The sequence below is a fragment of the Solanum verrucosum genome, unplaced genomic scaffold (genome assembly GCF_900185275.1).
Source record: "Solanum verrucosum unplaced genomic scaffold, falcon-dt-bn FXZP01000047.1, whole genome shotgun sequence".
Taxonomy (NCBI): Eukaryota; Viridiplantae; Streptophyta; class Magnoliopsida; order Solanales; family Solanaceae; genus Solanum; species Solanum verrucosum.
In genome coordinates, this window is record NW_026020155.1 from 906,399 (window position 1) to 1,050,577 (window position 144,179).

Sequence of the window (144,179 nt, forward strand, 5' to 3'; positions counted from 1 at the left end):
ACTTGGGCTGTTTCTCAGAACTCTCTGGTCTCCTGCAAAGCAAAAACCAACAGTCGGAAACAGCAATTTGTTATTCATTTTGTAAAATGTACTTTAAATGCAACACTAGGACAAACAAATTGAATCGGAGTGAATAATTTACAAGCAAATGAAATCCAAACAAAGAGCGACATGAAAGCTTACGTGATAGGGAGGCTGAAGGCAACCGTTGCTACTGTAGAACGATGACGTTTGAGAGTAAAATTGTTCAAATTCTGCGGCCGAATCAAGAGCTTTCCTCCAGTAAAAGTAGTAGCTAGAGCTTTACAATACTTATGGGTTAAAAAAGTATTAGTATTCTCACTTTGTTTGTTGCTAGAATTGGAAGTTAAAGACTGGATTGAAAGTAATGAAAAACTGTGAGTCGCCATTGGAGTAGAAGAAAACCCTAAAATGTAGAGAAATTATTTGATTCTTGTCCCCTTCCGCACAGATTTTTCTACTTTGTAACTGTTATAAATGTGCTGATTAACAATGGACGAAGCGTACAAGCTTCGACTGAGGTGGATATGGCTGTGAAAGATAACTCTTGAAGAAGACATGGAGCAATGGTAGTTGGGCCGAGCTCACACTGATTTGCCGCCATAAATGGGCCTAAGTAGCCCGTATGTGATATTCCTTGACAAAATGGCACAGCATGACACCTATAGACTAAATTAGCAATAAATAGCCCAATTTTAATTCTTTAGCAAGAAAAAAACTTTGTTTTATTTATTTGGCATTGAATTGTTATTTTTCTTTTCTTTTTTTAAAAATGTATTTTTGTCCTCCTTGTTTTTCTCAAACACACATTTGATTGCTGCTTTTTTTTTTAAAAATAAAAATAAATTATTGTTTTATTATCCCTATTTTATCTTCTTTTTTTAAAATTATTTTGTCAACAGTTTTAAAATAGAGTTCTTCTCTTTTTTGTCACCTTTTTCTCTTTCCAGAATTCTTTTCATACGTATATTTGATTCTCTTCTTAATTTTCAATTTTTCTCCTTAATTCAATCTGTTTATGAAAATCAAATATAACAATATGTTTTTTCATGGATACTTCTAAAATCATCTTTACATATAATCTTATTCTTGTCCAATAAATTGTGAATTTCATGACTTGTAGAATTGAAGTTTTTGCAAAAATTTAGGTTATTCAATCTTCTTTTGTTTTCTTTCTAAAATCCTTTTCATATGTATATTTGCTTCTCTTCTAAATTTTCTCTTATTCTCCTTAATCTACTTTGTCTATGCAAATCAGATATAGCTGTATGTTTATCTATTGATCCATCCAACAATTTCTTTTAATATATAATTATGTAGCATTTCTTGCCCCATTACTTTTGAAATTTCATGATTTGTGGAACTAAAGTTTTTATAACTTTTTTTGGCGAAAATTCAGGTAATAGTTTTTTGAAATTTTTGTTCTCAATTTCATGGGTAAGAAAGATTCTCGTTAGATCTTCGTAAAAAATTAGAATGTTGATTTTGATGAATATAACCCAATGTATACCAATGAATTCCAATCTCAATTTAAATTAAAGTATACAAGTTTATTATGTGAATACAAATCACTGAATACACGATGAATACAAACTAATGTATACATAGTGCAGTTACCGTATACATAAACAAAATCACATGTACAATTAATGAATAAAATTTATATATGTATCATATTAATCTCATTCTTGTATTCATTATAGTAATACGTATAATTGATGGTAATATTTTTATGTATACAATAAAGTTTATGTATACATGCTACAATTACTTTATACATCAATAAAATTTTCACGTCTATTTTTATGAATATTTTTTTGTGAATACATATTTTTTTATGTATACATTATGTAATCGCAACTTTAATTATTGTATAATTTATGCATATGTATTATTACAGTTTCTAATGAAATGTCATTTAATATTATATGATTAATTGTTGTCGATTATGTGATAATTAATACATGTTAGAGCATTAATAATACATTTTCTTACCTTAAAAGTAGTCACAATCTTTTAATAAGTTATTTAAAGAATTTTAAAAAATTCATTCCTTAAAGGTTGGTGTAACCTTTTTTTAATGGGTTAATTAATAAATATATATATATTTCACTTCTTAAAAGTAGGCAATCAGTTTTCTAATAAACTAAGTATTGTTGATTGGTAAAAAAAAAATTCATAAAATTACAATCAAATATATCTTTATGTTTCTGTAAATTGCGTTAATATATTTTTTTAAATAGACAGTTAAATAAAGTTGAGTTTGAGAATTTAAAGAAATTGAAAAACTAACTTCCTTAATTATAGGAGTTAAAAACAAGGAAGAAAAAACAATCTCACATCTCCTTAATTAATGCAGGTTGGTTGCACATGATTAAAAGAAAAAAACTATAAAAAGTGGTTTTATTTCTTTTAGGCTAATACGTGCTAATTTTGCTTGCATGTTTGTGTCAATTCCTCATATTCCTTCGTGGAAATTTCGCAAATAGACACTTAATTAGGTTTCATAACTATAGTTTGCTAATTACGATTTATAGCTACATGTTAGATGGAGGAGAGAGGCGAACAAGGTTGGGAGAGGAAGGAGAGAGGCGAGCGATAGAGGGCAGAGATGGAGAGAGGTGTATTATATTTGTATATATGTCGAATTGTGTGTGTATATATATATATATATATATGTGTGTGTGTGTGTGTGTGTGTGTCAGATATTTGTAAATATGTAACTGTTATACATATGTATTTGTATATCTGGCGAGCGAGATTGAGAGAGGTGAGCGAGAGAGGGAAGAGAGTGGAGAGAGGTGAAAGGTGAATTGTATTTGTGTATCTGTCGTATAATTGTATATTTATTGTATAATTTGTATTTGCTTATGTATAGCGGACGTATTATAGCTAAAAAAAAGGTTGCGGGTGATAATTAATTCAAACTATAGCTATATTAACTAATTAACTAATATATATTTGTTTATCCGTATGATTTCCCCTATTTTTTTTGTCTATATATACACAAAATTAGACTCATTTAGGAAACATAATAGGATATTTTAGTTTACCAAACAGAAAATATGTTTTCTTCAAATATATATGAAAATTTTCAGGATGTTTAAAAACTTTGCTCAAATTTTTATGTATATCTCATTGAAGATTTACAATTTTGCTCACAATTTTTGTGTGTGTAATTTGTATAAAATCGTATGAAGTATGTATATAATTCTCTGAACTTATAATTTCACTCATAATTTTTTGTGTATGAGAAAATTATATAAATTAATATATTATATATATATATATATAAAATTATAAAGTTCATATTTTCTGAAAACTTAATATAACTATAACAATATTATATGTATAACTATAACAATATACATAAAACTTAAATATAACTTTCATATAACCCCTTATACAATTATAATACAATTTTAACAGAATTTTCCTACAATTTTATTGCTTTAATGGGTAAAATCTTTTTCCGCGTGGGTAATATTAAAATAAGTTTTGTAAGTGTCGGATATTTTAAATATTTCACAAAAAAAAAAGGAATTCCAAGTTCATTGATTAAGTGTATTTCATTAGATTTCCAACAACCCTAACGATATTTCATATCCTATTCTTATGAATAATACCGGTCATAATATTTCAACTAATGCTTTAACACTTTCTACACAAACTATTCGAGTTACTAGTTTTTGTCCGTCCAAGAGCAAAGAATGCTATTGTAGCAGACCTTATCGGCAATGGTGGAGTCAAAATTTAAGAAAAAAATTATGAAGAAGTAAATATATGAAGATGTTGAAAGGTATTTATAACATCTACTACATATGCATAAAAAATAATTTTAACCATATCTTAACAAAATATGAACAGTAAAAGTATACGAGAAAAACAAAAATTTGGTTTTATCCAATTAAACAATTCTAACACAAAATATGTAGCTAATACCCACATACATATAATATAATTTAAAGTAATTAGTGACTCGATTAGTCGTAAAAGTAAACAAATAGATTTTTTTTTTAAAGTACACATAAATAAAGAAAGTTTTTTAAAGTAAATTAATTGGGGTAAATGTGCCATTTTATTATTTTAATCTATATATAATCAATACTCACATAACTTATTCGACCTTCTACCTTGATCGCATAAAATTGTTTATAGATTTTCTCATAAGTTATGTAAGTATTAATTATGTAGAATTACTAAAACACCGTATAAAAATCAAATTAATACTCCCTCAATCTCATATTAGATGTGCACTTTCTATAGACAAAGTAATTGTGTACCATTTTCTCAAGAGTTGAGGCTGGTAAATATTTGGTGAATAAATCTACTGGATTATCATTTGAACGGATTTGTTGTACATCAATATCACCATTCTTCTGGAGATCATGTCTGAAGAATAATTTTGGTGAAATGTATTTCGTTCTATCTCCTTTTATGAAGCCTCCTCTTAATTGAGCTATGCATACAACATTGTCTTCAAAGAGCACTGTGGGTATCTTGACATCACACTTCAAACCACATCTTTCGTTGATGAAATGTGTCACTGATCTCAACCATACACATTCTCTACTTGCTTCATGAATAACTATTATCTCAACATAATTTGAAGAAGTAGCGACAATGGACTGCTTCGTAGATCGCCATGATATAGCAGTACCTCCGTATGTGAACAAATAGCTTGTTTGAGATCGAGCTTTATGTGGGTCAGATAAATAACATTCATATGCATGACCAACAAAATCTGCACTATCTTTGTTAGTATAAAACAGACCCACATCACTAGTCCCCTTTAGATATCGCAATATATGTTTGATTTCGTTCTAATGTCTTAGTGTAGGGGAAAAACTGTATCATGTTAACAAATTAATAGAAAATGTTATGTTAGGCCTCATAGCATTAACAAGATACATAAGTGCACCAATTGCACTAAGATAAGGTACTTCAGGACCAAGAGGTTCCTCATTCTCTTCTTGAGGTCGAAATGGATCTTTACTCACTTCAAGTGATCGGACAACCATTGGAGTACTTAATGGATGCGCTTTGTCCATGTAAAATCGCTTCAAGATTTTCTCAGTATAGACAGATTGATGGATGAAGACCCCGTCTGCTAAATGTTCAATTTGTAGACCAAAATGAAGTTTTGTCTTTCCAAGGTCTCTCATCTCAAATTCTTTCTATAGATATTCAATTGCCTTTAGGACCTCTTCTGGAGTTCCAATGAGATTAATGTCATCAACATAAACAGCAAGAATAACAAACCCTGATGTTGTTTTCTTAATAAAAATACAAGGACAAATGACATCATTTATATAATCTTGTTTTATCAAGTACTCACTGAGGCGATTATACCACATGCGCCCTGATTGTTTTAAGCCGTATAATGACTTTTGTAATATGGTTAAACACATTTCCTAAGATTTTGAACTATATGCTTCAGGCATTTTAAGTCCTTCTGGAATTTTCATATAAATTTCATTATCAAGTGAACAAAGATAAGTTGTAACCACATCCATCAGATGTATTTCAAGATTTTCATGAACAACTAAACCGGTGAGATATCAAAAAATTATTGCATCCATAACCGGTGAATATGTTTCTTCATAGTTGACACTGGTTGTTCAGAGAATCCTTGCGCAACAAGGCATGTCTTGTATCTTACAATTTTATTTCTCTCATTTCACTTTCGCACAAAAACCTATTTATAGCCAACCGATTTTACACCATTTGGGGTTTGGACTACAGTTCCAAAAACATCACGTTTAGCAAATGAGTCTAATTCATATTGAATTGCCTCTTGCTATTTTGACCAATCACATCTTCGTCGACATTCTTTGACAAATAGAGGTTCAAGATCCTCATTGTCTTGTATAATGTTAAGTACAACATTATATGCGAAAACATTATCCACTATAATTTTTGATCAATCCAAACTTATCCCATCATCCGTAGAACTTATTGAAAGTTCTTCATTCACTTGAGTCTCGGGTTCACTGATTTCTTCAAGATCAATATCAGAATTAATCAGAGCATGAACATCTTCGTGAGACTCTTTTATAGTGTCATCTTTATTATTTTTCGCGCTTCTTTTTCTAGGATTTTTATCTTTTGAATCCAATGGTCTACCACGCTTCAGGCGTGTTTGTGATTCAAAAGCCATGACACTTCTAGGTGGTCCTCTTGGGACGTCAATCTGGATAGGCACATTCACTGCAGAAATATGTGCCTTTGTTATCCTTTTCAAATCAGTAAATGCATTTGGCATTTGATTTACTATGTTTTGCAAATGAATGATTTTCAAGACTTCTTGTTCACACACAGGGGAACATGGATCAAAATGAGATAATGATGAAACTTTCCATGCAATTTCACTTTTAAGTTCTTTTTTCTCTCCCCTAATTGCGAAAAAGTTGTTTCATCAAATTGACAATCTGTAAATTTTGCAGTGAATAAATCTCCCATAAATGGCTCAAAGTAGTGAATTATAGAGGGTGAATCAAACTCAACATATATGCATAACCTTCTCTGGGGGCCCATCTTAGTGCACTGAGGTGGTGCTATCGGCACATATACAACACATTCAAAAATTCGTAGATGAACAATATTTGGTTCATGACCAAATACCAATTGTGACTGAGAGTATTTATTATAATGAGTCAGTCTGAGACAAACAAGTGATGCTGCATGTAAGATAGCATGACCCCAAATAGTAGTGGGCAACATAGTTTTCATAAGTAGAAGTCTTGCTATCAATTGTAAGCGCTTAATAAATGACTCAACAAGGCCATTTTGAGTATGAACATGAGCTACAACTTTTATCCCTATTGATAAGCAATAACCATCAAAAGCTTGGGATGTGAATTCTCTAGCATTATCAATGCGAATTGCCTTAATGAGATAGTCTGGAAATAGCGCCCTTAACCTTATTATTTGTGCCAATAATTTTGCAAACGCTAGGTTGCGATATGATAAGAGGCACACATGAGACCGTCTTGAAGATGCATCTATTAGGACCATAAATCCATAGATATCCCCATGTATACGTTCTAAAAATTGAGGGGATTCAATATTAACATTCATTGGTGATGGCCTAGTAATCAATTTGCCTTGACAACAGGCAACACATGAAAACTCATCACTAGTAAGAATCTTCAGGTTCTTTAATAGATGTCCATTTGAATTTTCAATGATTCGTCTCATCATTATTGATCCAGGATGACATATTCGGTCATGCAATAACACAAAAAATTAGTAAACTTCTGATTTACGATTGAATGTGTTTCGATTGTACTAATTTCTGCATAATATAAACCAGAAGATAAGGTTGGTAATTTCTCCAAAACACATTTCTAGCCTGAGACATTCTTGTTTATACCAAGGTATTTAATATTCATTTTATTTAGTGTCTCAATATGATATCTATTTTGGCAGATATCTTTGAAACTTAACAAGTTTCTTGGAGATTTAGAAGAGAATAATGCATCTTCTATAACAAGTTTTGTCCCCTTAGGCAGAAATATAGTAGCTCTTCCGGAGCCTTGAATCAATTTTGAATTACCAGAAATTGTAGTAACATTTACTTTTCTTCTAAGCAAGTAAGAAAAGTATTTTTCATCTTTAAATATGACATGTGTTGTTCCACTGTCAACTACACAAATATCCACATGATCGACTATTGATCCAAATGAAATTTGGGGCAAATCCATATTTTCTTCAAAACATATATAAGCAAAGTAAAATATTACTATTAAACAAGGCTATTATATTTACAATGATTAGAAAAACATAAACATACCAACTAAACAAACAGAAAAGGAAATTATCTAGATTATCATGGGCTCGTCACTGATCGGTTTTACTTTAGGAAATACAAAAAAATCAGCTACATCGAGATGCATAGGCTCAACACTATCTTCAGAGATGAAATTTGTTTCTGCATTATTATCCATCTTATGTATGAGCTCAACATTATCTTCAGAGATAAAGTTTGCTTCTGGATTATTATCACCTTTCTTCAAGGATGCCTGATAGAGCTGAATGAGACGCTTAGATGATCGGCATGTACGTGACCAGGGCCCCATTCCTCCACATCTATGACATACACTTTATGAATTTTTCTTTTGTATCATTTATTATTTTTCACCTTTCTTTTTATATTGCTGGTCATTTTTTTGGTGCAAGACGACCATCATGATTATAATTTATTTTACAACCACAGCCACGGCCACGATCGGAGCCACGACCTCTTTCTCGCTGGTGATAAATTGTCCGATTCGCTTCAGGGAGTGGCATATAACCAACAGGACATTCAATGATTTTTCATTAACATGTTGTTATGTTGTTCAACAATAAGAAGATGTGAAATTAATTCAAAATATTTTTTAAAACCAATTTCTCGATATTGTTGCTGCAGGAGCATACTCGAGGCAGGAAATGTGGAGTATGTTTTTTCAAGCTTAGCATGTTCAGTGACATCTTCTCTGCATAAATTTAACTGTGATATAATTCTATACATGGAAGAATTATATTCATTTATACTTTTAAAGTCTAGTAACCTCAAATTAAACCAATCATGATGCGCATGTGGAAGAATGATCGACTTCAGGTGGTCATATCTATGTTTCAAATTATTCCACAGTATAAGGGGGTCTTTAATAGTGAGGTATTGAATTTTCAACCCCTCGTCAAGATGGTGGCGGAGAAATATCAAAGCTTTAGCCCGATCTTGGATGGATGCCTAGTTATTATCTTTGATGGTGTCTACCAGACTCATCGCATCCAGATGAATTTAAGCGTCTAGTATCCATGACGAGTATCCTTTTCCCGATATATCCAAGGCAACAAATTCAAGTTTAGAAATATTAGACATTTTTAGATAAATAAAATCCTTTCCCTTTTTACCTATTTAGAGTAGCCCGAGTTGGCGGAGTCTCGTGCTGATAACGTGTTATAAAAGAACTAAATGTAACAAAACTTAAAGAAAAACAATAGAGGGAGACAGTTCCTTCATTTCCATTCTACATTCAAATAAGTAACAAGCCTTTTATAGGCAAAGTGCATGTGGTAGTAAATGCCTGACACAAGTCATCCATCATTTTGCATAAGTAGTGCACAAATACCACACTTTCAATCTTGCCATGCACATACTATCCATATATTATGTTGAGATATCCACATTCACAATATGTTATAACTTATAAAACTATTCTTATTTAGTAAATACTATTAATATTTTCTCTTTAATATTATTGGTATATTTTTAAATAACAATCAATTTTAGAGCCTATTTAGATTGGCTTAAAAGTTGTTTAGTTTCTGAAAGTGTTTGACAGGGTTAAAAATAACATAAAATAAATTTAAATGATTTTAAAAAAATTAAAAATCAAAAGTATGTCTTCCCTAACATTTTATTTTTGACTTTAAAATTACTTTTTAAAAGTCAGTCCAAACGGGCACCTAGTCATAAATTTCTAATGTGACAATATTTTGAGATAGTTTTTAAATTTAAGTTATCACACCCCTAACTAGAAAGGGGAAGACATCAAGGATATACACAAACACCTGCTAATTATCTTTACTAATCTCATGCCAAAGCGGTAGATTCATAAGCAACGGAACCTATATGAAGACACATACTAAGACATAGATAACAAAAGGATCTGTTGGGATACTTTACAACGGAAACAAAACTAAGTCTAAGAAGCCTCTAAAGAGTATGCACCTGAAAATCTGATAACTAGTTGGGACAGGACCCCGACATACCCATTCTAATATATGTACATACCTAGCAAAATATAAGCTCTAAATATCTGATAGCTCCAGGTAGAAGTGGAGCTTACCAACTGCTAAACTGAAAGTCTCTAGTCTACTACCAATGCTTGTTGTCCTGAGTACCTGAACCTGTAGTGATACAAATGAAGCGCCACAATAATAGGAACGTCAGTACATATAAACATGTGTTGGTATGTAAAGCAGATTGAATAACAAGTAGACATGTAAGAATGCTAAAATGCATCAAATATTAAGATAGGCAAATCTGAGCATATGTATGCAAGAGACATAATCCGTAACTTAAATTGTGACCTGTTGACATCCAATTTTGACCCTCCCCGATAATAATTAGTTTATGAACTTCTTAAATTCCGAACGATTTGAAACAATTGACCTTATAAAATTCAAAATATTTTCAAGTTAGTTTTATGTGATTTTGTCATTTTTTGGGAACTTTTAAATAATGTATACACACACACACACACATATATATATATATATATATATATATATTATTAGTTAGTATATTTTATAAATATTTGAAAATCGTCTCAAAAGGATTTTAGTTTTACCTAAATATTTGGTTAATTAGTTTAGTTATATAATAGTATATATTTCTTGAAATAATTAGTTTACATTCGAGTTAGTTATTTTATTTCGTTAAGATTAAAAAGCTCGTTAATTAATTAATCTTAATTCATCGTGTTTAAATTCCAGCCGGATACACTAAATTAACTCAATTCGGTTATGATTTTAATTTTATATGGCCATGGTTGCATTCCATTTAGTCATTTTATACTACAATTCTAGCCGATTTTAACCTCATCTTCATTCAAATTTTGACCAAAATTGGGCTGATTTAGTCGACCCATCACCCCAACCCAAATCCAACACCCCCATACCCATACATTAATAATACTACAACAACAACTTGTAAACAACAATACCAGCCGACCCCATTCCTAACAGCCTTTCCCTCTTTATTTCCCTTAATTGCTAGCCAATTCCCAAGCCCAACCAACCCATTTCAATTCCCAGCCCACTCCAATTCCCAATCCTACTCCTAAATGACCTGACCCAGCCCAAAACAACCCACACCAAATACCAGCCCATAACCGACAATACATACATTAACACCATACAAAATACAATCAGCAACATCAAATAGACAACACCAAACCGACCCCACCCATATACCCTTTGTTCTTCTTTTTCTTCCAGCAAAACCCAGTAACGTGAATAGCAAAGCAATACACGGAAAGCAACCGGCAACGTCAATCCAAATAGACGAAAAATGATTCACGACGTCTATGTAAAACACCTGTAATTTCGTCCTTGTAGCAGGCGATAGGCGTGTTCTTCTTCTATTTTCTCTTCCGGAATGAGTAAAAACCTCAAGAAAAAAAGGTGTTTATCCGAATTGGTGCAAGAAATTTATGGCGTTTGAATTTCGAATTCCCACCCGAATTCATCCGTTTTCCCCCTATTTGAAACCCTAATTTCCCCCTATATAAGGTCTTTTTTGTTATCTGTGAAGGGGAGGAAATTTTTTTTGAAAGAGATTTTAGTTGAAAAGAAAAACAAAATTTAGAGTCAAGAAAGGGGGAATTTCTTTGAACGAAATTTTGTGCTTAAGAAGTCTTAGACGTTTTTTTTCCGAAGAAGCGTGCAATTTTTTTGTTCAAAGCTAGCTCGAGGTGTTTGGTTCACTGTTTGGAGCTTCGAATTCGTGTGGTGGAAGAACTCGTGTTGCTCGTTCCTGTCCGGTCCGCTGCCCGACACAAGATAAACAACTCGCGACCCTTTTACCAGCTTCGAGTGCAAATGTATTGGTTTTGGTGTTCTACTCCTGGTCTATTTCGATGATTCTATATGATGTGTTCATATTCATTTTGAAAATGGTATTATGTGTCTTTCTTTCGAAAGGATTTGATGCCTGGTTGAATCTGTTTTTAATCTTCTTGAGTTTGCGGTTGTGGTCGTCTCAAGCTTATTTTGTTCATCGATTGACCACCGTGATTCTGTTCTGCCTCTGTCTACTGAAGTAATTTTCTCATTTTTGACTACATATCCTGAAGTGTCAAAGAAGTTATCTCATTGTTCCTCTGGTGTGTCTTTAAGTATAGATTAGTAATTTTAGTTGACATCGCTATGATTCGATTTGTTTTGGGATCATCTCGCGGTATGAAACCGTTAGACTCGTTTGGTATTTGGTGATTATATGTTTCTAGGATTCATTCATTCATTTTGGTTGGTTAATTGTTTGGCCATGAATACGAAAGGGTCCTCTTGTTAGCGATGAGTGCGGCTTCATACTACTGTTTTGCTCGTCATCTTAGTCCAAATTTTGTTCCATGTTTCCTCAATTTAAAAGTGTCTAGTCCTTGCTTGTTTGATAGAATATTAGTCCACCATGAGATAGAATATTTTTTTTTGTTTTTGTTTTTTGTGCACAAAATTGTGTTGCCAGTGGTTTAATTAAATAGCCCTCTTCTGTCTCCATTTTAAATAATTCATTATAGTTGAATTAATTGTTTAAAATTTTGATTGTCATTAGCGTTCTACTCATTGTATTTTGAATTGTTTAAATGTTGTACAAGTAAGCTTCAAGGCATGGTTCATGGGCGAATAAATTATCTTAAATATAATTAATATTGTTCTCTTCTACTTACCACGAACTGTTTGCTATATTATTCAATTCCATTTATTTTGTTTTGCTTAGTTCGAAATATATCTAGTTAGGGTCCCTTGAATGCATTACCGTTTTTACTTCTAAATTAGTGAATCCTAGTATAGCTGGGAATTACAGATTGAGATGCTATTTTTCGTAAGTACTAATCCTTATGTTTTCTTTATTTTGTCGCATGTGACACCATCTGAGTCTTCTTGGACTCCTATTTTCTTCCTCGCATTTCAAGAAAGTCGTAAATGCTCAAGTCCTTTCCTTTCGAGTCAGCCGACAATAAATTGAAATACAGGTTCTCGGAGTGTAAATAGGGGCTGGAAAACAAGTTTTCATGTTCTGGAAAATTGGAAAAGAGTTGATACATTTGTTGTATACAGTGATATACGGTAAAAACGCAGTGATATACAGATGGAAAACCAAAGTTGCGGGCTGGAATACGCGAAATACAGGTGTACAGGTCAACAACTAATATTTTAGAAATAAAAAGGGCAGAATACGGACCCAAAATACGGCCCATAGACGGTGGTATACATAAAGTGTATACACATATTTCTTGAAAGCAAATGGGGGCCAAAGGCCCAAGAAATTTCAGCAGGTCCAAGATTTGGGGGGTTTGGGCCAAAGGCCCAAATTTGATACTCCCTTTGTTGCTCTTATGTATTTTATTTATATTTGACTAACGCTTTCATTTCTTATGGTTAAATTTAATTAAACCCCAAAGTTAGTCATTTCTCTTTTATATTTTTTAAAATAAATATTCATTCAAATAATTTGTTTACTTAGCTTTTATTTATTTTTGGTCTTGTTATCTCCTTAAGTTATTTCCCTTAGAAAAACTCTCCTTTAGTTCATCCCCCTTTAAGATAATAATAATAAAAATAATAATAAATAAAAAATAAAAGAATAGTCATAAATGAGTTCTTTTACTTATTTAAAATCTCAAAAAAATTAGTTAAAATAAGTGAGTTCTTTTACTTATTTATAATTTCGAAAAATAAAAATAAAAATTTATTAGTTAAAATAAATGAGTCCTTTTTACCTAGTTAAAATTTCAAAAAGTTGGTTTAAATAGATGAGTTTTTTTACTTGGTTAGAATCTCAATAAAATTAGTTAAAATAAATTGAGTTCTTTTATTTAGTTAAATTTTTTTAAAAATTAGTCAAAGTCGTTAGGAGTTCTTTTACTTAGTTGAAATTTCAAAGTTAGTCAAAAATCACTTTTAGTCAAGTCGTCGGTCAGCCGCAAATTAACGGGCATTCCGAGGGCCTAACACCTTCTCGGAATGTACATTTGAACTCGAACCCTTTTTCAATTGATTTTATCTGTTTCAGTCTTTTGAAAACTTCGAATTTTTTCTTGATTTCTTACCAAAAATTAAGTGGCGACTCTGTTCTTTTGGAAATTCGATTTCTCTTAAACCATAAGTTTAATCGATTTTTCGAAACTCAATCATTTTTCCTTTTTACATATCTTTTAAATAAAACTTGACCAACCTCAACGTGTTTAAATTGATATAACTGCCATTGCATTTCATGGCATATTCTCTTATATATATAGTATATTAAAGGACGGTTTTGCGGAACCGCAACCGGACTTTTTTATTCCCAACCCTTTTTCGGAATGATCGGCAATTTATTGGTTCGTCATGCGTCCAATGGTTGTCGTGAATTCCAGCCTGAGTTGTCCACTTGGGTTCCCGGTCTCTCAAAAGTCACTCTTAGTCAACTAGTGTAGAGCGAAACCAAATCTCGACTTTTAGCGCATTTTGAACTAAGTTGACCCAACATCCAAGGCGTGTTGGGCCCATTAGAAGCCCACCTTGTGTCTATTTGGCCCATCTTGCCAATAAAGAGACAATCATATTTATGTGTTAATTGAAGGATGTATATGTATTTTTAAAACAAATCAATTATCTAATGGGGGCGGAGGAAACTTACCTTTGTCTGTTTTTTTTATATAGAAAGAATCAAGTACATGAGCCTGTGAGAACCCGAATGGTGACCATACCTGACCCTTATCTCAAAGTTTGGTGGAAGTTCATGAGCAATGAGGACAAGAGAAAAGTTCAAAGACACATAGGCAATCTCCCGTCATTGATGGAAATGGTGGCTTGACTCGGTTTAATTGGAACAATGGTAAAGTTTTGGGACAGCGACAATATGGTATTTCGGTTCGGGGAAGTGGAAATGACGCCGACTATTGAAGAAGTCCTGGCAAGTTACGAAAGTGTTGGCATGTGCAACAAAAAGTGGTTTCAACCCGATACAGATCTCCTTTTCCCAAAAACATGGGATTTTGCTGAAATTAAAGAAAAACTGTCATTTGTCAAAGCTGATTGGATGGACAAGCTGCTCGGGCCAAACATTCCGCTTCGAAAGCTTTATTACCGATTCAGACGTGCAAGAGCCTATGAAAAGTTCAAAGAAGAGTTTGTCTCAGAAGAGAAATGGAAGGAGACACGTCCTCTTGCCTTTGCGATATGCCTACTTGGGACGATGGTATTTCCCTAGGGACTAAACTATACTATCCATCCAAGTGTAGTAATGTTCACTCATGCTATCTTTTATGGGGTGGGCTACGGGTCAGCAACTAAGTACTACACTTTGGCACCCATGATTTTGGCCGACATTTATAGGGCTTTGGACAAGTGTCAAAGCAGAGAGCATTTCTTTCAGGGATGCAACCTGATACTTCAGTGGTGGATGATGAGGCACTTGATCAAAACACATAATTCGGAAGAACCAGATTCGTTGAGACGATTGGACCAGTTTGCAGGTCATGATTGGTGGATGTACCATAATCATTGTAACAAAATTGGAGGTTTAAAATTCTGGTATCCAAGACTTCAAGGGCTAAGAGAGGAAAATGTGCAGTGGTCGATAGAAAGTCTGGTGGTGACAAAGCAAATAGTGATTCGAGCAGAAAAAACCCCTTACTTGATATTTGCCGGGTTAAGAGGGACTAGACCATATGCTCCCGGTCGAGTCCTTAGACAACTAGGAGGGAAACAGGAGATTCCCCAAATTGTGAACATGAAGAAATTTGCAACCGATCATGAAAATGAACGAGTCTCTTATGCTGAAGACATACGTAGACAATGGAAGACCCGAAGGGTATTGGGTGAGCCGGTACCAAACAAATTCCGTCCAGAATGTTCTAAGGATTACAAAGAATGGTTGAAGAAGAGCCTTGCCGGAACTATTGAGCCTGGTCCAAATGTTCCCCATATTATTGCAGATGTTGGGGCCAAATATCAAATTCAACTTCATCGACTCCAAGAGAAGTATGACAAGAATGAGTTGGACCATCAACGTCGACATTCGGAGGACGCCAAAGTCATAGCTCAGTTGAAGCAAGAGTTACGAAGAGCCAGACAATGCATGTCAGTACTAGATGATAGCATGGAGCAACAAATTCAGTCAGTCGAAAGGTTCAGACATCAAGAAGGGGATCGGTTGGCTAGAGATCACCTAGAGCGAACATATATGCTATGTGGGAAGAGGTCAGCATAGCCAAGATGAGCAGACTTGGTGAAAGATCAGAATGAGCTTGGAGTTTGTTATCTTCCCCTGCGTGGAACTGCTTTATTTGTACTTTGTCTTGTAATTTACTTTTCGAACTCTTTTCCCCAATTTTATGTTTGTCAAACATTTTTGAATGCTATTAATGAGATATTTTGGGGATAATGAATTGGCTTAAAAAGACATATGCATCCTTCAATTCGCTAGGCCTACCCTTGGCACAAAAGGGTCACATGCATGTTTAGGACGCGATACTTGTCTGTTTACTTGTGTGCTTTAACTGTTTATGTGGTACGTTGCTTTGAATGAGGACATCCTTAGCCCACTCCTTTTTAAAATTTCCAAAAAATTCATACAATATCAAATACAAGTCACTACCAAAATGTTTGACCAAAATTCCATGAGTCTTGAGTTTCTCGGCCAAAAATAAAATCCCAATACCAAATCCTAAAATATTACTCTATCATCTCAGGAAAGGTGAAGTTGCTGCTAAGATGGAAAGAGGCAAGGGTATCGACATAGAGCTAACCGAAGAGGATTTGAGGATGAAATTGCAGCGGCTCAAGCGAGAGATCTAAGAAACCAGTGAAAAAAGAATAGAAGTGGAGTTTGCCACCGCGGTCGCACGAGCAGCAAATGCGGCACTAGACGCGGAGTTGGCAGCTAAGATGACAAAACAAGCTGTTATAGATGAAGAGATAGTTGTTGTGCGGCAAAAATGCGATGCCTTCAAAGATGCAACCATGACGCTTCGGAAGCCACGTGGAAAGCACTATTTCTTCAGCCAAAAGGCCACTAGCAATGGTCCTGAAGACACTCACATTGGAGCTACTGAAGAAGATACTTGGGAGGAAATTGTCTGTAGGCCCCATCCACAAGGACGGTGGAAAAAAGGGAATGAGAAATTACCCTCGAGGCATAAGAGTTTACCGCTTTATGATTAATGCAACAATCGGTAGAAAAATGGCTTGGATGGAAGCACACTCTATCTTTTAGGAGGTTTATTGTCTGTCTTTCACTTTCCTTGTAATCACCAGAAATGAATGAATGAAAATGAAAATTTCCTTTGTATTAGAACTACGTAGGGCCTGAATTCTCCTTTGGAGAGACGTAGGCAGCCTTTCAAGGCCCGGCCCCTATCTTTTTTAAATTTTCTTTTCCCCCTCTTTCATTCTGCAAGGAAACATTGAGTTCAGATTAACAAATGCCAGAAAATGCAGCAAGAAGACCTTAGCTCAACGCAATTTAGCCTTTTTGAGTCATTAGCCCCAAAATAAAACGAGCAAATCTCTGCTTGTTCAAAAAAAAAATTAGTCCCCATTACTCGTGGGTTAACGTGTCCTCAATCGAAGCAACTTTTATGTGTTTATCTGCTTTCTATGTGATATCTTGCATTATTCATCCATAACTAATACTGACATATTTGCCTTTGAGTTGTTTTTCTCTACAGGTAGTTAGAACTGATCTGTGTTGATACACTAGCCGATCGTCCTTATTTCACTAGATCTAAAGGTCCTACAGATTCCTTCCCTAGTCAAAGTTCACAAAAAGGAAAAACTGCAATGGGTGATAACAACGAAGAAACCAGCTTTACTGATGTCGTAGTAGCTCAGCCCGCCCTTGCTGATCAGAATGAACTGATCCTAGAGTTGATGCAACAAATTGCTGAGATGAGGGTTGAGATGCAGAGAAAATAAGATTTGCCTCCTCCGATTTTTGGTGTCAATGCTCAACCAGACGGAAGACCTCCAGCTCAAATTCCCCCTCCTAATGTGGAACAAGCTCAAAACCCGCCTTCAAGTCCTGCTCGTAATCCTTCCATCATTGACCTTACCACCCAAAACCCCCACTACGCATCAGCCTCTTACCAAACGCCACCCCCTCCTCAAAATACCAATCTCCAAGCACCACTCCTTCCCCCTAATGCAAACCACCAAATTGGACTACCCCCCACAACCAAAATGTTAATAACCCACGCACTTCCCTCCTTCACACCAACCCCCAAACTTTTCCCCAAAACTATCACTCTCCTTTAAATGTCCAGAGTCCCTCTATCGCTTTACCACTACCGCAAAAAGCCATTTTCCAAATACCAGTCCCAAACGAGCATGATGCACATGGTTCGGAGCTCGACCACTATGAGGAGAAGGAGAGAGAGTGGAGGTCAAAAGAAGAGACCGCCAAGATAAATATGAAGGAGGAAATTAGAAAAGCCATGAAGGAGTTGAACTGCATTCCTGAGGTTGCCGGGTTGAGTTATGAAGACTTGTGCATTCACCCGAATTTAGACCTCCCGGAAGGGTTCAAGGTGCCAAAATTTGACATCTTTGGAGGAACGGGGAACCCCTTAGCACACTTGAGGGCCTACTGTGACCAACTCGTGGGAGTTGGGAGAGACGAAGCTCTGTTAATGCGGCTTTTTAGCCGAAGTCTGAGTGGAGAGGCTCTAGAATGGTTTACGTCTCATGAGACGAGACAGTGGCCTAGCTGGAATGCTCTCGCTAAGGAGTTCATCGAACAATTCGCCTACAATGTGGAGATCGTTTCTGATCGTTACTCATTGGAGAAGATGAAGTAGAAGTCGACCGAAAGTTACAGAGAATTCGTATTTAGGTGGCGAAAGGAGGCAGCTAGAGTTAGACCTCCTATGTCAGAAAAAGAAATTATCGAAGTGTTTGTGCGGGTGCATGAGCCCGAATATTATGACAGACTCATGTTGCTCGTTGGAGCAAAATTTTCTGAGATAGTCAAGGTAGGTGAGGCTATCGAAGATGGATTGAGAACCGGGAAGATTGCCCGTGTTCCTGCCTCGCCCGGATCTTCGGGCTTGTTGAAGAAGAAAAGATAGGATGTGTCCTCTATCTCTTATGAGGGGAAGAAGACCCCAAGGAAATCCCCATCATACTAAGGTCATTCTCGACCTTCGTAGAGTTCATACCCGGCTTGTTATGCACAGACTGATTACCAGAATACCCCTCCCCCCAGTTACCAAAATACCTCCCCCTCAAGTTATCAAAATACTCCCCCTCCTAATTACCAAACTCCCCCTACTATTTACCAAACTTCCCCTCCAGTTTACCAGACTCCATCTCATCACTACCGAAATGCCGCCCCCAACTGTGCCAACGTTCAGACGAATTACCAAACGCCTGCCCCAATGTACCAAACCCCAGCTCCACTTTACCAAAATACTCCCTCGAACTACCAAGCTCCACAACCAAATTATGAAACCAACCCGTATCCCAGATATCAAGCCCCCCGTCCGAATGCTCCAAATTATCGCCAAATGCCTCCTCTTCAACAAGGAATTACGATCCCTCCCGTCCTAGATTTGAGAAGAACCCTGCTAGAATTTTCACTCCGCTTATCGAAAGCCGAACAAAGTTGTTCGAGCAATTAACTGCAGCAAGATATATTCATCCAGTGGGGCCCAAACCAGTTGACACTAGCTCAAAGTTTTACAGACCTGATCAGAGGTGCGTGTATCACTCCAACAGTGTTGGACATGATACCGAGGACTGTATCAACCTGAAACATAAGATCCAAGACCTAATTGAACAGAATGTGGTCTCTCTTCAGACGGTCACGCCCAATGTCAATAACAATCCTTTGCCGAATCATGGAGGCGCCACTATCAATATGATAGAGACAGATGATGACTGGTGCGTGACAAAGGCAATAGTTCTGATTGCTCCTGATGAACTGGAAAATGCTGTAGCTTTGTTGAGCATTAGAGAGAAGAAATAGTTTGTGATTCTGACACCCGAGAAGGCTGTTGCCTTGGTGCTGCGAGAAACTCTTACCCGTCCAAAGTTTGTGATTGAAACGGTCGTTACCCAGGGTATGACCAGATTTGGCAGGTGCTACACACCGAAAGAATTGGCCCAGGGAGGGCAGAAGAAGGACCAAACAAAGAGGCCGATCAATGAAGCCGGGGTCGAGGAGTTCTGGAGAAAAATGTAGCCGAAAGATTATTCAATTGTGAAGCATTTGGAGAAGGCACCGGCTCAGATCTCCGTGTGTGCCTTACTGATGAGTTCACAGTTACATAGGCAGGCTCTAATAAGGGCTTTGGATGATACTTATGTGTCTGTGGGTACTAACAGTGACAATTTAGCAGCCATGATAAACCAGGTCATCCGAGGACACCAAATCAGTTTTTGTGACGAAGAGCTGCCCTTTGAAGGGAGGATGCACAACAAAGATCTGCACGTCACCTGTATGTGTCGAGACAAGATAATTAATCGCGTCATGGTTGATGACGAATCTGTTCTTAATATTTGCCCACTTTCTGTCACGCCCCGAGCTACCCCAAGACGCGGACACGGGACCTAGGACCACAAGTGATCCCAAGCTAACCCTGCTGGCATGATCATGAGCATACTAAAGAAAATAAACTGATGCGGAAGCTAATTCATAATTAAATCTGAAATGATGGGGAATACCCATATACTATAACTGAATATATCAAATCTGAGAGTTTAATACAAAAGAAATATCAAACTCAAATACTAAGCTGAATCTAACTATGCCTGAAATAAGCCTCTAAACTGACTAGAAATGTTGGGACATGCCCCAACTAGATCTAGCAAAACTGAAACTAAAGACTAAAAATACTGAAAAGAAACTCATGACTATTGTCCTCGGAGAATGAGGACTCACCACTGATTCTGTTGAACTGGAGATCGGGAACCGATCTAAGCGTGATCTGGATGCTGAGAACCTGAACCTACATCACGAGAAGATGTAGCGCACGTATGCGTCAGTACTTGAAAGGTACTGAGCATGCAGGATAGAGTAAAACTGAAAGAACATATAACTGAACAAAGCAATAAAGCAATGAAATAATCTGAACATGATATAGATACTGAATACTGAGCTAACTGAATGCAATGACCAATTTATAACATGCTGACTGAATACTGAATGAACTGTAAATGTGGTCAATGCAATAGAGTCTGACTGAACTGTGGGAGCTACTAATAACCGACATAAAACCACATGAGCTAAATGTGGAGTCCGATGTATACGCCCCATCGAGAGGACCCAATATACCTTGCCAGAGGTATAGAGGCATGCTGGCGTGATCACTAAACTGATGTGGCCCACAGAGGGGACTTACACCTACGTGGCTCGTAGTTCTGGGACTATATGGGTACGCTGAAACCCTAGTCCAACTCGGTATTATGCTACTCCCAATGAATTAAGTAGTTAACTGGTTATGACTGAATTTCTGTAAATACTTGATAGCTCGAACTGAACATGCAAACTGAGAATGCAACAATTAATCTGATAATGATGCATTCATAAACTGAGGCATGTAAAACTGAATACTGAAATATCTGACCTAGCATGTGTAATTCAAGAACTAAAGAAATACATAGCTAGGGTTCTGAAATTCATGCGATAAACTGAGCAATAACATGATAATCTGATTTGGAACATTTAAACAACTAATTCATGATGATCTGCTATAATTCTAGAAACCCTAGGTCTGTTCATAATCATGGAATCAAGAATCTGACTGAATTCTAGGGACCTAATGGGCGAAAGGAACCCACTAGTGAAATCCCACATACCTGGTGACGAATTCCACGGAGAAATCTTTCGATTTCGGGGCTGGAACTGATGGAACCTTGCTGCGTTCTTGAACTAGGGTTCTTGACCTTTTTCTCCCTTCTTGCTTCTAATTTTCTAAGTTTTGATTAATGAATTTGACTTAGGTAAGTTCTAGTTATGTTTCTAGGCTTAAACTAATTAAAACCTCATGATTTAGTGTCTAAACGACGTATCTTAGGGTTTAAACGAAATAGGAAAAGACCAAAGGACCCCTGAATTAACTGCTGTCGGAGTGACCTACGGATTGGACCTACGGGCCGTAGGTCAATCTACGGTCCGTAGATTGCGTCCGTAAGTCAAGCCTGCTCGACAGACCTTCACTAAAACGAGCATAACTTTTTACTTGGAGGTCGGAATTTAGCAAACTCAGTGGCGTTGGAAAGATAATTCAATTATCTATCTAACCATAGGTCATGGGACATATAAATCATTTTTTGTTAAAAGTTATGACCATCTGAAGTTGACCCATCAGAATTTTCAGCTAACTGGCTGGTCAACCGTAGTTCGGGACTGAAGCTGGGCTTTTCGGGCATCGATCCACGAACACGAACTACGGTCCGTGACCTGACTTACGGACCGTAAGTTCGGCCGTGGGTCAACACTTAGCCAAATTTTATGACTGAGTTCTGGGGAAGTTTTCTGTCACGAACCACGGACCTGCAGGACGGACCGTGAGTCCATCTACGGTCCGTGGATGGTGTCCGTGAGTACCACCTGTAACACCAAAAATCTGAAATCTCTATTTTTGGATATGGGGTGTTACACTTTCGACTTTGAGGCAACTGAAATTCGACTTGGAAAGCTTCATTAGAACCAAGTCAGTGTGAGGGCCTTCTACCCTTCACCAACTAATTAAGTTTGTTTGGAATGACAAGGAATTGGTCATTTATGGTGAAGGGAGTCAGTTCAATGGGTATGCACCGATCGTTGATGATGTCTCTCGAGGTTGTGATTTCTACACGGTGGAGCTGGTAAATGTCACCGATGATGACTTGGCTCCACAGCCTCCTATGCCTGCCATGTACAAGATGATTGCTACTGTCATGCTCCAGAATGGTTTCGAACTAGGTTTCAAATTGGGGAAGCACTTTCAAGGAATTATCGAGCCTATCCAAATTCCCGCCAGAAGAGCAAAGTTTGGTTTGGGATATGTCCCAACAGACGAAGAAGCAGAGATGAAGAACAGGAGTGTTGATCAGGCATTGGCCAGGCCAATTCCTCATCTGTACCAATCATTTTCGGTACGAGAAAATGTCAACGATAGTGGTCTCGGGGAAGGAATTTAGGGCCTTTTTGAGGAGATTAATGCGATCATCGAGGAGGATGCTGGGACATCAGGCATCCGTGATGCAGAACCTGAGGAGCAATTGCAGAATTGGACCTTCACACCGCTCCTGATTTCCCGTGCAGCTTGGTAGAAAAGACATATGTCTTTGTTTGTTTTTAAAAAAATTGGTGGTAGTCCGGAAGAGGCCCGAGACCCACCCTTTATGCAGTTTTATTTGTTTGAAGTTTTTAAATTCCCTTGTGATGTTTAAAAAGGCAAAATGGCCCTTGGCCATGGCCAAAGTTCGTTCTTGCTCTTCAATCTAAATGAAAGCCTCTTTTATAAAAAAATTGATACTTATCTGTTTATATTTTATTTTCCTAACTTTGTTTGTTTATGATTTCAGTAATATTAATTTAAAACCTGCCAATGTCATGTCGTGTCATGAACCGAGTGAACAAAATGAGGCAGGTGATGATGAGTGTGAGGAATATGAAGAAGAAAATGAGGTTCCCGAACATGTTACTGAAGAGTTTCGACAATTCAAAAATCAACATAAGCCAAATTTGAAAGAAACCGAAACTGTGAATCTCGGAGATGAAGAATGTGTTAAAGAAGTAAGAATTAGTGTCCATCTGACGGAAGCTCAAAGAAGATACCTGGTTCGCTTTCTTAGGAAGTACATTGATGTATTTGCCTGGTCTTATAAAGACATGCCAGGGCTGAGCACAAATATGGTGTCCCACAAGTTGCCGATCAATCCAGATTTCAGTCCAGTAAAACAAAAGACTCGGAAGTTCAAGCCTGAGTTGAGTTTGAAGATCAAAGAGGAGATTACAAAGCAGATCGAGTCCCAAGTAGTAGAAGTGATGCATTATCCGACTTGGTTAGCTAATGTTGTTCCGATTGCCAAGGAAAACGGAAAAATAAGAATTTGTGTTGATTACAGAGATCTCAACAAAGCTAGCCCAAAAGATAATTTTCCATTAGCAAATATTCACATTCTCATTGATAACTGTGCTAAGCATGAGATGCAGTCATTTGTGGATTGTTATGCAGGTTACCACCAGATCCTGATGGACGAAGAAAATGCAGAAAAGACAGCTTCTATCACGCCTTGGGGTGTATATCATTATCGGGTGATGCCGTTTGGTCTCAAGAATGCCGGTGCTACTTACATGAGGGTCATGACGACCATCTTTCATGATATGATTCACAAGGAGATCGAGGTGTATGTAGATGATGTCATAATCAAGTCCCGTGAGAGTTCGGATCACTTAACTCACTTGAGGAAATTTTGATCGTCTACGCCGATACAATTTGAAGTTAAATCCCGCCAAATGTGTTTTTGGGGTGCCAGCTGGCAAGTTGTTGGGATTCATAGTTAGTAGGAGAGACATTGAGCTTGACCCTTCCAAGATCAAGGCGATCCAAGAACTACCCCCTCCGAAGACCAAAAAAAAGGTGATGAGTTTCTTAGGAAGGTTGAACAACATCAGTCGATTTATAGCTCAATCCACTGTGGTATGTGAGTCCATCTTCAGGTTGTTGAAAAAAGATGTCTCGACTAAGTGGACCGGAGAATGTCAAACTGTTTTTGATACCATCAAGAACTATTTGTCCAATCCACCGGTGTTGGTCCCTCCACGAGAAGGGAGTCCGTTATTGCTATATTTGTCGGTATCGGATAACACATTGGGATACGTGCTTGGTCAACATGACGAAACTGGAAGAAAGAGCGAGCCATTTATTACTTGAGCAAAAAGTTCACTCCATATGAGGCTCGTTACACTCTTTTGGAGAGAACATGATGTGCTTTGACTTGGATCGCTCAAAAGTTGAGACATTATTTGTCTTCTTATACCACATACCTTATTTTCAGGATGGACCCGTTGAAGTATATTTTCCAGAAAGCAATGCCTACCGGGAAGTTGGATAAATGGCAAATGCTTTTGAGTGAGTTTGACATTGTGTATGTGACTCAGAAGGCGATAAAGGCGCAAGCCTTGACTGATCATCTTGCAGAGAATCCAGTTGATGAAGAGTATGAACCGCTCAAGACTTATTTTTCCGATGAGGAAGTTTCGTTTGTTGGTGAGGATATTTCTGAAGCGTACCCTGGTTGGAGAGTGTTCTTTCATGGAGCGGCGAATTATCAAGGGAAAGGAATCAGAGTGGTCTTAGTGTCAGAAACCGGTCAGCACTATCCTATGACGGCTAAACTCTGATTTGAATGCACGAATAACATGGCTGAGTATGAAGCTTGCATCCTCGGTCTGAAGATGACAATTGATATGAATGTCCACGAGTTACTGGTTATTAGAGATTCAGACTTACTGATTCATCAGGTTCATGGAGAATGGGCTGTGAAGAATCCAAAGATCACACCGTATGTGCAGTATATACAGAAGTTGTGCAAAAGATTTCGCAAGATTGAGTTCAAGCACACTCCCAGGACACAAAATGAGTTGGCTGATGCTCTTGCCACCATCACGTCAATGATTAAGCATCTAGTTACAAGTTATATTGATCCAGTGAATATAGAGGTAAAAGAGCAGTCTGTCCATTGTTCACATCTTGAAGCGGAACCAGATGGTTTACCTTGGTATTTTGACATCAAGAAGTATTTAGAGGACGTGACTTATCCTGAGAATGCAACGTTCAACCAGAAGAAGTCGGTACGCCGCATGACCCTCAATTTATTTGCAAGTGGGGAAGTCCTTTACATGAGGACTCCAGATTTAGGTCTTCTCAGATGTGTTGATGCTAGTGAAGCTGCAAAGCTTTTGGAACAAATACATGCCGGAGTTTGTGGTACTCATATGAATGGACTCACTTTGTCGAGGAAGGTCCTTCGAGTCGGCTATTTTTGGATTACTATGGAACATGATTGTTGCAAGTTTGTGCAGAAATGTCACAAATGTCAAGTGCATGGTGATTTAATTCGAGTGCCGCCTCACGAACTTAATGCTATGACACAGATTCATTTTGGTTGCCATTGACTACTTCACCAAGTGGGTGGAAGCAGCTTCGTACAAATCGGTAACCAAGAAAGTTGTAGCTGATTTTGTTCGCAACAATTTGATATGCAGGTTTGGAGTACTAGAATCCATCATCACGGATAATAGAGCGAATTTCAACAGTCATTTGATGAGAGAAATATGTGAACAATTCAAGATTACTCACCAGAACTCAACCGCTTATCGTCCCCAAATGAATGGAGCTGTAGAAGCCGCCAACAAGAACATAAAGAAGATTCTGAGGAAAATGATTGATAATCGCAGAGGTTGGCACGAAATGTTTCCATATGCTTTGTTGGGTTACCGAACAACTGTCAGAACATCAGTTGGAGCTACTCCATATTTGCTAGTATATGGAACAAAGGCAGTTATACCTGCAGAAGTTGAAATACCTTCATTGAGAATCATCCAAGAAGCTGAATTGAGTGATGCTGAATGGATTTGCAAGCGGATTGATCAGTTAACACTGATTGACGAGAAAAGAATGGTTGCCATTTGTCATGGTCAACTGTATCGACAGAGAATGATTCGTGCTTTCCACAAGAAGGTAACAGCTAGAATGTTTGAGGTTGGTTAGTTGGTCCTTAAACGCATTTTCCCTCATTAGGATGAGTACAAAGGGAAATTTGCACCAAATTGGCAAGGACCCTGCATGGTTCGCAAAGTGTTATCTGGAGGTGCCTTGGTCCTGTCAGAGATGAATGACATTGAATGGCAGAAACCAATCAACTCAGATGCTGTCAAGAGATACTATGTGTGAAGTTTCAGTTTGTATTTCTGTCACTTCCTTGTAATCGTAATATTTGCTTGTAATCGTCTATGTTTAGAATTTTATCCCTCTTGTAATGAACTACGTCTGACCTGAATTCTCAAGAATGAGATACGTAGGCGGCCTATCTCGGCCTCGGTCACCCCTTTGTCCCATTTAAATATCTCTTTGTATTTGAACTACGTTCGTCCTGAATTCTCAAGAATGAGATACGTAGGCGGCCTATGTCGGCCTCGGTCGGATTTCTTTGTAATTTTTCTTATTTTTGTTAATCCTTGAGGGGGAACTACGTTTGGCCTGATTCCTGCCGCAACGGGATACGTAGGCGCCACAAGGGTTCGGTCATATCTCCCGTAAGGATTCTATCCTTCCTTTTACAATAGAAACTGAGACCGAATTTTTGAGAGGGACTCAAAAATTCTCAAGAAGAAGATCTCTCCAACAAAGTCAAGACTGAAGTTACTTTGAGATTTGCAACTGGGACAGAATTCTTGAGAAGATCTCAAAAATTTCGTGATTGTTCACTAACGGTTAAATATAAGCCAAAACAGTTAACTGAGACAGAAATTTTGAGGATGGCCTCAAAATTTCGACAGGCTCATCGGCAGTTTAAAGCAACTTTGAATACTTCCCACCAAATGATCATATAGACCTCGAGGCATCAACCTCAAAGACGCTCATTAAGCTTGACGTGACATGACACTTGACAGTGACCTTTTCCAAACATTACTTTTGAAAACCTAGTCTTTTTAAAAAAACTTTTCTCTCATGTTTAAATTATTTGCATAAAAATATTTTGTCTTATCTATCAAGAAGCGGAAGATCAGAAAAATCAGCCAGAGATAGCAAGACAAGAAGCAGACAACTGAAGAGATCAACACATATCAGTTCATTTTTAAACTAACAATTTTTCTATGGATGTAGGTCTACATGGTGCCTCAAGATCGGCATATTCTTCCATTCAATGATTATGGAGAAGTCAAAAGGGCGAAAAGCTCCCCAAATTGACAACTTATCTGTAGATGCAGGAAATATTTTATGCTTCTTAGACCAAGAATTAGGAATATGAATAGCATTATTTCATTCAAATTCCCAACAAAGCGAGGATCATAATGAACATTGTGACTATGTTCGGAGATGGAACAAACAAAAACTACGAAGAGAGCAATATTATTATTTTCCAGCAGCTAGAGACACCTGGAAGACATTTATCTGCATTATATTATCAGATATGATAATATTCTTACCCTTAATGTTATTTATATTGTATTGTCGAATGAGACGGTACCACTACTCGGAGAGTCATTTATATCGTATTGTCAAATAAGATGATACCACTACTTCGAGGGTCATTTTATTTATATTGTCGATTGAGATTATATCGCCGTCCAAAAGATACCCAGATGTTGCTCGGTGAAGCATTATCTTCATTTGGTATCAGGGAGGCATTATCAAAAGAAGTCATGCATCGCGAGAATGGTTGTCTAGCTGAAAGATTCATGAAAAAGATTCATAATCGAAAGAAGTCATGCATCGTGGAAAAAGTCATGCATCGCGGAGAAATCATGCATAACAAGAAGAAGAAATCATGCATGGCAAGAGAAAAGATTCATGCATCGCGGGAAAGAGATTCATGCATAGCAAGGAAAAAGATTCATGCATCGCGGGAAAGAGATTCATGTATAGCAAGGAAAAAAATTCATGCATCGCGAGAAAAGAGATTTATGCATTGCAAGAAGAAAAAGATTCATGCATTGCGAGAAAAAGATTCATGCATCGCGGGAAAAGATTCATGCATTGCAAGAGAAGATCCATGCATCGCAAAAAAAGATTAATGCATTGCGAGAAAAAGATTCATGCATCGCAAGAGAAGATCCATGCATCGTGGAAAAAAGTCATGCATTGCAAGATAAATAAGTCATGCATCGCGGGAAAGAAATTTATGCATAGCAAGAATAAGAAACCATGCATAGCAAGAGAAAACGCCATGCATCACGGGAAAGAGATTCATGCATAGCAAGAGAGTGATTCATGCATCGCGGAAAAGAAGTTATGCATTGCAAGAGAAAGATTTACCCATCATAAGAACATCGACTCATAATTTTTTCTTTACAAAATGACATCAAGAGAATTATTAACAACGACGTCAAAAGAACTGTCAACATATTACATCAGCCTATTTTATTAATCAAAGGAGGAGTACATTGAAGATTATATTGCAAATATGAAACACTAGCTTTATTTGCTTTGCGTCGAACTCGATGGAGTTGACGCCAAATGTCTAAGGAGAGCAATTAAGTGTCAACACGGTAAAAAACACTATCCCTCCATTTGAATTGCATTTTTATACTAATAAGTTTTATCTCAGTCTTTGTCGAGAGCATCCAAGAGGATGAATTCTCAAAACAAACCACAGGTGCGGACGACATTAATTAGGATGCAGCATAACGTGAAACTTTTTCTTAGCAGCGAACTGGGACATAGTCCAAAGAGGAGTGTCAAACTCTTAGGACGCGAGCAGAGGAGTGACTTCCACCACAATCAAACCACACCCCTATCAGAAGGCATGTGGGTTTATCTTTAGGTTTGTCGATTTCAGTTTCGCATCCGGAAATTTTTGGTCTCTACCGGAAGCAGCTTTCCAATCTGAGTGACGATGTACCAAGAGCTTTGAAAATTATGTTCGTGTAAGTTCATGACCAAGAGGTTGCAAGCCTCATTTTCATACTCGATTCATTTTGTCACTCTTCCTGAACCAAAGGTTATCTGACATAATAGATTTTCTTTCAACCGATTGAATCGAACTATAAACAGCCTGATTCCCTAAGCAGAGAGATATATAGGCAGAATTAGTGTTGAAACTCGACTATATTCCAATCATTCGCTCTTAAATCTTATTCTCGGGCATTCCGGTCCCTCCATAATTCGGTATCAGGATGACTTTTGAATTCTTTCAAATCGTGCGTAAAATCAAGCATATCGAACTATAAGTGGACTGAATTCTCATATAGCCGGAGATATGTCGGAAACCAACTTCTGGGGTTCGGTCATAATTTCTAAAGTTCGTACCAAAATCCCTTCCCTATGGATGAATACGTGGTCGGTCAAAATTGGATTGGTCAATTTCATTTTCCTCGAATTTCTTGCATCAATCCAAGTAAAACAAGGGACAGTTGTTGACATCTAATTTTGACCCTCCCCGATAATATTAGTTTCTGAGCTTCTTAAATTCCGAACGATTTGAAACAATTGACCTTATAAAATTCAAAATATTTTCAAGTTAGTTTTATGTGATTTTATCATTTTTTGGGAACTTTTAAATAATGTGTATATATATATACACACACACACACATATATATATATACACACACACATATATATATATATATATGTGTGTGTGTGTGTGTGTATATATATATATTATTAGTTAGTATATTTTATAAATATTTGAAAATCGTCTCAAAAGGGTTTTAGGTTTACCTAAAAGTTTGGTCAATTAGTTTAGTTATATAATAGTATATATTTCTTGAAATAATTAGTTTACATTCGAGTTAGTTATTTTATTCCGTTAAGATTAAAAAGCTCGTTAATTAATTAATCTTAATTCATCGTGTTTAAATTCCAGCCGGATACACTAAATTAACTCAATTCGGCTATGATTTTAATTTTATATGGCCATGGTTGCATTCTATTTAGTCATTTTATACTATGATTCTAGCCGATTTTAACCTCACCTTCATTCAAATTTTGACCAAAATTGGGTTGATTTAGTCGACCCATCAGCCCAACCCAAATCCAACACCCCCATACCCATACATTATAATACAACAACAACTTGTAAACAACAATACCAGCCGACCCCATTCCCAACAACCTTTCCCTCTTTATTTCCCTTAATTGCCAGCCAATTCCCAAGCCCAACCAACCCACTTCAAGTCCCAGCCCACTCCAATTCCCAATCTTACTCCTAAATGACCCGATCCAGCCCAAAACATCCCACACCAAATCCCAGCCCATAACCGACAATACATACATTACCATCATACAAAATACAATCATCAACATCAAATAGACAACACCAAACCGACCCCACCCATATACCCTTTGTTCTTCTTTTTCTTCCAGCAAAACCCAGTAACGTGAATTACAGAGCAATACACGGAAAGCAACCGGCAACGTCAATCCAAATAGACGGAAAGCGATTCACGGCGTCTATGTAAAGCACCTGTAATTTCGTCCTTGTAGCAGGCGGTAGGCACGTTCTTCTTCCATTCCCTCTTCCGGAATGAGTAAAAACCTCAAGAAAAAAAGGTGTTTATCCGAATTGGTGCAACAAATTTATGGCGTTTGAATTTCAAATTCCCACCCGAATTCATCCGCTTTCCCCCATATTTGGAACCCTAATTTCCCCCTATATAAGGTCTTTTTTGTTATCAGTGAAGGGGGGGGGGGGAATTTTTTTTGAAAAGAAAAAAAAAATTAGAGTCAAGAAAGGGGGAATTTCTTTGAACGAAATTTTGTGCTTAAGAAGTCTTAGACGTTTTTTTTTCCCGAAGAAACGGGCAATTTTTTTGTTCAAAGCTAGCTCGAGGTGTTTGGTTCACTGTTTGGAGCTTCGAATTCGTGTGGTAGAAGAACTCGTGTTGCTTGTTCCTGTCCGGTCCGCTGCCCGCTGCCCGCCAAAAGGTAAATAACTCGCGACCCTTCTACCAGCTTCGAGTTCAAATGTATTGGTTTTGGTGTTCTACTCCTGGTCTATTTCGATGATTCTATATGATGTGTTCATATTCATTTTGAAAACGATATTATGTGTCTCTTTTTCGAAAGGATTTGATGCCTGGTTGAATCTGTTTTTAATCTTCTTGAGTTTGCGGTTGTGGTCGTCTCAAGCTTATTTTGTTCATCGGTTGACCACCGTGATTCTGTTCTGCCTCTGTCTATTGAAGTAATTTTTCTCATTTTTGACTACATATCCTGAAGTGTCAAAGAAGTTATCTCATTGTTCCTCTGGTGTGTCTTCAAGTATAGATTAGTAATTTTAGTTGACATCGGTATGATTCGATTTGTTTTGGGATCATCTCGCGGTATGAAACCGTTAGACTCGTTTGGTATTTGGTGATTATATGTTGCTAGGATTCATTCATTCATTTTGGTTGGTTAATTGTTTGGCCATGAATACGAAAGGGTCCTCTTGTTAGCGATGAGTGCGGCTTCATACTACTGTTTTGCTCGTCATCTTAGTCCAAGTTTTGTTCCATGTTTCCTCAATTTAAAAGTGTCTAGTCCTTGCTTGTTTGATAGAATATTAGTCCACCATGAGATAGAATATTTTTTTTTGTTTTTGTTTTTTGTGCACAAAATTGTGTTGCCAGTGGTTTAATTAAATAGCCCTCTTCTGTCTCCATTTTAAATAATTCATTATAGTTGAATTAATTGTTTAAAATTTTGATTGTCATTAGCGTTCTACTCATTGTATTTTGAATTGTTTAAATGTTGTACAAGTAAGCTTCAAGGCATGGTTCATGGGCGAATAAATTATCTTAAATATAATTAATATTGTTCTCTTCTACTTACCACGAACTGTTTGCTATATTATTCAATTCCATTTATTTTGTTTTGCTTAGTTCGAAATATATCTAGTTAGGGTCCCTTGAATGCATTACCGTTTTTATTTCTAAATTAGTGAATCCTAGTATAGCTGGGAATTACAGATTGAGATGCTATTTTTCGTAAGTACTAATCCTTATGTTTTCTTTATTTTGTCGCATGTGACACCATCCGAGTCTTCTTGGACTCCTATTTTCTTCCTCGCATTTCAAGAGAGCCGTAAAGGCTCAAGTCCCTTCCTTTCGAATCAGCCGACAATAAATTGAAATGCAGGTTCTCGGAGTGTAAATAGGGGCTGGAAAACAAGTTTTCATGTTCTGGAAAATTGGAAAAGAGTTGATACATTTGCTGTATACAGTGATATACGGTAAAAACGCAGTGATATACAGATGGAAAACCAAAGTTGCGGGCTGGAATACGCGAAATATAGGTGTACAGGTCAACAACTAATATTTTAGAAATAAAAAGGGCAGAATACGGACCCAAAATACGGCCCATATACGGTGGTATACATAAAGTGTATACATATATTTCTTGAAAGCAAATGGGGGCCAAAGGCCTAAGAAATTTTAGCAGGTCCAAGATTTGGGGGGTTTGGGCCAAACAAATTTGATACTCCCTTTCTTGCTCTTATGTATTTTATTTATATTTGACTAACGCTTTCATTTCTTATGGTTAAATTTAATTAAACCCCAAAGTTAGTCATTTCTCTTTTATATTTTTTAAAATAAATATTCATTCAAATAATTTGTTTACTTAGCTTTTATTTAATTTTGGTCTTGTTATCTCCTTAAGTTATTTCCCTTAGAAAAACTCTCCTTTAGTTCATCCCCCTTTAAGATAATAATAATAAAAATAATAATAAATAAAAAATAAAAAAATAGTCATAAATGAGTTCTTTTACTTATTTAAAATCTCAAAAAAATTAGTTAAAATAAGTGAGTTCTTTTACTTATTTATAATTTTGAAAAAAAAATAATAAAAATTTATTAGTTAAAATAAATGAGTCCTTTTTACCTAGTTAAAATTTCAAAAAGTTGGTTTAAATAGATGAGTTTTTTTACTTGGTTAGAATCTCAATAAAATTAGTTAAAATAAATTGAGTTCTTTTATTTAGTTAAATTTTTTTAAAAATTAGTCAAAGTCGTTAGGAGTTCTTTTACTTAGTTGAAATTTCAAAGTTAGTCAAAAATCACTTTTAGTCAAGTCGTCGGTCAGCCGCAAGTTAACGGGCATTCCGAGGGCCTAACACCTTCTCGGAATGTACATTTGAACTCGAACCCTTTTTCAATTGATTTTATCTGTTTAAGTCTTTTGAAAACTTCAAATTTTTTCTTGATTTTTTACCAAAAATTAAGTGGTGACTCTGTTCTTTTGGAAATTCGATTTCTCTTAAACCATAAGTTTAATCGATTTTTTGAAAACTCAGTCATTTTTCCTTTTTACATATCTTTTAAATAAAACTTGACCAACCTCAAGGGTCCTCATCTAACATTTCGTGGCTTAGTCATTTATATGTAGAATCCCTATAATTTGCCTAAGTGATATCCTTACTTTATTATATCGCTTCTTTGCTTTTTGTAAGACTAACTATCAGGGAATTGCATGATGGCCTACTGACGGCGATTAGTGAACCCTGTATGGTATTTGTAGCCCACTGTCACGACCACACATGAAATCTTATAGTCTGGACAACGGGGTCTATCAAGGTACGCCCCATCGGGCTTCTATATGGTCTGCCCGCATGCCTGTATCAATCAGGTGAATCCACGACAGAAAATTTCAGCTGACTATATCTGAATTTTGTGCACAGAGTAGCGTCGCACGTAGTAGCCCTAAAAATACCCATCCCACGCTGCAGAGTAGTCTATAATCTCAACTGCATGCAAATATTTATAATAATTAATTCATTAATCACATAGCTCGTGATACAATTTGTGATTACTTTCTTTAGCTTGAGAATCATATATCTTATGACCTATACACTTACGAATAGTCTGTGGCCAACTGCTTTCTTTAAATTTATGCAACCTGTACACCACTAACTTCTAAGAGTTTCAACTGTAGACAAATATAGTTGTGTGAAACATATTGCTTCCTTGATGAGTACTGTAACTCTATAGGTTAGGACTCAACATGAGAGGATTTATAAAATAGGATAACTCTTTCAAGTATCATAGAATCTCTAGTGACATTTATCGGAAGAATATGCGAGTTTAGGTCGTGCCTTAAGGGCAAACTAGGTTTTAGCTTTACATACCTTACTTCGGGACTTACTATCTTACGTCGTCAAACTCATTTGCTGACAACTTTATCTATAACATAAAACCATAAAAAAGATAGTAGAAGAAACTAATCAAGAATCACAACAAGGCCAAAAACACAATAATAGTTCACGAGCGACAATCTCAACAATTACCATAGATGAATGGTGTATCGCCACACCCTTCTCTTTCTCTACTTTTCAAGTAGGCTTATGACTTATTTACATGTTCAGTATTACTCCTCAATCCTTTAACCATAAAGAACCAGCCCCCTTAATGATCCACACTTAACATAAAAAGTAAGACTCATGGCTTCCGAACACCATCCCACGAGTTCTTTATTAACGATGTCAAATTCCTTTATAAGCTCATAGTTTAAGTTGATAGAGAACTAATGCCATAAATTAAAATAATAGGAGCTCATATAGCCATCTACAACATATTCTTAGCGATTTAGGCATTTCATCAAACACTTGGTGAGCGACAAACTTTCAAGAACTATAAGAGTCGTGTTATCTATACCTAGCCTTCCGTTTTATCGTAACCAGCTTATTGCCCCAATACAATATCATTGACCCCTCATTTGGTCAAAACAACAGCCAACACAACCTTCTACAAACTCCCTCCTCACCAAAACACCAACTACCATGGGTAAAACATGGACTCACGGCTTTCTATCACCGTCCCGTGAGTCCTACCTGAAAATTATACTTAAAGCATTCTTGAAATACGATTATGGAGATAAAAGATGAGTTATACCTATATATCCAAGAAAAGCAGCCCCTGCCCTTTTCTATTCTCCAAGAACAAGACTTTTTCCTTTAAGAAAACATTTAGCTAAGTATATCTATAGGTCTATGGAGAGGAAGACACTTGATTCTTGAAGAAACCAACTTACCTTAAGCTTTGGAGGATTGAAGATGGGAAAAGCTTGAAGAAATAACTTGAAACCAGTCCTTACACGTTCTTGAGTATATGAGAAAGTATATCCCAAACTTCTAATATAAAAACAACATGTTTGGCCGACTTTCTCTAAAGTGCCACATGTCCTGCAGTGATTGGGCAGTGATGCGTATGTTGTAGAATGAACATAACTTTTTACTCCAATATTATTTTAACGAGCGGTTTATTTTGCTGGAAACTAGACTCAAATACCTTTAATTTGATAGGTTGTAGGTCCTCTAACTCTTTATATATTAGGAGATGTGCTCGTTGAAAGTCAGTTGAGAAATGAGATCATTTGTAGTATTCCTCCACAATGAACCTTTAAGTTTGAATATTTTCTTTAAGAGAAAATACATCACTACCCCATTAAATTATAACACTTTTTTTAAAAAGACACTGAAACTTTGCAAAGGTCCTAATACCCTCTTGAATAATTAAAAGTGGTAAAAGTATCTCATTTTTGGGTCAATCTCACATATAAGAAAGAGAGTGCATACACACACTAGTTATCACCTATCACGTGTCATTACTTTTTTTTTTATTTTTTTATTTTCACATATGTTATTTCTAATCTATTTTTAAACAAAAAAAATTATCTTTTCTTTTTCTTCAATTGTTCAGGTACGTTGGAGTATTGTTGCAACCCATACTTTTTTACTCCTCTTCGCCGCCGCCGGCAATCCTACTGCCACCATTACTATAGTACCATCTCAACCATTTTCTACCGCATAATCAAAATTAAAATTGGAAAATAAAAAAAATTATCAAATCAATGGCTAACCAAAATGCCTTTGATTATCTGCAAAGACTAAAACGCTCTGACTCGTATGGGGTATTTTCTACATAGTCTGAACATGGCCTCCGACGGTTTTCGTGATTTTCCCTCCGATGTTGCCATTGTCATTAATCTCGTCGACGCCATTTTCGATCTTCCTCAACCACCTCACTTCGCTTTCATATCTTTCTCGTTTCAATAATCATCTCATTAATTTCGATCTCCCTCAACGAAACATAAGTTTGAAACCTCAATCTTCTAGGTAAAAGAAGATAAAAGGACAAGAAAAACTGAAAAATAAAATAAAATAAATAGAATAAAAAGAAAATGATATTTTTAATTAAATTAATGTTGAAATAAACAAAAAAAAATTCTTAGGTCACTCGCTAGTGGCGAGTGAAGTACACTCTTTGGGCCACGTAGGATTATAGGGGGTAATAAATTCATTTTGAGTACAAGAATAGGGGGGTACTAGGACCTTTGCAAAGTTTCAGTGTCTTTTTTTTAAAAATGTTATAGTTTAAGGGGATAATAATTGTTACGATCCGATTTCGAAAACTAAGGTTTCGGAACCAATTTCGCAACTTTTGGCAATTTTGTTGAGTTTTGGAAAAAAAATATATAATTTGGAAGTCGCCACTTAATTTTTGGGAAAAATTAAGAAAACCATTTAAAAGGGAATTTTTGGAAAGAAAAACATTTTAAATAAACCAGAGTCAGGTAAGGATTCAAATAATTCTCTAAGGAAGGGTTTAGGCATCTTAGAGAATCCGCTAACACGCGGTTAACCGACGGATTTAAAAATTTGGCTAATTTTATATAAAAAAGGGTTGCTTAAAAAATCTTATTTGAAACTTAAATAAAAATCTTTTGAAACTTGTGAAATCTCAAAAACAAACCTAACTTAAAACTTTTGTCCATAGTCATGTTTTGAACCAACGATTAATTCAAACTCTTAAACATGGATTAAAGGACCTTGCTTGACAACTACAAAGGGATATAGAAAATCATTAAGTCATTCATACAAAGTCCTAAGTTAAACTAAAAGACAACTAATTTATTTTAAGAAACTTAACAACTTTATCCTATTTAAAAATTTGAACTAAATAGTTAGTTCAAACTCGTAAACATGGATTCAAAGCTTTTCAATAACTATGAAAGAACATAAAAGGTTCTCAAGTCATTCTATAAAGCTTAAATTAGCTAACTTAAAATGAGTTTCGAAATTTGAAAACTTAAATAAACATATCACCCCAAGGATTCATCTAAATTGATAAAAACAAATGTTAGAAATTAAGAGCAAGTATCACAAAATCACGATATAAGGGAAACAAAAGTGCAAATAGGATTTGGACAACTTTAAGCCCACTTGCTGCTTCTCATTTGCTGCTGCCCAGATTGGACTTTTTAAAGTCCAAAAATTTCCAATTTTAGCCCCTTTGGGACTGCTGCTGGTCTGTCGGGGTTTTGACCCAATTTTACTCCTCGTTTTTCTGCCTTTTAGAGGCAGCTGCAACCCCGCTTCAGCTGGTGCCATTTTCAGACTTTTCAAATAAAAAAAAAAACTATTCTTTTAGCCCTTTAGGCTACTGCTGCTGCTGCTGTCTTTTTGGGGTGTTTATCCCGATGAAAATAACTTCCATTTCAGTCGGTTTAAAGGAGGTCGACTCGAAGAGGAAAATGCAAGAGATGAGAGTCCATTGGACTCATTCGGATGTCACATACAACAAACAAAGAAGAAAAAGAAAAAAAAAGTAAATTAGCAAAGTGAACAATTTTTAGATAATTAAGGAAAGCACACATCTTATTCATCTTTAAGCACAAATAATTTGTACGATCAAACAAAGCTTGCATTTTTCATCAAATTTTAGCTTAAAATGAACAATTTCAATTAAAATAGAAAAAAAAAACTAGTACCACAATATGAGGAACTTATCACATAATACTTGCAGGAAGGTTTGTAGCCAAGAATTAAGGCATGCAGACTTCAACTAGCAGGTATAATAATTATGATAGAAAGAGTACATTCCATATAATTAATAAATAAAGAGATTCAAACAAGTATCACACCAAAACCAAACCCGACACTACTCATGGATGTACAAACTCCAATCTCTTTTAGATTCAAAATTTAAACATTTAAAGTCACATAAGATTAATTGATATGTCTTAACTCAGTTATGCGAAAGTGGTAAAAATGACATATCATAATGAGGACTTCAAAGTAGTTTATACTAACATGCTTAATTAACTATGGACAATTGAAGATTATTTTTTGGCAGAGATAAATCAAGTAATATGCCAAGCAACATTAAGGCAACATTTGATCCTAAAACCTTTTCTTTCTATTCACATTAAGACAAACCATAACTATAAACTTTAGCTACAGATTTGAGCAAAAGAAAATCGGAAAATAGACAAGGAAGGGACAATTTAAACAACTTCACATAAACCTTAAATTCAACCAGCAATCAGAGAAAACTAAAGATTAAGGAGTAAAAAAAAAATAAAAAAAAATCGGTTAACACATGAGAACTTTTGTGCTCCATTAATCCCGATAGTAGCATTATAAAGAACAACAAACTAACATCTTAACACAGAAATCAATTGTCAGTTGTGTTCAACATATAGCTACACTCATTAATCTTAAGGTAACATGAGACATAACACTAAATCGAACATCATTTTAAATCATTCACATGGAAATCAAAACATGAACCTCAAAATAGAGAGACAGACGACAACTAGGAGCTGAAAACAATTGGAAATAGGACAGCATGAAGCAAGTTCGCAAACTCGAACTTAAACAGTCACGTTATAACCAAAATAAACACACTTCAAGCCCACATTGGATCACATGGCTGACTAGAGAGAAATTAATCACGACATTCTCTTATACATGTAAAAAGATTAGATGAAGGGAGAGGTTTTCGCTCATCAAGAATGGGAATATTCAACTCCAAATTTAAAATTTGTCATAAGTCAAAAGGTGAAGCCAGTCGAGAATAATTAGCACTTTAAAATCTTTTCAAATCAAACGAATACAACAAGCTACACACATCGACAACTTGACAACTAAAATGCTTGAACACAAAAAAATAATAATAATAATATATATATATATATATATATATATATATATATATATATATATATAATGACTCTAACTCCATTTAATACTGATTATATTTGTCCTAAGATGGTAGAAAATGATGAAATTAAAGACATAAACATCTCACATATAAATTAGACAGTAAAAAAAAATATTTAAGCTACTGAAAACATACTTAAACATTTAACACCAAACAAGATTTCAAGAGCCAACAAAATGCTGAAATAAAGAGAAGATTACCTGGCTCGGGGCAGCGAACTGGACGGACGAGTTTGATGGAGACGATTCCACCTCTTTCAACTCAAACAACCACAACAAATTAAACTATTGAACCAAGATTTCCCAAACCTTTTAGGGTACTCTCAGGTCTGAAAAAATCGTCCCCTTTGAACAGTGAATATGAGGCAATTTATAGGGGTTGAGAAATCTGAAAATCACAGCCTAGAATCGATGTGGGACTGTGAGTAATTTCAAAATTCCAGAGGATAAGGCGTGAGCTGGGAATAGTACTAATTCCAACGAAAAATTGATTTGGGACGCTCGATTCTTGAGAAGGACGATTGAGGTATCGAGATCGCAACACATGTCTCGTCTTTGTACGATTGCGTACTGAAAGGATAAGGGAGAGAGGAGAGGACCACACAGGTCTGGGTCGGGTTCACTGGAGCTCGGGTCTGCTGGGTTTACCATGGAATGAAGAAGACTGTAAAGGGGTCTGGGTTTTTTTTTCCAGAAGAATAATGGGTTGGGTCTTTCTTTGTTCCAAAATGGGTCTTGGTTGAATGACATGGTCCTTTGACCATATCTTTATTGAATTGAAAGCGAAATAAATTATGTAGTTAATTAACTATTAAGCTTCTTAACTTCAACAACATAATATAGTCATTCAACATAAAAATTCTAATTACTTTGAAATAAGGAGAGTAGTTATGTACTATAATTGATTTATTTATTTATTTATTTTTAGGAAATAAAATGCACACTTGGTTAGAACTCTATTTTCAGTAAAACGATTTCATTTTATTTTTTCTAAATATTTATTCAAAGTAATAAAATATATAACACTATATATTGTAAACATATGAGGATGCATATACTTTAAGGAAAATGACCGAATTGCCTAAAAAATATTTTTTTTTTGAAAATATTTTGATTTTTTGAAAATAATTATTTCAAATTGTTTGAAATTGAAGAAACTTGAAAATTAATTAATTTGTGGAGGTCCAAAATTGGGTGTGAACAATAATGTATTTTCTCTTTCTTTAATGATATCTTTGGCCTAAAACTTTTGTTTAACCCTTCAAATGACTAAATATAAGGATTACATGGTATGCTTAACCATTTTCAATGATATACTTCCCCTGATATCACATCTATGCATTGGTGTTTACGAGTCACAAATGTATTTTAAGTTACAAAGTATTACAAAAGCGACAATTAATAAGAAAGGGAGAAAGTAGTTACCTAGTGAATGTTTGAGGATATGTATCTATTTTTGCCGGCGGAGAGATATGTTTCGAATTAACAAGTATATAGGTATAGTTGGAAACAACACTCTTTTGAATAGTTTAAGGACAAATTGATTCATTTTTTGGAACTTTTTTTAGATTCTAAGTTATTTGTCTAGTTGAAAGGCAATTTTGAGCAAAAAACATAGCAATGAGTATATTATTAAACAAAAATATAATGAATAATAAAATTGATCCATTTTATATAACTATTCACTTCTTTACCCAAAAAAGTCTTTTCTTTATTAGTTCAAAAAGGCAAATGGGGTATTATTAAAGTCAAATGAGGTAGTATTATTTTCAAGATGTTTTTAAAACATAAATGAGAGAATATATTTTTTTTCATTCTTCTAAAAGACATTCATTTATAGGCACCAAATTCATAACCTACATGCATTTCCTTTTGTACGAAAAAAACAAATTCAACGAACAAGAATAATATTCCTTTCTTCGTGACACCAACATTTAGAAAGAAAAAAAGAAGTATAAAACACAAGAATTTATTTTAATACTAAAATAATCATTTATTGATTAATACGTGTAAACTTAATTATACAAAAAAAAATTGCAATTTATAATGTTGCGTATTTAAGTTCATTCTGACGGTGACACGTGACACGTGACACAGACATAATCACATGCTCAACAGTTTCCAACCTGTATCCACACTTGGCTTCCTAAGATTGACGATTGTTAATTAGGTTTCCTTAATTAACAACAGATTTTAAATTAATATCTGGTTCATGTGCATGAGAGCCGCATTTATCAATTTTATTCATCCAGATCTTGTAAAGTTTTGATTTTTTTATAATCCCCATAATCAATTATTATACTACTGGTACTAATTTTTGCATCGCCAGATCCGATATTATTCTTCTGACGTTGCTTTCATTTTACTCCAAAAAAAAAAAAAAAACTTGACAGTAAGCAGAGCTCGCCGGCGATTTGTTTGTGAGTTTCCGGTGTATTTTGAAGATTCATTTGTGGGTTTGCTTTCATCAGCTTTAAATTTTATGAAATGGGTTGATTTTGGTTTCCCTGAAGGTTAGTTCTTTGGTTCTGAATGGGTTCATTTCTGATAAATCGGATAATATAGGGAGTGTTTGATTTTTGTTTTTCTAATTTGATCTTGCTTATCCATATATAAGTGTTATTTCTTGTTAGATAGGGCTCTTCAATTTGTTGATTTTTTTTAATCTTTTCTGCTTATGCTTAGCATTTTCAGTTTTCTGCAGCTTATTTGTGGAGTTGGTGTTCAGGAAGTGATTTGTTTATCTGAAGGTCCAATTTTCTGGAAATTGGTGGTTATTCTGGCATTGAGAGCTACAACATTCTCAAAATTGGATAAAGATTCAATTATTTGGTAGTTTCTTTTGGTTTGGGGATTGTGGTTCTGAAGCCATATCCTAGTGACATCAGTTGTTCTAGAATACCCCATGTTGTTCTAGAAAGTGCTAGACATTTGAGAAGCTATGTCTTCTTTTTCATCTAAAGATCCTTCCGCGCTGTCCTATCCAAAGTCACTATTGTCTATCGTAACTACAGTAGGAGGTCTTGCTGTGTTTTTAATTCTTGCTTCCTCATTTCTGGTTTCTCAGCCTATTGGGGCTGCAGTCCATGAGTATTTTTATGGTGTTCATCAGTTGACAAGGCCTAATTTATTAGATGGGGATAGGGTAAAATTTGCTGATCCTCGACGTGATGATGTTGGTAGTAATGGTACACCTAACTTTAATTTGACGGCAAAGGAAAACAATGAAAAAGGACTTGAGGATGAAAAGGACCAGATTTCCAAGTCTCAAGACAAAAAGAAAGAGCCAGATTCTAAGGGGGAACTAGTTGAAAATTCTACCCAAATACCTGTTTTGTCAGAATCCAATCATTCTGTGGTTCAACCACATCCTGAATCAAAGCAAGAAGACGAGAAGAGTAACAATGATAGTTCGCATAAGGAAAGCAAGAATGAAGGGACTCTTCCATCTTCTGATACCCATTCAGAGGACGTAAAATCTTCATCTACTGGACCCAATAGCGTAAATCAGGCTAAGCTAGATCCAGGTTCAATTTTCATCCCTTGTTTTGTTTTATTTGTATCTTGCTAGACTCTGCGCAGTAGCACATCTTCGTTGTTTTACTAGATGATGAGCTCCTTTCTTTTTTCTTGTTTATCAAAGCAAGTAGTTATTTCCTTTGATTTTGAATTGCTTTTTAGTTCTCCTTGTTATTCATATTAATCGTTCATGAAATCGATATTGACAATTGAAAATAAAAAATTGTGCTTATGTATGCAAACAAACAAATGCAGGATAGCTTGAAGACAAACTAAGTTAATGGATGTTGATGTTTAATGGTGATCATCTCTCCCGGGATGTAATTTGCAGCATCTTAAGTGAGATGGTTAATTTGCTGCACACTACATCAAAATGCTTGTCTTCAGTTTCCATCTTACTGAAATCTCATTCTAACTACCTGTTAAGCAAGTCTATTAGCTGAATTTCACCATACATATTACAGATGGCAAGTTTTGTGCAAGCCACTTGTATTCATACTTCGTTAGAGATGCTCCACTTATATGCCGATAAAATATGGCCCTCCTATAGTTTTTGAGACAATATGAGTTGTTGAAAGACTCGAGATTTGCTTACTCTAGTTAATGAAATTGTTTCATAGTTGTATTTAGCTTCAACTTCTTTGCTTGCTGTAAGTTAACTTAGTTGCTAAACCAAATTCTTTGTGATGCTGTTCTGAAACTCTCAACAACCTTGATAATGTTGCAGAATGCGATCTATATCATGGAAAATGGATTTCTGATCAGTCTGGACCATTGTACAGAAATGACTCCTGTCCTGTCCTGACACAGATGCAGAACTGTCAAGGAAATGGAAGGCCTGATAAAGATTATGAGAACTGGCGATGGAAACCAGCTCAGTGTGAACTGCCACGATTTGATCCAAAGAAGTTTTTGGAACTAATGAGAGGAAAGACTTTAGCTTTCATTGGTGACTCAGTTGCTCGCAACCAGATGGAGTCAATGCTGTGTATCCTTTGGCAGGTACCTTTACGCTCCTCAAAATGTACAGTAGTTTGGCAGCGAAAGCAAGGGGTTTGCCTTCTGGGTCGAGCTCGTCGCACGGGGCTTGCCTAGTGTGGGTTACCTCTCTTGTGTGGTTTGTGAGCTATTGCATAGGAGCAGAGTGTGCGCACCCAAAGGGTAGCGGCTGCGGGTCTCCCTTGTCATAAAAAAAAGATGTACAGTAGTTTGGCAATTCTGGAGTGTGACTTGGATTAGCTATTTAGCAACCTTGAATCCTGATCTCTTTTCTACTTTCTGCAGCATTTCCTTTGACTTTGTCTTGTCTTTTAATTTTCAGTATCTTGAAATGTGAATGACACCTGAATAGGGACACAAAGGCACACACTTTGAAAATGAAAATTACATTAGTTGAAAAATGTAGAACAGGATCGATATTGTTATATAATATATGTGCCAAAGTTCTCAGCTCCTGAAACAAGGTCAGGTTCTAGTCTCATTTCCCTATTTTTACTCCAAAAAGTTCCCCCCTATAGGATGAGCAGTACAACTATAATGTACTGAGTTTTTGTATTATACTATTAAGAGAGTCAATTTGGGTATATACCTGATCAGTTCAGTGGGCGTAACCTGGACATTGAATAATCGTAAATTATTTCTCTTTTTTCAATTTGGGTTCTTCTACCTATCTTTTAGAACCTGTGAAGATTTATTTGGTTTATACTTAAGTGTAGCTTCATATATGTTAAAAGTTCGCAGCTCCTGTAATAAAGTTAGGTTGTAGTCATATTTCCCTATTTTTTACTCCAATAGTTTTTCCTATAGGATGAGCACTTGAGCAGTACAACTATAATGTACTGAGTTTTGTTTTATACTATTAGGAGAGTCATAACCTCGATTCTTCAACTCTGTCATTTAGTATGTATCAACAAAAGCATGTGAGCTTGCTTTTATTCCATGAACATCTGCATTGGTAGAAACTTGATCAGTTCAGCATTATAAGCTGGCATGAGTTACTGTAATTTCATTCTCCTTTTCAATTTGGGTTCTTCTACTTATTGTTTAGAACCTGCAAAGTTTTATATGGTTCATAGATGAGTGTAGGTTGGATACAATTAAGTATTGACCTTCACCTTGGGATTGTGTAACTGGTATTAAAAAGTGGTGCCTATTTTTGGTTCATGACATTTAGTACGATGTTTGCAACAAGGACTAAATAGACTTTCCATTTTTACCTTTTGCCAAACATTTATGTGAATATAAGCACAAATAGGTATAGAAGGGTAGCAAGTCCAATAATACGGCTATCAGTTATAGTTTCCGGCTTTCTGCCCTAATAGAGCCTGGAGAAAAAATAAACGTTGAAGTTAAAGAAAGGCTTAGTTGTTGGTGGCAAATAATGAATGGGATGGTCAAAGGAGGTCCTAGTGGGAAGTTGGATGAAGAGATTGACAAGGTGGACATGGAGCAGATAGGGCGACCTGCCCCTCAATAATTTCGGTCTCGCTAGGTCAGATATGTCAACCATGAACAATAGATGCTCTCTGCTATCTATTCACCATTCATTTGTGCTCGATAGATGCTTTCTGCTATCCGTTTACCCTTCATTTCTGGACCTAACTTTATTCTTGGTGAATCATTGATGTTGCTCATTTAAATTATATGATCCTCTTGGTTAAGTGGTAGCTTAATTGGCGTTTCAACCACTAAATACTGACCAGTAATGAATTATAGTGCCCTGTGAACTGTGAAGTGTTCCAGAATTGTTTCATATCTGCCTTTTTCTTGTATCTTGTCTCTCCTTTTCTTCTTTAATAAGCTGATGACCACAGTTCCTTTATCCTAACTCAGCTGTTAGTTATTTCACATTTGGAATCTGTGCCATGAAGCCCTTGTAGATGTTTACTATCTATGAAGTCCTTTTAAATGTTTATTATCTATAAACCCCTTCTAAATATTTACTAACCCTGAAGCCCTTGGAATATCAAATTGAATTACAGAACTTCATACATGCTTTGTCCCTCTTCCAATGTACATTTATCAAAAGCCAGGTGTTGTTTCATTGTGCCTCATCATCTAATTTTTGTGTCTTGTTATCCCTTTTTGGCAGTATGAGGTTCCGAAAAATCGTGGGAACAAAAGAATGCAGCGGTACTATTTCAGATCCACATCTACTATGATTGTTCGCATTTGGTCTTCATGGCTTGTCAACCAAACATCTGGGCCCCTTGATTTCGCTCCAGCAGGTGTAGTTAAGCTCCACCTTGATGTTCCTGATGATGGGTTCATGCAATACATCCCCCAGTTTGATGTCGTTGTGCTCTCCTCCGGCCACTGGTTTGCAAAGCAATCTGTTTATGTTCTGAATAATGAGATTGTTGGAGGACAATTGTGGTGGCCAGACAAGTCTAGAAAGATGAAGGTCAATAATGTTGAAGCTTTTGGAATCTCTGTTGAAACCATCCTGACTGCCATGGCAACACATCCGAATTTCAGTGGTATCACCATTGTTCGTTCCTTTTCACCTGATCATTACGAGGGCGGAGCATGGAACACGGGAGGATCATGTACTGGAAAGGTGAAGCCTGCAGAGGATGGTGAGCTGGCTGAAAATGGCTTCACAAACATAATGCACGAAAAGCAATTCTCGGGTTACACTCATGCAACTAAGAAGAAAAACAACAAGTCCGCCTTACTATTTATGGATATCACAGGAGTCTTTGCATATCGCCATGATGGACATCCTGGTCCTTACAGAAGCCCCGATCCAAACAAAATCACAAAACGAGGTCCTGATGGTAAACCCCCTCCACAAGACTGCTTGCATTGGTGCATGCCAGGTCCTGTTGATACATGGAATGAGCTGGTATTTGATCTTGTAAGGAGAGAATTCGAGAGAAGACAGAGCAATGCTTCATGACTCGTGAGAAAGATCATTGCTGCTAAAACCATTTTTCGTGCTTCTACAGCACAGCTACCGGAAGAATATCTATCTCTCTGGAAAGGAGTTCAGCTTGTAGTTACTTTAGATCTCTTATTGTAGCTGGTGTTGTAATCTATGTTTAGATATTCACATTCCACAGTAAGATAAAAGTACATGAAATTAATTTTCTCAGGTCTCAAGTATGTGCAGGATAATTATAACTACTTATATACATTACATACGTTTCCTTGTGCAATAAAATCCCACCTCTCCTTCCATCTGATTTTCCCCTCGCCCATAAAGGTTTCGGGTTTAAGCCTTGTAAGCACAATCACTTTTTGTAGGGAGCATTTTACAGGCAAAATGGGACTTTCTTGTATGAATTTTGATAAGTCGTCCTTCACTTTTTGGTGAGAATTCAAATTAATTGAGGTTACAAGTTATGTGCTATTCCTTATTAATAGTAAGTTCTTAATATTTAACTTTAGTCAGATATGTGATACAACTTTAAGTTTTACAATAAACAAAATTCCCTATTCATTTCAATTTTTTGTTTTTGTTTTGTGAGTCTAAAGAATTCGTTGACAGTAAAGAAAATTGGGACCTGCAACATTAGCATATGTCAACTTTGTTTGACAAAAAAAAAAAAACAAATTTATTTGACATACAATGCTATCAGCTTCATGGACTTTTTATATGTTAAGTTTATTTGACAAAACCTTCATATTTCTTGACTAAAGAAATATATAAAATTTTCGTTTGAGACTTGCATATCATTTTCAAAGAAAGATAAATAGCTTTTGAACTAGACAACTCTTTGATTTTGTCTATTTAACATGTCAGAAATTTGTGATGCATGTGAATTCATAATCTCTTCGTCAATCTTCATCAAATTAGATATTTTATGTACATATTCTTTTGCATTGATCTAATATTATCTGCTATAGTTTTCATTTTCTTAAATGGGGGAAAGTATTTTATTGAATAAGTTATTTACTTTAGAGAAATAAGAATTGGTTCCCTTTAATACTTCTTTTCTGCTCCTTTCTCTAATATTTCCTTTTTTACTTTTTGTTGCCTAAACTTATTATGTGCTCTCATGTGTCACAAGAATTGTCTAATATCAGCGCCAACCAAGTTTGAGGTTAATTCTACATATAGAGATGGATTTAAGGTCATTAAATTATTAATAAATTTAACTTACGATGACATGTTACTTTTTAGTTATCATTTTTATAAAATTATCTGAAAAGAAATTAAACAGAAAGTCATTTGCTGTTTCTTTACTTTTTTTGGCTATGTACAAAATTCTACTGTTTCTTTTACAATTTACTTTTGTTTTTGCTGTTTCTTTAAAGTAGAAAAATCACTCTCTCCTATGGACCACACCAAAATTTACCTTTTTCCTGAGGTTTAAATTTTCATGATGGATAAATTCATTTTCTTTCCCTCCTCTAATTCATTTGAATTCTAAACAAATTAAATAAAGAAAGAGAAAAATACTCTTTCCCTTTGATTAAGTCCTATTGTTTCTAAATTTTTATCATTCATAACAGACATGTGTTCAAAATTTCAAGAAGTTAGATATAATATTATGAAGAGATAAGTTTAAGATATATATTGGACCAGTTCAACATTTGAGTTTTTACCATTGAAATATTGAGATAAGTTAAGCTCAATGGCTATACATCATCCACAAAAAATACTTAATTAGAATGTCAGATGTGACACCAATAACCACTTAGAGAGGTGCACCCAGTTGTAGTAAACGAAAGAAAAAAATAACAAGATAAAATTATTAATTCAAATAGTATTGCCACTGTATTTAACTCAAACTCGAGGACTGTATTTCCATTTTTCGCAAGATTATGGACTAAATTGAAACATTAGAAAGTCGAGGGACGAAACGGTCGAACGTTACTGAACCTTTTGCAGAATATATGACTCTTATTATACTACAGATCCGCTCATCTTCAACGGTCGAATTTTTCATATTTTAACGGCTACTTTCCTTCCCATTTCTCTCTCTCTCTCTATCTTAGCTACATTTGAATCGATAATTTTGAACATCTTTCCATCAGTCAGCTTCCAGAACAAAAACATCTCAGCTTCCGATTTCCAAATTGCAACATAACTGTTGATTCAGGTACTTTCCAACAAATTTTCTGCTTCTATGATGTGTAAATTTGTAGAAAAAGTATGTAAATCGATGCGTAAATCATGGATTTTTGTTCTTTTTCTTCCTGAATGATCGAACTGATGAAAGTAAATCCATTCGATCTCTATTTTACCAATCCCTGATTTGGTTTTAGCATGTGATTTAGGGTTTATTATTTTTGAAATTCTCGAGCGGAGAATTGGACGTGTTTTCTGGATTTGGTCAGTAGAAGTAGTCGGAATGAGTTATTTAAGGGTTTAAGTTTCACTTCAATTAATGAGATTAGTGTTTGTGTTCAATAGATTGCGCTCATGGTGTTTGTTTTATGCCACACTGATCTTATAAAGATTGTTTTTTGTTAACAGATCCAACATCTTTTAAGATGACAGCTGCTCAAGGTGATCCAATTCAGCAAATGGAAACTACATGTGGAACATTGCTATATGAATTGCAGGTAATTTTCATGAATTAGCTACTACTGACATGTTCGAAATTCATCAGTTCTTGATACTAATCTTACTGTTCAAACATGTTTCCTTTTTCTCTCCTTTTTTTTAAAGATTATATGGGATGAAGTTGGGGAATCTGATACTGAAAGGGACAAAATGCTGTATGAGCTTGAACGAGAATGTTTAGAAGTATATAGAAGAAAAGTGGATCAAGCAAATAAGAGTAGAGCTCAATTAAGGCAGGCAATTGCTGATGCTGAAGCAGAACTTGCAGCTATCTGTTCTGCGATGGGGGAGCGACCAGTGCATATTAGACAGGTCAGGAAAACGTAACCAAATAGCCTTACAAGTTATCTTTTCAGGGATTTGTAGAAAGAAATGACATACATGATGTTATTCTTTAGCGAATCTCCGAGATGATAATTCTAGACAATAGCTGTAATTGTATGATTTCAAATTGGATTTACATGTTAATTTTAGTTTCATAAGATAGTAATCAATTTTACTATGAATGTTGTGTTCAGTCTGATCAAAGCCTTGGAGGTCTGAAGGCAGAACTTAGAACCATTCTTCCAGAATTGGAAGAGATGCGCAATAGGAAATCTGATAGAAAGAATCAATTCATTAAAGTTACAAAGCAGTTACAGAAGATTAGGGATGAAATTTTTAAGCCCACTGGTTGTACTTCTACTGCTGTGGTAGTTGATGAAAGTGATTTATCTTTAAGAAAGCTAGAAGAATTACATGCTGAACTGCAGGCACTTCAAAAGGAGAAGGTCAGTTTTCTGCTGCACCCTATTCAGTTGTTCCAAATCCCCCTACACCCCAAGCAAATGAAATAACAACTAATTTGACTGATTTTTACTATCCTTTTGCGGCAGAGTGAACGCTTGAAACAAGTTTTGGACCACCTAAGTACTTTGAACTCACTATGCTTGGTTCTTGGTATGGATTTCAAACATACTGTCAATGAGGTTCATCCGAGTCTAGGGGAATCTGAAGGAACCAAGAATATAAGTAATGATACAATCCAACATTTAGCTGCTGCAATAGGAAGACTACGAGAGGTTAAGTTACTCAGGATGAAACGGGTATGTGAATGATTAAATTGTTCTGAAGTCACTGATGCTTTTTTTTTCCTTGTTCACTTATTAAACATTGTTGACTTTCTTATTGCTGCAGCTGCAAGAGCTTGCATCTTCCATGTTGGAACTATGGAATTTGATGGACACCCCCATTGAAGAGCAACAGACTTTTCAGAATGTTACTTGTAAGATAGCTGCCTCAGAACATGAGATAACAGAGCCAAATATCCTGTCAGTGGAATTCATTAACTATGTAAGTAATTGTAGATTAGATGAATTGTTTTGGCGTCATCCACTACATGACTATTCCTTTGTCTATTGAGAGAGAACTATGGGAACTGATACTTAATATTTTGCTATCAAGGTTGAGGGAGAATTGTCCCGCTTGGAAGAGTTGAAAGCAAGCAAAATGAAAGAGCTTGTTTTAAAGAAAAGATCAGAACTAGAAGAGATCTGCAGAAAAACACACATGGTTGCTGATTCAGATAATGCAATGGATGTTGCTATTGAAGCTATTGAATCTGGTATTTATCTTGTAACCAAGAAGACAGTTCTAGTTTAAGCCTATGGCATTTTATGTGATTAATGTCGAGATCTCTTGCCTTTTCGCTCTCTTGAAGGAGCTGTTGATGCTGCTTCTATCCTCGAGCAAATTGAACTCCAAATAGCGCAAGTTAAAGAAGTAGCTTTCAGCAGGAAAGAAATATTAGACAAGGTGGAGAAATGGATAGCCGCATGTGAGGAGGAGTGTTGGCTTGAAGAATACAACAGGGTTGGTTTGCTTTTGACTTGCACTGTTATGTACTTTATAAGTATACTCATAGTTACTTAATTATCTCCTTTAACTCCTGCACAGGATGAAAATCGATACAATGCTGGACGAGGTGCCCACCTTACTCTGAAGCGTGCTGAGAAAGCTCGTACTTTAGTTAATAAGCTTCCAGGTATAAGTTACTTCTTGATTGTTTGTCCCATTTGTCTGGAGAGCCTTATTTTTAATCTGAAGTTATTATTGTCTCATAAATCTGGTGATTTCAGTGTTGAGGGAAAAAATAATGTTATATGATTGGTTCGAAGAACGTCTCGAGATTCAAGCAATTGGATTTCTTATCTCATGTCTGCATTTCGTGAAAAAATACCAATTGAAGTGGAGGGTCCTCTGCTTAAGGGCTTTAGGATTAGGCATTATGATATCATTCGTTTTAGTGGTTATAATTGTTACCTCTTGACAGCTTGTTATATATCCTGTTGTTTGGGTAATAATGAAAGACAAAGTTATCAATTGTTGAACAACAAATATTGCCTGATACTAATGTCTGAACTTATTAATGTTATTGAACAGCAATGGTAGAAGCATTGGCATCAAAAACAAAAGCATGGGAAAGTGAGAGGGGAATCGATTTCACTTATGATGGAGTATGTACTCTACACTTTTGTCTTTTTAAACTATTTCAATTTTCTGGTATAAGTTGTGCAGGCACATGAGCTTTCCCCTTAAGTTTTTGATTTACTTTCTACTAGATCCGTCTTCTCGCTATGCTTGAAGAGTATAACATCTTACGACAAGAAAAGGAGGAAGAACGTAAAAGACAACGAGTATGAACTGAACTCTCAATTGACTTTTTGTTGAAGCTATAAAAATCTTTGCTTATCATTGATGAGTCAGTCTTCTAAAACCTTCACATTTATCTCAACTCAGGACCAGAAGAAACTTCAGGGACAATTAATGGCAGAACATGAAGCTATCTATGGCTCAAAGCCCAGCCCTATGAAGAACCAAAGTGCCAAAAAGGGTCGTAGAATGTCATGCAGTGGTGCAACCAATAGAAGGCTTTCTGTTGGAGGAACAATGCTCCAAACTCCGAAGCTTTCTATTGGAGGAACAATGCCTCAAACTCCAAAGACAGAATTCCATTCAACCAAAGCTACACCAAACACACATCACACAAAGAAATCTGATCTCTTACATCAAAGAGATCAATTCAATTATTCTAACGATGATGGATTGCCAGCTCTATCAGCAGGTAATTTCTCACAATTTTAATCTCCTTAATATAACCCTTGATCAACTTGGTGGAAATATCAGCAGCTAATCTTCTTCTATACTTCTTCGTGTAGGGCGGAAAGGTTTGGATCTTGCTGGACTTCCTTTGAAAAAGCAGTCCAATACAGTAAATGGTTGCGAGATGGAGAAAACTATGACACGGAAGCCTTTCTCCCCCATTTCTTCCACTGATTCATCCAAGTTCAATGCAACTAACATTTTGGAAGATCTGAATAGAAAGCATAATCATAATGAGATGGCGAATAAGATGCTTCCAAGTAGCCAAATTCCATTCTCTACTCCAGTGAAGACACTTTATACTACAGAAGAAGAGAACAGAACTCCTCTCGCAGTGGCAACAATTCCTGTCCCTTCTACTCCTTTAACTGTGTCTGCCCCTATGCAGACGGCTGTAACACCGGTTCATAATGCTCTTGTTCCTTACAATTATTCCAAGACAGTTGAGGAGTTTCCTGTAGAGATTGAGTATTCTTTTGAGGAGAGGAGGCTTGGATTTGTTCTTCCCAGAACACAAGTCTAACACCAACAAAAAGACAGAAAATTTCATTGTTAACTACTGCTTTCAGTACTTATGATTTGCTAGCTAATCCTGTTCTCTTGCTTAATGGTTAAAAAGTCAATCTGTATATTGGCTTCTTTTAACGTGTACATAGTCTACGAATATTGAACGTGGACTGGATTTTATAAATAACTAGGGTGAATTATCCGTGCGACATGAATGACCCCTCGTTAAGCTTTAAATTTATTTCTCTTTCACTTTCTGAAAATTTGTCCAATACATCTATAATGTAACTAAAAATAATTCTTTGCAAATTCTGCTGGCGTTTCAAATTTTGTACACCAATCAACTTATTTGTCTTCACTTTCTGAACATTTTACCCACTTCATTACAATAGTTGTAATGTTAATTAAATTTCTATTCTTACCAAGATTAGTTATGAAAAAGAGATCATTTTCTTTGTGTGTATCCTCTTATTGCTTGAATCGTTTTAGCCATTGATGAACTTGGAAAAGTTTGATAAGGAATCGGAATGTGTACAAGGTAGAGTAATTTTAGGCTAAAAAATAAGGAATGTGTACCTTTATATGGTAATAAATATGCTAGAAAACTCAAAGTGGCCTCTAAAGGATTCGGTTCCTCTCCATTTCTCTTCTTTCTATTTTCTTCAAGTTCCTATTTGGATTAATGACACATGACATGGGTTAAAATAAATGGTTAAGATTTAATTTCCCAAATAAATCTCTAATTATGATTTAATTAATAAATACATTATATATTAAGTATTAAAAATTATTATAATCTCACTATTTTAGCAACATATTATCTTATCCATAAATATTGGAAAGAAAAGTTCTCTTCCTAAATATTTTTTTTACATAAGATCTTTTTTTAATTTTCTTTTAAATAATCTTTTTATCTAATTATAAGAATAATTAACTGAATAGAAGTATAGAAATCATAATTAACCTACCGTACGTACTTGTATCACCGTATCCTTAATCTTATTATGAAATTAAAATTAGTTTGTTAATATGATTTGATTATCTCTAGGGTAATTAATTAATCACTGATCAAGATGCCTTTAACCAAAATTTACGATAAAAAAATTATTTAAAAGAAAATTAAAAAAAGATCTTACATACAAAAAAATATTTAGGAAGAGAAGTTTTTTCCCTATATTTATGGACAAGATAATATGTTGCTAAAATAGTGAGATTATAATAGTTTTTAATACTTAATATATAATGTATTTATTAATTAAATCATGGTTAGAGATTAACTTTGGGAAATTAAATCTCAACCATTTATTTTAACCTATGCCATGTGTTACTAATCCAAATAGGAACTTGGGAAAAATGGAGAGAAGAGAAATGGAGAGGAGCCGGATCCGCCTCTGAATATGTATTTTTTTTTGAAGTACCATGTGGTTGAGTAGTTATAGTAGTATGTTTACTAGTTCTTTCATTTCGGGCAAACAATACAAATTTTCATTAGTTTATGAGTAAATTACTTTACTTCACGTGAGTTTTCAATATTATGAATCTTATTATAACTGGAACTTCGTAATCATGAGGTAAATATTAGGTGTAGTTTATTTCAAACACATTGTATCCAAGTAGATTCGCATGTATCTGACTCTCACCCTCGCCTCTCTTCTTATGTATCTATATTTCACAAGGTATCTAATGTGATTTGCATGTATCTAAGATCATAGACTATCTTACTTGCCTCCTCCAATCTTGTTCGCGCCTTTCTCTATTTCAGTATATCTGGAATGCAAACATACATGTATCTAAGTGTATTGGACTTGAAATCTGGTATGACATCATTAATTAGTGAGACAATATAAAATTACTTCAAATTTTAGGGAGAATTAGTAAAATATAGCGGGAATATTTGTGTAATTAAGTAGTTTGACCTTTGATACTCATACACAATTCATTATTCTTTCAATCTAAATATCTCCTTTACGTTATCCTTTAGATCAAAATTACGTCTCTCATTATCGTCGGAATACATGTCAAACTCATAATCAAATAACTCACCTCCAATTTTAAATATCCAATTCTTTTAAAAATCCCCCTATTTAACCCGACCTATTTTCTTTTATTTTCAGATTCTTCTTCTATTAAGACTCAAATTCGAGTTACCGAAAACTAGTGCTCGCCACAGTTTATCTTCCCCTTCCTCAACTCTATCGTAAAATCCCTAAGTAGTAACAAATAATAGCAATAAAGTATGATTATCTTTTGCATACTTCCTAAAAATCCGTCAAGTTGGAAAGGACTGTCTCTTTCACGTATTCTTTTACATCCTCATTAAATAAGAGACTATGTTCTCTTGTTATAATGGTTATAGAAAAGTGTTATTGAATTGTTGTTTTAGATATATTCACTTTAATCTTTAGTAGCATTTTATTGTTATAGTGGATTGTTAAACTGAATTGTTGTTTTACTTTAGTAGCATTTTAATGTTTATGGCCGTAACATATTTACTTGTTATAATGGAGAAGTGGATTTCTCAGAGAATCAAATATTAAAATTTGGGAGTGAGTTCTTTGATCATGAACTTAACATGTGTTCCTTTGCCAAAATTGAGGATAAATCTAGGGATAAAGGTCTGAAAAATATCCTAACTTTGATCGAATTTGATGTTGCGATACTAAACTTTCATGAGGACCTATTACCTTTCTAGACTATTTAATTCCGTATTTTAAACATATATATTTGTCCACGTGGACATAAAAAATAATGCAAAATTATAAATAGTAATGTGTCCACGTGGGCACATATATACCTTTAAAATACACTATTAAATAGTTCAGGGGGGGTAAAAAATACGGTATTAAATAGTCTAGGGAGGTAATAGGTCCTCATGAAACTTTAGTATCGCAACAACACATTCGACCAAAGTTGAGGTATTTTTCAGACCCTTATCCCATAAATCTATGTCAAAATATTATGAAATGAGTATAATAGAACCTATTTAAGTCATTTGTAGCTTTTGGAAGTGTTTGACAATGTTAAAATAATTTAAATAAACTTAAAATGACTTAGTAAAACAAAGTTGAAAATAGATACTACTCTACTTTTTATTTTTTAACTTAAAAATTACTGAAGTTTAACTTTTTTTTAAACTATTTTTTTAGTGCTCTGAATATAACCAGAAATATATTTAAACTAGGTAATTTGCCCGCGCTTCGTTCGGTCATAAATAATAATTTCATTGAACTTGCAAATAATCTTTTACTAATATCCATACATTAAAAATAATGGAAAAAATAAGTTCTTAAAAAAATATTAGCAATATTCAAGCATAAATTTGATTATTTGTCATTATCACATAACTCAAGAACCTTTAATGAATGAATTGTTCAGGAAATAATAAATCATTGGTTCTTTAATCAGCATTAAAAAGATAATGAAGAAAATAAGAATATATATATATATATATATATATATATATATAAAGGCATTTCGTAAGAAAAAGAACACATTTAAGTTGCATAGATTATACAATTGTGATATATGTCTCCGAAAAAATTCAAAAATTTGTTTACAAATTCAAAAAAGAAATTACACTTGAACATGAAAACAATTATAACCTTTGAACTTGCAAAATGAATTTATCCAATTGACAAGTGAGAAACTTCATATCTATGTAAAAATAGATAATATGTAAGTACTTTTTAAGTTATAGAATTTTATATAAAATATCAAAACATGAATTCTTGAAATTGAGTACAATAATTATTTTCTGCACAATGAATATACCTACTATATGTGTATATGTTCAATATAATTGGAGTCAATAACTTTGTAGAAACATAAACAACCGAATTTAAAACATATACTCAAAAATAACAATTAATATCAAAAGTATAAATTAATAATTATAAAAAATAAACATAGATAAAAGTAGAATAAAATAAAAAGAAAAAAAAATCGAATACACCAAATACACAGTGTCCCCTCGAAAATAGATCTTCTCAAGATGGAACATTTTATTTCTAACCGTGCGAGGGTAAATATTTAACCTTTTCCAAAACTTCAAATTACAAACCGAAGCTTATTCACGGCAGCTTCTGCTAACTTAAGCGCAGCTTCACGGTTCTCGCCATTAACGCAGGTATGGAAATTTGTCCCTCTTTAGTTTCACTTCTATTCTCTTTACTAAATTGCCTATTCTATTGTAGAGATGATTACTTTGAGTTGCTATAAGAAGCTAGGGCTAGTAAATAGAGTTCCGAACTAGTGAAAAAGATGAAATCTTTGACTAGGTATTGAATATTTCGTTTTGTATCATACACATTTTCTTGTTTCTGTAAATCGAGAAGCACATGTACATGTCGAAAACCATATCCGTACTCCTCCTTACAGTACAAACTTGTTAAATTACATTTGCAATGTTAGCATGCCATTTTTCAATTTAGTGGCCTCTGAACAAATTTGTGGCATCCCAATGTGCTATCTCTAACCAATATTTTCATGAATGTTGTAATTGCTCTATGTAGGGGGGAGAAATTTGTCAAAAGACAACGTACTTTGTCAGGAGAAGAGAGATGGTTCACCACAATGAAGCATGTGAAATGTGCACCCGCACGTGCATGTTGATACATGGACAAAGGGATCCCTCACCAATTGTTAACTCTTTCTTCAAAGTCATGATCGACAAGCGCTTCTCCAAAATTCTGGTATAATATGATCTTACACGTGTTTTTTCTTTCTTTTTTCTTTTTGAGTTTAAAACTTCTTAAAGAAAGCGTTGGTTTTAATAACAATATTTTCTCAATTTGTTCTTGTATTTTTTTAAATCTACCTTTTACATCCATTAGCTTGTCTTTTTGAGGTTAATTTGGAGAAACTTTCTTTCTTTTTATAGTTCTAGGCTTGCCTCATTTCTTTTTAGCACATATAATTAGTACATTATCTCACCTATGGAGCTATCTACTTAGAATACCATGTCGGACATGGCCAAAACATCTCAGACGACCTTCTCTCGTTATATCTTTTATGTGCGCGGCTTGCATAGTTTGTCTGATGTGGTTATCTCTAACCTTATCCAATCTTGCGTAACACCACACCCATTTTAACATCTGCAGTTATATAACACTCTGTTTTAGTATGTGTATTACAGCTTCGTCTATCATATCATTCTGTTAAAAACTCAGCCTAGATATTTGGATTGCCTGCATTTTGGACCACAATCCCTGGACAAAGCCTAAGTTAAGCATTGGTTTTGGATAAAGACAACTTTATAATCTCATTTGAATTGTCGAATGAGTTCTGTCAATCTTAACATTTTCGTGTTTCAAACTTCGTAGAGATTACACTGCCTATAGAATAGGATAAAAACAAAAGGAATAGGAACATTAGAGAGATGACCCTTCTTGGCTGGAATCTCTATCAATAAATTCAGTCTTTCCCCCCTTCACCTAGTGATGCTTAAACAGAAAGACGTTCAAACTATGACTAGACAAGACCAACTTGAACTTGTGATCCATGTAAATTCTTCCAATACTTGAGTACCGTGCCTACCTGCTAATGTTACATTTAAATCTTCTGAAGCATTACAACCTTATGTAGATCTATCGACAGAGAAATAAGACGAAGCTTTCAAGCTAGTCATAAGGGATTAAGGGGGAAGGCCCTTTCAATTCTGGAATGGGATAAATCTGTCTCATCATCCTTCAATCACCAGCTTGAGTCTGCGGCATATATAACATTTCAAATGTCTTTACAGCCACTTGAGCTCGTTATAAAAAAATTATATTCCTTACACTTTCAAATGATCCCGATCTGCATTGTTGAAATTTTGAAAAAAGAGACCAAACAGCCTGTCCAAATTGCCAACAATCGAAGAATTCTGAACCTTCTTGTTTAACACTGGAATACTGGATTAGTTTTTCTCAATTGTGTTTCTCTGTCAAGTGTGAATCAGGGGAATAACTTCTCAAGAACTGATCAAAAGATAGAAGAGTTCTTTTAAGTTCATTAAATATACTCCTAAAACTGATCAACAAAAGATGCAAGTCAGTCTTTAATGATGTTAAAATTCCAAAATGAAATATTTCGTGCTTAGAGAAAATAATAGATAAAACTAATAGAACCTTGAAATCAGATACGTCAGTTATTTGGTCCTGTAATGCTACATAATTGATGTCCTTTTTTAGTCTGATGAATATTTTAATAATTAGCCAGATATGGGATTGGGGGACTACTTTCGAAGGAAAGAGTCCCCCCACGAAGCTGCTGGTCGTGTCTATAATACCTGGACCTTTTCTTCTTCTTCTGGTGGTCGGGGGAGGGGAGGGGGGATTTCCTTTGACCAAGGGACGTTGGACAGTCCTGTTTCAGGTCTGGTTCTTTTGCTTCTAGTGCCAAAGGGGTTGTTGTGTTACCAGAAAGTAGTTGATCTGTTGAGTTGTATAGATTATGAGGCGAGAGGGGATGAAGTTTGAGTGAAATTGGATTGGTGGAGAAAAGAGGTTACCAATTGAGGCACATAATGGTGGAGGTATGATTGTGGTGTACCGAAGATGAAACAAGGAGGTGGGCGGTGAACATGAAGAAAGAGGAGGGGGAATAATGTGTTGATGGATTGTAAAATTATTAGTTGCAATGTGAGGGAATGAATGACCCCAACAAAAGGGACATCATTAAAGTAGGTTGAGAGGATGAGGGGTAGATGTGATATGTTTTCAAGAATATTTTTTGGAGACCTTTACAAATAGCATTATTAGGAAAGGGAGGGCGGTGGGGGGGGGGGGGGAGGTTGAGTGAAGTATGACTGTATTTCAGCCGGGGAATTTTGGGAGGAATACTCATTCCTTGGGATGATAGAAGGTGGAGTATGTGGAGGTTAACAATAGGGGGTTTGTGTTAGGGATGCAGTTTAGATTCATTAGCAATGAAATTGAGTGGGGATTCGGGGGTATCTATGGACCTATAAGGAGGGGTCCAATAAGTCTTTTTGGGAGGAGTTAAGAGTTGAGATGTGGAGGTGGTATATGCCTTGGGTGTTAGGTGGATTTTTAATACCAGAGGTTTTGGTGTTATTGATAACCTTTTTCCTATTATTTTCCTTTAACACGTGCCTCTTTCACTTGGTTTAGGTCGGAGGACCCAATATCTAGATCAAGAGTAGACAGATTCCTACTGTCTACTTCTTTGGAGGAGTTGGCTCCCAACGTGATCCAGATTCCTCTTCTGCGAAGGTTATCAGACCATTCACCTATCAGGTTGTATGGAAGTAGAAGAAGATAGACAAGATCTGCTTTTAGATTTGAGAACATGTGGCTAAGTGTGATATATTTCGGGGTTAGAGTGACTGGTTGGTGGTGGAATTACGGTGGATGGGAGGTTTTTTTATAGGCTTGCCAAAAGTTGAAATTGGTTAAAAATATAATGTTGTGGAATAAAGAGGTGTTTGGGAGGGTAGGGGTGAAAATGAGAGAGATTATAAATGAAGTAGGGAATAAGCAATGGCAGAAGTGAGAAGGGTGTTAGAGGGAGGAGAAGAAGGAGAGGAAAGAGGGGTTGAAAAGGGAGCTAGCTGATTTGGCCATAGCCCAAGAGGTTAGTTGGAGAAAGATCGAGGGCGTTATGATTAAAAGAGGGGGACTCTCATACAAGTGTGAGTTCGATTCTCACTATCCTCTTTCCCCTTCCCAACCCTCCTAAGTAATGGAAAAATAATTTACTCTAAGAAAAAGCTATGAAGTTTCTGAGCGAAAAATATTCTTACAGCCCTTTATAAGGTAGGCGGTAGCTGCAATTTCTAAGAAGCTTTGTTGTAGTTTCAGTTTGGTTTCTCTCCATTATGCTTTTAGCAGGGTCCACACTCTATCTTTTCTTTTCTTTAGAAATAGTTGGCGTGCATTTGTTGCTTTAACTTTCCTAAATGTTATTTTATGCAATTTAAATTGACCACATGAAAGGACAAAATTGGTGTAATTTTTTTTTGAAATTTTTACGATAAGCGGATGTTCAATGTACAATTCAAACTCTTCCAATGGTGTGGTGGGTAACTTATTTCATTAGCCTAGGTGTGTGAGTTACATATTAGTTTATACTTTATAGCCATTCATATTCTAAGTACAAACTTTTCAGTACTTTCCCCCCAGATTTGCTCGATTGGTGTCTCACTTGACTGATCAAGAAACTTATCTGGAGGACTCAAGTGGACAGCAATGGAGGGTGGGAATATGTAATCATAATGGTTCGCTTGCAATTCGACAAGGATGGCGTACCTTTTCATCAGAGCATGGTCTAATAATGGGAGACTTTTTGGTTTTCCACTATATTCAGGGTCAGCACTTCGTTGTTCAAATATATGGAACAAGTGGTTGTCAGAAGATCAACTCTTACAATGGCACTCATACGGGGAAGAAAAGACCGAGAACTAATTCTACAGAAACTTCCCATGATGAGCTGTCTCCGGAAACTGACATAAATTTAAGGAGAAAAAGGAATTCAACACCCTCAGTTACTGCTGTACCAGAGTCTGAAAGGGCTGGACACCAGCCAGTGACCACAACTTTTGCATCAAACATTGATGCTGAAACTGGAGAGCGACAAGTAGTTCCCCAAGAAGAAGGAACCAGTGATGTTCTACAAGGTGAAAATAGACCTCATAATCACACCGATATAATATCACAAAGGGAATCAAGTTCAGTAGATGTGGTTCCTTTGGAGATGGAGCTTTTAACCTTGAAAGCACCCTTCCTTGACGTAAAAATCACTCAGACTGAAAAAATTTCTGGACCAGTGAACAATATTTCACTTTTGGGCCAAACAGATGAAAATGACCATCATGTGGGTCTTATCTCTAGCACGTCTCTGAAATCAGCTGAAAATGGTAGCAATGGTAATTTTCCCCCTTTCATATATGTCATATTTTCTTAATATCTTTACTGTGTCTGGAAAGACTGGAAGGGAAGGGAAAAATACAAAGAGGGAAAATAGAAAGGAAGTGGGAGAGAACTTTTAGTGGGGCAAATAGAAAAATGATCTGTCTGTCTCTCCCGACCTCTCTAGTAGTCTAGTTAAATGAAAGAAGAAAAAATAAAATTTTGTACTTTTCCCTTAATTTCCTTCCTCTTCCCCATTTTCTGCATATACGTGATTTACTTTGATTTGCTCCAATATATATTCTCAACCACACAATGGATGATTTATTAGGCAGTCATTTGATGCGTTTATATAAAAAAGAAAGTCACTGTACCAGCAACAATCAAGTTACCACAGAGAAATCCAATGAAGCATCTCCTTCCAGTCTCTCATATTAAAGCATATTTTTTGTTCTGCTGAATTAAATGTAGTTTTATTGTTCTGTCAAGTTATTTATGAGACTCGATTTTTGCTTTATCTTTTTTTCTTTTTTGGATTTCTGCCTGTTAATTGAGGGGCTTTGCGTCCTGCAGCGAAGGAAACAAGAGTAGATAAGCTAGAACTGAAGGAGATGGAAGCAAAAACTCGTTGCCCTTCTAAAAAGTTGAATGGTATAACATTTTCATATTTAGTTTATAATTCATTGATATCCCTTTCTCATAACTGCTCGTCATCCCATGCATGTATTCACTGTTGAATCTCTTTGACCATCTTTCCCGCTGCTTTCTTAATTGATGTATACTGCATATGAGCAAGTGCAGGAAAAGAGCCAAAAATAACAGAGAAAGATGGTCAAGGTTATCCTGAGGCTGTCATTGGTAATAACATAGCTATAAAAAGCGAGCCTGCAGATTCAGGAGACACATCATTTCCTGATGCTGGCAACTTCTCATGTTCACTGCAGGTGGATGGTCGAAATTTTCTGGTGAAGATCTTGCTGAAATATTATTCCCTCTGCTTTTAGCTGGATTTTGAGGAATTTCATTTGTTTGATTTCTTCCCTGCAGCGTATACAGTGCTTGAATGTGTATATCTTGAGTGTTCATTGGAGTGACATGCATTTTAGTACTGCTTTCACCTATCCTTGGCATTGAATAATCAAAGAAAGATATTATATAGAAGCTTGTAAGCATACTTCGGCCTAAATACTCTATAATATTTAGGAGAAAAAGATATCTCATTTTCTGTGAAGCAGGGGCTGCATTCCATTGCTGTTCAAATATTTGGCACTTTTAATAACCTGATTACACTGTTCATTCTTTTTATCTTTTTCTTTTTGCCATGATTTAAGGCCTAAAGCTTTCTCATTAGAGAACATAGTCCACTCCACATTGTGCTTAACTACATGTATTTGGCTGAAATTGTTCTTGATTCCCGGTTGTATATGCTTTTCGTCTCCACGATATCTTTGAATTTAAACCTCCTTAAATTACTGTGTAGGAATTACCACAAAGCTGGCCTCAAGTTATAGTGGGCAGAAGGAAGATGGGAAAGATTATTATTTATCTCAAAGGACCAGATAATAGACGCTGGCCTGTCATCTATCATGAGAATTTCGGTTCTAAGATTTTGGCAGGAAACTGGGAATTATTTGCTGCAGTTTATGGCCTGAAACCTGGAGATGAATGTCTATTCCAACTTTCAAATCAGTCAAAACGTATGTTTACTGTACATGTAGCCCACAAGGTAGATGTCACTCAAACTACTTTGAGTTGATTATTATCAGACAATTGTGAGAATAATGTGATGGGAGCTATGTCGAGATTTTACTTGATGGTTCTTATAGTCACTTGATTTAAGCAAATCTGTAGTCAGATATTGGATTTATTCATCCTGTGCTTTATCTGTGAATGCTATGTTGATACTTCCATTTAGCAGCATCATACATTGAAGCAAATAAATGTCTCAAAGTTGCAGATTTGACATGCATCCTTTTCTTTTTTCTCAGAAGCATAGCAGTTAGAATGAGTTGCTGTCTTATAAGTGTACATAGTCTATGAATATTGATTGCGGACTTGATTCTTATATTAATATTTGCCTCTTATAAGCTGTGGAAGTTTCTCTTTACAAATTGAGAATCTTCATTAGATTTTATTGCTATGTGCTTATTGAGACAACCTTAACTCCCTGGTCCCAGAATATCTTCTTCAACTTCGAAACTTACAGTGCTCACATTCTTCTGAAGGCCACTAAACATAAGCTCTTTTGCTTCCTCATTCACCAAAATATCCAAAAAGAAATGTGCTGCATATCATTTTAAAGTCCCAGACAGGGTAACGTTTTTGTTTTGGTTTCCCATGTTCGAAGCCCGCATTGAAGCCCCGACTAAATCCGGATCATGTACGGCTATGCGTGGCAACGGGACCGGAACCGGGATGGACCGGAACCGGTAATTCTGGAAAATTTTATGTATACCTGTCCCGGACCGGATCGGATTGGAAATCGGGTCTCAATGGCTATATTTAAAAAAAATAAAATTAATTATTAAAATTAAAAAATTAGGAACATTACTCAAATAATATTAAAACTTTTATAATTTTAAAGTTAAAAATTTATACTTTTAAAGTTTTAAATACAAACTTTCAAACTTTAAAAGTATAAAAGTTTAAATTTCACACTTTAAAAGTTTGAAAATTTAAATTTAAATTCAAACTTTAAAACTATAAAAGTTTAAATTTCACCCTTTAAAAGTTTGAAAATTTAAATTCAAACATTAAAACTATAAAAGTTTAAATTTCACACTTTAAAAGTTTGAAAATTTAAATTTAAGACAATAATAAAAAAAAATTAAGGCGAATAGCCTATACTTTTATTAATATTAATTAAATAGTACAAGTTGAGTTACAAAATATTAGTAGAGTATTAAAAAATCTAATCTACATAGTCACCTTCTAGGAAGGGTTCTGTTTGAATTAGACCTCGAATTATTATACTCATACTAATAGACATTTAAATTTAATAGTTCATGCTACCAAGGAAATCTTTTTTTAAATCATTTAACATTTCTCTAGTAACATGCTCTGAAGTTGGTTGATTAGATAGTTCCTCCATTGCATCAATGCTGTCGTCACTAAAATCTTGCATTATTTCATCAACGTCATTTTCAAATTTGGTCGGTAAAGGTGGACGACCATAACTCCTTCTCTCGCCATTAATCCAATCTCTAAATAGTATCGATATCTCCAAGTTATCTACTGCTAATGAATATATATGCTCTCCAATTTGAAATCTTGCTGCACTAAAAGCGCCTTCCGAAGCTGCTGAAGATGCTTGAATAGCTAACACATCTCGAGCAACCGGTTGAAGTTTTGGAAATCCCTGGCCACGATTGTTCCACCATTCTAGAAGATCAATAGTAGCAGGTTTTGTATTTTGATTAATATATGCATCAAAATAATTTCTATCATTATGAGAAAGTTCAAGATAACAATCTATCATATCAACAAGATCATCTTCATTATATTTACTCCTAGAACTTTGAGGCTCTTCATTACGTACTACATTCATTCTATTAGAATTATACAAGTCATACAATTTTCTAACTTCAATTTTTATACTATCTGACAACTAGGTGTTTCATCATCTTCACTATCAATACCCAAATTAAAATATATTTTATCAATCATTCGTGATGCACCTTCATCTTTGTAATGTGGGTTTAACAAACAAACGGTTAAATAAATTTGAGGAATAGGAATAAAATATTTTTTAAAATTTTCAATCATTTTCTTAACAGATTCTTCAAATCTTGGTTTATTTTTGAATTTATAAAATTTACTAGAAATAACACAAATATTAAGTAAAATAGAAAAAATAGTTGGATAATAAAGTGCATATATTTGTTTTGTAGTTAAATAAAAAACTTTTAAGAATTTTATAAGTTCTTTTATGTCATTCCAATCATTATCATCAAGTCTACATGTCATAATTGAATTATGAGCATTTCAAACCATTTGAAAAAGTTTCCTATATTCATAAGCGACTTCAAGCATTTCATATAAAGAATTCCATCTAGTATACACTGATTTTGGAATTTTTCTAGGTGGAAGATTGAATTCACGACAACGATTTTCAAAATCTCTACGTCTAGACTTAAGTTGACATTTAAAAATAAAATGACATGCAATTTCAACTTTTATGCAACCATCATTATACATTGCTATACCATTTCTAACAATCAAATTATATATGTGTACATCACACCTAATATGAAAATCATCAATATAAATAGGGCAAAAAGACGATTTTAGTATTTCAACAACAGATCTATTATTAGAAATATTATCTAAGGTAACACTACTTATTTTATCACAAATTCCATAGTTTTGTAAAGCATCTATAATTGTTTGAGCTATATAACTACCGGTTTTATGCATTTCACAACATTTATAACCTAAAATTCTTTTTTGCAAAGTCCAATTTTCATCAATCAAATGTGCAGTAATAGTGAAATAATCATTACCATTTACACTACGACCCATATTAGAAGTAATAGCTATTTTACAATTATTATAATAAAATAAACAACGAAGATATTGAAAATGTTGAGCTTGATAATCAAAGATAGCATTTTTAATTGTATTTCTAGTAAAACCTTTTAAATGTGGATTATACACAATTTGAATATAATGAATTAAATTCGGATTTTCAGCAAAACTAAATGGCAAACCCATAACAACAATTATTTTAGCTAATTCTTCAAGATCTTTTTCTCTACTAGATGACCGTTGTATACTAAAGCCAGAAACATAGAAGAATTTAATTGTGTTTGAACCATATTAGAGCCCCCTACTCCTACATTTTCAGGAAGGGTGGTACCATTCTTTTTAGCTTCGGCTACAGCTTTAGCATGTAAAAATTCATTTTTACAACATGACATGAAATGATTACTCAAATGTCCCGTCCCACACTGTTTTCCTACAGTTTTATGATTCATTCTATGTTTACATTTATTACAAATAACTTGTGTTTTATCTTCATTTTGAGTCATAAATTGCCACACAATTTATTTTTTAGCGCGTTCTACCTTAGGCCTAGGATGCACGGGGGGAACGGGAGCAGGACAACGAAAGGGAGCGGAAGGGGAAGAGGGACTGGGAGTGGGAGTAGTAGCCGTAACTGGCTCAGTTTCATCATCATCATATTCATCAACATTATTATCAAAACTATCAATATAATCATTAACATCATCATGTTCATCATCTTCAGGTAATTCCTCATCAAAATTACCGAACCTTCTTTGTAAACGTTCATGATAAGGATCTAATCTACTATTACTATCAATATTAAAAATAATTTCATCAACATGCGTATAATCATCCGTATTTATTCTTAATTGAGAAGATTTTTTAGTTTTAGATTTAGAAGTACTACCGTTTTTTTTTTTTTCTTGGATTTTGAGCTCCATAATTTAGTGATCGAATCAACTATAGTTGTTTTACCCTTGTCAACATTGTTTTTACCGGAATCCATATTCAAATATAAAAAGTGAGTAAATTATATATAATACGAAAATGTAATGCAAAGTTTTAAACAAATAAATAACTAAATAAGTAGAGACTAGAGACTAATTACTCACAAAATAAATAATTAAATGCAAACAAATAAATAATTAAATGAAAAGTGAGTTGGAACGAATATACCAAACGTCTACTTAAAAAAGTAGATGTGTATGGCCGAAAGCCGAAAATTGAAGCTCCAATTTCCAAAGACCAAATTCGTAATTTTAACGAGAATAAGAGATTAGAGAGTAGAGACTTGAGTGAGACTTTTGAGAGTTGTTGAGAGAGCAGAAGATAATATTTTTGTGAGTGAAAAGAATGAAAGATTGAGGTATTTATGGTTAAAAAAAAGGGATGAAAATATAGTTTTTAGAAGGTTGGGTATTAAAAAAAAATTTGGGGGGTAGGGGGTGTAAAGGGGAGTTATGGGGGCGAAAGAGCCGTTGGTGGGGCCCAAAACCCATTGCCCAACGGCTCTCAAAACGGCTATATTTAACATTTTTTTAAAAAAAAAACCAAACTGGACCGGAACTAGGACTAACCGGTATATCCCGATTTCCGTCCCATTACCCCTCCCGGACCCCCTAGACACCGGCCCTAACCGGTACAAGCGAGAACGGAACCGACACCTCCCGGTTTCGTTGCCAGCCATACGTACAACCAGAGGTGATGCTCTCAACAAGATTTTCTCCATCTATAGGGTAACATAGGAATACTTTCTTTGAGTTTTTGGTATTGCCAAGGTTAACTTTACTATAATGACTCCGTAAGTCATACTCACTGGATTTTACCAACATCTTACAAAATTCTCATTACATTTGAGTTCGATTCTCAACTATGACATTTTAACATTTTTTGAATTACAGCTTACATCTTGTTCTACTTTTAACCCAAATGGAAGGATAAAAGCTTCATAATAAGAAAATGGGCAGTCTTTAGGAATAAATTTCACAATAAGACAGTACAATCTTATTATAAAAAAATAAAGGGTGTCATTTTTCTTAAATGTTGTTTGAATGGTCAACTTCAATTCACCTGAAAAGACAGACAAGGTCTGAAATGTGAATGTATGCATGCCTCCAACGTAAGTTTTAGTTCTTGAAATAATTAAAACCACAATTTAAAAGTGAAGAAAAATTTCTTTTGTTTTTTGTATCCAATTCACTTAACTTTGCCATTTTTAAAAGAGCATCATTTACTATTAATTTTCCGAGACAGATGTCAAATCAATTACTACTTAAATCATAATTAATGCTACTTTGAATGTTCAATTTAAATACTATTAACTATGAGTACTGCTAATTGGCAAGACAGAATTTTGGCACGAATTGCCAAGACACGGGTAAATGACGAAAATGTCCTTTTAGCTCCAAAACCGCTTGTTTTTCCCTCCAAAAAAGAAGACCACCTTTGACATTTTAATAATTATTTACTCTCTCTTACTTTACTCTTTTTATCTCCTTCAACTTCACTCTCATCTGTTCTTATTTTAATTTGTTGTTCAAGAATTTATATTGTTGTTGGATTTATAACATAAGTATATATAGTTCTTTAAATAGCATGATTCCACAATACTTTTGTAGCTTAATTTCACTCTTCATTGGAATATTTCAATGTTCAACCATTTGTATTTACTGTATAAACTACCACTAAGTCAAATGGTCGAATTTGCACATTCTTGCCAACTACAATATATAGAAGTAGGGGTGTACAAAATCGAACCAAAAATCAAACCAAATTGCAAATCGAGTCAAATCGTAAAAAAAACCCGACTAGTGGTTGGTTTGACTTGGTTTGGTGTTGAAAAAAAAAATCCAACTATATTTGGGTTGGTTTGTTTTTAACTAAAAAAACCAACCCGAGACCAAACCAACCTGACATTATATGTATAATTTTAAAATTTTATTTTATAAATAAAAATATTTACTTTGATATAATTTTTAAATATTTCTTATACTTTTTTTTTTATAGTTTTTATCTTTTAATGAAGCATGTGAATTGTGCACCCGTACGTGCTTGTTGATACATGGAGAAAGGGATCCCTCACCAATTGTTAGCTCTTTCTTCAAAGTCATGATCGATGACAGTTTTCTCCAAGTTCTGGTATAATTTGATCTTTACATATAGTATTACCTGCTCTTACAACCATTATATTTAACTTCCTTCAATTTGTTATGTAACTCCCTATTACAATGTGATCCTGTAACATTCCTTTATTTAAACCATCCTATTTTAGTATGTGGATTACTCCTCTATTTGAACCATCTTATTTTAGTATGTGTATTACTCCTCTATTTAAACCATCCTATTTTAGTATGTGTATTACATCTTCGTCTATCATATCACTCTTAAAAAGCTCAACCTAGATAATTGGGTTGCCTGCATTTAGGACCACAAATCCTAAGTTGAGCGTTGGTTTTGTATTAATAAAACTTCATAATCTCATTTGAGTTGTCGAATGAGTTCTGTCAATTGTAGCATTTCGTGTTTCAAACTTCGTAGAGATTACACTGCTTATAGAATATGAAAAAAAAGGAGGAATGTTAGAGAGATGACCTCCTTTTTTTTGACAAAGGTACTGTTGTATTCCTCACCATTAAGGAATGCTGGCCACCTCAAAAAATTGGTAAACAGAAGTTAGAATCTAGATTTACTAGGCTCCTAAGAAATCTACAGAGTCATCTACTTCCTCTATACAATTCTCTTTACACCAAAAAAATAGGGAGACTAGGCAACTCCATTTAACATCATGAATGGACCTAGATTTGTCTTCAGAAAGATGACCCTTCTTGGCTGGAATCTCTATCAGTAAACTCATCAAAGTAGGTTTTAGATGATAAGGGCAAATGTGATATCTAATCAAGAAAGAAAATTGGAGACTTTGATAGATAGCATTATTAGAAGTGTGTAGCGGAAGGTGGGTGAAGTATGACTATATTTTTGCCGGGGAAAGTGTGGTTGGAATACTCATTCCTTGAGATGATAGAAAGTTGAGTATGTAGAAGTTAACAAGAGGGAGTTTGTGTCAGGGGTGCGGTTTAGATACATTAGCAATGGAATGAAGTGAGAATTTAGGGGATCTCTATGGACCTATGAGGGAGGGGTCAAAAAAGTCTTTTTGGAAGGAGTTAGAAGCTGAGATATACCTAGATAATGAAGTTGTTTAAACCAATAACCACTTGTTCCTACACTGCAGACTGACCTCACAAATGTGGGCATTATTCCTCTAGTCTATTCGAAACCAACTGGATAATGCTAGAACACACAACAGACCTTCTCAGTTGTTGGATCAGAAGAGGAGGTAGCAAGAGTTAGAAGAAATGGTGGAGAATTGTCCCACCTTGTATATGTTGGACGATATGGAAAGAGAGACACAATAGATGTTTTGAAGATAACTTTAGTTCCATTCATAAGATTTAGTGGAATTGTATTATAACCTTTTACTTTTGGTGTAAAGAAGAATGAGTAGAGGATGTTGAACAGCTAATAGATTTGTTAGAATTACTATAATTTTTGGAGGTCTCCAGCATATCCTTAATGTTGAAGAATACATTACCACTATTCAAAAGAAATGTAGAGGAAGATGGAGGGATCTTTTTTTAGATTTGAGAACGTGTGGCTAAGTGTGATTGATTTTGGGGATAAAGTGATTGGTTGGTGGTGGAGTTATGCAGTGGAGGGGAGACTTTCTTAAAGTCTTGCCAAGAAGTTGAAATTGCTTAAAAAAATACAGTGTTGTGGAAGTGTTGGGGAGGCTAGAGGTGAAACTGAAATAGATTATAAATGAAGTGGGGAATTAGATATGGCTGAAGTGAGAAGGGAGTCAGAAGAGAGGGAGAAGGAGAGAAAAAAGGGGTTGGAAAGGGAGTTAGCCAATTCAGCCTTGGTCCAAGAGGTGAGTTGGAGAAAGATCGAAGGTGCTATGGTTAAATGAGGGGGACTCAAATACAAAAAATTTATATGGGTATTAGTCGAGAATACACAAAAGAATTTCATAGAGTTGTTAAAATGGGGTGATGCATGTTGGGGAGGAGGAAGTAGAGGGAGAAATTGTAGATTTTTACAAACTTTTGTTCAAAGTGGAAGCAGATTGGAAGGCCGAATTTGGGGTTTGGGGGTGGGGGGGTTAAGGTTCAATCAAATTTCATTGATGGCATCATGAAGATGCAGTCAGTACATGTAACTAATGTTTTTTGTCATGTCGCATTGGCCGTGTACTTTGTAAAGCATGTAAACTAACCTATCACACATCGTATGATTCCGTTCCTTAGCTACTTGTAAAAGTTCTCTCTTCAAATTTCTCAATATCAACTGTAAAAATGATTTGTTTAATATAATTCAAATCTTGCTTGAATTGGATCACGTGATTCTGTACTTGCAATACCATGAAAAAGCTAGATCCTGTGTTTATGTTCTGAAGCTGTAATTTTTTTATTACATCCGGGAAAGGGATGTGAATTATGTGCTATTGTTGGAATTTGAATTCTCCACCTAAACTGTAAAAGGCCGGGAGCTCACCAAGTGATCTAGCCACCTTCAACCCTGGAAGTTGTTATTTTCTTATGCTACCGTAGCTTATAGTTTAGTTGTAACAGTTGGGAGCCTCCCTCACAACAAGTGTGAGTACAATTCACACTATCCCCTTCCCCTTCCTAAGTAATGGAAGAAAAAGTACTTCAAAAATAAGCTTATGTAGCTTCTGAGTGAAAAATATTGTTACAGTCCTTTATGATTCAATGCTCATGCATTTCTATTCTTCCGAAATAGTTGGCATACATTTGTTGCTTTAACTTCCCTAATTGTTATTTTATGCATTTAAATTGAGCACATGACAGGATAGAACTAGTGTAAAAATTCTGGTTTTTTTTGGATAACCAAATGCTCAATGTACAATTCAAACACTTCCAATAGTGTAGTGCGTAAATTATTTCTTTACCCTAGATGTTGAGTTACATATCAGTTTATAGACATTCATATTCTCAAGTACAAACTTTTCAGTACATTCCCCCCAGATTTGCTCGATTGATATCTCACTTGATGGATCAAGAAATTGAGCTGGAGGACTCTACTGGACAACGATGGAAGGTGGGAATTAGTAATCATAATGGTTCGCTTGCAATTCGACAAGGATGGCAGACCTTTTCGTCTGAGCATGGTCTAAAATTGGGAGACTTCTTAGTCTTCCATTATATTCAGGGTCAGCACTTTGTTGTTCAAATATATGGAACGAGTGGTTGTCAGAAGATCAACTTTTACAATGGCACTTGCATGAGGAAGGAAAGACCGAGAACTAATGCTACAACAACTTCTCATGATGAGCTGTCCCCGGCAACTGACATAAATTTAAGGGAAAAAAAGAATTCAACACCCTTAGTTACTGTTGTACCAGTGTCTGATAGAGTTGGACAACTACCAGTGACCACAACTTTTGCATCAAACATTGATGCTGACACTCTGAAATCAACTGAAAATGGTGTCAAGGGTAATTTTCTTCCTTTCATATATGTCATATTTTCTTAATATATCCTTTTCGTGTTTGGAGAGATTGGAATGGAAAAGGAAGGGAAAGGAAAAATACAAAGAGGGAAAATGAAAAGGAAGTGAGAATTTTTCATGGCGCTAAAAGAAAACTGATCCCTCTCTCTCTCCCCCACTTCCCATCCTACTTCTCTAGTTAAACGAAAAAAGAAAAAAGAAAATTTTTTAATGTTCCCTTCCTCTTCCTCATTTTCCATGCAAATTTGTGATTAAATTTGATTTGCTCCAGTATATATTTTCAACAACACAATGATGTGTTTTGTTAGGCAGTCATTTGGTGTCTTTATACTAAGCAAATTCTTGTTCTGCTATCTTAAATGTAGTTTTATTATTCTCTGACTTATTTGTGAGACTAGAATTTTCCTTTATTCTTTATTTTATTTTGATTTCTACCTGTTATTTGAGGGGCTCTGCGTCATGCAGGTAAGAAAACAAGAGTAGATAAGCGAGAACTGAAGCAGATGGCAGCAAAAACGCGTTGTCCTTCTAAAAAGTTAAATGGTATGACATTTTCATAATTAGTTTATAATTCATTTGATATCCTTTTCTCATTATTACTCATCATCCGATGCATGTATTCACTGCTCAATCCCTTTGACCGTCATTCCTGCTACTTTCTTATTTGATGTATACTGCATGAGCAAATGCAGGAAAAGAGCCAAAAATAATAGAGAAAGATGGTCAAGGTTGCCCTGAGGCTGAAATTGGTAATAACAAAGCTATAGAAAGCGAGCCTGCTGATTTAGGAGACACATCATTTCTTGATGCTGGCAACTTCTCATGTTTGCTGCGAGTGGATGGTCGATCTTTTCTGGTGAAAATCTTACTGAAATATCATTCCTTGTGCTATTAGCTGGATTTTGAGGAATTTATTTGTTTGATTTCTTACGTGCAACATATACACTGCTTGAACAGTGTATATCCCTGCAGCATATACTGTTCATTGGAGTGACATGCATTTTAGTATTGTTTTCACCTGTCCTTGGCATTGAATAATCATATACTTTCGGCCTAAATACTCTACAATATTTTCGATAATTCATGAAGATTGATGACAAAGGCAGATTACTTTGTCAGTAAACAAAATGTTTGAAAGGAATAAACAATATGATTGCAAGCCAATTTTACTAAGATCAGTGCATATTTATTTATACAAAAGGAGGATATCAGGAAATCACCACCGAGTTCATAGTAAATTATTATGCTAATTTTGATTGCAAGCATCACTCTGATGGTAAAGTTTATATTATCTTTAATTTAAAAATTAATGAGAATTCTTTGTGATTGAAATGCCAATCTTTTTCAAAGAACCTAGTCAACATGATTGGCAATTGACATTGTTTTCTTGTCTTTTTTCTTGGTCATAGCAAGTGGCTGATTTCAACTGACTTTTTATTCTATGAAGAATGAACATTCTGTCTATTTCTCAAGGAGAAAAAGTTTTGATGTTCCTTGGAACATTGTCATATATCATTTTCTTTGAAGCAGGGTCTACATTCTATTGATATTTGAATATTTGGCACTGCCAATCATTTGACTACACTGTTCATTCTTTTTCTTTTCGCTATGATTTACAGCAGAAAGCTTTCTCTTTAGAGAGTTAGTCCATTCCACATTGTGCTTAACTACGTGTATTTGGCTGAAATTGTCTTTTGATTCCGAGGTATATATGTTTTTATTCTCCTCAAGCCTTAAATTATTGTGTAGGAATTACCACAAAGCTGGCCAGAAGTTTTACCAAGCAGCAAAAAGATGAGAAAGATTACTATTTATCTCAAAGGACCAGATAATAGAACCAGGCCTGTCATCTATCATGAAGATTTCGGTTCAAAGGTTTTGATAGGAAACTGGGCATCATTTATTGAAGTGTATGGCCTTAAACCTGGAGATGAATGTCTATTCCAACTTTCAAATCTATCAGAGCGCATGTTTACTGTGAAGGCAACCCACAAGGTAGATGGCACACAAACGACTTTGAGCTGATTATCGTGGGGCAATTGTGAGAACAATGTAATGGAAGCTATGACGAGATTTTACTTGATTTAAGCAAATCTATAGTGGATAATGACTTTATTCATACTGTGCTTTATCTGTGAATGCTATGCTGATACTTTCTTTTAGCATCATCATCTACATTGAAGCAAATAAAGGGATCAAAGTTGCAGATTTGAAATGCACCCTTTTCTTTTTAATTAGAAACACAGCATAACAGTTAGAAAAGTAGCTCTATCCAGCTGAACCCGTGCCATTAGTACTCATTGTGAGTGTCGCGGAGGTCAGAGCTGGCTTAGCACCACTTGCAGGTGCCAATACATTTATATTTCAGTATGGGAAAAGTAGTCAACCTCCCCAAGTATGAATGCCGCCATGGCTAAGGGTAGGCTTGTTGTCACCACACTTGCTAGTGTCATTGTTTGTCCTTATATGTCATGATTCAGTTTCAGCTTATGAATTTCAATGTTGATAAATTAATTGCTTATTTTATGCTACTGCATTTCATCATAATTGACTATCTTAGCTTATACTTGTATTTTCACGGGATGGTGTTTTGAAAGGGTAATGTTTAATTTTGATTCCATCGATTGAAGTTATTACGCTGGCTGTGCTCCTCTGGGTGGAAAGTACAGATCAAAAGACAAGCTAATTGTCAAATAATGTTGGTTCTTGGCTGGTTGCAATAGATGGAACCACTAGTAAGACGATTTTTCCACTAGGTAGATTTGTTTATTCTTCTAGTTTCAAAGGCTTGACAAAATAGAAAGTATCATAGTACGTCCAATTTGTCTTCAACTTTCAACTCCCAATTATACCTAGGAATGAAATCAATTAGACATCCGTGGAAGTCAGACACGATGGGAGTTTGCATGTCTAGATAGAAAAGATATCATTGGACTATAGCACAAGATAACCCCAAAGAATAATTATTGTTTATGAAGCTTCTATTATTAGTGAAAGTTTCTATTTTAAATTGGAATTCTTCACTAGATTTTATTGTATACTGGTTATTGAGATAATCATAACTGCCTCTGGTCCCATCATACTCTTTTCCGCATAATAGTTGGTTTCTCAAAATCAATTAATGTAGCTATTTTGCTTCCTCATTCACCAACATATTCAAAAAGAAAATGTGCTGCAAATTATTCAAACTCCCACAGAGACCTGGATAACATAGGAACATTTTCTTTGAGTAATTGTAATGACTCCATAAGTCATAACTCCAGGATTTTTGAAATATTATATATCTTGTAATTGCCTCTTTAGATTTCTGTTGGACTTTCAACTATGGCATTTAAACTGTATAATATTTTTTAAAATAAAAAATCAAGGGTATTTTTTTTTTAATGTTGTTTGAATGGTCAAGTTTAATTTACCTAAAAAGACAAAGACAAGGTCAGAGATTGGAAAAATTTGTATGGCACCAATGTTAACTTTACAGCTTGAAATAAATTAAACCACAATTTAAAAGTGAAGGGAGTTTTCTTCTTCCCAAATTTCTTTTGCTTTATATATTCAATTCACTTAACTTAGTCATTTTTAAAAGCATCATTTATTAACAATCCAAGATGGAGTGTCAAATCATTTACTTAAATCATAATTAATGCTACTTTGAATTTTTCATTTAAATATTAGTACCTAATACTTAATTATTTTTTCATATTTTAATTAAATTTAAAATTATTTTTCCCGAATTTTCAACTTTATTTTTCGTCCATCACTTTTTTTTTCTGCAAAAAACCCTAATCTCACCAACTCTCTCAAGAAATTTTGAAAGCACAAACAAAAAAAAATTAAAAAAAAATTACCAGTACATATTTTCTTTCCATTTTCATAAAATTAGTTTGTTCTTTTAAGTTCTGTTCTTTCTTCTGCAGTAACAGAGTATCAGTTAGTCATTAGATTTGCACTGCACATGGTCAGATGATCTTTCTTTAGATACAATTAATTCTAGCATTTGCAGATTTGCTGAGTTTGTACTTTTCTTGGTATTTTGCTTGTTATATATTTTAGCATTTGAAAAAAGATTGTATTTTTATTAGTATTTGTTATTATGGGGTTGAGTTCTTGAAAAACAAATATATTTTTGCTGTTTTGGGAGCGTAAGTTATTTGGAGTTGTCTTAAGGGTTTAAGGGGTTTTGAGTTCTTGAGTACAAAAATCTTTTTGCTGTTTTTGGGGCTTAAGTTATTTGGGGTTTAAGGGGTTTTGATTATTTTATTATTGTGTATATGCATGGAGGAGAAAGAAGGAGTTAATAGTTCTGGGGTTACAGTTAAAGGTGATGAAGCTCCTGAGAGCTACAGAGTGGTTCCCAGGAGTGAAAGTAACAATATTGAGTTTAGTGGATCAATTGTAGCAACAACACCTGCAAATGTGACAGAAGAGACGAAGAAGAAGAGGGGTAGACCTAGGAAATATGGACCAGATGGTAAACCAGCCGTTGCATTATCACCAATGCCAATATCAGCTTCAATTCCTCTTGCTGGAGATTTTTCAGCTTGGAAAAACAGTGGAAGTCGCCCCGTTGATTCCTTTAAGAAGAAGAACAAGTTTGAGGTCGAAACTCCAGGTAACATTTTAGCCCTCCTATTGATCCTTTTTCCCCCCTATTTGCATGAGTGGGTCTGTTTTATATTTTAGAATTTGAATGGAATTATAAAATGTTTCAGTATTCATGCTGTTGAATAGTTATTTGTGATTAATAATGTTTCTGTCTGAGGCTGGGTCTACTGGTGTGGATTTGTTTGCCCTGTTTCTGTTTGTTTCTGCATTGTTCATTGAAGTGAGTTATTGTAAGTATTTAACTTAAACTGGGGTCCCCCCTATCAAGAAGGGTCTTGATTTCCTGTCATTTATGATGTTGAAGAAGATACTAAAAGCGGAGAATCTTACTGAATCTAAAGCTGCATTTTTCTTGATGCATTGAACCAAATAGAGTTGGACCACCTGGCTGTGTATTCTTTTAAGCTGATATGACTGGACAGGTCTGTCTTTACCCAGTGATTGTGAGATGGAATAAGAAAAAATAACCAAGTGCATATAACGAAGATGCCGATTAACTTTTGCAAAGACAAGAAAGTGATGGAATCTATATTGATCTGACCCATCTGACTCACATTCTTGTACTATTCATCTTTTTACATGACAAAAAAATATTGAGCTCAAAATCAGTTGATTCAGTTATAGTTGTACACGTAATTATAATGTAGATGGGACCTGGCACAAAAACATTTGCTATTTGAATATTCAGTCATTCACTATTGTGCAAGATATTCTACTGCTGTGATAGATAATACTTGACATTCAGTTAGAACAGTAATCATATATGTTTGCATGGCCCTATTAAAGTAATATTCTTTTACCACCTCATTGATCGTTTATCTTCTCGATTTCTACAAGATTAAATTGTGTATTCAGCAGCGATGTGTTTTAAGATAGTTTATTCTCTCAGAATAATAAAAGGGTTATCATCATTATGAAACATTTGAAGATATGTCCTCATGAATGCATGCGAGTAACGAAATTCTGTTTATTATGCTGTTTATCAAATTTTGGAAACTAGAATGCAAATATACATGGACATTTGTCAGTAGATGTAACTTTGTTATTGACAATATATCAACAGATGTAATACTGTTGTCATATATAATCATGCAAAAATGAAGTGCCTCAGTGAATCTATTAATAAGTCATCAAAAAAAAATAAAAAATTGAATCCATTAATAGACTTGACCAGTGAACCATTTTGAAACTTAGTAGCGTATAGTTTTCTCCAATTTTCCGTTGAAGCTGGTTAAACTTGCTCTCTTTGTGTTTTGCTTCAATTTGCTTCAACATCATAGTATCTAAATATCATGCTTATGAATTTTACTTGTTGGAAGCTGATATTACATGTAAAAGTTGAGTTCCCTGTGTCTTGAAGGTTTAACTTTGTTTGAGCTAATACTAAACTCTGTATTTCCTTAGGGGAGGAGATGGCATACTCTGTCGGTGCAAATTTTACACCGCATGTGATCACTGTTAATACTGGTGAGGTAAGCCTTATGTATTAATGAAATTCAAATGCTCATACTCCATTATGCCTGCTTTATGACCTGAAGAAAGGAAGGATGGTGTTTGTTGAAGTTAGAGTTATGGAGAGACTTATCTTATATGTTCCTTCCATGAGTTATGACTAATTATAAAATTTTTAGAGTAGGGATACTAGAGAAGTTAATCTGATGTTATGGACTATTACACAAATAGTGGTGTAACTGAAATAGAAGGAACGGTAAACCTAACTAATGAAAGTTCATCAGTGCTCAAATTTTCAAACATCATCTTAGCTTCTAGGTATACCCTTGCGAAATTGGGTTAAATATGGCTTCTAGCTGGCGATATGTGCAAATGTGATTCTAGGAAAGCACTGATAAAGCACGAAGAGGGATACTGGGTCAGACATGTTGATCAAATATATGATTCTATTTTCCATATGTCAAGTTCAAATTTCTCTAGTGTATTTGACTAGTCAAAAAAGAGTAACTATAAGAGGTGACTTGTAAGCAAAAAAGAACTTCCATACAGATATATTTTGGATTTTGGCTATATATGTCAGTCAGCCAAAGACGTCAGACTTATATTTCACACTGTCTGCGAAACGATGAATAGTGAGAACACATGCCACCCCTTGGTGAAGACAATAGAGAAGGTATATTGGTGAAAAGTAAGAATTTTCTCCTGAATTTGACATGAGCTATAATTATAATTTCTGATGTATTTTTCCTTCTCAAAAAAATAATTTCTGATGTATTTTAGGAGAAACAGGTTAAAGCACCTAAATAAAGTGTGCTTCTCGGAACATGGTATTTTGCATTGTGATAATTCAATCTGACGGAAGAAACATGTACTGAACCTTTGTTTCCTTTAAAGGATGATGTATTTTTAATTCCTGGAATAAGCTTAAATGGCTGCCTTCTCTATTCTCCATCTCCTCCTCCTTGTTTTTGACCCCACCAACTGAGTGCTTCATTTGAATTATAGAAATAAAATTAGGTCTTCTGCTTAGACCCTTGGGTAATAGGAATATATTATATGGCTGTCTCTTTGCAGTAGAGATTGACGCATGCATGTCATTGCTGTATTCTATATTTAAAATTTTCTTTGGTATGAAATATGAAAATCAATTCCCACTAAAGCAGGTGAGTTGGATGTACAAAAGTTTCACATACACCTACAAATGGAATTTCTATGTATCTCTTCAAAGGTGAAAAATAAATTTGTATATCAAGAACTACCCCACTTAGACAAATATTTTGGCTTTTGCTTTGCTGTAATTCATCTGCATTTAGCCTCTTGCTAGTTGCATGCTGCTGTCTACTGCTGAATGAAATGAAGACATTATCAACATGGTTTTTAAGGCATCATAGGCTGATGAACCCTAGATTTCTTCTGATAAAAAAATTGTCAAAAAGGTCAATTTTTTGGGAAAGGGTAGTCAAAGAAGACAATGAGTTGGGCGGAGGTAGTTTTAGTTGTTACTCTTATTGTGATTATTACTTCCTACCCAGTCTGATTGATACAATAACCAAGAACTGTAACTGGATAAGTAATTTATATGGCTTCAATTCACTTGCTTTCTCAATTATACATATTTACATTTAACAAATGCCCTATGATATACGTAATTGTGAATGGTTTGATGTACAACTAGTAGATATCTCAATATCCATATGTAGATCTTCCTTAGGCCTGTAACAAGTGACAGGTGCTTATTGGTTATTTCTATTGTATAATAAAGAACTAGACTTTGAGTGCTAACAATGTAGCGCTAATTACTTCTATTTAGTATGTCTTGAAACCAACATCCCTTGAACTTTTGGAATTTAGACAACTCCTGGATGTAGTGGTTGTATCAAGACAACTTTTTTAAAAGTTCATACCTTGAATGAAACATTTTTGTGGTTTTCAATGGTGCAGTACTGAACATCTGAAATAGGAAATACAATACTGGAATCTTGAATATGGGTGAAATGAGCAAATTTCAATTCAATGCTCAGTTGCCCTTCGCTCACAGAGCATCATACCTGAAGAAACTAAACACTAGATCTGGAGACCCAAAAGTTTATAGCCTTGGGAACATTTTTTCCATACTTTCACATTTATGATTTCTGTAGTGATAATTGTCTAGAAAAGATGCACTTAACCTACTTGTGCACATGCACTAGGTGCTTTAGATTGATACCCTCTTTCCATTATGGTTGGACTTTAATTGGCTTTCATGGACTCCCAAGTTCCAGTGAAAATGATTTAAAATTTTATAATATGTGTGATTTGGCAATGACGGGCCTTGCCATTTGAGAAAGTAAGTCATATTTCTGGGAAATACAAAGTAGAAAGTAGGTTAAACAAAGTGGGATGGATGTAGTGATTGTCAGTCCAATATTAGAGAGTTAACTCTTTCCAATTTGATATGGGGCTTGGTATCGTTGTCAATTGAGGGATACATAATTAATTCTCATGCAGCTTGTCTGTCAGGTTAAAGTATGTATTTGATGAAACATACTTGCTAGAACTTGCACCAAATGCAAGAAAAGTTCCATCTCACTGTTGGCAAACAATTATAGCAGCTGAGGAACCTTGCTTCTGAACATTTATTTTTGCTGAAATTTCCTTGGATGTTTGTACTTGTTTTAGAATACTTTAAATCCAATTTCTTTTTGATTTATAATTTCTTTGGTGTATTAGGATGTCAACATGAAAATAATTTCATTTGCTCAACAAGGATCTAGAGCTATTTGTGTGCTGGCTGCAAATGGTGCAATTTCAAATGTTACACTCCGTCAGCCTAATTCTTCTGGTGGTACCTTGACCTACGAGGTGTGAGCCGTTTACTTTTACTATGCACAAAAAAGCAAGAAAAAAAGCATGCATGCATAGAAAGTATACTTCTGTCCCATTGGGAATGAATGCAAGAACAATGATGGATTGTTCATCATCAGAGCATTTCTTCTAATCTAAATTATGATTTATGATTCTTGCTTGCTGCAGGGTCATTTTGAAATTCTCTCTCTGACAGGATCATTTATGCCTAGTGAAAATGGAGTAACAAAAAGCAGATCTGGTGGGATGAGTGTCTCTCTTTCAGGCCCTGATGGTCAGGTTATGGGAGGAGGACTTGCAGGCATGTTGGTAGCTGCTGGTCCCATTCAGGTTAGTCTGGAACTACCATTGTTTTTACCCCATTTATTCTTATTCCAACAAGGTGTTAGGCAACAAGCTGTTCAAGTGAAAAGAATCACATTTTGGGATCATTGGCTGGAATTGCCACACAAAATACTATTGATCTTTCGTTTCCTGTACTTTTCCGTTGTGTGCAATATGCATTCCATGTTAGCAGGAAAGTTCTTGAAATCTTATGAATGGCCAATTGCACCCACAGATAACGGCTACTTTGAATATCTTCTTCCTTTAAAACTTCTACTATTTCCTCATTTGTGTACGACAACGATTTTGCAAAACTAATCTGAACGTCTTGAGTGCATCAGATTGTGGTCGGTAGCTTTCTACCTGGTCAACAGCTGGAGCAGAAGCCAAAGAAGCAAAGAGTCGAGCATGCTGCTTTTGCTGCTATTCCTGCCCCTCCCATTTCTGAAGAACGAACTGACGGTGCTTCCTCTGGACCAAGTCCCAAAGTTGCTGCTTCTATTTCCTTTCCTGGGGATAACTTGATCACTACAAATTCTATATACAGCTCAAGAATCTCAGCGTCACAAAACAACATATCTTTTCCTGGAATGGAATATAAAGAGCAGAGCCCATCGTCCTGATTGAACTGATCGTTGTTATCTTATTGCTAATTGTTAGCCTCATGATCCCTTTATCTGATGAATATTAAAAAGTAATTGACTTTGATAGGATTTAGTAGGGCATAATTTGTGTTTAGTTTAACCTAGAAGTACTTCACTCTTGTTATAGGTGCCACAAGATAGGAATTTTCTACCAGTAGGAGCTGTTATAAATTGTCACATTTTTCTGATTGACTTAATGTTGATGTACCACTAAGTCTTTGTATGAAATTGCAAATCTCATTCTAACATTTGATGAGTAAAGACTGAAATTAGGCAAAAAGGAGGCTGTGTTAAAAATGGATCCGTAATGATACAGATGGATTTGTGGTTCAAAGTCTTTAATTTTTATCCTTCAAATATGGGTTGGTCTTTAGTTTTTTTTTTTCTCTTATAAATCAAATTCATGCCTAGTGGGGCATAAGTTCTTAAAGGGTGTGGGGCAGGAACATTTTGATGCGAAAATATAAGCGCTTATATCTCGTGAAAAATTATTTATTTCGACAGACAACAATTGAAGATCAAACACAAAATAGGAGCAAAAGTGCAAATGACCCAAGGAAAATATTTTCGTAAAATTTAGACTAGAGTGAAGATGAAGTGTGTTAGAAGGTGGGGAGAACATTATTAACATGGAATAACACTCGTGTATTTTATTTTCCTTCTATTTTGGAAAAGTCATTTTCCTCTTTTTTAGGGACTTATTTCCTAAACAAAAAATTTTCAAAATTTTAATCAAGCGAACATGAGAATCTCGAAAAACATTTTCCTTTATACGTAACACACCCTTAGTGAAAGTATAGTGAATCATAATTAAGAATGGGCATTGCATTTTATGAAGGAATAAATGGTTGGCAAAAGGGGGAGCTGGAAGTTGATGAGCTCACATGGTATTTTGTTTTAATAAACAGAAGAAAAACAACATGACATGATATGACCTGACTAAAGATACCAAAAGATACTTTTTCAGAGCCAACTTCAATTTGACAGTAAGTAAATATTCCTTTATCGTTAACTAAAGATCTCGAATTCAAGTCATGTTAAGTTCAATTTGCAAACATTTTTTATCATCTAAGTGCCCTCCAACAATTCCCCTTGCACTCTCAAATCCAAATGAATATCAGAATAACAAGAGAAAAAAGAACAGCAATCATTTTAAACATCATCAACACATTGAAAGTGCTTAAGAAGCCTATTGGCTTCTCTAAGGCCAGTAAGATTAGCACCATGAGTTGTTGAATAACAAGATCTATGTGTTGCTTCACCTGCAAACAATATCTGAAGTGGAGGACAATTCTTTGATATCCTTTTAGGCAATGGTTCAGCCATAGCATCCAAATCATCTCCACTTGATCCAACAGCTATATAAGTATATGAACCCAAGAACAAAGGATTACTACCCCATTTGCACCTCAAAATGTTAGAAAACTTTACGCGACTTTCTGCTGCAGAATCTGAGCTATTCTTGAATTGCTTTGAGTTAGCAAGAAAAAACGACATTGTTGTCGAAACACCATCTATGATCTCCTCATCATCAAGAGATTCCATCTCAAGAGCTTCTTTACCTGCAAACCATGATACTATAGTACTTGAATTTGGATAAATTGGATATATAAGAGCTGTCCTTCTAATCCACAAAGGAACTTTAGGGTGGAATAACTTCGAGTCCGATTGATGAAATACCATTTGCAAGTAGGGAAATATCATGCCATTATCATCATGAGTACTTGGACTACTCAGCTTCAAGAATAACTTGTCAACAACACCAAATCCAAGTCTTGAAATTGCTTCAGTCTTGAAACTAGGAAGCTGAGGACTAAACATAGCAGAGTTATCGCGAATTCCTTTCTTTAAAACACCTAATGAGACTGTAACAATGACATGATCAGCATACATTACTGATCCATCACTAAAATGTAACTTCACTGGCTTAGTACCAGCACCACCATCATCATTTTCCAATATTAAGTCAGATTGCCATTCAATTTTGGTCACTTTTCGGCCTAATTGAATCAAACCATCAGGTAAAACAGAGGCCAAAGCTTCAATCACACTCGAGTACCCTTTAGCTATAGTCATTTCATCTCCATGAAAATTACAATACTCACTTTCTCCATTAAAATCAAGAGTTCCCAAATCATCTGCTGATGAATAATGCCTATTTATATTCTCAAACATCGCGAACACGCCTTCTTCAAGTGATTTTCTACTCCAATTATCAAACACTTGAACATTTTCTTGATCTATCTTTAAATCCCAAAAAAATTCAAGACCTTTCTTTAGGAAAGAACCAATACTGAGATTTTTAGCATTACCATTTTCAAGATTCAAACTTTCAAGAATTTGTCTACAAATCCCATCTTGAAAATCCCCTTTACCAGAACAAAATTTTAACATTTTGTTGTAAAAAAATGATATGGACTCAACAAGAGAAGAATTTACTTGATAACCATCTTCTGTTATACTGACACTTTTATCAATTAATTTACCTTCTTTACATTCCCAAGGCTTTTCTGATTGAAGTGAGTTGAATTCTTGAGCAATTTTATAAATTGGATTACCTTCAATTCCATGAATCCAAGTAGCACCTAGTTCAATTTGATCACCATTGAATTCTGAAGTTAAAATTCTTCCACCAATTCTGTTTCCACCTTCAACAACACAAAGATCAAATAATTCATTAGAGTTTTTTTGTGCTATTGTGTATAGTGTTTTAGCTGCTGTTAGACCAGCAATTCCTGCTCCAATTATCACAATTTTTGGCTTTTGTCTCAACATTTTTGAGGCAAAAAGAAATTGAACTAAGTTTCAGATTAGTGAATAAATCGAAAGGAAAGAACAGACTTTTCTCGTTCAGCTGTTATGATTTTTGTAAAATGTGTATGTTTAGTGGCTTGTGTGTGATCAAGTATGAACTACTCCCTATATTTTAAAAAGAATGATCTAGTTTCCTTTTTAGTCTGTTTCAAAAAGAATGATTCCTTTCCTTTTTGGCAATATTTTCACTTCAACTTTCCACGTGACATGTTTAAAACAATAAGATTAAAGGACATTCTGGCACATTTGATATAACTTTAATGTAAAACCATATGATTAAAAAGTCTTCTTTCTTTTCTTAAACTTCGTTCCAAGTCAAACTATGTCATTTTTTTTTAAATGGAGAGAGTAATAAATAAAGAAGTGAATTATTTTAGTGGTACTTACTATATACAAAGTGTGTAAGAGCAAGCAAGTGGTATTCACCATGACTCATGTTTGCTTCTTCAGAAGGGTATTTTAGTCTTTTGGTGTCTTCTTTGGTTTAAGAGATGGCTGTCTTCTTTTGTTTAAGCTGTGGTTTAGATATATTTGGGTAGTCTTTCGCGTGGTTGTCACTTCTAGATTTAAACCTAATTGAATTACCATCCAAAACAAATTAAAAATGTTGTTTAAAATTCTAAATTTCAGTAATAATTTAAGCCTCGGACTTTTGAAAGAAAAATAATTGAAATACATAACTCCGATATAGTTTTTAAAAAGATTAATATTTCTAATTTAAGTCTCCAACTTTGATAAGAAAATAACTGAAATGCCTCTAATATAAGTTAAAATCTTATTTAAATTTGTAAGAAAATGATTGACATTATTCCTTCAAAATAAATTAAAACCCTGTTTAGATTTTAAATTTTGTAGTAGTAATTTAATTCTCCAAATTTGTCTAGAGAAACTATTAATGATCTTCCAAAATAAATCAAACCCACGTTTAAATTTCTGAATTTCAGTCATAATTTAAGTCTCCAACTTTGGTTAGAAAATTATTAACATTCTGTAAAAAAATAAAAATAAAAAATGCCATTTAGAAATTTAAACTAGGGACATAATTTGAGTCTACTGCTTTGGTATGAAAATAATTAGCTAGGATTCTTGCAAAATAAATAAAGAACTTTGTTGGACATGTGATACGATAATTAGGATTGTAACACTACACAAAAATTAATTATGTAATGTTTCTGTTCTTGTGAAATTATTAGTCGAGTACTAAATATTGGACATAATATTCATTTGACAAGTGCAAAGTTTTATCTTGAAGCATACTACTATCAAGTTTCTTCAAAGTCACTGATATCATACTCCATATTACTTATCCACTTTTTATTTATACGTTTCTTAAGAAATTATTAATAAAAAAGTATTTTAACTAATTTACCCCTCAACTCTTTTTACGGCAAAGGGTCAAATATATCCATGTACTATAGGAAATAGTTTAAATATATCCCTAGCTATACTTTCGGGATAAATATATTCCTTTCGTTACTCTCAGGCTAAATATACTCTTATGACTAAAAGAGGACACATAGATAACTAAGATTAAATGAATGAAATATAATAATTTTTCTGGAGTTAACGGTATGCAGGTCAGCAAACACTTGAGAAATTATTGGCTCAGTCATGAGCAGTCTTTAATATCTGGACAAAGAAAAACTAGGAAAATGCATGTGAGATAACATCAAAAAAGAGAAATTAGCAATGTGCGTCTGTTCTTTTCAAAGCAGTGTTATTTTCTCTAGGTATGCATGAATTCAGAGTTTAATTAGGTCAATGTTATAAATTGGGTGGGTGAATGTTAAAATTAGGTCGGGTTAAATTATTGGGGTGGATCGAATTATATCCGAATCTGATTTATTTAAATTGAATAGTTCATTTAATTTTAGTCGTTCATGTGTCCTCTTTTAGTCATTTAATCCGAAAAGTAAAGTGGGAGGAATATATTTAACCCAAAAGTATAACTAGGGATATTTTAAAACTATTTCCTAGTACAGGAATATATTTGGCCTTTCTCTTTTTAATACACTCTATTTATGTATTTTATCCATCAATATCAAAATTAATAATGAATAATTTAAGGAGAAATAGAAAAAAATTAATCAGTTCTACTTTAGTTTTTGTAAGAAAATCATTTTTTTATAATATGATCAAGTAATTTGAGACGAAGGGAGTGTAAAAAAGTACAAGTTTGTGAGCTAAGTGAACATAATAGCCTAATTCAAACTAAACAGAGACTGTTGGAGAGAATGATATTAAAATCTCTAATAGAAGCCACGACAAACAATAAATAAGGTCCAAAGATCAACATCTGCAACTTCAAATGTTGAAATTCATAAACATGAACCATTGAAATCATCCAACTTCGCCTTCTCACTTTTCTATATGAACCAACAGACGTATATTGTAAGGACCCAAACCTTACTAAATGAACGGATAGTAACAGTATAACAAAAGCAAAACATGATCATCCAAGGATTTTAGTCTTCCGACAGAAAATGTACTCTCGACGAGTCATACAATACTTCAAAATTTTGGCAGGAATCTGAAATTGAGTCATCTTACAAAAATGGTAACCCCTGCTCTACTTGTATAATTTGTACAAGTTCTCCCAGCAAGTGAAGCAAACTTGTTTTGGCATAAAAAGAATACTATGACAACACTTTTAGAATTATGCTGAACAGGCAAAAACATCCACCATGTGAAGGCACGATCAATTAACGTTTACCAGCTCAACATCAAATACCAACCATGAATTGGGTGGTATGTCACGACCAGCGCCTTTAGCCCCATACCTGAAAACAAGAAGACCATTACTCAATCATTGCATGGATAACCAAAAACTTGAAAGACAGCTCCAATTCATTAGAAAAGAGAACTTCAAAGGATGATGCAAACAGGCAAAAACTAGTAACTTGCTTAGGAAAAAATTAATTTGGTTTCTGATTGTACTTTCTCTCTCTCTCAAGAAAGGGAAACACTCTAGTCAATACCCCTACTTAGGGCATGCTCTTGCATCTTACAAGAATTTTGCCACAACCCAAGACAGGTTTTCATGCTCTTGCACTAATGAACGGATACTACAAATGATTGCAAACAGAAACTCAAATCCATACCCCATGGCTGGTGGGATTGTAATTCTCCTTTTGTCCCCAATGCGCATGCCTGATAGTAGGATGTACATAAATAAGTTAGTTCTCAACACTGGAAACGTAACTATAAAATAAAATAAAAACAATAAGTTCAGTCATCCAAGTAAATTACCATTTACACCAACATCCCAACCCTTTATAACTTGACCAATACCTGCAAGCACAAAAACCTAAGTTTAACACATCAAAATAATAAAAGTCATCTTCACATAAGATCAATTATAGTACCTAAGCGAAATTCAAAAGGTCTTTTCCCAATATTTGAATCGAATATTTTGCCATTCTTCTTCAGCTTGCCAATATAACGTACACCAACCTGCTCAGTGGCAGAAAGGTCATTATCAATAAAGGTAGTGTACTCCTACAGATTCATCAAAAAGGAGAAGCCTAAATCCTGATCGACTTAATTGTGAAGTTATAGCAAGATCCCATTGCTTTCCGAGGAAAGTACAAAATGAAACAGTCCATTGAGAGAACAATTAATTACACATGACAAGGAAGAAAACCAGACCTTCTTTCCAGGGGAAGCTTTTTTCCCATCTGGCTTGCCCATAGCCAGCTCCTCTATGACCAATCCATTTCCAAAGGTCCTCGCATGAGAAGGCTTAGTCCCTGCATTCTCCTCCTGTACCTCATGTGATTCATTCTTCTTATCTTTTTCAACCTCTGTAACTGCTTTGCCGTCCTGTTGATTTTTCTTGTTCTTTTTCTTTTTCTTCTTTTTCTCAGTATCCCTGAGAACAATTTTTAGTGAAAGAATAGACTCACAAGGCTTCTTACTAGTAAAAGCAATGGAGTTCAATAAAATATACAATAAGCTCATATGGAAGCCAGTCAGAATTCAGAACATGCAATTGGATGAAACTTTAAGCCAGATTGGGCCCGTTAATTAAGCACATAACAATCCAGATTCATTTGCGAAACATATCAGTTTATAACCTTATTCTTTTCGTTTATATTCTACACTACAAGAGAGCAGAACTTACTTCTCATTAGTTGGCTTCTGACCATCTTCAGTTTTACCTACTGAAACTGCCTCATCATTACCCTCTACATGCTCTGGATTGGCACTGCTCTTTAAAACATCCTCACGAGCCGATTCCTCCCCATCCAATACTTTTTTCTTCTTATTCTTTTTATTTTGCTTAGCGTTGTCTTCTCTGCTTGTAGGATAAGAAGAAAATAGAGTTATCACCACTAAAATAAATCATAAAAGTTAACAGATCTAGAAGATAGAACCTTACAGAATACCATGAAGAATTTAGGTCATCCCCATTAAGCAATATATCCACGCAGCCTAAATTCAAAATTCACAATACACTCTACAAAGTAAAATGGTTCTCACCTTTGCTGATCATTGGCTTTGCCAGTATCATCACGAAGTCTCTTTTTTAAGCCTTTCTTCTCACCTGCTTCCTCACCGGTATCCTGATCTTTAGTTCCATCTGTTTTTTTAGATCTCACTGATTTAGTTTTGTTTTCAGAGGGAGCAGATATCGGAAAGCCATCCTCATCTTCACTCTCCATCTGAGGACTGCCAGTATTACCCTTCACAACTATCTGGCGCTCAGAGTAATCAATCCCATTTGACTGATTTTTCTTCTTCTTTGGCTTTTTGGATGTACCATTTTCATCTGTAGGCTTTTCGTCCTCCAGTATCTCTTCAATTCTCACTTTACAAAATGCAAACAAAATTTTAAGGCATTTTAAATATAAGGAAATATGCATTTCACAGAAGGAAAAAATCAAAAGAAGCTAATCAACTTAAATTTGATGGACATTTTCTACCACCATTTTCAATTTACTCTCGTTAAAATCCCACTCTATATATGGAAACCAAAGGTTTTAAACTTTTTTTAATAGAAAGGTGATCACGGTACTTGGAGAAACAGAAATATATTCAATTCTGATAACAGATACCACATGTAATCAGAATGGATCCTCATTCTTAATCACATCAATTAACTATTTGGAGTTGCAACATTTTTGCCAAACTATGCTTTCAGATTTTGCATACATCCTCTTCTCCCAGCAAAATAAGTTTCAAAAGTCATCATTTCTTACTTGACCTACATGCTGGATCAAACAATGCCACAGAGATTGGGACAAAGGGAGTGATAAATTTCAAATTTTGGATTGATCCTCCTCTCCAATCACACTATGTGTTTAAAATGGAAAAAGAAAATTGTAAGCTTAGCATACACCATTGGCAGTATCTTTCAAGACCCAAAGAAAAGTACAATGCGAAGTTACCTCCACTGTTGGGAATAGGGGAAGGTGGGTACATGATAAAATCATCATCGTCAGTTGAGCCATCCTCATCTTCATCTTCTGTGTCATAATTAAATTCGAAAGAATCATCAGACGCACTATCAGTCTCAGAAGCACCTTCCTCGTAGTCACTTTATACCAATGTCAAGGAATACAGAAAATAGATTCAAACTTTCAAGAAAACAATTTCATTTATGTATTTCCATAAATCAAAATGGTAAATTTCAAGCTGAATAACATATAGTAGCATCTTAAGGATACGATCCATGTTCATCTCCACAGCAATCCTCACTCTCTCCGTAAAAGAAACCAGAGAGATGAACATTGTGAGAACCAATAACTGAGAAGGTAACATCTTCATCCTCCTCAAACTCGAGATTCAATGGGCATGTCTCCAGTTTTTCTGGCAATAACGAACACACGTAAATTGGCTCCTTATCACCTACTTTACATTGAACTATGCTTTTTTTGTTTGACGAGCCTGAGCCTAATGTTGCCTGAATCACTCAGAGAAACAAATAAAATTAGCATAATGATGAGAAAAATAAAGAGTACAATGTGATATTGGACACCAGAAATACATCCAGAAGATTACCAACAACTAAGCCAATTCAATTTTGTCTATACACCAATATAACTTAAGGAATATTTGTCCAAATTTGAGTGTTACAAATATATGTTAGAACACTTAGGCAGAGGATTATGCTTTCAACACTAAACTTCCTTTTGACCCATTTTCATAATGGAAAACCTAAACAATTTATTTAATTAACCTCTTACTTTGATGGAATTCTTATGTATTCTGACTGGAAAACGAAAGATGTTGTGCTGGCTAAGAACTAAAACCAACAAATTGTTTCATCTATTTGACATTTTCTATAACAGACAAGTAACAAGCACCAATACCACTATTTTGCAATGGCAGCTCAACACAATAACTCTCAAGTATTTCAATCACATTAATGAAGATATACGCAAATTACAAGAACATAAAATTTCAATTATATCCAAATACTTCAATACTACAACATCTTTAAGATAAAAAATACAAATTAATCACACGAAAAATGACCCATGAAAAAGAGAAAATAAATGTGTGGAAAGCGAGTGTTAAAGCTTTTGAAACAAACCTGGGAGATGTGAAGCCTTCCCCTCTCTTTTTCGAAATTATGAGTGAATGGTTTACCAGACTTCAATTCAACTCCTGGAAGCAGACACACAAAAAGAAAAGAGAAATTTAAATTTATGCGATTAATGCACTTCGTTTCTTGTGTTAAAAAATGGAATTCATACATGAAAAAAAAGAATGATACTAACCCCAGAACGCCATTGCAGAAGGAAAACCGGAGCTGCAAAGGGTTTTCTCTAAAACCCTAAACAATTGACCGTTTGATTCTTCGCCTTTTTCTTACTTTGCTTAAATATGTATTAAAGTATTTATGGGCCTTTTGGATACTAACCCAAGCTTGGGCCGTTTCGATACAGATGGTTGATGGTTGATTAGTGAAAGCCCGTTAATTATAATGGACCTCTTTTTGGGTTCGTCATTTAATTTGTGTTCATTTTTATATTTATAAAAAAATAAAAGTTTACTTGCTTTGAAAATTATATCAGATGTATATGATTGAAGTTGAATATATGTGTCTGACTTTAGATATTTTTATTTGGAATTTGAATTTGTGAAGGTCTTACGTCAAATATTTTTATTTGAAGTCTGGTATGTCATGCCAAAGTCAATCCCGGACATCTTTTATTGAAGTTGTGAACTTAAGAAAGCTCAAATTTAAATATATTTTTTTAATGAAATTTATATGATTATGGCTATCTAAAAACATTATTTTCTGAAGTTTACAACTAACTACAAGTATTATTTTCTGAAGTGCATGTGAAAATTGGCTTACATTTCAATTTGGTGTGTCTGAATTTTTTCTGTCAAAAAGATAATTAATTGATCTTTGAATTTTAACAATCCAATACATGATTTAACATCGAAATTTATTCTAAATAAATTCTATTTTGAAACATAAGTTTCATATATCATAAAGAACCAACGTCAAATATTAATTTTGTCAAGAAAGCAACAAATCTATTAAGTTCATTTTGAAACAACAGTAATTTGTCATTATTTTCAAGACTTAGTTGATTTAGGGTGTGTTTGGTATGAAGGAAAATGTTTTCCTAGAAAATGTTTTCTTGGAAAACAAGTTGATTTTTGACTTATTTTCTCATGTTTGGTTGGTGAGTAGAAAATATTTTTCGAAAAAGATTTTTAGTGTTTGATTTATGAATGAAAAATGTTTTTGAAAAAAATCTTTTATTTTTACTAGAGTAGAAAATAATTGTTGAAATTGAAAATATTTTTTAAAAACAAACTTAATTTTTTTTGGGGGGTGGGGGCTGGTAGGGGGTGGGTGGGGTGGGGGTGGGGGCGGTCGAGGGTAGGGGTGAAAAATTGAAATTTTGAAGTTAAAAATATTTTTAAAAAACAAACTTAAAATTTTTTTTTGGGGGGTGGGGGGGGTTGGTAGGGTGTGGGTGGGGGGTCGAGGGTAGGGGTGAAAAATTGAAATTTTAAAGTTAAAAATATTTTTTAAAAACAAACTTAATTTTTTTTTGGGGGGGTGGGGGGGCTGGTAGGGGTTGGGTGGGTGGGGGTCGAGGGTAGGGGTGAAAAAAAATGAAATTTTGAAGTCGAAAATATTTTTTAAAAACAAACTTAAATTTTTTTTGGGGGGGATGGGGGGGCTTGTAGGGCCGGGGGGGGGGTGAAAAAATGAAATTTGAAAGTTCAAATTTTTTTTAAAAAACAAACTTAAATTTTTTTTGGGGGAGTGGGGGGCTGGTAGGGGGTGAGTGGGGGCTGGGTAGGGGAGTAGAGGGTAAGAGTGAAAAAATGAAATAATATTTTTTAAAACAAACTTAAATTTTTTTTCTTTTTGAAGGGGGTGGGATAGGGAGCTGGGGGGGCGAGGGTAGGAGGTGGGGGTGTAAAAAAATAAAAAATTGAAATTAGAAATATCTTTTAAAAATAACTTTTAATATTTTTTTGGGAGGGGTGGTGGTAGGGGGTGGGGGTAGGGGTGAGGGTGGGGTGAAAATATTGAATTTAAAAATAAACTTTAATTATTTTTTTTTTGGGGGGGGGCTGGTTTGAGGGTAGGGACCAAGTAAATTGATTTTTTCAACAATTTTTTTTTTAATTGGAAGTTGGAAGATAGTTTTGGAAAATGTTTTCCTTAAGTTTTGAAGGGAAATCAGGAAAATGAGTTGATTTGGAAAACATTTTCCAAAACATTTAACCCAACCAAACATGAGAAAATTGGAAAACATTTTCCGGAAAATGTTTTCCTTTATACCAAACACACCCTTAACCTCATTTTTTTATATTTTAAAATTTCTTCAATCCATTTCTATAAATTCAAAAAAAAAAAAGTACAACGACTAGAAGGAAAAGGGAAGAAGAGGAGGAGGAAAGGGAAGCACAAGCACAAAGCAGAAAAAAGGCAAAAAGAAATTGTCGAAAGTTATCTAATACTAATAATAATTAAATTGTTATAAAATATCTAGCTAACAAACTAATATTAATAAACTAAAATAATAAGAAGAACAAACAAAGGGAGAGCATAATATATTCCAAACTTTTTCTTATCTCATCCTTTAGTGAATGAAAGTAATGGCTAAATATAGCCAATTAGTAACATACAAACTAACACTTGGCCATGGGGAAGTTATTCACTTGGCCATGTGATGACACCTCAAAAATGGGTGGCCCCACATAGCATCATTTTAGTATAGCAAGTGATGACACTTAAAGGGTGGCTCATATGGCATCCATTTAGTTTTACAACACTCCCTCTTGGATGTCCAAGAAAAGTTGAAGGAACAAAAATATACATAGACATTCATAATACGCATTGATTGCTGCCTCATTAAAAACCTTTTTAGGAAAATGCAGTGGGACAAAACCTAGACTAAGAAAAAAAGAGTGCAACGCGTATTTTACTCCCCCTGATAAAGACCACGATTTATATGTTTAATATTCACATTCCAATCTTATGCACCATCTTCTCAAGAGTTGAGGCTGGCAAAGATTTGGTGAATGAATCTGCTGGATTATCACTTGAACGAATTTGTTGTATATTAATATTACTATTCTTCTGTAAATCATGTGTGAAAAATAATTTTGGTGAAATATGTTTCGTTCTATCTCCTTTTATGAGGCCTCCTCTTAGTTGAGCTAGGCATGCATCATTGTCTTCAAAGAGCACTGTGGGTACCTTGACATCACACTTCAAACCACAACTTTCTTTGATGAAATGTATCATTGATCTCAACCATACACATTATCTACTTGCTTCATGAATAGTTATTATCTCAGCATGATTTGAAGAAGTAGCGACAATGGACTGCTTCGTAGATCGCCATGAAATAGCAGGACCTCCGTATGTGAACAGGTAGCCTGTTTGAGATCACGTTTTATGTGGGTCAGATAAATAACCTGCATATGTATGACCAACAAGATCTGCACTATCTTTGTTAGTATAGAATAGACCCAAATCACTGGTCCCCTTTAGATATCGCAATATATGTTTAACTCCATTCCAATGTCTTCGTATAGGGGAAGAACTATATCTTGTTAACAAATTAACAGAAAATGATACGTCAGGTCTCATAGCATTAGAAAGATACATAAGTGCACTAATTGCACTAAGATAAGGTACTTCAGGACCAAGAGGTTCCTCATTCTCTTCTTGAGGTCGGAATGGATCTTTACTCACTTTAAGTGATCGAACAACCATTGGAGTACTTAATAGATGTGTTTTGTCCATGTAAAATCGTTTCAAAATTTTCTCAGTATATGCAAATCGATGGATGAAGACCCCACCTACTAAATGTTCAATTTGTAGACCAAGACAAAGTTTTGTCTTTCTAAGGTCTTTCATCTCAAATTCTTTCTTTAGCTATTCAATTGCCTTTTGGACCTCTTCTGGAGTTCCAATGAGATTAATGTCATCAACATAAACAACAAAAATAACAAATCATGATGTTCTTTTCTTAATAAAAATACAAGGACAAATGACATCATTTATATAATCTTGTTTTATCAAGTACTCACTGAAGCGATTATACCACATGCACCCTGATTGTTTTAAGTCGTATAATGAATTTTGTAATTTGATTGAACACATTTTCCGAGGTTTTGAACTATATGCTTCAGGCATTTTAAGTCCTTCTAGAATTTTCATATAAATTTCATTATCAAGTGAACCGTAAAGATAAGTTGTAACCACATCCATCAAATGTATTTCAAGGTTTTCATGATCAGTTAAACAAATGAGATATCGAAAAGTTATTGCATCCATAACTAGTGAATGTGTTTCTTCATAGTCGACACCGGGTCATTGAGAGAATCCTTGCGCAACAAGGCGTGCCTTGTATCTTACAATTTCATTTCTCTCATTTTGCTTTCGCACAAAAACCCATTTATAGCCAACCAATTTTATACCATTTGGGGTTTGGACTACCGGTCCAAAAACCTCACGTTTAGCAAGTGAGTTCAATTCTGATTGAATTGCCTCTTGCCATTTTGACCAATCACATCTTCGTCGACATTCTTCGATAGATAAGGGTTCAAGATCCTCACTGTCTTGCATAATGTTGTGCAACACTATATGCGAAAACATTATCAACTATGATTTTCGATCGATCTAAATTTATCCCATCACTTGTAGAACTTATTGAAAGTTCTTCATTCACTTGAGTCTCGGGTTCATTGATCTCTTCAGGAATATCAGGATTAATCAGATCTTGAATCTTTTCGTGAGATTCTTTCATAATGTCATTTGTCGTACTTCTTTTTCTAGGATTTTTATCCTTTGAAACCAATGGTCTGCCACGCTTCAAGCGTGTTTGTGATTCAGAAGCCATGACACTTGTAGATGGTCCTTTTGGGACGTCAATCCGGATAGGCACATTTACTGCAGGAGTATGTGACTTTGTTGTCCTTTTCAAATTAGTAAATGCGTCTGGTATTTGGTTTGCTATGTTTTGCAAATGGATGATGTTCTGGACATCATGTTCACACATAGGGAAACGTGGATCAAAATGAGATAATGATGAAACTTTCTATGCAATTTTACTTTCAAGTTCTTTTTTCTCTCCCCCTAATTGCGGAAAATTTGTTTCATCAAATCGACAATCTGCAAATCTTGCAGTAAATAAATCTACCGTCAATTGCTCAAGGTAACGAATCATGGAGGGTGAATCAAACCCAACATATATGCCTAACCTTTTGTGGGGGCCCATCTTAGTGCGCTGAGGTGGTGCTACTGGCACATATACAACACATCCAAAAATTCGTAGATGATCAATATTTGGTTCATGACCAAATATTAATTATGACAGAGAGTATTTATTATAATGAAAAATTATAGAAATCCCACATTTTAGTTTACTTATTACCATTATCCCCTATAAGTTTTACAAATCTTCAAAATTCCTCATTTTTGCGCATCAGATTAGTGTATCTCGCGCATCAAATTAATGTATCTCGCGCATCAAATTAGTGTATCTCGCGCATTAGATTAGTGTATCTCGTGCATCAGATTAGTGTATCATGTATAAAATGTAATGTATCTTACTTAACGATTAATGTATCTCGCGCATCAGATTAATGTATCAACGCTTATATTATTGTATCCGTTTGAGGGATTTCTGTAATTATAAACTTTTAAGGGATAAATTGTAATTTTACCTTAAAAGTATGTAATTTCTGTAATTTGCCCTTATTATAATGAGTCGGTCTGAGACGAACAAGTGATGTTGCATATATGATAGCATGGCCCTAAACAGTAGTAGGTAACTTAGTTTTCATAAGTAGCGGTCTTGCTATCAATTGTAGGCGCTTAATAAATGACTCTGCCATGCAATTTTGAGTATGAACATGAGCAACAAGATGTTCAATTCTTATCCTAATTGATAAGCAATAATCATCAAAAGTTTGGGATGTAAATTCTCCAGCATTATCAAGGCGAATATCCTTAATAGGATAATCTGGGAACTGCGCCCTTAACCTTATTATTTGTGCCAATAATTTTGCAAATGCCAGGTTGCGAGACGATAAGAGGCACATATGAGACCATCTTGAAGATGCATCTATTAGGACCATAAAATATCTAAACAACCCACTAGATGGGTGAATAGGTCCATAGATATCCCTATGTATACGCTCTAAAAATTGAGGGGATTTAATGTTAACCTTCATTGGTGATGGCCTAGTAATCAATTTTCCCTGACAACAAGCAGCACATGAAAATTCATTACTCGTAAGAATCTTCAGGTTCTTTAATGGATGTCCATTTGAGTTTTCAATTATTCGTCTCATCATTATTGATCCAGGATGACCTATTTGATCATGCCGAAGCACAAAAGTTTTTAAGTCAGTAAATTTTTGGTTTACGATAGAATGTGCTTCAACTGTATTTATTTTTGCATAATATAAGCCAGAAGATAAAGTTGATAAATTCTCCAACACATATTTCTGGTCTGAGACAATCTTGGTAATACCAAGGTATTCAACATTCATTTCAGTTATTGTCTCAACATGATACCCATTTCGGCGAATATCTTTAAAACATAACAGGTTTCTTGGAATTTAGAAGAGAACAATGCATCTTCTATAACAAGTTTTGTCCCATTAGGTAGAAATATAGTAGCTCTTCCGGAGCCTTCTATTAAGTTCGAATTACCAGAAATTATAGTAACATTTGCTTTTCTTCTAAGCAAGTAAGAGAAGTATTTCTCATCTTTGAATATGGTGTGCATTGTTCCACTATCAATTACACAAATATCTTCATGATTGATCATTGATCCAAACGAAGTTTGGGGCATATCCATATTTCCTTCAAAAACATATATAAACAAAGTAAAATATTACTATTAAAATGGCTATTATATTTACAAGGATTAGAAAACACAAACATACCAACTAATACAGACAAACAGAAAAGGAAATTACCTAGATTATCGTGGGATCGTCACTGATCGTTTTTCGTTCAGGGAATACAAAGAAATCAGCTACATCCAGATGCATAGGCTTAACATTATCTTCAGAGATGAAGTTTGCTTCTGTATTCTTATTCATCTTATGTATGAGCTCAACATTATCTTCAGACAAAGTTTGCTTCTAGATTATTATCACCCTTTTTCAAGGATGCCTAATAGAGCTGAACCAGACGCTTAGATGATCGACAAGTACCCGACCAGTGCCACATTCTTCCTCATTTGTGACATACACTTTCTAAAAATTTCTTTTGTATCACTTCTTGTCTTTCACCCTTCCTTTTATACTGTTGGTCAGTTTTTTGGTGCAAGACGACCATCATGACCACGGCCACGACCGAAGCCATGACCACGATAGGAGTCACGACCTCTTTCTCGTTGGTGATAATTTGTCTGTTCACTTCAGGGAGTGGCATAGAACCAATGAGCCGACTTTCATGATTTTTTATCAATAGGTCGTTATGTCGTTCAACAATAAGATGTGAAAGTAATTTAGAATATTTTTTAAAATCCATTTCTCGATATTGCTGCTGCAGGATCATACTCGAGGTAGAAAATGTGGAGTATGTTTTCTCAAGCTTATCATGTTCAATGACCTCTTCTCCGCATAAATTTAACTGTTATATAATTCTATACATGGAAGAATTATATTCAGTTATACTTTTAAAGTCTAGTAACCTCAGATTAAACCAATCATGACGCGCCTGTGGAAGAATGACCAACTTCAGGTGGTCATAACTATCTTTCAAATTATTTCACAGTATTTGGGGGTTTTTAATGGTGAGGTATTGCATTTTCAACCCCTCGTCAAGATGGCGACGGAGAAATATCATAGCTTTTGCACGTTCTTGATTGGATGCCTGGTTATTATCTTTGATGGTGTCTACCAGACCCATCTCATCCAGGTGGATTTCAGTGTCTAGTATTCTTGACGAGTATCATTTGCCCGTGATATTCAAGTTTAGAAACATTAGACATTTTTTTAGAAAAATAAAATTCTTACCCTTTTTACCTATTTAAAGTAGCTCAAGTTGATAGAGTCTCGTACTAAGAATGTGTTATAAAATAACTAGCTAACAAACTAATATTAATAAACTAAAATAATAAGAAGAACAAACAAAGGGAGAGCATAATATATTCCAAACTTTTCTTATCTCATCCTTTAGTGAATGAAAGTAATGGCAATATATAGCCAATTAGTAACATACAAACTAACACTTGACCATTAGGAAGTTATCCACTTGGCCAAGTAATAACACCTCAAAAATGGGTGACCCCACATGGCATCATTTTAGTATAGCAAGTGATGACACTTAAAAGGATGGCCCACATGGCATCCATTTAGTTTTACAACATAAACATATTTTTTTAAAGGAGTACATATTAAATGGAGATAACCAAATAAGGTGTCCAGTGAAATTTCTACTCAATATTCACATTCTTCATTATTTTTCTTTTAGTAGAAATTTGGGATACTCTATTTTATCGCACACATTTAACATATATCTATTTTTTTTAAAAAAAAATACTTAATTGAACCTAATATTAGATAAGTTCAGACAAAAGATTATTCTGATCCTCTTATTTAAAATATGAAATTATCAAATATTTTTATCCATTACCCAATTTAAATTGATTTTATTTCACTTTATAAGAACTAATAAATTTATTATGGTTGGATATAATACTCTCATGTCCAATAATACTTGTCCACTATTGATTTTACACGCTTCTTAATAAACTATAAATAGAAAGGTTATTTTACTATATCACCATTTGAATATAATAAATACAATGTTTTGAAAAATGTAATAGAAAAATGACTATATAATGATAAGAGTAAATTATGAACTAAATGTAAAATTATCAATTAATTTCATAAAGTGGACAAGTATTATTATTGGACATCCTAAAAAAATACAGTGGATAATTATAATTGAACAAATCATTTATAAATCCCGTAAAAGAATGGGCAAATGCTTAGTTATAGAGCAGGCCCCATAAAATAGAGTTAATTTTATCGCTCATAAGTTTCAGATAACGCCCGTACAAACGTTAAATGTTGATTCAGTTGATACAACTCATGTTAAATTTCAAGTTGCATGTTAAATTTTTTGGTGTGACAAACTGAATATAGAACGTACCTAAGAATAAATTTTTTTACTATTTACACTTACATAATTTCAATTTTTTCTTATGACTTCTCTTTCTTGTGACACTATAGGACCTGACAACTTGTATTTAAATTAACGGAAGAGGATTAAAATTACGGAAAAGGGTCAAAAATATCCTTAAACTATATTTCGACTTAAAACTACCCTTTCCGTCAAACTATTGGATCAAAAGTACCCTTCTTATTAACGGAAGTTGTTAAATGTCATGTGGATGCCACATTGCATGTCAATAGGGTTCCACTGCCACATAGACTAAATCCCTAAATCCTAATTACTCTTTTTCCCCCCTCATTTCATTATTTTCCTATGAAACCTTAGCCGCGAAATGAGGGGAAAGTTGTGAAGTCCTAACTATCATGCTTTGAAATCGTAAACATAATAAAATAAGAAAAAAGATTTTTAACCTACAACCACTAATATCCACTTTGAAACCCATCCACGAAGAAAGATGAAAGCTATGAAACCCTAGCTGCGAAATGAGGGGAAAGATGTGAATTCCTAACTATCATGCTTTGAAATCGTAAACATAATAAAACAAGAAAAAAAGATTTACTAACCAACAATCACGAATATCCACTTTGAAACCTAGCCACGAAGAAAACTGTGAAACCCTAGCCGTGAAATGAGGGAGAAGGGGTGAAATCGTTTCTGGAAATAATGAAATGAGGGGAAAAAAGAGTAATTAAGATTTAGGGATTTAGTCTATGTGGCAGTGGAACCCTATTAGTGTGCAATGTGGCATCCACATGACATTTAACAACTTTCGTTAATAAGAAGGCCACTTTTGACCCAATAGTTTGACGGGAAGGGTAATTTTGAGCCAAAATATAGTTTAAGGGTAAATATGAACTATTTTGGATAGTTAAAGGGATTTTTGACCCTTTTCTATTAAAATTACCCTCGAACTATTCGAAATAACTCATATATATCTTTTATTTATATTTGGGATCAAAATTACCTTTGTCGTCTATGTTTTAGATCACAAATACCCTTAAAACGTTATCTTTGTCATATGTGCTAACATGGCAGTCCACCTAAGCAGTCCAACATGGCAAAAATCTCTGCCTCTCAATTATGTTGTTCTTCCTTGTTCATCTCTATCACAATTTATTTTTAAAAAAATATCAAAAAATAGTTCTTTCATTGTTCTTGTTTGAGTTATTGTTTGGACTTTGAAATTCTAATTTCGAAGTGCGCTGAAGTTCGTTTGAGATATTAGTTGTGTGTTGAATGATCGAGTTCATTGTTTGGGTTTTGATGTCATCGAATCTGAGGCTTAAAATTTAATTCTCAAGGCTGAAATATGTTGAAAAACTCTTGAAGTCATTCTTTTTGTGTTGATACTCGAAAATAGCTACACATTTGAAAGCTTGTTGATGAGAAATTTCTAGCTTTTGTTGGGTTTTTGAAGTGCAAAAAATTGAAGAGATTTAATTGAATGTTACTAAAAATTGCTTGGATATTGCAATTGAAGCTGGAAATTGACATTTAACAATTAATTTCTTAGTTTTGAAGATTTGAGTTGAAATCCCAAAAAAATATAAAAAATATATGAAAGAGTTCTTAAAAGCTTGAAAATCTATATATCGATTTTGTGAATATGTGACCTCAAAACCCAAGCAATGAATCAATCCTTCAACACGCAATCACAATCTCAAACAAACTTCAACACACTTTGAAATTGGAGTTCCAAAGTCCGAACAACAACTCAAACAAGAACAATGGAAGAATTATATTTGATTTTCTTTTTGTGATAGAAATGAACAAGGAAGAACAACATTATTGAGATGAAGGTATTTTTGTCATGTTGGACTGCCTAAGTGAACTGCCATGTCAGCTCTTATGGCAAAGATAACATTTTAATGGTATTTGTGGTCCAAAACATAGACATCAAGAGTAGTTTTGATCTCAAACATAATTAAAGGATATATATGAGCTGTTTTGAATAGTTTGAGGGTAATTTTGACCGTTAAATTAATAACGAGTTAAATGTCACCCCCCAAAGCTATCCCCAGGACACGGACACGGGACCTAGGATCACAAGTGACCCCAAACTAACCCTGCTGGCATATCATAAGCATACTAAATAAACTAAAGTAAAGAAATACTGCGCGAAAGCTAAATCATCAAGTAAACTGAAATGAGGGGGAATACCCATTTACTATCTGAATATATAAAAACTGAGAGTTTAACAACAACTGAAAAGTCAAACTCAAATACTATAGCTGAAACTAACTATGTCTGAAATAAGCCTTTAACTGACTAGAAGTGCTGGGACATGCCCCAGCTAATATCTAGCAAAAACTGAAACTAAAGACTAAAATGGAAAATATAAGCATGCCAATAGTCCTCGAAGAATAAGGACTCACCACTGATGCTGGTGAACTGGAGATCGAGAACTGATCTATGCGTGATCTGAAAGCTGAGGACCTGAACCTACATCACAAGAAGATGTAGTTAGAGTATGCGTCAGTACTTGAAAGGTACTGAGCATGCATGATAGAGTAAAACTGACCAATAAACATAACTGAACAAACATATAATTGAGCAATGATATGAGATAAGCATGATACTAAACTGAGAATACTGAACATGAAATGACTGAATGCAATGACCAAGTTTATAACATGCTGAGACTGAAATCTGACTATAACTGATAACATGGTCAATGCAATAGAATCTGACTGTAAGTGTGCTACTACTAATCGACATAAAACCACATGAGCTAAATATGGAATCCGATGTATAAGCCCCATCGAGAAGACCCAATATACCCTGCCAGAGGTATAGAGGCATGACTTGCGTGATCACTAAAATGTAATGCCCACAGAGGGGACTTATAAACTTACGGAGGCACGTAGTTCTGAGACTATTTGGGTACGTTGAACCCTAGTCTACTCGGTATTAAGCTACTCAAAATTAGAGTGTATATAAGTAATAATATGACTGAAATATGAAATGCTGGATAACTCAATTACTGACATGCAAACTTTGAGAATGCAACAATTATAACTGATAATATGACATTCGTAAACTGAAGCATGTATATCTAAAATAACTTACCTAGCATGTGTAATTCATGAACTAAAAGAACTACATAGCTAGGGTTCTAAATATTGTACAGGAAACTAAGCAACAATATGATAATCTGATTTGGATCATTCTAACAGCTAAAACCCAACAATTTCTAACATTCAAGAAACCCTAGGTCTAGATAATATTAAGTGAATCAAGATTATGACTGAAATCTAGGGACCTAATGGGTGAAAGGAACCCACTAGTGAAATCCCACATACCTAGTGACGAATTCCACGGAGAAATCTTTCGATCTCGGGGTTGGAACTGATGAAAACTCGTTGCGTTCTTGAACTAGGGCTACTTGACTTTCTCCTTTAATTTTTCTCTAAGTTTCGCTTGATTTTGGTGAATAATTGATTAGGGTAAGCTCTAATTAGTTTACCAAGCTAGAACTGACCAAAACAACATAGTTTAGGGGTCCAATGCATAGGGAAAAAACCAAACGACCCCTGACTTAAAAGTTGTCAGGGCCACCGACGGAACTGACCAACGGACTGTGGATGGACCAACGATCCGTGCTGGTCAACCGTCGACAGGGTTATGAGACTAAGTTATGGGGCCTCGATCCACGGACCTGGACCAGGGTTCGTGATCTGACTTATGGTCCATGGGCCCGATGGTGGGTCGTGCCTTAGAATAATTTTTGGACCTTTTCTGGAATGGGGTTGCAGGTGGTGAACCACGGACCACTAGGACGAATCGTAGGTCACCCTACGATCCGTGGGTGGCAACCGTGGGTTGCACCTGCAACTTCTGGAAATTCTGCTGGTTTGATCTGTTTAGGATACATGGTGTTACATTAAACATCAATATTCTTGTTCTTGATTTTTTTTTCATTTTTACTATGTTTTTTTATCCTTCAAATTTTAATCTAGATTTTTTTATTTTTATAACAATGATCTCATTTGAATTATATATCATGTTTTTTTTCAAAAGGAAAAGTAGTATGTTCAAACAACCAAATATTATTTGTGAAAATTATAACCAAACATAACATCATCTTTAATTTCAAAAATTTCACATAAAGTAAAAACATATTTGTAATTGTATGTAGTAAATCGTATATGGATAAGATCTATATTGTCATGGGCGGCTTTCTAGCCATGCCCCATGACCCCTTGGTTGTTCCCCATAGCGTCTAGTAAATCCTCACAATGCCTAGCACCATGAACGACCCCGTGGTCTTGGCCAAACCAAGTGACAAGTGCGTCCATGCTTATGTTGTCCCATTGATAACCCTTGTCAACGCCCAGCCGCAAACAGACACCAATAATACCCCTTATTAGGTCGTTCCCCAGCTTACACCATTATTAGCACCAACAACCAATGCCTTGTAGCTAGTTGGTGTTCGTGTGGCCATTCCCCATGAGTAACATGCAAAACCTAATGTCGAAGACAAGGATACGACCCCTCCAAGTATTGTCACTGGACCAACTTTTCCTTTGTAGAAGTTTAAGTTTGTTGTATTTTTTAATTTGGATGATTTAACAAATTAAACTATCGTAGAAAGGACCTGGTCTGCAAAGTTTTTGACCTACAAATAGTCAATTGCATACTACTGTAGAACTGTACTTTCTCCGGTGGTTGGTGGGCACTTCTGAGATAAACCAACCTCAGCCAATGACATGAGTCCTATGTTTTGATCTCTCTTATAAAAGGAACATCTGCAAGATCAAAACCTAGTTTTTGCAAACAAGTTTATCTACAAGGCAAAGTCATTTAAAATAAAAGCATTGCTCATACTCAACAAGGGACTTAATCGAGTGTTGCAATGTTTTCAGTTATATTTTGAATTTTGTGTCTTGTGTTCTTATATTGTAAATCTATTATATCTAGATCGTTTGTTTGTCTAAGTCTTTAGTTTGAATCGGATTAACTAGAGTCAGTTAGTCGAATCATCTATAGTTTAGGTAAGTTTCCTTTCATCATTTGTTTGATGTTCTCTCGGGTAGAGTTGCCTACAGAGTTCATATATCTAAACCCGAACATTTTTTATGTGGGACATAACTAAAATTACAATAAATAGTACCAGGTCTGAATTCATAATTTTAAATTTACAATAAATTCAACACTTACAAAAACCTTAATAATTTGCCATTAGTTGGAGAAAGAATTGGAATAAATAAAACTTAAAAGAAGGATTAATGACATATGGTATATTTGCACATGTATTTAAATGATACATTGCTTCTTGTTTAATCCAACTAAACCATTCAAGTGTTTTATAACCACCATAATATTACAAGTGATTATTAATCATACAAATGCTCACTTTTTTGCTCCTTTTATGGAACTGATTACGGGGTAACGAAGATATAGCCAATTAGTCGTGCTTGATATGTTAATAATCATTAAGCACTTCACCAAATGCTAAAGATTTATGATTTAACTATCCATTTCTTAATTGTTTAGTAGGTCATAATACGTACATTCTTTCCAAAACAAAATAAGTTTATGTGCCATTATAATGATTTATATTATGATATATAAAATTGCCATGTCCTCGTGTAGTTTAGTATATAGGATGAGTACTTATTAGCCCACTAATTATGCCTAAATTATGATTTCGTTAGCAATGCCCACAAGGTGATTACATAATCGTAAAATATCTTGTAATGGTACTAATAATGTAACTGTTGTCAAATAAATAAATCAAAGTTTTTGAAAATGATTTTAGGAATATTTTAAGTAAAATAATAGTAACTTTTACCCAGTTTTTTTTAACTTTTTCAAAAATAAATTCCACGTCTAAACACACAATTTTAATTTACGCTAGAACACATCAAATAAGAGTAAGCAGTATAAATCATTCTCTAGCTTGAAAGAGCAGCAAACTCTAGAAGTTTATTCATTTTCTTGTGTTCGACATGTAAACAAATAAAATTATTCTAAAAATATATGTATATAATTTAGATAGATATTTCGAGAGGTGGAGGTGGGGAGGTCCTTGTGTGGGATGGTGGAGAAGAGGGCTATTGGGGGTATGGGTAACAATGAGGTGTGTTATAGGATAAAGAGGACACAAGCAAGATAGAATGTTACTAGCTAGTATTAACTTGTTTTTTCTGCTTTCGTTAGGTAAATCATTTTTCATTTTTAAGAAATTTATTTTCTTTAAAAAAATCTTTCAAAATAAATTTGATTAATATTAACAAATTAGGAAAATCTTTTCCTTTCTACCAAACACACCACTCACTTGGTAACAAAAGCAAATGGTCCATGTATCACATTTTAAATTTGCAGAATTTCTTTTTCTAAATTGGAAACTATGTAATTAGGCATACTTTACTATCAATTGTTATTATTATTATTATATTATTATTATTATTATTAAATTCAAAATATTACGTATCTTACCATAAATTGAGAAAAATACATTAATATACATGTATATTTGCTATTAAAATAGGGAGATATGCGAATTCACTTAGATATAAGATATAATGTATCTAGAAGAAATTACACCTAATTTTGACTTCATGTATCCCGAGATACATATATCTAGACGTATTTGGATGCAGCAAAATCTGATAAGATACGTAATATTGTAAACAGAGTGTATCTAAGTAATTAGCTTCTAAACTAGTTGAATTTACGTAAATTTTTCTCTTATATATTATTCCTTTAGAGCTATTAGGTCCTATATTTATGATTTGTATATATATTAAATAAATAATTTTCTAAATATTAATATGTACTAATTTGAAGTAAAATTTACTGACATTTTCTAAATCCGTACCATCAACAAATACATCTGCATCTGCTCTTTGAAATAGACACCTAGACCCTATTCACTTGAGATGAATACCACAATACAAGTTCATTTTGCACATAAAAAAGTACAAAAATATTAGGAAAATTTGGTTGTATAATTCAAATTAGTATTACATAATCAAAACCAACCATATCATCAAAAAGTCCAAATTACAAGATTTTCCCCCAAAACACAATCTTTTATACACTATTCTGACCCTAATCATAATTGAGTGGAAAAAAATAAAAATAGAAATACAGTAAATACCCAAGCTGTCATTGGTGAATTTCATTTTCTACATAAATATAAAATTGGTCTACTTTGATGTCAGCCTAAGCAGTGTGTATCAGTCTCCAGTATTGACCATAAATGGAGGAGTCAATTTCCATTGGCTCAAACATTTTCTCGACCCCTCTCTACTCCTCTATGTTGACAATTTTTATTTTAATTCCTCTTCAAATTCGAATTGAAAATCGATTAAATCCAAAAATAAAAATAATTTCATACTTAAGAAATGCTAACAAAGATAATAGCAGCACTCGAATACAAAATATGTCGCTGAAAATGAAAAAGTACTTATCACTCTTGATGAAATCTATAAAAGAGAATTTAGGTAGATTTTTGGACACGCGCTTTTAAGAGCACGTGGTACCAGGTTTAACACGCACACACACCCCACCCCCCTCTCTGCGCAGGTTGTCTTCTCAGTTGTGAGCGACAAAAGTAGCATAATAAGACTCCAATGAAGTCACTTTCTTTTCCTAACCAATACTACCATTCTTGCTCCTTTCACCAATTCTCCTGCAGATTCAGTTAAGCATTTTCTCAAACTTATAGTCTGCAGTTTCATCTCTCAGTTTTTTTTCTTCATTCGCCGGTTGGATCGCCGGTTTCCGGTATGGAAACACCACTTTGTTTTCATCGAAATTCTTCACACACAATAATGATGATAGTCGGGAATTGATAAACAAACTCAATATCCTAAAAAAAGCTCTTTTTAATTTATTTTGTTTCTGTTGAAATGGCTGACGTCAATGTTAACTCAGTGTTGACTTCGAGCGAAGATATGGCGGAGAAAGCATTGAGCAAGAGATATGAAGGGTTAGTTGCGGTCCGTACAAAAGCTATCAAAGGGAAAGGAGCTTGGTACTGGGCTCATCTCGAGCCTATTTTGATTCAAAACCCGGAAACGAATCTCCCTAAAGCAGTGAAACTCAAGTGCACTTTGTGTGATGCTGCGTTTTCGGCTTCAAATCCATCTCGGACTGCTACAGAGCATCTTAAAAGAGGTACTTGTCCCAATTTTGGCTCAGTTTTGAGGCCCATTTCACAATTACCCCCTTTAGCTTCACCTACTTCGCAGAATAATCATCGCAAGCGAAGTTCACCACTTACTGGTACTTCTTCTAATTCGCAACAATTTGGAGTGGTCAACACTTCGCCGCGATTCTGCGGCGAAATGGGCTATTCACCACTCCAAACAGCTCAAGCAATTGTTACCCATACGGGTCTTAATCAACAACATTTGATGTTGTCGGGTGGGAAAGAGGATTTGGATGCTTTAGCGATGTTGGAAGATAGTGTAAAGAGGCTTAAAAGTTTGAAAAGTTCACCTGGTCCAGCTTTGTGTAAGGACCAGGTGAATTCAGCTTTCAATTTGTTGGCTGATTGGTTTTATGAGTCTTGTGGGACAGTGACACTTTCGAGTCTCGAGCATCCCAAATTCAAGGCTTTCCTTAACCAAGTAGGCTTGCCTGAGGTGTCAAGAAAGGATTTTGTAGGAGAAAAACTTGATTCTAAGTTTGAAGAAGCAAGAGTGGAGTCCGAAGCCAGGATTCACGATGCAGCATTTTTTCAAGTTTCTTCAGATGGATGGGGGAGGGATATTTGTAAGTATGGGGAAGATACTGTGATTAAATTTATCATAAATCTTCCTAATGGTACTAATGTATTTCATAAGGCAGTGTATAAGGGCGGTTTGGTGCCATCGGAGTATGCAGAGGAAGTTTTACGTGAAACTATTAAAGGGTTGTGTGGTAATGTTGTTCAAAGATGTGTAGGAATAGTTGGAGACAAGTATAAAGGTAAGGCATTGAGGAATTTGGAGTTACAAAATCATTGGATGGTTAATCTTTCATGCCAACTTCATGGATTTATTAGTTTGTTGAAGGACTTTGGTAGAGAGCTTCCACTTTTTAAAATTGTCACTGATAATTGCTTAAAAATTGCAAATCTTTTCAATAGCAAGTCCCAAATCAGAAATCATTTTAGGAAATTCAGGTCGCACGGTGTTGAGCTTGCAGGGTTGATTAGAGTTCCTTCAGCTGACTGCAATCTCTCTAAGAACTATGGTCCTGTTATTGCAATGTTGGAGGATATACTAAGTTATGCTCGAATACTGCAGTTAATAGTGCTGGATGATTCCTATAAGGTCTCATGCATAGAGGATCCTGTTGCTAAAGAAGTTGCTGAAATGATACAGGATGTTGGGTTTTGGAACGACGTGGAGGCTGTTCATTCACTAGTGAAGTTGATCAAGGAGATGACTGATGATATTGAGGTCGAGAGACCCTTAGTTGGTCAGTGTCTTCTTCTTTGGGAGGAGTTGAGAGCTAAAGTAAAGGACTGGTGTGCCAAATTTAGCATTGCTGAGGGACCTATTGAGAAGATAATCGATACACGGTTCAAGAAAAACTATCACCCTGCATGGTCAGCTGCATTTGTACTTGATCCATTATACTTAGTGAGGGATGCAAGTGGGAAGTATCTTCCACCATTTAAACGTCTGACACATGATCAAGAGAAGGACATAGACAAGCTAATAACACGGCTAGTACCACGGGAGGAAGCTCCCACTGCACTAATGGAGCTTATGAAATGGAGATCAGAAGGGCTCGACCCACTGTATGCTCAGGCTGTTCAAGTAAAGCAGCGAGATCCTGTAACAGGAAGAATGAAAATTGCAAATCCTCAGAGTAGCAGGCTTGTATGGGAAACTTGCCTGAAAGAGTTCAAGTCGCTGGGGAAGGTTGCTGTTAGGCTTCTCTTCCTTCAGGCAACCTCATGTGGATTCAAATGTAATTGGTCCTTTATGAAATGGGTTTCGCTGCAAGGGCAATCGAGGGTTGGCATGGATAGAGCTCAAAGGATGATCTTCATTGCAGCTCACGCAAAACTTGAGAAACGGGATTTTTCCAGTGATGAGGAGAAGGATGCTGAGATGCTTACTACAGCAAATGGTGAGGATGACATGTTCAATGAAGTCTTTGTAGATGCACCCTCAGTTTAATTTATTTTCTTCATATCTCTTAACTCTTGTAGAATATTGATATTTAGGGTGTATAAATTCTTTTAATTTCACTTTCCTTGATTTGTTACTTCTAATAGACGGCTTTGGAGATATTGTTTGTAGACAATATGAGGAAATTGAGCATTGTTATTTTATCAATTGCCTATTGATGATATAATGACCTGTTATCTGTGAGGCTAGAGGTACTTGGTTCTGAAGAAATATGCTCATGCTTGTTCGTAATCACAATATCTTACTGGGATAGAATGGGACTTTTTGTAATAACTTGCATAGTTTTTGGCTAATATCAAGTACTTTGGCAATGAGTTGAATCAAGGGTGTCCTAATTTATGTTCTAAAGCTGCATCTTGATGCTCATTCCATTTGCAGATAATGAGGAGAGTTTTAAGTGCCTAACTTGTTTGAACGGCAGTGTCAGCAAAAGGATTTAGGAGGTTAACAAAAAAGTGACAAAAAGGCTTGTACTTTATTTATAACTAGACCAAAATTTCACCATATTTATGTTCCACTTTACTTTCTAACTCTTATCTGTGAATTGACTTACCTTGCTTGCTTTTAGTCAATAAAAATGTTACAGGAAAAAACAAAGGCAGAGACTAACTAATATTGTCATTTTTGTCGGCTGTCAGTTTATTTATTGACCTTAGCCCACGACATGTCAATATTTCTAATATTGAGCCAGGTTCATTCATATAGTCGAGAGAACATATAGCCATGCAATGCTTTCTCAGTTTTAGTTTCACAAAATGCTAAAGCTTATCCCGAACTGTGTGTTTTGATTAATCTATACGAGAACTTGTGGATTCAGCTGTTATATTCCTTGCTCTTGCCATGTACTTTCTTAATTTCAACTTTGCTTTTGAATCTTCATCTGTTATCCAAAAGAAGTTGATATTCATGCTGATAGTGATCTTATCATTTGATCAAATGCAACATGAAGTTGATATCTCATTAAGTCAGCGATGCGAATTATCAAAACTTCGATATGTCACTTGGGAAATAGGGGGCAAGAACAAAGAACATTCGTTGTGTTTTGAGCTATTCATGGCTATCAATACATCAACTTGTGCTAGTTTTTATGCTTATATTGGGTGGCTTTAACACTTGCTATTGTAAATATAAAATTCGCCCAAGTGGAAAGGGGAAGCTACTTGAAGATGTTAGTGATATGAAGTAATAATTTCCCATTAGAATTATTTTTAAATGTTGGAAGACATGTCTAGAATAGTTGTCTGAATTTGTCGTGCTTCTTTTCTCTAGTCAAGTTTCTCTTCATTGATTGTTGCATGAAAAATCAGATAAGCTTTTATGAGATCAGTCAACCTAAGAACAGTCCGGAAGCAGATCCTTGTAGCCAGAAGAATGACTCCAGAGCATCTGCTTTAAGAGCCCCACAGACGTTGCATCAAGAGGAAGGTTAGAGGGAAAGTTCTCTGTTTCTTTCTATTTTCTATGTATTTAATTGTTTATTTTATTCCTATCAGCCAAGACTGTTTAAAAAGCTTTAGGTTAACTATTTCTTTAAGCATCATGACCATCTATCTTACTCTCATACAAGGTGGTACTTTGTTGAAAATTTCACACCAGATTCTGAATTTGAAAGTTAAAGTTTTTTCTTAGTGCTTGGTTATTTCACCTGATGGGGAAAAGCTACTTTGAGCAAACTGTAAGCAAGGGGGCTGTTGGCACTATGGATTGCATATTATAGCTGAAAAGATTTTTCAACGAATTTCAACCGACTTTTGGCTCTACTTTGCTGCCTATAACATTAACTACTAATATAATTTGGTATGTATGGAGGCATGCTGTGTTTTTTTTTTTTCATGTTATCATTCACGTGCACCGTTCATAAATACACTGCAGATAATAGGACTTCACTAAGTTTTGGTTCAAGTATTCGTCTTAAACTGGGAACTGTTATAACTTAGTTGCTTATAGATTTCTAAGGAATACCTACAATTTATGACTTACATGCTGATGTACTTGTTCCATAGCTGACTTAACAAATTCTGGTCTTGGAAACCTCTATGAAATGATTGTTAATATATAATTACGCTGAAATTGGATACATTAACCATCATTTGATTCCTTTTCTTGTGGCTGAATTCTTGACAATCTTAACATGACATAGTACCCTACAGGTAAAATTTCCAATCTACGGGACATGTTTATGATTATTCTTTAACATCTTAGTGTGCAATAGTACAGGAGATGGTGAAAAAGTGGTGAGATGAAACATACAGAAGGTAGGGCACTGCTGCATATGGGTTGTATGATTTATTTGGTATGCAATTCTCATTATTGTGTTAAAGTTTTGCTGCTTTTATTTTCGGAATCTTCAATCATTCCTTTTCTACAGTGGGAGCCTGTTTACACATTCTATACAAAAAATTCTTCTGTTGCAAATACAAATTAATTCCTTGATCTTTCTGGACAAAAAAATTGTATAGTATACAAGAAAAAGAGAGGCGGGAAGGGCCAAAAAGAGGAAATGAAATTAAAAAGCCGATTTTTCTGGAGGATGATATTGTTACTGCTAGTTCACTTGTCTATAGAATTTGCTATAGGTATTAATTGATGGAGGGACACGAGGAATGTGCTGATAACGCTAACTACTAATAGACTGCTCAACCAACTAGAGGAATTGAAAAGGCCTTTTCACTCGTATGGTATGTTTTTCGATTTCATAGTTCATTGTTGTCATGTTCCTGTTTTTTAAAAAGGTTGAAACAGAATGATTATTATCAACAGGAAACCAGTCTTTTTCTACCAGAATCTACACACTTTCAAATCTCCCTCATTATTACTATTCTCTCTTTTCATTCTCGCCCACTTCATACGAATCTCGATCAAATTATTAAAAGCTCCAATTACATACTTCTTTTGCTGTTATTTCATTGACTTGAACTGCTTACTTATTCTGCCTCCTTTTACTTAGCTAGGGAATGATGAGTTCTTTTTTTTCGACTTGAATATTAGCTCAACGTATTTTTATAACCTTGTGGCATACCGTCGAGTCTACTCTATAGTTATGTTACCATCTTCCTTGTGATTCATCCACAATGGATATAAGTTAGTAGTAAAAATGGAGAGTTTGTAGATGAGAATGATATCTTGTTTTTCTTATTTTGGAATGAGCTTTGCTCCTCTTGCATTCTAATTGGTGGGCAACCTCTTTCTTTGTATAGTTAGGGAGTCGCCTTTTGCACCTAATGTGAAGACTTTTGCCTCTGGCCCCTCACTGTATTTTTCTTTCAAAAGTATAGATTATAAATTTATAACCATAGTGTCTAGATCGGTTTATGTACTTCGATTAATCTGCCGGATTTTTATTGTCTATAGCACTCCCATTATGTCTTTTCCTAGACTGTTATTGTTTTGAGCCGGAGGTCTATCGGAAACAACCTCTCTATATAACTTTGAGGCAAAAGTAAGGTTTGTGTACATACAACCCTCCCCAGACCCACTGTGTGGAATTACACTGGATATGTTGTTGTTGATTAATCCACCGGATTGTCCCTCTGCGGCGGATCTAGAATGCCATGTATAAGCTCATACAAACATATAGTAGCTTTTGACAAAATTTTATGTGTGTATCAACTTGACAGACTTAGTTACTATTGTATATTAACTTGATATCGTTGTAGAAACTGATAAACTTCAACCTGTGGATCTACCTTCAACTTTCTCTTCATATGACAAGCCAAAAAATGATTACTTTGAGAAGAGTTATATAATGCCAAATGCACGATGTATCATGCATTCACACGGGGTTCGAGAAGAACAACACACAACCTACTCTAACATTATTGACTGATTTCATAGCTCAAACCCGTGACCTATAAATCACGTTGAGACAATTGAAAAATGAATACGTAGAGAAGAGATATACATAAATGGCTTTGTTCATCATATCTAATCATTTCACATATATAATTAATGATACTAGAAGAAAACATGTGTTGCAACTGTAGATAAATATCTGTCAATCACTTATTCTCATTGTATTATAAGAACAATAAATGTGGTCCTAGGGAGAATCTTATCGTTGTTATTTGTGTGGTCCAAACTCATTAACTTGTTACATACAGGACAGGACATAGTTAAAGTTAATGGTGTTATTTCAAGATTATGGTTTGGTCGTCTTAATCTACAACAGTGAAAAATACACATTATTATGAGTAGACTTTTTAAGCATTAATGATACCTACTTGAGTTGAACACAAGCAGCCAACTACTAATACATCTGATTAGACATAAATTGGTAGGTTGCTTCTGCCACTCACACTTTTAATTTTGTTAATTTATTTTTTATACCTCTCTTACCCCACCCCCACCCCCTCAAATCTTAACATAAATAGTATGCTAATAATTTTACACAAAAGGAGGAGAAAACAGAAGACAAATACAATAATAATATACTTGGTGTATTCTTACAAGATCTGAGGAGAGTAGAATGTAACATAAATCTTACCTCTACCTCAAAGGTGAGGTAAAGATGTTGTTTTCAATAGATCCTCGGATCAAAATAAAAAACAGACAAAAAAAAAAGACGTATAAAAGTACAAGAGATAATCGATAGTAACAAAACAACAAATAATAATAAAACAATTTTACAACCAAATAATAATCTACAAGAAACAATATATATCAACAAAATCATAAAATAAGAAATTACAAGGATAGCACTATGACTACTACTTATAAGGACATCAAGAAAATGTATTACTACCAATTAGTATAGGCACTTTTCGACCTATTAACCTTTTACCATCATTTGCGTCTTCTAGACTTTTTTATTTAAGATTATGGCCTCAATAAATCACAACGGTGCTATGCCATGTCTAAATGTCCAAGACTAAAATTCAAATTTAGATGGGAAGCAGTTTTGTTGTAATTCAGTACAGTTTAACCATTGTCTGCCAATAGAGGAATAAATGATTAGTGCCATCAAATCTCTACTTTGGTTATTATTATTATTATTATTATTATTATTATTACAGTACACTGTAATTATAACAAAACCCTAATGTAATTATTATAATTTGGTTTATATTCTTGTGGTTCTATTATTACATTACATATTGTACGGTGAATAAAGTGACCACATACCTAAAACATATTATCATTTTCTATTATTATAGTCTAAAAAGTAACGCATTATCTACCATCACTTTTGGGTCCACAATTATTTATTATTATTATTAACATACTTTTCTACATGTACCTTTTGTTTGCAACTGATCCACCATTTTTGCAATTTGTAAAATGATTTACACTTTTTTTTAAAAAAGTAAAGAAAAAATTCTCCCTTTTTTTTCTCCATTTAGTTGTATCTAGTCTACTGTCTGCATATGGAAATAATCAGTTTCTTCCTCAATACTTCCTCTGTCCCTAATTATTTGTTCACTTTTCCTTTTATAGTTGTCCTTAATTACTTGTCTATTTTGACAAATCAAGAAAGGATAATTTTTTTTTACCTATTAAACCCTCAATTAATTACTTTGAAAAAAGTAGAACTTTTTGAAAATCTTAAATTTTTAATTCATCTACTTCATAATTAATAGGGGTAAAATGGTAAACTCACCATATTAATAATTGTTTTCTTAATAGGTGTGTCAATTCAAAAGTGGACAAGTAATTAGGGACAGAGGGAGTAGCAATTTGTTTATTCTTTCAAGCATAAATACCCCTTAGTATTCCAATGGTGTTAACTTAGCACTATATTACGGGTCGTTTGATTGAGAATAAGTTATTCCATTATGTATATGAAATAACTTATTTTATCACTACGATATGAATGGTGGGATAAATAACACCTCTAACCAAAAACAAAATAAAATAATCCCGCATTTTATTCTTGAATCATTTCAAAAATATACTTTTATGCTCGAGGTTATTAAAAATATTTATTAATTAGGGTGTAAAACCCTTAAAAAAAGATAATGTGGACAAGAAATACTACTAGTTCCTTGTCAGACATATCCAAGTTGGAGGCGAAAGGAACTCATGATTTATTTAGACTCAATATTATCATGGTTATGGTCGAGAATTTTTTGAAAATAACTTTTTGATCTCGACGAGAAGGGATAAAATCAATATAAATTCTATCTTTTTTGATCCTTATAGATGTAATTACAACAAGTATATTATTATTGTTCATGAATATTACCATGCATTAGCTTGTCACCGCGCTTCCATCCCTTTTTTAAAAGAAAAAATTGATATGCCAAAATAGGGGTATGGTTGTATTTTCAATTCTTTTTCAAAACTAATCCCTCAAAATATATATTTTACCATAATATTCATATTAATTAGTGTAAAATTGTGAATGAATTTTCGTTTTCAAATATAGGTAATAATGTCTCGATGTAATATGACAGATCATGGTGAAGGTACTAAGATCAAAATCAGCAACATTAATGAGCATTGACGTAGTTATGTCAAAAGAATATTAAAACTGATCCAGTCAAATTTAACAGCTCTGGTTGTTACCTACTTTTTTTCATCCACCTAATTTTAGTTTTAATTTGTTTGAAATTTCAAATATTAAACAAATCAAACTAAACTTATAACTTGTTTGACCAACCTGTTTCATGTTACAAAACAACTGCGAGCTTTTTGCAGAAACAAAGATGGTGAAAGATGTATAGTCAATGAGGGTGGCGGTTGGGCGGGTAGAATCAAATTTGGACGGGTCATAATGGGTTAAGACAACAATTGGGTCAAGATCCAACCCAAATTTGCTTGACCCAGCCGAACTAAACTTAATTATTTTATTTTTTTCTTTAAACTATTTTAGTAGCTAATAAAGTTATTTATTTCTTTATTATGACTACATACAACATATCAAATTAAAAACAAAAATTTTTGATAAGACTTTTCAATGAGTCAATTCGGGTTATATATCAACCCAATTTTTAATGGATTGAGCTAATGAATGAACGGGTCAATAACTTGCCCAAACTTTAACGGATTGAGCGGGTTACAAACATTTTCTGGTATTCCTTTCTTTTCTATTTAAAACTTGTTCATTTTTATTTTTGCTATACAACATGTTGCCAATGTCAATGGTCATGGCTAAAGAGAAAACAAAAACAATCCAAACCAAAACTATCAAACTCCAATTGTTCTTATTGTGTAACCTTCTTGTACAGACACAGGGTTCTCATCGTATATTTTCCAAATGCGCAGACCTATTCAGTGACCTTTGCACTAGCTGCTTCCATCAGGCCGTTACGTATCTGATCACCAATGTCACGAACATGGCCAGGACCATGTGGTATGAAAACGGTAGTGTTCTTTGAAGAGTTTCCAAGGTCTTTGATGGTGTCAAAATATTGGGTGATCATTATAAGATCCATCACTTCTTTGGCAGAGGTCCCTTCTACTTTATGTGAGAAGTTCAAGATGTTCTCTCTCAAACCATCCGTAATTGCTTGTCTCTGCCTGGCAACCCCAACCCCACCTAAATACTTGGCTTCAGCCTCAGCTTCTGCTTTCTTAACTTGGAGAATCTTATCTGCTTCTCCTTTGTATACACTAGCAAGCTGCATCCTTTGAGCTATATATAATACAGAATAAGATAAAGAGTATATAGTTCAGTAAATTATTAATTCATGTATCAGAGAACAGCAATATATCATCTCTTACGGCAATGATAAGCATTTGAATCTTCTTATACCATATAGTACTTCCGGAAACTAAAGGGTGTCTCTCCACACACCAGATGCATCCTCAATCGGCACCTTGCTCAAAGATAAAATATTCCAAGTTCCGACATGTGCATTACAACTTACCAAGGAATACAACAGATCAGTACTATCAATGCTCTATGTGTACACTAACTCAGAAGTAGAAACTAAGAATTATCAACACTCTATTTTGTACACTAATTCAGAGGTAAAATAAATACATAAATTTAAAGTACAATCCATGCTATTTGCATACTAATTCCCCTTCAAATTTAAACCATGCATTTTTTAACTATGCCAATTCAGAAGTAGAAACCAAGTATAATCAACACTCTATTTGTAACACTAATTCAGAATTAGGAAACCTAGAAACATAAATACCATCGACACTCTATTTGTACACTAATACAGAAAGGAGAAACTGATTCCCCTTCAAATCTAGAACCATGCATTTTTTAAACAAGAAATTTTATTCATATGAAAAACTATAGCAGGTTCTTACCTGCATTTATCTCATTCATTGCTCTTCTCACAGAAGCATCAGGAATGATGTCAACCATCAGTATGTGCTCAATATTATATCCATACGCACCCATCACCTGAGACATAAACTAAATAAGAGGCTCCCAGAAACAAATATTTCCTATTGAAATGGAGAATAATATAAAATTCTACTTGACCAGTAAAATAACAAAAAATAAAATAAAATTTATCAAGAACAAGGTCGACAATTTTCACTGATATACTAAAGAAAAGACATCTGCAATAACATCCCTATTTTTGAGTAAGGTAACAGAGTGATCCTTGTTTTACCCAGTGGAATTTCCCTCCCCTTTTTGTGGAGTGGGGTAGGGGGTGGAAGGACACTGTGTTGAGGGTTCTGCCTCATTTTTACAATTCTACTTGATTAGTAAAATTAAAGAAAAGACATACTTCCTCTGTTTCATTTTATTTGACCCCTATAACAAAAATAGATGTTTCATTTAACTTATCCATTTTAGCAAATCAAGAGAATTATATTACTTTTTTTCCACAATACCCTTTAGTGTTAAATAATTACATAAAATAGTAGTAGTCAAATTTAGAGTTCCAAAGCATCATTAATAAGGTTAGTTTAGTAAAATACACCTCTAATTGAAGATTTCTTAAGGGATGTGCCAGGTCAACAAGTGCCAAGTAGTATGAAACGGAGGGAGTAGAATATTTTCTCTTAGAAACATATTAGGAAATAGTATAACATATTGATGACAGCAGACCAAGATAATTTCCCCTAACATACTGAAAGGAAGAGCAGCAGAAAAGCCTGTTTTCCTTCAATTAGTTGAAGATGACTACTTGAACTTAAAAATTTCCAATTTCAAGATTCTGAGAGTATCTTCTCCAAAAAGGTTACTTGATAATGGTCAATTAACCATACATGCTTCTAGATAATAGGAGGAATGCTCTTTGAAAAAACAGAAAAAGAAATTAAGATGAACCCGTACTAAATGAGGTAGGAGAAGGATCTTGGGTTAGAAGCAAGTGTTAAAACAATCCCAAGCAGGAAGGCAATCTAATATCTAATGATCCAAAATCCCTGCTGTCCATATAAAATTGATCAAAAGTTGCACTCTACATGATAAAATCTCAATTAAGACACAAACAAGTGAAACTTTTGGGGAGATGAAGTCATCCAAATGATTTTATGTAGTTTAAGACCTGCATATCACTAAAAAAATCCAGGCTCCAAAGGTTTGAAACAAGATAAAATTTGTTTTGAATTTCATACACAGACAACATATGAACAAACAAACAAACTAGTTTTTTTCCTTTGCTTTCGTTACCCCTCACCATCCTACCAAATCTCATCTTTACTGTGGATCAGGTTCTGTTCCAAGTTTTAAAATGGAGCATGTGAGATTTCATTTCCCCGCCGCCCACACCAGTGTTTTGGACAGCGAAGGGCGATAAAAGGCGACAAGGATTTGCCTCACCACAAGGCGAGGCGAGTGGCAAGGCACTCGCCTTTTTGAAGTGCGACACCAATTAATACCAAAAAATTAAAATATTTAATCGCATATACAAATAATCAAAATCTCAATAACAATAACATATTAACAAATATTTCAATTCAAAAACTAAAAATAGATAGTACATACTAATAGTCTAGAACTTAAATGAGAAAGAAACAGAACACAAGTCAAAACAGAGGTAGAAGTGACTCTGAAGAAGAAGGAAAAAGATACATAGGAAGAAGAAGAAAACAAGAAATATGTATCGGTTGGACTTCGGAGTCGCGGAAAAGTTTGGCTGGTCCGGGAGAAGTCTAGTCAAAAACCCTAAAATTACCTTTTAGCTTTTAAAACCCTAAATTGGTCACCTTTTTTAATGAAAATACAAAAGGTGACGCCTTTCTCGCCATGGCGTCGCCTTTTGAAGATTGCCTTGCCACAAAGCTAAAAGGCGATGAAGGGTCGCCTCGCCTCTCGCCATTGGCGACGAGGAGATCGCCTTTCACAACACTGGCCCACACAGAGACACAAAATTTACCTTCTCAAGTTCCTCCAAGACAGCCTTGGCAACTTCATCCTTTTGCTCAAAAAGCTCATCCAAATTCATTTTGGGGACATGGGCTCGAACAACTAGAAGAATCAAGAACATTGAACGAGATGAGCATTGTGCAAGTGGCATAAATAAACACAATAGCAAAAATATACTCACAAAAAGTAAAACCACAGAAAAACCAACTTACCATCAAATACATAAGCCTGAATCTGCTCTGTAGGATTGTGTAACTCATAGAAAGCATCATCAGCATTTTGCCTGATCACTCTATATTGGATCGAACACAGCAATTGAACGAAGACATTGTCCTGACAATTGCAAATTCGTTAACTTTCTGCTGGTAAAGCAACATATTGGTCCATTTCTGTCCTATATTACTATTGAATTCCCAAAAGGATACCAGTAGCTTTAGGGAAAAGTAAATTAGATCAAGGACCTCACAATCAAAAGCCTTTGAATATTGTTCATCATATCATAGAGAACGACCGTTAGCTCAGTGTCAATTTATGGAATATTTTGTCTACTTCAAGGAGCATCTTATGAAACCATCTTACTAGGGGGCCCGGGAATTGATGCTTTAGCTTTCCTAAGGGATTTTTTTGACCAACTAATGTCGTCAAGACACAACTAGAGGTTCAACAGAACAATCCATAGAAAGGACGTATTACTCCGAATACAGTTCCTATTCCAGTCCAGACGAGAAAGAAAAAGAAAAAGAAATTCTTAGCATGATGTACTCTAGAAGAAACTGCACAATATCTGAACGACTTACAAACCGCAAAGCTATTCATACATTGGAAACATTACCTTCAGATTCTAAGGGTAAGTAAAGTTACCTAAAAATTAACAACTTCAACCCTTCAAGAGCGTATTAATCTAATCTCCGACTTTCTTCAGCAATATACCACCTCATAAAAACATAACAGTACAGGCAAGTTTACATTTTGAAACTCCAACAGGTTAAAGTTCATTCATTTCCACAGAATTGAATTTGCTACATACAGTCTAAATGTACTTTCACTAACCAACCATCCCGAGGTTTTTTCCCTCTCTCACAATCCAATATTTCTTAGGTTTATCCACTCATTTGATATCATCCTAATAGGAATTGAGCTTGGTCTGTAGAAGGTCAAATCTTTTGGTGGCTCATATAATGGCTTCACATTCCTTGTAACTACACATTTAGCTACTTCATTCATAGATTTTGTTTTGTCTATTTGTTATCAACTCGTATCAGCATCATAATCATGTTGTTTAATTACACCAAATGTAACTAGTAACTATAAGAAAACCAAATTATTCAAAATTAACCGATCGATCATTCAATTTTTGCATACATACAATGGAAAACAGTAGGAGGGTTTTACTTTTTAGGGACGGAATTGGAATAATAAATAGTATTTAAGAAGAGTATACCTTTGTTTTGGTCTCAATTTTGACATCAAGAGAATTGATCCTGGTGGAGAGAGTTCCAGTGAGGCATTCTCCGGCCAAGGGATTCCAGAAATTGAGCCCTGGTTCTGCTAATCTGTCAAAACGTCCCCATTTTTCCACCACACCGATGCTCGCCTGTTCTATGCAGCCGCAGAATACACAGTTAACATTCCCCATCGCTTTTCTCTGTATCACAAATTCTGAATTGGGGTTTTAGAAATTTGATATGAATTCAGCAACTCAACGCCTTTTTGTATTGACAAACTTATAGGCGATGACCGCCATTAATTTCACAGAAACAAACTTGTTCGCACGAAATATCTTCTTCTTCTTTTCTTTCTTTTTCTTTTTTAAAAAAAGGGAAAAAAATGCCTTTTCAGACCTTGGAGTATTAATAAATTTTAGTAAATTTTGATTCTTATGAAGTTGTCAATGGATATTAAAAAAATTCCATCAAAACAGATTATTAATTTGAAGGCAAAACTACTTAATTAGACATAATTTACTACTCTATATACTTATTTTATCTTTAGTTTAAAAAAATTACACATAAAATTAGGAGTATGCATTATTTGGATAAACTGCAAAACCAAACCAAATTAAACCGAATTCTAATTTGGATTTATTTTTTGGTCTGGTTTTGGATTTTATAATCTACTTTGTTTGGTTTGGTTTCGGATTTAGAAAAATAAAAATCGAAAAACCAAATACACCGAATTTATAAAAAATTAAGTTGGAGTTAACCTTTTTTGTCCCTTTTTAATTATTTTCTTTCATTATGATTTAGTTTATATTTTATGTTTGGTCATCCATAATTGATATACTTTTAAGCATTGTGTTTTACGTTTTACTTGTGATTTATATTAGAAAGTATATTTAAGAGATTCAATTTTATTACTCCTCCTAGTATATATGTATATATTATTTCAAATTACAAATATAACTTTTGATTATGTTCCTAATTATTGACATAACCAATAAACCGAATAATCAAATTGAAAAAACCAAACCGAAAAGAGAAAAATCAAACCAAATCAAATTTATTTCGATTTGGATTGAGTTACACTTCTTCAAAATCAAAAACCAAAAAATCCAAACCGAATAGTATAAAACAAAACCGAAAAACCGAATGCACACCCCTACCTAAAACAACTTTTAATATTTATACCATATATTTTAAAAAATTTAATCAGATACACAAATCTCTTAAATATAATATTAAATAATTATCTTAAAATTTAAATTCCTTAATTAATGGTACATTAACAATTTAAATTATTTTCTGTCGCATCACCTTTGATGTGTTTCCTCCCTCAATTACACCCTGAAATAAGAAACGACAACACCCTGAAATTTTGTCATATGCATCTGGCCTTCTATCATATATATTATGTATTTAAGTTAAGATTATATGTATCTATGAGAAAAAAAATTTAGATGCTAAAAATGGAAAGAATTTTGAATTTTTTAATCTTCTTTTTTATTAATGATAGATACTCTACGTGATTTGTTCCTAAATTCATGCATTTTAGTTACATTCCATTGTTCGATACACATAATTAAATGTATAAACTTACTATATATGTATTTGAGATGCATGTTTTTGATACTTGATACATAAAATTATACATGTAAATTATTTGATATCTGTGTTGGTGAGAGGCATAAGCATATGTAGAGTTCATCTTTTTTTAGATGTAGAGTATTAATACTGGTTTCATATGAATTTAGTACTTTCATATTGATAAGAGGGAATTGCTAGAATTGTAAGTACCCCTTACATCAACACATGTATCAAATAGTGTTGGAGTATGAAATATATTTGATACATTAAATTATACATATAAAAGATACATGAAATAATATTAGAGCATATAAATAGATACATGAAATTAATATTGTATCATATAAATAGATACATGAAATTAATATTGTATCATATAAATAGATACATGAAATTAATATATATTAGATCATATAAATAGATACATGAAATTAATACTAGATACATAAAACAAATACATGAAATTAATACTAGATATACATATAACAAATACATGAAATTAATACTAGATATACATATAACAAATACATGAAATTAATACTAGATATACATATAACAAATACATGAAATTAATACTAGATATAACATATAACAAATACATGAAATTAATACTTGATACTTGTATGATACACATGTATATAAGTGTTTAGTTTGTTGGATAGATGATATATTGAAAATAGATACATCAAATTAATAAACTTACTATTTTAAGAGTATTAAAACGAAATTAATGAAATTACATGACCAAGATATATATGTTTTTGTTTTTTATTAATAATATTAATGAATTATTATTTGGAAGAATAATAAAATGAAATTAACTAAATATAGATACACTCCTTGATTTCCGCCTTATATTAAGGGATTTGATTAATTTGAATTTTCAGAATTAATTGTCCATATATTATGAAAATCCTCAATTATTCCTCTAATTAAGGAAATCAATTACAACTAATTAATTTAGACAAATAAAATATGTATCTTGATTTTAAAGTTCGGCAGATACATGTATCTCACAGATTCAAACTCATGTATCCTAAGCACGAAATATGGTAGAGGAAGTAATATTTGAAACTATCGGAAATCTTAGTTATTAGGACCTAAACTAGTGGGATTTATGTAGTTTAAAAAGTAAAATTATAGGTTTTGAAATGAATTTATACTTATTATCAATTATATGGTGTGAAAAATGTAGAATGAGTACAAAAATAATGTATATTTTACTTAATGTTTGGATAATATTATCATGTATTTTTGTTTTCATCTTATATGTTGTTAATGTATATGAGTAAAGAGAAGTTAACAATTACTTTTATCACTAATTTATTTTTCTCTCCGTCCCATTTTATGTGAGGTAACTTGACTCGGCATGGAGTTTAAGAAAGAAAGGAAGATTTTTAAAATTTGTGGTCCAAAATGAATGATAGAAATTTGTGTGGCTGTAGATCATTTCATTAAAAATAAAATAGATATTTTATAGTTAAATTGTTACTTAATATAGAAATATGTCATTCTTTTTGGGACTGACTAAAAAGGAAAGTAAGTCGCATAAATTGGGACAAAGGGAATAGTCTATCTATGATACTTATAAGAATTTTTCTTATGCGCAAGTTTGGATGTGACTACTAGGGGAGCACAGCGAAGTGTTTAGACTAGTCATGTTATTTTTAGATAGTCCGTTCTTCCAGATTTTTGTATTTATTTTTAGGCTTCAATACTCACGATTCATATCATCAGGTTTTTGGGGTGTTTTTGTTATATTTTTACATATGTATTATCATTATTCTCGTAGACTTTTATTATATTATTACTTTATCCTTATTTAGATGTGGGAGTGAAGGACGAACACAACTCCAAAAGTTGTACGGTGCAATTTAACAAGCATACAAATAAGGGCATTTTTGTAATTTCAACGGATAAATTGGTTCTGCCTCATAAAGCCATGTGTAATTACTTTGTACGACTGTCTTCCCAATACTTTAACCCATTCCCACGAGAGAAGGCCTAAAATAGTATCTCATCTTTGGGTTAAGACTCAAAGTCATCCTTGAGTTTTCACAAGGATCACTAATAGTCTCTCATGTTTGCAATATTGATGCACTTTTGGTCATTCCCTAAACTTTTACCTATTTTTTAACATTAATTTTGTTCGTAATTTATGTAAGGAATGTCCCATCGTCTTATTATATATTTAGTAGAAATAATAACTCTATGTGAGAGAAGGTGATAACTCTATGTGAGAGAAGGTGAGAAGAAGAACACCTTGTTCTGTTCAGTATAAATATTATTGCAGCTAAACTAAGAACATTTTAAAGTATGACATTGCAAGAAAAGAAAAAATTGTACTATTGCACGTGAAATCATCGTGATGAATCTCTCGACTTTACCTGCAATACGATTTCTACTAAACAAAACCAAGTGTTTTTCTTCACACAATCTCTCACATGGAGTTACTATTTCTACTAAATATATAAAATGACGATTAAATATTTCATACATAAATTATGAATAAAATTAATGTTAAAAAATATGCAAAATTTTGAAGGAGGACCAAAAGTGCACCAATATTGCAAACATGAGATACTATTAATGCTATATGTGAAAATTCACGGATGACTTTGACTCTTAACACAAAGTTGAATACTATTTTGGGCCTTTTCTCCATTCCCACCTTTCTCCTTTTATCACATTCTAGACTATTCTTCATGAAGTTGTGTAATGGAGCTCTTGAAATTGTATCAAAATAGGCTTTTACTTTTCGTTCTTAATTTCTTTGGTGTTATCTTAATTTTGTCTCTTCAAGTAAATCTGCTCTTTGTCATTCCTGAAATTTTCCACCACAATAAAAAATCACAACACGGAGAAAGAGCAAATACAGTTCAGGTAACAATTTTTTATTGCTTTGTTTAAGTTTTTCCTTGGGTTGTATCATGCATGTGTGATTGTGTTTTTTTTCTTCTTCTTTCTCTTTCATCCTTTCTTTTGTTTTACGCATTTTTTCTGATGGGATTTCAGTAGCCGACTCTTTATTTTCTTCTCATTTTGAATATTTTGGTCCATAAAGATTTATAATTTGATAAATCGAATGAATTTTAAGCTCACTAATATGATTAAGCAATTAAGTATCTTTTGCAACTACTAAGTTTTGGTCCAAATATGGATACTAGATACTCTGCTATATGTCTCCGCGTTTACTGATTTTCTCATTTATGCAATAATTAATCATCTTATTCTGATGTGGTTGCACTTGCTTCTATTGCTTTGCTCTTCTTAGTAAGTTTTAATTAATTTTTTTTGTCCTCTGCTAGGTGTATTGGCAGATGTTCAACATGCATGCATCTATATAGTTGATTGTTACTTTTTTTTCTTAAATATTTATTTTAGTTGTAAGTTTTTTATGTTGAGTTTTTATCTATTCTCGCCTTTTAATGCATCTTACTGTTAATGGAATTCTGATGATATTAGTATTTTTGCTATTTATTTGAGTAGTTTGTTTTCTCATGCATATTGATAACTACATTAGATTTGCACTCTGTGAATAGAAGGTATTTGACAATATGCCTAAATCAACTAATTTTTTTTTCACAATAGATTTTCTACAACAACAAAAAAATCTGTATGAAGTAAGAGACAAAATTAAGATAGGATGGATTGCTATAGTATAAGACGTGATTCATGTTCAGTTTAAAGCATTTCTCTGTCACTGCTTTAATTTCTATTCTACCTCTTAAATCCTAAAAAAATACATGTCCAACAAATATTAGATCCTTTCTTTCTCTATCATTTGTGCATGTTGCCACTATGGTATTCCGAAATATCTAGATTGCTAATATTTTCTTTGTTCTTAATTGTCAAACTTGGTTCCCTATGATTTGCAGGTCTCCTCATCTTTTACCTCCAATTGACACACAACAATAATGTAGCTTCATCTCCTTATTATGGTATGTTCAACTTCTCATAAATGTCTTTATTTTGAAATTGCAAGTAATTTTACCATATTTGAACAAGCCATTTTCGATTTGCTTTACTTCACCTATGATTTTTTTTTCTTGAATTGCTTTAATCTTTTGGTTATCTCGATTCTCCGCATTGGTTAAATGTGATATACATTAATAACAAAATTGGTTCTCTCAATTCTCTCTTTGGTGATCCACATATGTGGGCTATGAACATCGTATCACATAACTTAACTGTACAAAAAGAAATAGTTATTGTATTGCATTTATGAACTTATATATTTGATTGGTAACTGAACTTTGGAACTATTTAATTGGTAGTTAAATTACATCCCCTTCTCTCATGAACATGTGTGTTGTACTTCTCCTTAAGCAAATACGTGTACGCATATTAGAAAGATAGGCACACTTTCTCCATCATCGTTTTTCACCAAGAAAATCATTTCTTATGCACCTATTGTGTTTGATAGTATGCCGAAGAGATTGAACAACTCTTATTTCTTTGTTCTCTCCACAGAGTTTCCACAACATTTTCCTCTGTCAGACAACTATCCAAAAGGTAGATTTTACTTAATTTTTACTAGACAATATTATTATATAGATCAGTATGTGTGATTTGTGATTGGGTTCAAATTTTTTTGGAACATGTATCCTTTGTTTGCCTCTGGTTTGATTGCATTTTGATACTGCATAATGACTTTGTTTTTACCAAGAAATATTAGAAATAAATAATGTATGTTGTTTAGAATTAAACCAAAATGTGACTTTACTTTAACAAAAGTGAGAACTACTTGCAATAGTAATGTTTGACAAACCAGGACGATGTGTTGCATGACCCCAAAATACTGACATGAGTGTAATTGGAGATGTTGTGGGTGAGCACTTTACTTATGTCTACACTTAGTGTTCTTAAGATTACCTGAGAAGTAGCGCTGACACATGAAGTAATGGTAATTATGCTTTCAATGACATGAAATCGTGTCATTTCTTTCTTCACTTCCTTTCATTGATCTTCTAATGGAACTTGCAAAAGTTGGTTAAATGTTTCTTTATAGTCTGTTTTGAGACTTGATTTTGTTAAGTAGAATACAACTTGAGGATGATCCACTTGTTCAGTTTGTGCTCAATGTTATCACTACCCATTTGAAAAAGAGTATTTATCTGCTTTATTGGTTGTCTGAGATATCTTTAAATTATGTTCCTTTTTTTTTTCTTCCTTATAAATTATAACTGCATCGTAATTCCTATGAGCTTATTACTGCATCCTAATTCCTAGGAGCTGTCACAACTTTTGGATAATCTTCTTGCTAATCTGGTGTTGTGGGATATGTAAGTCAATGCGGCTATGAGCTGAACAAGGTTAGTGATATCAACTCAACAACTTTGTATACATAGGTGTTTTTTGAGGCATCAAATGCTAGCATTATATATGGCTCAATTTTATGTTTACATTCAGCATATGCATGTTTGCACTTAACTCTGTATGCTGTTACTCAGTAATTGGCACCACATTGTTATATGCTAAGCATACATGTGAAAGTTTCTCTTCTAAGTACCTACAGATACCACCTAGCCTGCCTATTCTCCCTCTCCCTTTTATTATTACCTATGAAATCTTGAAAGTAAGTCCTGTGTTTTGTTTGATTTGTGTCCAAACTGCGGCTATACGCTTTTCTAGGTCCTCTTCAAAGTTAATTCCGTTGCTGGTTTGGATTTTGTGGCTTAAGTTTAAGCTGTTTTGATGTATGTGGTATGAAGTCGACATTTAACTAGAAAATAAATTATGCTCAATTCTACTTATCTAAATATCTATTAAGTCTCTATCACAGTTAAAGTAATTACCTCATGTCCCTAAACTTAGCTTGTGGATTTAGGAACCGATGAATGAATTTCTTGCTAACTGTGGTTTACTTTCATGGCAAGAAACCACAATGCATGTTTGGAATCATACATAGTTGCCGGAAGGACGAGGCCAGGTTATTGGTAGACTTGCAGAAGCTTAGTTCTCATGCTAACTTGCTAAGTAGAAAAGACAATGCTCGGCTATTGCTGTTTGATCTTCTTATTCTGAATATATCACGCTGGCGACAATTCTTTAGTTCCTGCTTGGGTGCTTCTATCTTTTCATTTCAGAAATTTTGCATGCATACTAGACATAGATCGTCTTACTTCTCTACACAGATTTACATATCGCTCTAACCTTGCATTTTAACTATATGACACCCCCTTTCATCTGAATATGCAGAGTATGGATAAGCTGCTAGATATGTCTGCATCAACTTTGAGAAAGAGTGATGATATTATAAATATAGGCGTCAAGAAAGTAAAGTTTCTTGTATGTCACTTGGTGTTGCTCATACTGCTAACTAGGATGGATGAGGATGAGCTAGGCTTTCAACAACATAGGGCACATTCGTGAAGTGTAGCTTGACAGCAATAAGGAATAAGTCTCCCCTATCACCGCACCATTAAGGCCAAAATATTGCTAAAGAAAACATTTGATTCCATTGGATAACAAACTAATAACTGAATTACCAAACCAAGGCAACTGTTGAATCATTCAAATAATGCACCACCTATCCACTACTCTTCAGCAAAACCCTAAGCTCCATATTATAAAACTCTAATGCCTCCTCTTCAATCATTATCAGGCAGAGAGAAGAGCAACAATGTCGAAGAGAGGTACAATTCGATTTCTATCGTATTTTCATTGTCTGATTTCAATTCAATATATTTACTTCAAAACTTGAGAATTTAGAGAACTTTCATGTCATGTAACTCATTATTACTTGAGAAACCAAGTTATTTAAGTCATATAATTCATAATATACCTTGAATTAAACATATTCAAATGTTTCATGTAGTTGGGATGTAGATTAGTTGATTGCTTGCTTGATTTGTTTACCATAGTATAATACTGAAACAAGATGAGTAGTTTGGTCTCATGTATTTTTCAATTAAACGTAACTTAAGTATGAGATTTAGAGAATTTTTAAGTCATATAACTGTTAACATATATACCTTAGAATGACAAATTATATAATAGTTATTAGAATGAAATGAGTAGTCTAATATAGTGGAATCGGTACAAATTTTTCATGTAGTCAATCATGAGTCCCGGGTAGTTTAGGAGTGTGACTTAGTTGAATGTATTGTAATGAAATGAGCTTAATAGAGTGGAAGATGTAAAAATGTTTCATTTAGTTGGCCTCGATTAGTTTGAGACTGAAACTTGATTTATTGGATAATTAGGTATAAAAATGTAACTAACTACGCAAAGGTTCCATTGGGAACAAGTTCAGGATGTTGTTGGGTTTGCCACCAGTGGTAGCTGTTTATTGTAATTAGAATGAAATGAGAAGCCTATGTATTATACTGAAATGTGCCTAGTAAAGTGGAAAATGTGAACATGTATCCTTCTATTAATTAAGACAAGTTATTGCTATCAATGTGTTCCTCTTTCTCCCGACTAGTTGCATGTGAAACGAACAATTATTGTACCATGAAACATTTGCACATTATCATTTAACAATGTACTTCTGGTGGGTTAACATAATTTCTTTGATGCAGGATACAAAGACATTTTATAGTAACAGTGATCAGTCTTTAAGAAGTAAGGAGAGTAGTCATACCGATTTTGGAAGTTTTTGATCGCATCAATGTTCTAGATTCACAAGTCAAATCAATGTGTCATTTTTCTTTTGAGTTGTTTCAAATAATTTTTTAGCTTTACAACATGAATCAATTCTCGAGTATGAGACAATTCTTGTAATGACCCGAAAGGTCATTTTGGTAATTTTTCATGGAAATGACTATTTTGCCCTTTCGGTAGTTGCCCCGAGTCCCAGGTTTTGTGGTTGTAAAGTTAGTTTGAGGAAAAGTTGGTAAAAAATTGAGTTTTTGAGAAGTTGAGTTTTTATGAGTTAAAGTTGGTTAAAAAGTGCTTTTTCGAGTTATTTGGAGTTTCGGGACTCGGATCGGATTTCCGTCGATTCCGACAGTTTTAGAATGTCGAAACGGGTCTGTGTGAAGTTACAGAGTTGAATTTGGAGTTGAAACGAAGAATTGAGGTCCTAAGTTGCTAAAGTTGTGAAATTTTGATAAAGAGTTGACTTTGGTCAACATATGAGGTTCCGAGGCTCAGATTGAAATTTCGAGAGTACCGTTGGTTTCGGGAGGCGATTCTAAGTCTAGAATGAGTCTTGGTTGAATTTTTAGACGCTCCGTTTGAGTTTCGAATTTTTTTGGCGTTAAACTAGTTTCTTGGCATCTTATTGAATTTCGGGTCAAGGAGTCCTCGAATTCAAATTCCGACGGTTCCATTGAGTCCGGAATGTCGAATTTAGTGGGGGTACATATTTAGTTTGTGTGCACGAGATTCCGAACGAATCCCGAGGGTCCAACGGGGACTTAAACTTTGGTGTTATTGTTGTTTCAGCTGCTGTGTTTTTTAGCTGCAACAACAGTTTTTTTTCTTTTTTTAAAGCCAAAATCAGTAGCTAAATTCCACAACTTGAAAATACCCATTTCTCCATTTTTAGACTTTGAGAGCTCGAAAATAGGCGATTTCAAGTGGTTTTTCGCAAGGAATTCATTGGGTAAGTTATTTCCAACTCATATCTTTGATTTCCATCGATTATTTATGAATTTTAACATCAAAATTTGAGATCTCAACTGTAAAATTTGGGGGTTTTTGCCTAATTCGAATTTAATAGAAAATTTGAGTTTGTGAACTCATTTCAACTCCTTTTTCGAAACGGTTTTCACTATTGGATTCTAAATTTCTTGGGGAACATTTTTCACTAAAAATTTCCAGATTTCGAGAATATTTTCCGGAACGAGATTTTTTGACCATTTTACCCTTTTTCTCCAAATTTCACGATATTGGTGTTGTTAGATTCGTATTGATTGTGGGATTCCATTTATGGATAGATTGTGGTGATTTGGAGCGTGCTCGGAAGGGTAAAACTCAGATTTGAGTTACTAGTTGAAGTGTTTTGAGGCAAGTGACTTCTAAACTTTGTTAAACTCTTAGACTACACATGACTACTTTCCTAATTGTGTTGGGGAGTAATGGGGATTGAGGATGAGTTTTATTTGTTGATTGAAATTGTTGTAATTGAAAGATGGGGAATAAAACGAGCTAAATGTGTTATATGTGACTTGAATTTGTTGAATAAGGCATGTGATAACTGATATTGAGGGGATAGAAGGGCATGAGTAGGCTATGATTGATACAAACATTGATGTTGAGACAGATGATGTGTGATACTATGATGTGGTCGTGATATGGTTGTGATTGAGACAAACGATGTGTAATACTATGGTGTGGTCGTGATATGGTTGTGATTGAGACAAATGATGTGTAATACTATGATGTGATCGTGATATGATTGTGATTGATGACATGTGCATAGTCATTATTCATCCCAGGTGTGAACTATCTGTTGCATGAGTTCTGAGACACTGATATGAGGATGGATGGATATGAGACATAGTTGAGACTAGCTCCGGCTAGAGATATATGAGATGGACTAGCTCCGGCTAGCGATTTGGATGCCGATGGGATCTGGTTCCGGCGGTGCTACATGGTCCATGTGTGGCCCCCATGGGTTCTGATTTGAGTATTCAGCGCGGTCTGATTACGTCAACAGATGTGTATCTTAGGACAGACATGCATCACGACTACATGACATCTTTATTGCATTTGCATCGCATTTGACTTCATCTTTGTCTGTGGTGTGTGGATTTTTCCTATTTGCCCCTCTTCATGTGATATATGATCTATTTGCTCTTACATGAGGATATGAGGTTGATGTTGAGACACTGTTGGATATATCTGTTGATTATGAATTGTGTAGTATAGGTTGTTGGTTCGCTGTTAGAATGAAGTTTCGGTGGTTCGGTTGGGATTGAAAGGAGTTGTTTGTAGCTGCTAGTTTAGCTTAGTTTAGTGTTACTTGCGAGTACCTGTTGCTTTCGGTACTCACCCTTGCTTCTACACAGTTGTGTAGGTTGACAGCTCTATCAGATCCGGCTTATTACTCATCTTCAGATTAGAGCTTCCAGACTTACTTGAGAGGTAGCGGTTCATTCCAGACGTGCCCTCAAGTTATCTATATTTACTGTTCTGTTCTATTCTAGAACTTTACTATGAGACTTGTATATTTTATTCAGATTATGTATTAGAGGTTTGTACATGTGACAACCAATTCTGGGGTTATGTTGAGTTTATTTAAAGACTTCCGCTTATCTTTCTATCTTATTCTTGTTTTATAAATTCTGTATCGTCGGGTTTTTGGGTGTTAGGCTGACGTGTCCGGTGGGGTTTGGGCACGTGCCATCACATCTGGTTTTGGGGTGTGACAATTCTAGAAAAAATACTAATCCATTTCGATACATCTCCTCTTTAATGAAATAGATTTTAGAGGCAACATGTGAAGTGACTGCTCTAAAATACATCTTACTCTATTGGTATATATTCTAGACTAGAAGTACTGTAAATTTCATTTGCAATGTATTTTGTTCTATCATGGACAAGAAAGGTCAATTACGAAACTTAACAATTGCGACATGTACACATTGCTACCACAATAGTTTTGGTAAAAAAATAGTAATATTTTTTTAGCAATTCCTTCATCTCTCCTTTGCTACTATGTTGCTCTCTATCTCCTCTGTTTAATAACAAAACAAAGAGCAAGGAATTGCAGAGAAGATTGTTGCTACTATGGTGCTCTTCTCTGTTTTTTCTGCGTCTGATATTTTATCTTTAGTTTTTGGGATTTCTCTTCATATTTGGGGCATAGATTTCATAAGTTGTCACTCCTTCGCACAAGCCACCACATGTATTTCTTTCTCCATTAGAAGTTAGCTGGCCGATAATTCAAAAGCCCCTTTAAATTTAATCTCAGATTTTTCTTCTAAATACAATTCTTTTTTCCTTATACATCATTTAGAGGTAATTAAATTAGCTATATTTGAGATAGGTTTTGCGAAGCATTTGTTGATTGAAAAATTCTAAAATTAGGGATATGTGTTTGTTTTTCCATGGAACACATATGTGCAACTCTTTTTTTTTGAAAATCCCTATCTACTTTGGGACTAAATTAAATTACAACAATAATTTCATCCAATAGTTTGTTTCATCCAATAGTTGACAAAATTAAATCACAACATAATTTCATTCAATAGTTTAAAATATCATAAAGGACTCTCCCATTTAGCTCTGAAACATGATTGTACTTGAAAATTTAAGTTTTTAAAGTTGTTATTTTTTGAATTTGAATTTTTTGAGGATTTACTAGATATCTTCAAATAATTTGGTGAATGAAATTTCAGTTCAACTCTTTTAATTTTAATGGGACTGTTTTTAATGTTGCTTTTGTTTGAGATAATCATTAGTGAGTGCATAAATGGACAGTGAATATTGCAAAGCTACTAATTGTGAAGATATGACACCTGGGCTAACTTAACCTTAAAAGCTAACTCATTAGTGGAGGTTTTTCGTCTCTTTACCGATGTGGAACTTCTTAACGCTAACGTAATCTCTTTTACCAATGCGAGCTTGTGAATTTGACTTCTTTCTAAATTTAAGAGTATTAGTCACGTTTACATATGATATGTATCTTCAATACTAAATTTACTTGAGCAGTGTCCTGGCCTGTTTGATTGGCTTAGTTTTTGTAAGATAAATTTGCATTTGATTCTTGAATGCTTATTTTGCTAGAGCAACTTCCTACTTGATTGCATTTTGTGGTTTCAAGTGCATGTAGAGCTGGTACTAGTTTCCTGAAACAATGACTAGGAAGGAAAGAAGCTTGTTGATCCTTTTAATTTGAGTGTTCTATAAAATAGAACAACTGAGCACAACTGCATTTATGTGATGATAGCATATATTAAATAGAATTTTTGGTTTCGGATCGTGAAAGAATCTATATATTAATATAAAGCTGGATATAGAAACGGTGACGTGGCACCTCTCTATGGCCAGCTTTTGGATTTATATTTATTCTCATTTTTTTTGCCATTTTTCTGATTTTTAATTACATTTTTGGTTGATTTCTTCTATTAATTAATTAAAGGACTATTAATAAAAACTTCATAACACCCAATTATAAATATGGGATTCCAGAAAATGTCCAAATGAATGCAGCCCACGTTGAGGCACTTTAATACCAATTTAAACCCCTTTACTGTACAAATGTAATTAGGCACTATTAATGTACTTAATATTCATTTACTTATAATTATACTCAAAATCGTTGGACTTCTCTTACGTTACTATAAATACTAAAGAAAATTATTTCCAGTGTATAACATTCTTACTTTCATTTCCATTGCTTTCATTAGTGTTAATTTGCTCTTTTTTCAGAAAAAAAGAAGAAGAAGTTTGTCCTTTGTTTTGATTTTGGCACAATTATTGATTTTATGTACTATTCTGATGCAATTTTTTGTTATTAGGAAATAACGAAGAATTGACATGGTTTTCCTGGTGAAAAGTATTTGTCCAAATTCAAGCTTGAAAAAATAGTCATTATCAGCAATATATCAAATTTTGTTACAAGTATTATTTGTTACAAATTTGTACATAATTATAAATGTAGATTTAAATGTAATAATATTATCTTTTATGGGTTAAATTTTCTATTGTAATTTCAAGAATAATTATATCAATTTCATATTGAATTTTGGTTGATTTTGTACATGGTCCCAAAACAAATCACATCCTCATAAACTGTAGGTATTTCTTTCATCTGCAAATAATCTCTCTCTATATATATATAAAAGAAAAGTGATGTAACACCTATTTTTTGCCTTAAACATTTATTGATCCTTTGTTTATTATTATTTTTAATTATTTTGTTTTAAAAATTCATCTTCATTCTCCGTAGCTTTTATTCTTAATTAATTAATAATATATAATTCACATCAAATTACTTTAATTATGAAAAAATATATCAACTAATTAGTTTAATAAATTAAATATTTCTTTGACAAGAGTCAATCCACAAGAAAATTCCTCTCCATAAGTTTGCTCATCTTTGTGCAACAACTCCTAACGAAGAAGTGAAAAGTTGTTCCTTAGCATCAATCCAAGGAAGATTTTTAATGTGCATCAATTTTAAAAAAAATAATTAATCACTAATAATTTCTGCCTCTGCCTATTGGTATTCTATCTTTCCCCTAAATAATTATTTATTTTGTTTAGATAGATGTTATTAGAGATGTTATGAACTATATGCAAGAACAGAAACGTCGAAACAAAATGTCTACAAAATTAATTGAAAATATCATTTATTTTCATTACTTTTACATTTTAGAAGTTTGATTTTCGCTTGAAAGACAATTTTTTTAATTCATATACCACTTCTTAATATTATATGCGACTTAAAATTTAATTGGAATGTTTTTATTTGTATGCTAGTCATTAATAGCTATAAATACAAATTATGAGATTTTAGTTGTTTTAACTTTATCCTTACTTAGTACTCCTAAAAGTTCTTAATCAAAAGTTCAAAAAATAATAATATCTAAACTCATTAAGTATTTCATAATTTAACTAATATGGTAACTTCCCATTCCACATGTTAACTGGTAATTAGGGTATATTTGCATTTTCAATATTCTAATTTTATTTTATTTTTACATCTTAAAATCATATTAGATTGTTTATAAAAGATTAAATAAAGTTATAGCCTATTTGGTGTTACTGCTAAAAACTGCTTATTTCTAGAAGCACTTTTTTAAAATGACTCTTTAAAAAGTACTTTTGAAAAAAAAAATTGTGTTTGACTAATTCATTTGAAAAGTGGTTTTGATAAGCAAATCGCGTTTGACTAATCTTTTTTTAAAAGTTCCTTTGAGAGTCAAATTACGAAAAATGACAAGTATCAATGTACTTTTAATATTAATATTATTTTATAGAGACAAACTATTTTAAATACTTATTAGAAAATTTTTAATTAAAATTTTTCTTAATTAAATTAAAATATACATGTTCAAATTTTCAATCAATATTATATATAAATAAATTAATTAAATGTTAACATGATGACTTAAATATAATTCAAAATTTCAAGAAAAATAAATTTAAAAACCATTTCACAAATTAAACCACTATATATGATAAATTCACCACAAAAATAAAATAAAGTCATTCATATTTTTAATCCTACAAAAATGTTGTTGTTACATTTAATTCTGATTTTGTAAAATAAAATGTAAAATAATATATAAAATGTAAAGTAATAATAATTGATAAACATAAATAAAATAAAAATTATTATATAAAAATAAAAATATTTTTTTTTGTATGAAACTTAATCAAACTTATGAGATATGTTAATTAATTAATAATGAATATATTTGTTAATATGTATATATGAGAGGGATATTTTAGTCTTGAAGAAAATTAATTTTCTACTTCTGCTTTTGTTTTTTGTAAGAAGCAAAATTTTTTAGTTTTTTCCCAACAGCAGAAAAACTGCTACTGCTTCCATTTAAAGCAATTTTAAGAATTTATCAAACACTTATATTTATTTTTTAAAAAGTGTTTTTCACAAAAAAACATTTTTGGCCTCCCAACAGTCATGCCAAACATGCTCTTAGATTGTCTCTTAGATATATACATTACCAAATTTCTTCATCACTTTTTTCCCGATACGTTATTTAACTTAATATTATACATTAATTTGAATAAATAATTTCATATACGGTGTTAATGTCTCACATATATTTATTCAATAAAAGATATATATCTATTATCTAAAAATATAGTAAAATCATAAAGAGTCGTTTCATTATAATTATTATCTTTTTATAAAATCATAATATTAATTAATACTAATTCATATATTATATTTTTTTTAGAACCGCGCGAAGCGCGGACAAGTACACTAGTATTATTATATTCTTGATCATCCACACACATCATGATTGTACAATTACATTTTTATTATCGTTACTATTATTGTTGTCATTACTTTTTTTTTTTTAATATGCATCTCAAGATATCCAACAGAGTTATTAGAGGATCTGCTATATGTTTTTTCGCTCTTGCCATGAGGACAAATATCGAGCATATACCTGCAAAGACGTTATGAAATTAGAGATATTTTAAACATCATATAAGTTTTTCTTGTATTAAAATTTAACAGCTCAATTTGTATTGTATCATCTGTATGTTATTGCTAGCGATGATTTATTACTTATGCTATTGGGAAGTTGTATTTAAATTATAAATATAGCGCTATACCACTTTTGATCAAATAGAGATTCAATTTGTAATAACTTATTCCTCCCTTTTTAATGTTACTGTGGAAGTATTATAGCATTACCGAAAATCAAACATGTCATATTATTGTCTGATGATATGTTAAAATTGTATTCTCAGTTGAGTTCCTGAATAGCTTAATAATTCCTTCAAGCAATCATTTGTCATTAATGATATTTTGTTGAGCCCATGCTGGCAGGGGCCATATTTTTCTAGTTTGCTAATAAGGAACAAATGACGAAATTTATTCGCCTATCAAATTGGATGTAGGTGTACCATTACGACTTAAATTTTTTGCATTGTGACAAATTACCATCAAAGCCCTAGGGGCTAGGTGTACTATGGGTCTTGTGAGTTGTGAGTCTTGAGATATGTCTAGTAGAGTGTAACGCCCCTACCATATTATGGAGTATTTAATTAGTCTGTCATACTACCTATGTCACGCCCCGAGTTACCCCCAAGACGCGGACACGAGACCTAGGACCACAAGTGATCCCAAGCTAACCCTGCTGGCATGATCATGAGCATACTAAAGAAAATAAACTGATGCGGAAGCTAAATCATAAATAAATTGAAGAGATGGGGAATACCCATATACTATAACTGAGATATATGAAAACTAATGAGTTTAATACAAAGAAATATCAAACTCAAAACACTAAGCTGAATCTAACTATGTCTGAAATAAGCCTCTAAACTGACTAGAAATGTTGGGACATGCCCCAACTAGATCTAGCAAAACTGAAATTAAAGACTAAAAGCGATAAAGATAAACATGTCACTAGTCCTCGAAGAATGAGGACTCACCACTGATGCTGCTAAACTGAAGACCGGGAACCGATCTAAGCGTGATCTGGATACTGAGAACCTGAACCTACATCACGAGAAGATGTAGCGCACGTATGCGTCAGTACTTGAAAGGTACTGAGCATGCAGGATAGAGTAAAGCTGAAATAGCATATAACTGAACAACGCAATGAAGCAATGAAATAATCTGAACATGATATAGATACTGAAAATACTGAATACTGAGCTAACTGATGCAATGACCAAATTTATAACATGCTGAAACTGAATACTGACCGTACTGAAATATGGTCAATGCAAAAGAGTCTGACTGAACTGTGGGAGCTACTAATAACCGACATAAAACCACATGAGCTAAATGTGGAGTCCGATGTATACGCCGCATCGAGAGGACCCAATATACCCTGCTAGAGGTATAGAGGCATGCTGGCGTGATCACTAAACTGATGTTGCCCACAGAGTGGACTTCCACCTACGTGGCTCGTAGTTCTGGGACTATATGGGTACGCTGAAACCCTAGTCCAACTCGGTATTATGCTACCCCCAATAGATTAAGTGGTTAACACATTATGATTGAGTTTCTGTAAATACTGGATAGCTCGAAACTGAACATGCAAACTGAGAATGCAATAATTAATCTGATAATGATGCATTCATAAACTGAGGCATGTAAAACTAAATACTGAGATATCTGACCTAGCATGTGTAATTCAAGAACTAAAGAAATACATAACTAGGGTTCTGAAATTCATGCGATAAACTGAGCAATAACATGATAATCTGATTTGGAACATTTAAATAACTAATTCATGATGATCTGCTATAATTCTAGAAACCCTAGGTCTGTTCATAATCATGGAATCAAGAATCTGACTGAATTCTAGGGACCTAATGGGCGAAAGGAACCCACTAGTGAAATCCCACATACTTGGTGACGAATTCCACAGAGAAATCTTTCGATTTCGGGGCTGGAACTAAAGGAAACTTGTTGCGTTCTTGAACTAGGGTTCTTGACCTCTTTTCTCCTCTTAGCGTTCTAATTCTTCTAAGTTTGATTAATGATTTGAGTTAGGTAAGTTCTAGTTATGTTTCTAGGTTTAAGCTGATTAAAATCTCATGATTTAGGGTCTAAACGACGTATCTTAAGGGTTAAACGAAATAGGAAAAGACCAAAAGACCCTTGAATTAGCTGCTGTCGGAGTGACTGACGGACCTGACTGACGGTCCGTCAATCAATCGACGGTCCGTCGATTGGGTCCGTAGGTCGAGTCAGCCTGACAGGGCTTCACTAAAACGGGCATAACTTTTTACTCGGAGGTCGGAATTTAGCAAACTTGGTGGCGTCGGAAAGATAATTAAATTATCTATCTAACCATAGGTGATGGGACACATAATTCGTTTTGTGCTAAAAGTTATGACCATCTGAAGTTGACCCATCAATAATTTTCATCTAACTAGCTGCTAACCTCATCTACGGTCAGACCTACGGACCGTGGATCTAATGATGGTCCGTGCTGGTCGACCGTAGTTTGTGTCAGAGGCTGGTAAGGGAAGTCTCGATCCACGGACACAGACCACAGACTGTTGTCTGATCTACGGACCGTGGGTCTGTCCGTGAGTCGGGACTTAGCCAATTTTTTGAGCTGGGTCTGGGAGGGGTTTCAGTGTTGAACCACGGACCACCAGCACGGGCCGTGGTCTGACCTACGGTCCGTGGATGGCAACTGTGGGTTGCACCTGAAACTTCTCAAAATCTGCATTTTTGGTCTGTTTCGAATACAGGGTGTTACAACCTACCAAATTATAAGTTCATGAATTTACTTTTCAACGCATTAAATTGTTCGTTAATATAAATTGTAGAAAGATAATTCACGTTTTTGCGTGACTTCACAACATTGGCATGTGAGGTGGCCCCTAGGCTGGTGGAGTTGGATATATATTGGACTTTTCTTGTTAGAAATTTATTTTCTTTTATATGAACTTCGTTCCAAGAGCAGTAAATAGAGCATAAGATTAAAATTCTCCTCCATAGATGTTCGTGATCTTGGTTCAGAGAATTTTAATCGTTATCAAAACCGCTAAATCAATAACCCAGTACTGATAAACCAATAACTCTTTTTGATTCGAATTATCGGTTTCAATTCGATTTTAAACAACCCCAAATGAGTGATTATACCAAGGAATAGTTACATTAGACTAAAGTTAGAAGCCAAAGTGAGCGTTGAAACAAAATTTTAATTGAAGGTTTTATTATAGGAAAATATTTTTTATAATCTCATATGTGATCTAACTTAGAACACACATATGCCCCATTATATAAAGAGTTAGATGCCATACTACCTACCAAATTATAGGCAGGGCCGGCTCTATGCTTCTTTGAATAAGGCATTGGCCTTGGGCCTCAATTTTTTAATAATAATAAATTATGTGTTGTTTTGTTTTATAGAAAAGATTAATTATTTATGATAAAATATATATTTTTTAAAACAATTATTATTTTATTCTCTTTAATCTCATTTAAATAGAAGAAATCAAAAAAATTGTTTTATTTTCTTACATTCTCTATGCTAATATTCACATTATTTTATTCTTTTTCTTTAAATTTTTGATAAGTTAGAGTAATATTCTATCAAAAATATGAATCAATAGTCGAAAAGTGTTGAACAAAGTGAATTGTAAATTCTTTTTCTATTCTTCTTAGATTTTCAAGCATTACAACAAGCATAGTAAAATGTGGGGTATACAAAATTATCAACTTCTTGAATCAAATTCTATGTTAACAATTCATATAATAATTGTCCGAGTAAGAAAATGTTTTTCAACGTTGAATTGATAAAATTTTATCTAAAGCTAATAATTGAAAAAGGAATCGAATAAATCATTTATAAAAAAATATTAAGTATACTTTGCATTTAAAAATGTAAGTTTTTTTTTTTTAATAAAAAATTAATGCTTATGAAGTTTATTTAGATTTTCTGCCTCTAGTTGAAATTTCTCTTTAGGCCTCTGATTGCGTTGAACCGCCCCGATTATAGGTCGGTGGAGTTAGATATATATTGGACTTTTCTTGTTAGAAATTTATTTTCTTTTATATGAACTTCGTTCCAAGAGCAGAAAATATAGCATAAATTTTAGATTAAAATTCTCCTCCATAGATGTTTGTGATCTTGGCTCATATGGCGAATTTTAATCTTATGCTCCATATGTAGAGTATTTTGAACTAAAAGCGTACCAATTCTTGAAACATAGAGGACAATTTTGAGCTTTTTCTAGATTAAAAGCACTCACGTGATTTTATTGAAGGTGAAATATAATACTCCCTCCATCCCATATTAGATGAGCAGTTCCAACTTTACCCGGTGATTAATAAATCATTAATACATTGGAAGACTTTACCATTTTGCCCTTTGTTTATATCAATGCACATTAAAATGAGTCTTTAAAATTTGTTTAA

The 144,179-nt window shown here is 34.2% G+C and overlaps 11 protein-coding genes across 13 annotated transcripts in view; 6 read left to right on the forward strand and 5 right to left on the reverse strand.

Moving 5' to 3' along the window:
- LOC125828321 (ATP-dependent Clp protease ATP-binding subunit CLPT1, chloroplastic-like) overlaps positions 1–537 on the reverse strand; it is an 11,050-nt gene extending 10,513 nt beyond the window's left edge. The window contains exons 1-2 of the mRNA XM_049507636.1: positions 184–537; positions 3–32 (exon numbers count right to left, since the gene is read on the reverse strand). Coding sequence (XP_049363593.1) covers positions 3–32; positions 184–410 — 257 coding nt within the window. The 5' untranslated portion in view covers positions 411–537. The remainder of the gene's footprint in view (positions 1–2; positions 33–183) is intronic.
- Positions 538–41,645: 41,108 nt separating this feature from the next.
- Positions 41,646–47,074, forward strand: LOC125828315 (protein YLS7). The gene is made up of 4 exons (XM_049507630.1): positions 41,646–41,932; positions 42,124–42,946; positions 43,666–43,940; positions 46,030–47,074. The coding sequence occupies exons 2-4, from the start codon at positions 42,361–42,363 to the stop codon at positions 46,837–46,839; spliced, it is 1,671 nt and encodes a 556-aa protein (XP_049363587.1). The 5' UTR covers positions 41,646–41,932; positions 42,124–42,360; the 3' UTR covers positions 46,840–47,074.
- Positions 47,075–48,923: 1,849 nt separating this feature from the next.
- LOC125828314 (65-kDa microtubule-associated protein 3-like) lies at positions 48,924–53,313 on the forward strand. Of its 2 annotated transcripts, none has more exons than XM_049507628.1 (13): positions 48,924–48,988; positions 49,366–49,454; positions 49,561–49,767; positions 49,974–50,225; positions 50,331–50,540; positions 50,632–50,787; positions 50,899–51,058; positions 51,155–51,306; positions 51,391–51,478; positions 51,877–51,950; positions 52,056–52,130; positions 52,234–52,558; positions 52,653–53,313. In XM_049507628.1, exons 2-13 carry the CDS (start codon positions 49,383–49,385, stop codon positions 53,117–53,119), a joined length of 2,238 nt encoding a protein of 745 aa, XP_049363585.1. In that variant the 5' UTR covers positions 48,924–48,988; positions 49,366–49,382; the 3' UTR covers positions 53,120–53,313. The 2 variants fall into 2 exon arrangements, with proteins under 2 accessions (XP_049363585.1, XP_049363586.1); XM_049507629.1 differs by having other exon boundaries at positions 48,925–48,988; positions 49,348–49,454.
- Positions 53,314–54,669: 1,356 nt separating this feature from the next.
- On the forward strand, positions 54,670–63,866 carry LOC125828261 (B3 domain-containing protein Os02g0598200-like). Its single transcript, XM_049507574.1, has 7 exons — positions 54,670–54,674; positions 57,169–57,229; positions 57,615–57,794; positions 61,213–61,969; positions 62,526–62,603; positions 62,754–62,917; positions 63,433–63,866. Exons 1-7 carry the CDS (start codon positions 54,670–54,672, stop codon positions 63,706–63,708), a joined length of 1,521 nt encoding a protein of 506 aa, XP_049363531.1. The 3' UTR covers positions 63,709–63,866.
- A 4,915-nt stretch (positions 63,867–68,781) lies between these two features.
- Positions 68,782–75,014, forward strand: LOC125828262 (B3 domain-containing protein Os01g0905400-like). Its single transcript, XM_049507575.1, has 6 exons — positions 68,782–68,835; positions 69,465–69,596; positions 72,492–72,975; positions 73,455–73,532; positions 73,682–73,845; positions 74,739–75,014. The coding sequence occupies exons 1-6, from the start codon at positions 68,782–68,784 to the stop codon at positions 75,012–75,014; spliced, it is 1,188 nt and encodes a 395-aa protein (XP_049363532.1).
- A 1,756-nt stretch (positions 75,015–76,770) lies between these two features.
- LOC125828318 (AT-hook motif nuclear-localized protein 1) lies at positions 76,771–83,039 on the forward strand. The gene is made up of 5 exons (XM_049507634.1): positions 76,771–77,598; positions 78,996–79,063; positions 81,753–81,884; positions 82,056–82,217; positions 82,553–83,039. Exons 1-5 carry the CDS (start codon positions 77,262–77,264, stop codon positions 82,832–82,834), a joined length of 981 nt encoding a protein of 326 aa, XP_049363591.1. The 5' UTR covers positions 76,771–77,261; the 3' UTR covers positions 82,835–83,039.
- A 966-nt stretch (positions 83,040–84,005) lies between these two features.
- On the reverse strand, positions 84,006–85,672 carry LOC125828316 (probable polyamine oxidase 5). The gene has a single exon (XM_049507631.1). It carries the CDS (start codon positions 85,628–85,630, stop codon positions 84,008–84,010), a length of 1,623 nt encoding a protein of 540 aa, XP_049363588.1. The 5' UTR covers positions 85,631–85,672; the 3' UTR covers positions 84,006–84,007.
- A 2,500-nt stretch (positions 85,673–88,172) lies between these two features.
- Positions 88,173–92,471, reverse strand: LOC125828317 (peptidyl-prolyl cis-trans isomerase FKBP53-like). 2 transcript variants are annotated; one of them, XM_049507633.1, is made up of 11 exons: positions 92,395–92,471; positions 92,208–92,281; positions 91,339–91,574; positions 91,060–91,208; positions 90,152–90,479; positions 89,793–89,966; positions 89,318–89,540; positions 89,035–89,122; positions 88,919–88,960; positions 88,771–88,819; positions 88,173–88,449 (listed from the first exon to the last, which is right to left on the reverse strand). In XM_049507633.1, exons 1-11 carry the CDS (start codon positions 92,405–92,407, stop codon positions 88,368–88,370), a joined length of 1,458 nt encoding a protein of 485 aa, XP_049363590.1. In that variant the 5' UTR covers positions 92,408–92,471; the 3' UTR covers positions 88,173–88,367. The 2 variants fall into 2 exon arrangements, with proteins under 2 accessions (XP_049363590.1, XP_049363589.1); XM_049507632.1 differs by having other exon boundaries at positions 89,793–89,969.
- A 2,949-nt stretch (positions 92,472–95,420) lies between these two features.
- On the reverse strand, positions 95,421–95,876 carry LOC125828263 (secreted RxLR effector protein 161-like). Its single transcript, XM_049507577.1, has 2 exons — positions 95,639–95,876; positions 95,421–95,536 (listed from the first exon to the last, which is right to left on the reverse strand). Exons 1-2 carry the CDS (start codon positions 95,874–95,876, stop codon positions 95,421–95,423), a joined length of 354 nt encoding a protein of 117 aa, XP_049363534.1.
- Positions 95,877–109,155: 13,279 nt separating this feature from the next.
- Positions 109,156–111,628, forward strand: LOC125828313 (uncharacterized). Its single transcript, XM_049507626.1, has one exon. It carries the CDS (start codon positions 109,166–109,168, stop codon positions 111,431–111,433), a length of 2,268 nt encoding a protein of 755 aa, XP_049363583.1. The 5' UTR covers positions 109,156–109,165; the 3' UTR covers positions 111,434–111,628.
- A 6,881-nt stretch (positions 111,629–118,509) lies between these two features.
- On the reverse strand, positions 118,510–123,456 carry LOC125828319 (protein PPLZ12). Its single transcript, XM_049507635.1, has 5 exons — positions 123,109–123,456; positions 121,880–122,000; positions 121,678–121,769; positions 119,651–119,747; positions 118,510–119,018 (listed from the first exon to the last, which is right to left on the reverse strand). Exons 1-5 carry the CDS (start codon positions 123,301–123,303, stop codon positions 118,651–118,653), a joined length of 873 nt encoding a protein of 290 aa, XP_049363592.1. The 5' UTR covers positions 123,304–123,456; the 3' UTR covers positions 118,510–118,650.
- Positions 123,457–144,179: the final 20,723 nt, after the last annotated feature.

Coding starts and splice junctions, on each gene's coding strand:
- LOC125828315 (XM_049507630.1), top strand. CDS start 42,361: ATGTCTTCTTTTTCATCTAAAGATCCTTCCGCGCTGTCCTATCCAAAG. Junction 42,947..43,665: donor TCAGGCTAAGCTAGATCCAG/GTTCAATTTTCA, acceptor ATAATGTTGCAG/AATGCGATCTATATCATGGA. Junction 43,941..46,029: donor TGCTGTGTATCCTTTGGCAG/GTACCTTTACGC, acceptor CCTTTTTGGCAG/TATGAGGTTCCGAAAAATCG.
- LOC125828314 (XM_049507628.1), top strand. CDS start 49,383: ATGACAGCTGCTCAAGGTGATCCAATTCAGCAAATGGAAACTACATGT. Junction 50,226..50,330: donor AGGCACTTCAAAAGGAGAAG/GTCAGTTTTCTG, acceptor CTTTTGCGGCAG/AGTGAACGCTTGAAACAAGT. Junction 50,541..50,631: donor AGTTACTCAGGATGAAACGG/GTATGTGAATGA, acceptor TTATTGCTGCAG/CTGCAAGAGCTTGCATCTTC.
- LOC125828261 (XM_049507574.1), top strand. Junction 57,230..57,614: donor GGTTCTCGCCATTAACGCAG/GTATGGAAATTT, acceptor TGCTCTATGTAG/GGGGGAGAAATTTGTCAAAA. Junction 62,918..63,432: donor TGGATGGTCGAAATTTTCTG/GTGAAGATCTTG, acceptor ATTACTGTGTAG/GAATTACCACAAAGCTGGCC.
- LOC125828262 (XM_049507575.1), top strand. CDS start 68,782: ATGAGTACTGCTAATTGGCAAGACAGAATTTTGGCACGAATTGCCAAG. Junction 68,836..69,464: donor CACGAATTGCCAAGACACGG/GTAAATGACGAA, acceptor TTTTTTTTATAG/TTTTTATCTTTTAATGAAGC. Junction 72,976..73,454: donor AACTGAAAATGGTGTCAAGG/GTAATTTTCTTC, acceptor TGCGTCATGCAG/GTAAGAAAACAAGAGTAGAT.
- LOC125828318 (XM_049507634.1), top strand. CDS start 77,262: ATGGAGGAGAAAGAAGGAGTTAATAGTTCTGGGGTTACAGTTAAAGGT. Junction 77,599..78,995: donor GTTTGAGGTCGAAACTCCAG/GTAACATTTTAG, acceptor GTATTTCCTTAG/GGGAGGAGATGGCATACTCT. Junction 79,064..81,752: donor TCACTGTTAATACTGGTGAG/GTAAGCCTTATG, acceptor TTGGTGTATTAG/GATGTCAACATGAAAATAAT.
- LOC125828316 (XM_049507631.1), bottom strand. CDS start 85,630: ATGTTGAGACAAAAGCCAAAAATTGTGATAATTGGAGCAGGAATTGCT.
- LOC125828317 (XM_049507632.1), bottom strand. Junction 89,970..90,151: donor AAAGCCAATGATCAGCAAAG/GTGAGAACCATT, acceptor TTATCCTACAAG/CAGAGAAGACAACGCTAAGC. Junction 89,123..89,317: donor AAGCTTCCCCTGGAAAGAAG/GTCTGGTTTTCT, acceptor GCCACTGAGCAG/GTTGGTGTACGTTATATTGG.
- LOC125828263 (XM_049507577.1), bottom strand. CDS start 95,876: ATGGTTGTTCGATCACTTAAAGTGAGTAAAGATCCATTCCGACCTCAA. Junction 95,537..95,638: donor GCGATATCTAAAGGGGACCA/GTGATTTGGGTC, acceptor GATCTCAAACAG/GCTACCTGTTCACATACGGA.
- LOC125828313 (XM_049507626.1), top strand. CDS start 109,166: ATGGCTGACGTCAATGTTAACTCAGTGTTGACTTCGAGCGAAGATATG.
- LOC125828319 (XM_049507635.1), bottom strand. CDS start 123,303: ATGGGGAATGTTAACTGTGTATTCTGCGGCTGCATAGAACAGGCGAGC. Junction 121,770..121,879: donor TCAGGCTTATGTATTTGATG/GTAAGTTGGTTT, acceptor TGATTCTTCTAG/TTGTTCGAGCCCATGTCCCC. Junction 119,748..121,677: donor TCTTGGAGGAACTTGAGAAG/GTAAATTTTGTG, acceptor TTTATGTCTCAG/GTGATGGGTGCGTATGGATA.